Genomic DNA, 119,553 nt, shown 5'->3' with positions numbered 1-119,553 from the left:
CGGTGCATTTCGCCTCGCTCGGGGAAGTCCGGGAGCTGGCGGTAGCGTCTTTATGATCTGCTAGCTCCTCGGCTGCCTTAGGAAAAAGAGTGCCGGATCTGCTCCTGACGACACGCACTACCGGCGGAGGCTGCGGCATGAGGGCTGCCTTGGGAGGCAGAAGGCAGTGCTGCAGAGCTTTCGTGAGGGTCTTTATTTCACGTCTGACTTCTCCTTGGAAAGTCTCATGTGGAGTAGCTGTGCGTCATCATCAAATAAAACTAAGCTAAAATCTGAGCGTAAGCTTCTTCTGTCTTGGGTATTCTGAGGCAATGTACACGTATGTGACATTTATGGGTGCTTCAGCTGTTGGAAACTCCACAGCTTTTTGTAGACCACAGGTTTAGTAAATAGGTAAAATAGTCTTTTCCGTCACTTGGTGCCAGAAGATTTAAATATAATCATGCTGGGGGAAGGTGAGGCACAAAAGTGATTTGCCTGATGTATTCCTATGATGTTAAAAACTCAGGTGTGGTGCTCCGGTCTGTATGTGAAGTAACACAGGTCTGAGCACAGACTAAAGGAGCATGTTTTTCTTAACCTCGTCTGTGTCTTTGTACAAGAGTAAATGCACTTAGTATTCATCCTTGAATCCTCTAATATCTGTATAAGTTAAAACACTTGTAAGGATGATGTTTTTGATGGAGAAGAAGCATAGCTGGCAGGAATCAGTTGCGGAGTTTCTCTTGCCTTACCCATGGAAGGCACTGAATCCTGTCCATTCACTATTGGGGTAAATATGCAGCTTGTAGAGTCGGGACCAATACATGGTGTGATGCATCTTTCTGCATTTTACTCTCACGTGACATACTGTGTTTTAAAGGAAAAACTCAGTTTGTTTTTCAAAACTGTAGTTGGAGCTCTTAAAGTAAATTCCAAGGTATGTTTCTTCTCGCCTGAATCTGCTCTGCTTCTCAGCTCTATTATAAAGGCACTGATTAAGAAAAATCTCATAGATTTTTGCTGTGAGAATGCTGTGGAAAGGAAGAATAGTCAGACAGGTTGGGAACTGACATGGTAGCATGACAGAGCATATAGAAGCCTGTAAATCGCCTTTCAAAAATCAAGCTAGTAGCAATACTGACATTTCATTTACATGTCAGTGAGACATCTGGCTCTGGGGAAAAAAAGAGGTGATGAGACTTGTCCTGGCTCTTCGGGCAGTTCTGCTTTTCATTAGTTCACATGACACAGCTCATCATGTTTCTTTTGAATAAAATCACGCAAAATAAATAATGTGGATTTGGAGTTTCCTTTTGGTTTCTTCAAAGTTTATATATAAACAGTAGAATTTTGCTGTATTAGCTCTCCTTGAATTTCTGTTGAACTGTGACATAAAGCCTACTTTATGAAGCTAAAGGCAAAACCTTTATATTTTGTTGTGGTGGCAGCTAAAATGAACGTAGTAAACCAAAAACTGGGTGGCACAGTTGGAGTGTTTTATTCTAAGACACTTGTAGACCAAATAAACACTATCAGAAAGCAGTAAAGTGCTGATAGATTCCAGGAAGTCATATTTAACTGTGAGTTTAAGTGGTTTTGGCTGCAACTGAAATAAGGTAATACCTTTGCAAGTACTGAAGATCTCAGCAAAAGCTGAGCAGTTTGTTTCAGACTGGTTTAGACAGTGGTAATAAGTGTTTGTTCAGGCTGTTACTCTTTGAGGAGAACTAGGGAATAGGACTGTAAGAGCCATGAGAATGAGGAAGAGTACGCACTGAGAAGTGTTGTGAAAGACTGCAAGTTATTAAAATGTGATACAGTAGCAGTGGGAGCCTGATGTGATTGAAACAACAGGGAAAGAAGATCATTGGCATTTCAGTATTGCATAGGATATAACAGTTTCTGTAGAAGATTTTCCCAAGGTATTCATAGTCTGTATGTTCAGTTCATAGCCAGTGTTCCAGAGGAGTGATTCCCAGACAAAATCTGATGCCAGGCCTGTGGGTGGACATCAATCCACAAAACCACAAAGAAATAGAAATTAAAACCAATTTGTGATCAATTCAGTAGGTGCTCAACAGTCCCATGCATATCTCAAGATATACAGTGGTAAGTAAGGACATAACTTCAATGTGATTTGCATACTCCCCTAGATACACTTAGTTTTTTCTTACCTGTGGTCAGTGGTTAGGTATTTCTGTTCAACTCTCTCTTATTTTCTTCTCTGTATTTAGATTGACATCTTCTCATGACAACTGGTATTCTGTCACATCCAGTGTGGACACACAGAAAATAAACAGATAAACAGGATTTGAAAGCCTTATGGGAATACATTTCTGTTTGAGCAGTACTGGCCCAGATCTTGCAAATACTGTGATAGATTTCTGACATAAAACATGGATAGTCAGTGTCACCACCATGTGCTTGCAGAAGCCTGACCTGACCTGGTTGTGATCCTGTCAGCTTTTAGCTGCTGCTTTTCAGCGAGGTTCTGTACTGAGGTACAGTTCTGCCCACACAGAGCTGCAAAGAGGGCTTCGATTTTTGAATATAAACTGCCTTAAAAAATGAAACTGTTGGATTTTTTTGATGTGTGAAGAATATATCATTCACATGCTGTGCATGAAGAAAAAAGTTTTAAAAACACCGGCATTCCTTTAGTCAGTACCTTTACTTCTTAGCATTCCTGTTTTTTGTGACTTGTGCACAGTGTGCTGTTAGGTTGTAATGTGTTTTAATGAAACTGAGAACATTTGAATAAAGGTACATGTTATAGCCCAAATTTAAATATCAACAAACAACCTAGCAAGTTGCCTAAGTGGATCATGGTTAAAAAGGAAAAATTTATCTATCAGTGTTGCTTCCATTCAGGTTTTGTTTCCTGTGAATGCAAGCAAAGAAAACTTTCTGTTTTGAGAAACTTTGTATTGAGAATCCAGTCGGGAATATTTTTATTTCTCCAGAATATTTGCACAGATGGATGGAAAAAGAAGGCATATTTTCACACAGCTTTTTACTTTCTTTCTAGAATCAGCTGTTTCATTAAAAACAACAACAACAACAACAAACCAGCTGCAATTGTCTAAATTCCCTCTGTCCTGTTTCACCAACATGGAAATGAAACTTCAATTAAACTTTTTTTTTTTTTTTTTTTTTAATAAAGGTTCAGAATTTCTTTGCCAATCTATTGCAGACATCAGTAGAAGGAAAGTTCACATATTTTCTGCGTTTAATCCTGCTAAACATTATCAGATGCAATTGAGATTTATGTCATTGTGAGCACTGCACATGACTACATCGCAGCTTCCCTTAGCAGGAAAGCATCCAGTTGCTCTGGCTTCATTAGCCAGTGGTGCTGTAAGAGGTGTTATATTAACAAACATTGTCAGGCATTGTCTTCTGCTGGCACATACTGAGGTAATAACAGTTTTCCTGTTGGTGCAAACTTCCATGTACTCATAAGCTGTTCAGGTAGCAGTTGCTCATTACTGACGTATACTGCCGGTGTATTTTGTTGAGGATGCAGATTTATAAAGAGTACTGAGAAAACAGGGCTACAAAGGTATATGCTCTGCAGATAACAAGGGACGCTTAAAGGTTCAGCAGGGCTTCATCATTCCTGACTATCCTGGGCCACAAAGTTATGTTTAATGGTAGGCGTGGCCCTGTAATACTCTGTCATGCAATAGGATGCTTTGCTGGGTACGACTGGCAATAGACAATTGACTGCAATTCAATTTTGAGGGAAAAAAGGTGCTTGGAAATGTGCATAATTACAGAAAAAAGCCCCCAGAAGATGGTGTATAGACATGTTGATTGCTGTCTTTTCCAGCATTTCCCAGACCCCGGTTTGCCAACTCTCAAAATGATGCATAGCAGTAGCAGTTCTGCCTGGCAGCACACACCCAAGCCACCCTTCTGTTCTATGAGGCTGAGTCTGCAGCTCCTCACCCTGCCCAGCCACACCAACCAACCAGCAGCACTGCCCCACCACCTTCAGGTCAGGCTGCAGCAGTAAAAAGAAAACACAGAGAGAACATTTGAAAATGCAGTGGGATCAGAGGGATTAATGTCTTTATGTCTTTTTGGAGGGCTGAAATGTGCATGTGGGAGAAAGCGATCATTAGGACCATGGTTTGAGACGCAAGTGGAAGGTGGGGAATAGGAAATAAATAGAGAATGAAAGCATGGTTTCTCCTGCACTGTATGCAAGACCCCCAACAGCTGCTACCATCCAAGCAAGCCAGATCTGGGAAACTGTGATGTGTTCCAAGATGCTTTCTTTTCTTTTGAAAAGAAAAGCTTTATTTTGATTGTGGTTTTTTTTGTTTGTTTGTTCACTGATTGTTGGTTTTGTGTGTGTGTGTGGTTTTTTTTGTTTGTTTGTTTTTTGTTTTTTCTGCTTTCACTGGCACTTGGTTTGATGACCCTTTTTTTCATCTCTTGATTGGAAAGATTGGAAAATACCTATTTGTGTGATTGTATACAGTAAGTTTGTTAGTTCACAGAATCATGGAATGGCTTGTGATGGAAGGGACCTCAAAGATCATCTAGTTACAATCCCCAGCCATGGGCAGTTTGCTGTCCTCCAGATGTGGCTGTCCAAGAGTCCATCCAACCTGGCTTTGAGCACCAGCATGGATTGGACATCCACAGCTTCTCTGGGAAATCTGTTCATGTGATTCATCACTGACCCTTGTCATAACTAACATAAATCTCCCCTCTAAGTTTAAAACCACTTCTCCTTGTCCTGTCGTTATCTGCATGTGTAAAAAGTCAGTCTCCCTCTTGTTTATAATCTCCCTTTTAAGTACCAGAAGGCTGCAGTGAGGTCTCCCACCTCCTTGTTTTCTCCAGACTGAACAAGCCCAACTTCCTTAGCCTGTCCTCATAGGAGAGGTGCTCCATCCCTCTGATCATCTTTGTAGTTCTCCTCTGCATCCATTTGAAAAGTTCCACAGTTTTCCTATGCTGGGGGCCCCCAGCATAGGATGCAATACTTTGGATGGGGACTCATGAGGTCAGAGAGGAGGCAGACATTCCCTCCCTGTCCCTGTTGGCCACCCTCTTCTGGTGGGCCCAGGATACTGTTGGCCTTCTGGGCTGCAGGTGCACGTTGCTGACTCATATTCAACTGTTCATTCCACCAGAACCCCAAGAACTTCTCTGCAGGAGTGTTCTTAGTGAATTCTTCTCCCAGTCGGTATAGGTACCTGGAACTGTTCCACACGTGATTAGCCTTGTTGAATCTCAGTTCAGTACGTGTGGGCCCACTTTTCAAGCTTGTTCAGTTCTCTCTGGATGGCATCCCTTCCTTCTGTTGTATCAATTGCACCACTCAGCCCAAGTCATTTATAAAGATGTTGAGGAGCACTGGTCCCAGTGCAGATCCCTGGAGAACCCCTTAGTTGCAGGAATTCAAACAACAGTAGTGCTTAATAAGCTGAAGCAGTAGTATTGACAAGATTGGATCTGATGGTTTTAAAAAAAAACAAAAAACAAACAAACAAAAAAATCAGTCTATCTCATATGATGGTAACTCAATGAGTTAAAAACGTGTAAACATTCCTGATGGAATTTCCTTCTTTTTTTTTTTTTCCCCCAAAAAAGCAATAGTATGCTAAAATGACAGATGAAAAAGAATACTTTATGACTTTTGCTGCTCAAAATTCTGAAGCAGGCTGCTGGTAATTCAGTTAATCACTAAAGCTTTTGATAATCTAAGTATTTGGTCTGCAGCTGCTGATAGCAGTCCTGGAAACCTTAGTTTCATGCGTCTCCTCAGGTGTTCTTTTTTCTTCATGAGATAAAACATTTTTTAATTATCTTTTTGTCTTTCTTTATCAAAAATGTGGGAAACTGCAAAATAAATAGTTTCATAATTCCTAAATAGATGTATTTGTGAGATTGATATGTTTACTGAGGCTACCTCATTCTCTGTTGCCAAATTTAGCAGGTACCACATGAGCTGTTAAGATGAAGCATCAAAATTGAGGTAGTGATTTCTTCCTGAGTAGTTAGCAGTTCTGGAGATACAGCTAGAAACAGAAACATCTTCGCGTTTTCAAACAAACGCAACACCCCAAACCCAATTAACCACAGGCATCAGTGAAGAAAGAACGGGAAATCCAATCCCTTTCATTTTGTCTACAGTGAATAGAAAGACAGATGTGAAACATACCTATGCCCAGACTGTTGTCTTACTGTCTAGAGCCAGACAAGGCATGAAATGGTTAAAGGAGCTACCTCCTTGTGTTTCATTCGTTTTCTCCTCTTTCACTTGTGAGCTGCTAGAGACAGAGGCATGGTTAGAAAACGTGTAGTTTCATGGAAGCTTTTGTAAGTAAACAATTATAAAGATGATCATGTTTTTCAGAAGCAATATTTTGAGAGTCAGGAAACCTGGTTTCTGTGTCATTACCTCTTCTAATGACAGATTATCTATAATGCTACCAGAAAGCAATTGCATATGATAGCAATGACCTTGTACTAGTGAAAAATTGCACAGTGTAATTTTTCTTCCACTGTTCCTTCTTTTACACAGGAGATAGAATGATGCTGACCTGAGAGAGACCTTCTCAACCTCTGTGAAGAATACGTAAGAAATGTCTCTTGCCTGTCCTGCAGTGGGTCTGGACAGTAAAGAAAAACAATAAACTAGTGTTTATTTCCTGTCATCCTAAGGAGAGAGTGGTTTATATTGCTCTCCAAGCTAAAATTCTAAAAAGCAAACAGGAGGAAAGAAGGCCGGTCTTCTGTACACCAGTTTTACATAGGATCAAAGGGAGTCTTGGGAGAGGGCACAGTGCTGAATTAAGTACTCCAATTGATTTCAGATGTATAGCTTTCAGCAGTGCTGAGGCCCCTGACTCCAACTACTGTACGTAAGAAATGCATCCCAAGTGCTCCAGGAAACATCAAACATTGTTTTGTTTCAACTGTGTGTGCCAAGTTGCATCAAATTAGGCTTTCAAAAATGAATGCATCCATTAAAATGGCAAGGGTTTATTAAGAAATGCTTCATTGTTCTTGTTTTTCCACAGCCAGATTGCCCTGGCCTGTCCAAGAGCAGGCTGCACATTTGGATGTTCTTTGCATGTCAGTAATACGTCTACTAAAGCTGCAGGTGGGCTGTGCACTGGGAAGAGCTCTGAAGGTGGGGATCGAGTTCCAAAAGACACATGGGAGTGCAAAGAAGAAGTAAGGCAGTACAGAGCACTATCTTGCCACGTCCAGCATCTCTGGCACCCAAGTTTTCTTGAGACCAACACCATACGCCAGATCATAGCTATGAGTGATTTGTAACCGAGTGATAACTAAGTTCAAATTAACAGTAAGTGTTGTTAGCTTTATCTTGGTGACGTAAATAAAGGATAGGTGTGGTAGGTAAGTTCTGTCCAAAAAGGTTGCTAGTTTATTCTTCCCACTGCAATCCTTTTCCAATTAGTGCCAGCCTAGTAATAGTACATTTAAATATTTTCTTTCTCAGTTTTCAGACTTGTCTCTGAGATCTCATTCTTTTATAGATCCTTTTCTGTTTTTTTTTTTTCTTACTAAGGTATCTATTTTTGTTTCCACTCTCAATTTTTAATGTTTACTTCTGCTAAATCTTTCAGCTCTTCTGTGTTTCTCTGCTTCTGCAAGGGCACGTAGCCAATGCTCTTTGAAGACCATCTGTCATCTGGGTTGACATTCATATCTACATACATTTGTACTAATAGCGCTCTAAGAGTTGGTGAATCCTGAAAAGATAACTGATTTTGCACCAAGGCTGAGAGGAACACACCAGCAAGGAGACATCACTTTGCAACAGAACCACAAGATGCTTACTAAAAACGGCCCTTTAAAAGCTCAGCTGCAAGTGAAGTTGAAGCATACAGTAGCGCAGCCTGCCAAACTTGACTGGTATGCAGTGTTGGTATGTGTGGTTTTCCTTCTGCAATCAATTACTTTAATGGTAAGAAGAAGTCATATTCATGGTGCATGTGCGTATTGGCAAAACACCGCCCCAGATAAAGAACTGGCATCTATTTACGTCATAAGTCTTGGCTTCGCAGGCTGCAAATTCACGCCGTACACGTGCTGCTGGCAGCACGCACATGCCCACTAACCAGGTACCGACTGTAACGCACCTCGCTAAGACTGCCTGCCCAAACCTTACACCCACGTGCCAGGCGATGGAGAAGCGATCTCGGTTACTCCCACGACCATGAAGGGCAGATGAGTGTGTGGGCGCGTGACACCAACACCGCGGTACCCAGACGGGGTCGGTCCAGGGATGCGCGATGGGGTCTGTAGCCGCCTTCCTCCGCAGGTGCCTCCCCTCCTTGTTGCGCTCGCTCAGATCCGCGCTTTCCCTCGGAATCCTCCAAAGGATCCTGGATCGGGCAGGGGGTGCCGGGCGCGGAGCGGGGCGCGGCAGGTCGGAGCCGGCGGCGCGGGCGGCTGAGCCCTCCCACCTCTCTCGATTTCGGCGAGGAAGGTGAAACGCGGAAGTTCCCAGGCGAAGCTGTCAGACGGCCGCCGGCTTTGCAGCCCGCAGCTTGCAGCAGCAATAAAAACACCGAGGCAGGCACCCTGCCGTGCGCGCACTCGACTCCTGCGCCCTCCGCATGGCGACTTTACCCGCCGCTGACCGGAGGGCGTTCGCCCTGAAAATCAACAGGTGAGAAGCGTCCGCCGTGCTGCGCGGGGCAGCTACTCGGAGGGGGGGCGCCGCCGAGAGGGCGGCACGGCGCAGCGGGGCGCGGCTTCCTCCGCGGAGATACGCCGGCGCGGAGCGGTGCCCCGCCGGCCGAGTCCGTGTCCGCGGCGGAGCTGTGATGGTGTCGGGACTCCTCTTGCGCACGTAACGGCACGAGGGTCGCAGGGACGTATTGCCGCGCTTGGGAAAGAGAGGCTTACGCGGGGTATCGGCACGGCTGTGCTCGCTGTGCTTTTTTCACTTTTACCTTTTCATCTATGGAAAGAAAAAGAAATAACCCCCTTGATGTAAAAGAAGTTTGTTCTCCATGTGCCACTCGCAATGAAATGAGCATCCAGGGGCTGGCCGTGGCAGTGATGCTTCTGGCCGTGAACTCGCGTGTCCCTTCCCAGGGAAGTGCTGACTCTCAGCTGCTCCCTGCTCTTGGTGGCCGCCAAGACAGTTATTTCCATACCGATGTGCCGAGGGGAAACACGAGGCTGCTTTTCCATAGACTTGTCATCAGAAGCTAAAACCGTGTTTCTAGAGCGGTTGGTGTATGTGCAAGGAGACTGAGTTTGCTGACACGTAAAAAAGCAAATAGCATAATGGTAATACAAACTGAGGAAGAGGCCAACCTCAGAGAGAAAAGTATGCACAGAAACTCCACCTCCTCAGCAATCTGTTGGAAGACATGGGGTTTTCAGCTGCAGAGGATAAAATTAGCTCCACTGCCATACGCATTTCCCATGGCAGAGTGCATATCAGCATACCTTTCCATTTCCCCTGAGGATTCATTTTAAATTTGTGGTGAATGTTCGCAAGAGTGAGATATCATACTGCGAGGCCATGAGATGAACAGTTTGCTACTGGGTCCTCCTGTGATTCCTCGTAAACTGAGGCCTTGCTTGAATAAAGTGCATAACTGGCTGATATTCAGAGAGTTTGGGTTATTTTTTATCTTCCTATTTTTAGGGTCAGCTTTCTGGCAGCTTCTCCCATCTGTGGCAATGGTTCGTCTGTACAACTGAAGCCTTACAAATTAGTGCGACAGTGCCAATTAATCTGGCACACAGAGATTTACTATTAGAAACTGTTTTGAAATTGGACCGTTATAGTTTTATTTTTACTTCCTCTGATTGGATAGTGGAGCATTCCATATTTTTTGTAGTAAACCAAATGTTTCGGTATTACATTCATGTTCTGGATGTGGCTCTGCTGAACAACCAGCCTATTTATTTTGCGAGTAAGAATATTCTCTTTTATACTTTGGGAGGGATGATACATGTATGCTAGCAGAGCATCGTCCCTGTTTCTTCAGGAGGACCATGTTGTTTTTGCACAATCCATGCACAGTTTGTTCTACTACCAGTAGAGTAATATTTCATCTTTTTTTTTTTTTTTTAAATTTAAAAAAAAACCTGTGTGGGGGAGGAATATTTGGTCAATGTCTTAATTTACTTAACTGTACACAAAAGGCTGTTCTGCAGCTATGAATTTTTCTTCCTCTTTCTTTAGTTCCTGAACTTACTTCTTCAAAATAGAGCTCTTAATGAAAGTTGGTCATTACTGACAAAGCATCATTTACAGGAGTTGTTACACAGACTGCATTATACTCTCCACTATAAATACACATTCAAGCTGAACTCTCACTCATTTCTCTTGCTGGTGAATTGACTGTATGCTTCTTTTAATGAGGACCAGTTGAGTTTTAGGCTCTGTACTGGTTCTTCACTGCCTCTGTGCTCCTCACATAAGGTGAGCATGGCATGTTCATTAAAAGCATGACAAACTGTGCTAACCAATGTTCAGTAAAAACTTAGCAGTGACATAATCTGGAATGTTGTATTAGTGCTCAGGTGTCGTGATTTAAAGTTAGTGAGTTCTTGATGATGCACTGGGGCTGCAAATGCTTCAGGAAGGAGCTATGACAAGCATCGTATTTGTTTAAAGCAAGGGCAAACTTTACAATCAGGTCTTAAAATATAATCAGATTTGTGAGCAGTGTATGCAACCTGCTCACATTACCACGTCTTTCTGTCATTTTATTTGCCCTTCCACCCATGTTTGCTGCCCCAACCTGTTGCTTCCTGCCTTTTTTAATCCTGCAAGGACTTGCACATATGTTCTTAATGCATGTATGTATGAGTAGTTCCTGCTGTTTTAATGGGATAACTTTTACCTATCATGATGTTCATCTTTTATGCAGAAATTAAGGAGCAAGCATTCAAATTAGTGTCCCTGATTTTAGGCAGCATGCTGTCAACTGACCTGTGTATTACCTGGAGTAAGGGGCTAAGAACTGAGCAGGACTTCAGAAAGCATCCAGTGCATGTAGCGTTCATTTCTATTACATCAGAAAATAAATTCCTGTACAACTTTATACTTTATTTGAAATCAAGCCTAAGACTTCACTAAGCTGTACTGTCTTTCCAAATGGATTCCTGTGCAGGACAAAGGAAGAGGAAGAAAGCTCTTCCTTAGCATGCAGTCTTAGGGGGCTCTCAGAAAGCTGTAGGTATCCATTGTGCTGAGGAACCACCAGGGGACGTGGGGAAGTTCATCCTAGTTTCTGTGGAAGAAGAGGCCATTTCCAACCTCCTCTGGTAGCAGATCTATTTTCAGTGCAATTTCTTTATGGGGATGAGGCATATATTGCTTGATTGAATTTAAATTAACTCTTATTAAATAGATATAATGAAATGCTAATTACTTGGAGTGGTTTTCCAAACTTCATTACATAGGCCAAGATGCTTCTGGTTTGTTTTGCTTTAAATGTATTAAACCAGCTGCAGAGAGAATCTCAGTCCTTCTCTATCTTGCATCTGCAACAGGATTATGTGGTATGTATGAAGACGTACTTTTTAAAAGATGTGGTAAATTCTCCATGTCAGTTTTTTGCATAAAGCTAGTCATGATAGAAATCTTAATAAGAATAGCTGTCTGTTGGAGTGTTTGCTGTGTAACTACTGCCACCTTTTAAATGCTGTTTGGTATATTGAATCAAATATGACTACTGAGACACTATCTGAGTCTAGACATTGTTAGTAGTGTCAAGACATTGGTAGTATTAAAAATCATTTTTACTGAGCCAGTCTAATTCAGGAAGGAAGATCACAAGGGAAGACACACTTGATGAAATGTCTGAATCTTCTTTTAGTTAAATAAGTTGCACCCTGGGAATCTGAGTAGGGATAACTCAAGTTAATAAGACTTTTCAAACTTATATGCAAAACAGTACGTTCAAATAATCAAATAGTAGTCTGTCTGGATTGGGCTAGATCTATACCATAGATACACAGTGCAGTGTAGCTTTTAAGAGAAGCTAGAAAATTCTAATTGGTAATTGCTGTAGCAGCACTACTTTTTATATACTGCATATGTGAAATAGATGTGTTATCGTGTTTTGTGCAGAGAAAGTTAACTACTAATAGCAAATTAAGGGTAAAAAAAAATGGGATGTCTAAAAGTTCTATGATTTACATGTATCAACCTGTTAGTTTATATTAAATGGCCAGTTTTCTTCTTTAAAGTTACATGTGAAGCTGATTTTTTTTTTTTTTTTTTTTTTTTTTTTTAATATTCTTAAGAAAAAATTACTCTGACTTGCGTGTGCAGAGAGCATAAAGAACAGGTTAGTATCTTAATCCTGCATGCAGTTTCATTTAAGAACCTTTTAATTTGGCTGTCAAAAATATTTGGGCAGTTGTCTTTGAGAGATATAATTACACCTTTCGTTAAGTGTTATATCCAGTTTTTCAGCTGAATTCAACCTATGTTCTCTTTTTTTCCCCATTGCCAGAGTAGGTTTATCCTCTTTCCAGCTTACGGGGACTGTGCATGAACTGCTCAGAGTATCTTCCTAATTCTTTCTTACAGCCACAGAGCTGAAGTTGGCAGGGACCTCTGTGTCCATCTGGCCCAATTCCCACCTCAGGCAGGGACACCCAGAGCAGGGTGCCCAGGGCCATGTCCAGGACAATGTATATTTCCAAAGAGAGAGACTCCATGACCTCTCTGGAGAACCTGTGCCAGTGCTCAGTCACATTTCTGACATTTACATGGAAACTCCTGTGCTCCAGCATGTACCCACTGCCTCTTGTCCTAGTGCTGGGCATCACTAACAGAGCCTGGCTACAACCTCTCTGCATCCTCCCCTCAGGCATTTATGGATGTTTGTAAGATCCCCTGGAGCCTCCTCTTCTGAAAGCTGAACAGTCCCAGCTCTCTCAGTTTTTCCTCGCAGAAAAGATGCTCCAGTCCTTTCCTCGTCTTGGCAGCCCTTTGTTGGATGCTCTCCAGAGTGCCCACATCTCCCTTGCACTGGTGAGCACAGTGAGAAGGAGCACTTCTGACCTGATGGAGATACTTTGTCTAATGTGGCCCATCATACCACTAGCCTTCTTTGATGCAAGGGCATGTTGCTAACTCGCATTCAGTTTTGTTTCCACTAGGATCCTCAGGCCCTGTTCCACAGACCAGCTTTCCGGCTTGATTCCCCTCAGCCTGTCCTGGTGCCTGGGGCTGATCCTTCCCACAAACAGGACTCTGGAGTTCTCCTTGTTGAACTTAGAGGGATTTCTCTCAGTCCACTTCAGCCATCCATCCTGGTCTCTTCAGATGGATAGAACAAGACGCAGAGTCTACAGTATGCCAGAGCAAGCCACTCCTCCCAGTTTTGTGTCTGCTGCAAACTTGCTGAGGGTACATTCTGCCCATTGCATGGATCACTAATGAGGACAGTAAATAGGATTGGATCTGGCACTGACCATTGGAGTACAGCTAGCTTGCAGGCCAGTATGCATTCTCTGGGTCTGGCTGTCCAGTCAGTTTTTGATCCAGCTCCCTGTCTGCTCATCCAACACATACTTCATTAGTGTTGGACTTAACAGATATTTGAAAACACTAGTTCTTATGTGTTACTTCATTCCAAGAAAGAGGGATGACTTCACGGAAAGAGAAACATTGCTATAATGTTTTTTCTCAAATTCCTATAAACTGGTCTTTTCATAGACCAGACTGAGGTTGCATGCTATTGTATTTTGTGCAAGCACAGATTTAATGAAAAGCAATCAGTGTGCAAAACTGTGTGTGTCCGTGTAAAACTGTGTGAATCCTCAAGATGAATATTCACTCATCCTCTGGAGGTGGGTTGCAAATCAATTACAAGAGTGAGTTTAGAAGCAAGCAACTTTATACATCAAGGGTATGCCATAGGATATTCGTTCATAGTGTTGAGCTAGATCTTTCTGAGTACGTTCGTATTTCAAAGGCAAGATTATTCAGGACTCTCTTAATAGATGTGACATCATACTGCCTATCACAAAAATGCACAGACCTTTCTTACAGAAAACTGCAAAATACATTTTTTTGCCTAAAACTGACTTTTAGGAAGAGGAAAAGAAAGAATAATGAAATATCCTTTTACTGTTTTTTGACAATGCTGATGTCCATTTGTAGTGATTTACTTTTGGTTTGCATTGTTTATCCTATGTTTTATGATTGCCTTTTTTGGATGTCCCCCATTTTACAATCGAGGTGACAGAAGGCACTTCGGAAAGGAGCTGATACCAAATACAGGCCCATCCAGACAAGGGTTTAGATTACAAGTATGGGAAAAGTGAGCTCCATAATGTAAATGTGCTCTTTATTAGCAAACAGCCTCTGTAGAAACAAGCAGAATAGTCTTACCGTTGAGACAGATGTTGCAGACAGCTGTTGTTGGCAGGAAGCTAATCTTTACATCTGACTGGGTACTCAAATTGTGTTTAAAATGTAGCCATCTATTTTCTACAGTAGTTGTTGAAGGCTGTTGTCGTACTGTGCTTAAATCTGTGCAGACATGAGATCCAGACATCATAATCCCTGCTACATGATTAGAATACTGTGGGTTGTGTTTTGTCTCTAGAAGATAACTGGTGAGTGGGAAATAGACCTTAAGATGCATTTTAAAATGCATTTCTAAAATCGTATGTCCCTCTCAGACTTAAAATTGGAAGAACTGGGAGCTCTACGCTGCAGACTGTGCAAACTGTGATGAGGTTCTGCTTTTATAATGTAGAAAAAGAAATGAAATTCTTCTTACACAAGAAAAATGAAGTTGGGGTTGAGAAACTTATTTATGCCCACCAGGTCCCACATATACATTCCTTGTTTTATCCTTCTGGGTATTTTTCATTTTCAGATAGGAGGTAAAAACCAGCAAGGAAGAAATATTTAGTGTTGTGTGTTATACCCTCTTCTGCTTCGTGGTCATTAAAAATCACTGTTTATGAGCATAGTCCAGCAAAGTTGTCGATTCTAACTTTTTTTAAATTTTGAGAAACACACACCAAATTGTACTGTTGTTTGCAGCTGTAGCAAAAAGTGTGGGCTGTGAAAAATGCTCACCTGATAGCATAGCTGTCCTAACTGTTTAGCATCAAGGATGTAGTTACAGCAGAACAGGTCCAGGCCTCAACCAGTTGTTGGGCAGAAATCATTAAAAATATCCAAATGTTTTTTCCTTTTGACTTTTGCAAAGTAATGCTTGCATGTGATGAGGCACACAGTTTCCTAACTCCAATAATAATGACTTCTTATAAGACAGTACACCTGGAGTTTGTAGTAATGTTTATTTCCCTGAAGTCAAACCGACTGGATTAGGTGAAGTAATTTATTTCAGTTGTCACATGAGTTGAAATTTACTATCATTACAGTAACAAAACCTCATGTCCTGAATGCTGTTGGAGTAAAATGTAATCTTTTTCCAAGCTTGGGATTTTATAGATGAATCAAGAAGTGAAATGGAGTTATAATTCGTGATAGCAAATAGCTTGCTTGCATCATCCTAATATGTGTGTGTGAGGGTGTATAGTGTAATTTCTATAGCATTTGTACCTCTAGTAATAGCCAGCAGAGATCAAAAAAAGAAAAAAATTCTTTTTAACCACTTTGTTAAGTGCAAAATTTTGGACTTTTTCATTTCTATCAGCATGAGCGGAAGATCTGTTGTGTCTATCTTAGTTATTGTTCTGGCTCCCTTTGAAGTCCCACTTCTCTCTTCTGAAAATGACAAAAAATGACATCTTCATATACTTGAAATTGTGTGCCAGTATTTTTTAGGTATACTGTCCTAGTAAGAAATCCATTATTTATTTTTTTTTAACCATAAATTTAAAACTGTGAAGAAAAAAATATTATTCTGAGAAATAACCAGAAAAACACAAACGTCTTCTTTTTGTAATTGGTCTTGTGCGCAGTCTCTGGGGGGGGCAAGGTTTGTAGATCTACATGTGTTTTCCCAACAGCCAGCTCATGTATCAGTCACTGTTCTTCAGACATAATTGTGAAGCAGAAATTAGATAATCTACAGTGTTATGGGCAACCCATCTGTACTGAGTCATAAAAAGCTTACAGCTACAACAGAACCTAGCCTCTTATTCCAAGTGTCTGGTCTCAAGGGCAGAAGTTAAAAATGCCAGTCTGCCCACATCAACTTAAGCCTTACACAATGTCATCAGTAGCATCGCAGCAGGGCTTTACTGTTTCCACTATGAAACAAATTAAAGGTGACCCACAGAAGTATCACACACAAACTCTACAAGTCTGTGTGCTTAGGAAGTGGGGGAGCAAAGTATTAACCCAAATGCTTTTTTTTTTTTTTTTTTTTCCTCCAGTTCTGTGTCATTTAATTATCTCCTCCTCTGACTTATGAAATGTTGTCATTATTACAGTGCTAAAGACCCATCTATGAATACATTATGGATTTCATTGGTGTTAGTCATGAAATACACAAAATGCACATTTTCTTCTTGCTAAAAATAAAAACCTTCACCTTGATTAAAAAAAAAAAATCATAAAGTAACCAACCAAATAGCAAAAAGAAAAATTCCCCATGAATAACACTTACTCTTTTTTATTATTCTTAAGATCTGACCTTCTTTCACTTATGTTAATAATTGTTGATTAGGAAGAAAGTGGAAACAAAGCTTGTTTACTGTTAAACTTGATGTGAATTTTCCAAATGATCAGCATTACAGTAGCATTTTTGTGATGAAGTCCTTGTGAAGCTCAGGTGAAAAGTGTGAGCTGAAAGATAAATCCTTGCATTTGTGCCATATTCTTTTCATTTGATGTGGTAGAACAGTGCAGAACAAATAAAAATCCACAGGACACGTTGAAGCCCTTCTGTGACATTTCAGCCACAATGTAAAAGCAGGTGTGTATGATCACTAATGGTTTTGAAATAGCTCTAGTGATAATAGTGATAATAGTGATAAATGATCCAAGATTTTGGAAGCATTTTAAACTGCCTAGCAAGCAATAAACAATTTAATAAAGAGTTCAGCCCTAGCCGCAGAGTATAATATCTTTTGCAGAGCTCAGGGCATGTTTTTTAGATCCCTTTTCTTCAATCATCTCAGCTGAAATGAATGTATAAGGAGGACTCAGTGTGAGCACACAGCAAATACTCTGAGCTACCACATAGCATTATCCTTAGATAAAGAGAGATCAATCCGTATGAAAGATCTGTATACACAATGTTGAATGCTGTTTGATTTTAACTTAGTGGGCAGAACAATTTAAAAAATATATTGTTTTCAGGTATTTATCTTCTGTTAGCATCTGAAATATTCATTAGAATCTTTGTATTGATGTATAAACTGCAGTGTCATACTCCCATAGACTTTACATTAATCTTATGTGATCAATTTGATAGTCTCTTTGCTGTAAGTACCAATATGCAAGAATCATTACACCTGCAAACACTTCTATTATGAGAACCAACCAGCAAGCAAGGCACACTCTTCTGATATGCATTGTATCTGTGGAGAACAGTGACTAAAAAGCACATTAAAGCATAGGTCATCAGTACCAAATCCTAAACCTTCTGTTTCTTTACACGGATGGATGTCCTTTTCTTCTACTGCTGGGATTAGAGTTTTAGTTGGTTACTTATTGTATGCTTACGTTTCTTCCTGAGTCAGAAGCAGCAAAACTGAGCTGCAGTGAAAAATGTTTACCTAGTGAATGGCGCACATGACCTGGGACAAAAATAAAAATTAACCTCTTGCCTGTTTTCATATGTAACAAGCTGAGAGTATAACTCTTCCTAGACTTCTTTACTCCTGCACCACCTCCTTTGAGAAGACTGTGGTTACGTTTCGACGTCTTGAATAGGATCATTATTGCCCCAGTTGATACAGACTCTTAATGTGGTAGACCCCTTAGGCAAGTGTGCTGGAGGATGTACAAGGAGCTGCCCCTGAGCTGCCAGGGAAATAGCTGCTAGTTCAGATCAACCACTGCTGTGAGCAGTAATAAGGCTGAGTTCTGCCGCCTTGAGGACTAATTAGAAGCTTAGAAGAAAAACAGGCAGTTCCACTGACAGCAAGAGAAGAACTTCTAAGCAATATTCCCATACTTGCTAAGTATCTGGATTGTTGCCCAAAGCTGTGTGTTTGTATGTGGGAGTGGAGGTTGGGTGTAGGTAGTTACAGCTTTTTCTCTTCCAGAATTTTTGGTTGTTTTTCAGTAGTAACTAGGGAAGTCACATAGAAGGCAAGTCCTGCTTGACCAACCTGATCTCCTTCTATGACCGAGTGACCTGCCTGGTGGATAAGGGAAAGGCTGTTGATGTAGTCAGACTTCAGCAAAACCTTTGACACTGTTGCTTACAGTATTCTCCTGGAGAAGCTGGCAGCCTGTGGCTTGCACAGGTACACTGTTTGCTGGGTAAAGAACTGGGTAAAGTCTGGTTGGCCAGGCCCAAAGGGTGGTAGTTCATCTGATGACCAGTCATGAGTGGTGTTCCCCAGGGGTCAGTACTGGTACCTATCCTGTTTCATATCTTTATTGATGACCTGGATAAGGGCACTGAGTGCACCCTACGTTTGCAGATTACACCAAGTTGGGAGGAAGTGTTGATCTGCCTGGGGATAGGAAGGCCCTACAGAGGGATCTGAACAGGCTGAATCACGAGGTTGAGGCCAGTGGGATGAAGTTCAACAAGATCAAGTGCCAGGTCCTGCACTTCGGCCACAACAACTCCAGGCAATGCTACAGGCTTGGGGCAGAGTGGCTGGAAGACTGTGTAGAGGAAGTGAACCTGGGGGTATTGTTGATGCTCAACTAACCATGAACCAGCAGTGTGCCCAGGTGGCCAAGAAGGCCGGTGGCATCCAGGTATCAGAAATAGCATTGCCAGCAGGAATAAAGAAGTGCTCATCCCTCTGTACTCAGCATTGGTGAGGTTACATCTCAAGTACTATGCTCAGTTTCGGGCCACTACATGAAAGACATCGAAGCCCTGTTTTCAGAGAAGGGCAGTGAAGCTGGCAAAGGTTCTAGAGCACAAGTATTATGAGGAGGGGTTGAAAGAACTGCAATTATCCCATCTGGAGAAATGGAGGCTCAGCTGCTGGAAGAGAGACTGTGGTGAGGTAGGAGTTAGCCTCTTGTACCATGTAACTAGCAATAGGAGTGGAGGGAATGGCCACAAGTAGCACCAGGGGAGATTCAGGTTGGGCATTAGGAAATAATTCTTTGCTGGAACGGGCTGCCCAGGGAGGTGGTAGAGTCACCATCCCCGGAGGTGTTCAATGAATGTTTAGATGTTGTGCTGAGGGATATGGTGTAGTGGGAACTATTGGTGATGGGTGGGTGGTTGGACTACATGATCTTAGAGGTCTTTTCCAAACTTGATGATTCTATGATTCTATGATTAAGAACTCAGAAAAAGAACAAAAGCTACTGGAGAATGTTCTGTGTCAGTGTCAGTTGGAAGGGATTATTCCTCAGGGTAGCCAAGACTGAGTATTTTACCTGTCAAGCCTAGGTTTTCACTATTTCACTACAAGGTTTTCTCATCTATATGCATTTAAATCTGAGTGTTTCACTGTCCTTGGAGATGGTTCTTATAATCTCTTTCCATTTCATTTTCGTCTTTTCTTACTGTCATTATGTAGGTGTCTCTTGAAGAGGACAACTCACTGTTCCTCAGTCTTCTGGAAGAGATTGTCTAAATTTACTCTTGATACCTCCATCTACTGCATAACTTTTAATTTCATTTGGATAACTGGATCAGTAGATGTGTGAAGCATACCTTTAAGATCTTCTTTTTCTTCCTGTGAAGTTCTGCTTTTCAAATTAGTAGATGATCTTCAAAGCTATTCTCCTTCTGTTTTCTCTATAAAGCTCTAGTTGTGTTTAAGTTTTCATGATACCCATATGACAGAAATTCCTGTTGTCCTTGCTTTTAAACAGATTTCAAAGAACTACACTGTTCAGCAGAATTCTGTAGGTGAAACCACAGAACTAGCTCCTTGCGTTATGTACATTCGTACCATTTTAATTACTGAACCTCTTGGTGCTCAACCATGGATGTAACATACATTAGAGCGCAGAATACATGGCTGTTTTATCTTCCTTTCCCTATACCTTGTTGAGCACGAACTGTAACCCGAATTGTCAGGTCTCCAAGCCTGCAATAAACTCTGCCTTGCAATGCGTCTCAGAATTTGACCTACAAATTAAATTCAATTTAAAAAACCTACAGATGTGGTCCGTGGTCACTTCAATTTCAGTCTTGATTTAATATGTTATGCAAATCGTATACTTCACATTGGAGAGCATTTGTGAAATGCGTGTCTCAACTTTCTGTCAGAAGTTCATGAGAACTGCTGGAGGATCATATCTGCTGATGGGACAAGGTTCTTCAGCAGAGTAGCACCAGTGTTGGCTTCTTTTTTTTTTTTTTTTTTTGGCTACCCTGCTGTCCTGTTTGGATGGGTCAGGAACTCTGGTGAGCTCCAGCTTCTTCAGGATTTACACCACAGGAGTTCTGCATCATCATTCAGGCTGATCACATTGATATGCAATGAAGCAGTGAAGTCCAATTGATGTTACTTTGCTTCAGTGCTATGGAGCGACCAGTGATGTAAAGAATCTTGGAGAGCTTTAGTCTGCAGTCTTCTGTTTTTCCTGGATTTACACTATCTTACAACACACCACAGCAATACTGACCAACTGTGAATTCAGCAGTGACTTCTGTGAAAAAAACTCCCCAGAATCTATACTTTCACTTTTCAGCTGATGATTCCTTTTTGTCCTTAAAAAAAAAAAAAAAAGGTACCGAAGTGAGCTGTCTATAGAGATGTTAGCACTACTGGATCCCATCTCTGATCTGAAGGGAAACAATTGCCCAGATGCAGCTCTGCTGGTTGTCCAGGGTTGTAGACCACACTGTCTATAACCTCAAGTGTCCCACTGCCTTTTAAGTGAGAGCATTTTTCCCAGTTACTTATTATATAGTTTTTTACTATAAGAAGATTGCTTCTCCCCTTTATGGATATAAGTTGCTCACTGTTTTCTTTATGGCCACTGTTTTCTTTATGCCATCTTCTATGTAGTTGAGGACATCTGCTGTCTCACTCCTCAGTCAACTCTTTTGTACTGAACACATCCACTTCTTTCAATCTTTTCTCGTCACCCTTCACAAACTATTTAACATTCTCACTGTTTTCTTTGGCAGGTTTTTCAGTGTAATTGCTTCTTCCTCTGCTGCATTCTTACAGTATAGATCAGCTTTAGCACTGTCATTGGCTGAAATAAATAGAAATAACTTCCCTTTTTCTGCATGTAGGGCATTCTGTTAGTATGTGTCTTGGTCTTCTTTCTCAGAGTGTCTTCTGCAGTGGGGTTGTTTATTTATACAGTTCCTTTCCCTTTTTGCATTTCTATGTTTGATGTGTTTTATTCCTAAGTTCAGAGTTTTGTGTTTCTTTTTTTTGTGTAACTGTGCTGGTTTCAGACTGTTTATGAGATCATGCTAAGCGCTAGTCTTGTTTTGCACAATTTATTCCAGTCTGATGTGAACTCAGATTTATTCATTGTATTCATTATTACCACCGTCAGTGCTGTAAATAAGATAGTAGATTGGAACTAGGATGAAAACAAATTACTTTGCTCGTTTGCAGCAGTACACTGTTTGAAATCTCTTCACAATCTTCTTCTAAACTGTGAATGACCACAACTTGAATAAGGGTTGGTGGTTTTTTTTTAAGAAGATAAGCAGCTAGCTATGATGACTCCATCAAGACATTATCTTTTTATTTTGCTTATAGGAATGCTTTGAAGCACACTATCAAAAGCCTTACTGAGGCCAGTAAGCCATCACAGAAAAGTATTAAAAGGTTTCATGTGACTGCCCTTTGATAAATCGTAGCCTCTGATAAATCATTATGGCTTCAAGTTGCACCAGGGGAGATTCTGGTTAGATGTTAGGAAATACTACTTCTTCAAAAGGTCGGGCACTGGAATGGACTGCCCAGGGAGGTGGTGGAGTCATTGTGTGTGGAGGTGTTCAAGAAATGTTTAAATGCTGTGATGAGGTACATGGTTTAGGGAGAACTGTTGGTGACAGGTGACAGTTGGATTGGATAATCTTGTAAGTCTTTTCCAACCTTGGTGATTCTGTGATTCTATGAGTTCACACTGGCTGTTCTTCAGTATCTAAAAGTTTTCCTTATATCTAACCTAAATCTACCCTATTTAAGCTTGAAACCATTTCCCCTTGTTCTAACAGACTCAACTAGAGAGTCTGTCCCCTTCTTTCCTGTAGATTCCCTTTAGGTATTGAAAGACCACTCTCAGGTCTCCTTGGGGCTTCCTCTTTCCAGGCTGAACAGCACCCACTCTCTTAGCCTGTCCACACAGGAGAGGTGTTCCATGCCTTGGTTCATTTCTGTGGCCCTCCTTTGGTCTGTGTCTCTCCTGTACTGAGGACTCCACGTGTGGACGTTGTCTTCCAGCTGAGTATTCCTTGACTGGAGTGATTTATTTTGCAAATTCTTACTTCTGAGTATTGTTGGAGCCTCTGGAACTAATCATAAAAAACTTTTTTCCTCCAGTTGGTTTGACTTGCACAGGTTTTTACCAGGCAGCAAGTCTGGCCCCGTGTCCACATACGTGCTTCCTCTTTTGTGAATAAACATTCATTTCCTGTTCAAAGATGACCCCCTACATGGTGTAATTTATGTCTTTTCTTTTTTTGGCAGTAACTTCTGCAATACACTGTAACATAGGTTTTTGACAAGCTGCTAGGTCTTTTGCTTTCATCAGTGTGCTTCTATACAGGGTAGAAAACGACTTGCTCTGTTTGAAAGAAAATCATAATTTTGAATAATCCGAGCTTTATACCTTGTTACACATATTCACAATTAGATACTGTCTGCAGTGGAAAGATGAAAAGAATAATTGTGATATACAACCAGCTTTCCTTTTCAAAATAGGGCAAAAATAATGAGAAAATCCCCAGATTTCTTCATAGTTCCTTAATGGCTTCTTGCTTATATTATTATGGAATCACCTTTAAAAAAAATTCCAGTCTTGTTTTGCCTGGTATTTGGAATACCAGTGTTGACTGCTGACAGTGAATCCCTTTTCTTTCTCTTAATTCTGGCTTTTCTCTGTCTGCTGTTACTGCTTCCTCTAGAGTGGAACCATGTTGCTCTCAAAACTGGTGCAACCTCCAAACAGCTGCCTGTATGTATGCATCTTTCATTTTAGAAGTCAAACCTGTAATGAGATGCCCATAATACCTTCCATGAGATGCCCATTCTCACAGGAGGAGAAATGGATTCAGCACACTCTGGGTTTTGCCATACCAGTGAAGAACAGTAGTAGCCAGAGGTTATGTGTCACCAAACACATTGAATAGTCATGGAAATCAAGAGACTGCAGGGGAGAAGAGCTGCAGAACAAGCATGCAAACTCTGCCATGCAGCAGCTGGTAGATCTAAGACACCCACTAATATCTGCTGGAGTTGGAAGAGAATCTCATGCAGAAGAGAAAGTCTTTTCCTCTCTCTGTGTTGGCTGCCCTGGTGGGTGGATGGCCAGAAGGTTTTTCTTTTTACTTAGAATCTGCTTAACTGGCTCTTGTTCTTTGAAAATCTTGTCCTGAGTATTCATGGTGAAATGTATTGTACTTATTTTGGCATTATTTCAGGGCTGATTGTTCTTAAATCATACTAAATATTTATTGATTTATTTCACTGAAGAATGAGCAAGCTACTCTGATTACTGGTTTTGCACACTAAGTACATACAACTGTGCTATCACTCTAACATCTGAAAAACTCAGTACTGGCCTCCCACTGAAGTCAGCTAGTTAGCTCTTAAGATGATTTCTCCTCAAGCATTCAGCTGGCAGTGCAGACTGATTTCAAAATTCATGCTTTCATTCATCTGGTGTTGTTCAGAGCAGACTACATTATTAACATAAATCTGGGCTCACACCGTACAGTGAGTGGTCCTGCCTTGCTTTCATCTGCTGGTCACTTACGGTTCATTAAAGTATTTTCCTATGTGATGTTCATTAATCTTTCAATAATGGTTTATTATTCAGTAATTCTGATCTGCTGAAACAAAGGTGCAAGTGTTGCTATGTAGTTTGCAGCCATATTTGACTTGAAGGCAAAATTATTCTTTCTTGCATGGCCTTTCATATTTGCAAGGTTAACATAATAATAGAAACTTGTGGAAAGTGCGTCAGGATGTTAATTATTTAGGACTGCAAATTATTTTTGGAGGTCTACATGAACTAAAATGCAAAAGGATTCTAGAATATAATCAAAATATGTTTCTAAACTCTGTGGCAGGACTCTAAATTGGCTGATGTCTAGGGCTTGACATTTATATGTGGATAACTGTAGTTATAAGCTTTTTCTCTGCTTAATTAAAGGTACTCCTCTGCAGAAGTGAGAAAGCAATTTACCCTTCAACCAGGCTTTGCACAGTTCTGCCAGCGTAGCTTAAGTACTCCTGGCTTTTCTACTCTTCATTTGGTAAGTTCTGAATTTGTCTTCTACATAATCCATCTGCATTACATAACATTTTTAGGCTAAACTAAGTGAGCTTTTTTGTCCATTTTGCTTTCCATTGTCTTATTCCTAAATATCAAAATCCTTCTTGATCAGCGGGAAGATTACACATTTGAAGGAACTGGGAGTGGTCCTCAGAGTCTGAAATAGACAGTCTGCATGCTACTGTAAACCAAAGAGAAGTAGTTAAGTATTGGAGTATAATACAGGCATGCCTTGACAGAGACATTCAGCTCTACTACCAAGTAAAAGCATTGTGTGAGGCCAAAGATGATCTGCAAAAGGAGATCAGTGAATAAAAAAGAAAAAGAGTATGGTGGAGACTCAGCAAGGCTTAGAACCATAGAATATCCCAAATTGGAAGGGACTCATAAGAATCACCAAGTCCAACTCCTGGCTACACAGAAGACCACCAAAAATCAGCCCCTGTGTCTGAGTGCATTGTCCAGATTAGTCTTGAATTCCAGCAGCTCAGTGCCATGACCACTGCCCTGGGAGGCCTGTTCCAGGTCCCAACCACTCTCTGGTGAAGAACCTTCTCCTGACCCTCCTCTGTTGCAGTTTCATGCTGTGCCCTTGAGCTCTATTGCTGCAGCCTGACCCTCCTCTGTTGCAGTTTCATGCTGTGCCCTTGAGCTCTATTGCTGTTGCCTGGCTTAACGAACAATTCCCAGAGCCAGTGGCCGAAACTGTGCACTGACCCTTATTTTCAGTGCTGTTAAGTGAAAAATGCTGAAGAGTGTCTTGATTGGCATAAACCTTACTGAGTCAGTGCTTATATGGTCCAAATCATCTTCAGCCTGACATGCAGAAATCAGACCGTATGACACTGCCCTTATGACAGAGGGAAAAGTTGCCAGGTCTTCTTTATTGCCTTTCAAGAGGATGACTATTCTGCAAGTGTGCTATGCCATTCCAAAAAAAGCCACGCTTGTCTGGGACTTTGATACTTTTTTTTTCTTCTTTTGATTAAGACCCAGAAAGTAGGAGGAGGAAGTCCTTGTGCACCAGTGATTGTGAAAAATGGAGAACAGGAGCTGTAAGCGTTTACTTCCCGTGTGTCAGGGCCTCCCGCCACAGCTCACTTCCTCAATCTGAAGTGCTATGGTGCTTTAGCTTGCTGGTCGTGGCTTTTCAGCCCGGGGGTGGCTGGGTTCTCTTCTTCCGGCGTACAATTGCTTTAGCTCTTGAGAAACGCGATAATGTTTCATTTCCTGGATATTGCCGCCGCAGCTGCCATTTTGTGTGCTATCACCATCCGCATGCCTCTAGTCCACCCTCCTTAAAAAGGTATGTTTGTGGTAATGCTTTGTGGCATTTTCTATAGCATGATTTCTTTGCACACCTCCATGATAGAAGCAGTTATCTTTCTTTGTATACTTTATACTTTGCACATCAGAGAGACCATTGCCCTCCTTCTCATTTACCTTTTTCACCATCTTTTTCCACTTGTCTTCAACAAGATAGAGTTACAACGCATAATGAAATGTGATGTATTTGACTTGCTGGAACAGAAAACTGTGATTTCTGAAAGGATGTGCAATGCTTAACTGAAAATTAGATTTTATTAAGCAACATTATTTTGCATGCAAAACATTTCATCTTCAACAACTGACAAGATATGTGGTGTTTATTTTTTTTTAAATTGCAGCTGTGTTTTGCTTTAATCTTTTGCATTTTGTTTTGCACAGCTCTAGATATGTATTCATGCATTAACATGCAATATTTTACCCACTAGCAGTATAATAAATCAACTTCACGGATATTGTCTGAAGACTATACTGAATATTAATGAGAAGTTAAAAGCTAATAAAGATCACTATTTACCCAGAACTCCTGAGCCTGTATGCTCAGCTCTTTGCTAGGTATAAATCAGATCATGCTTAACCTATAGTTTTGTGAACTTCTTCAGATGACTGCTTCATGATTCTCAGTTTTAGACTTTACCTATGAGTAAGAAAAGCAAAGAAAGAGGGAGATTTTCCCTAAACTGGTTCTGGAGAATGCTGTTGATCCCTTAAGGGTAAGCTCTGACATTTCATTCCTGTGGAGATGCAATAAAAGAGGAACCTGTGGTTTATTTGACATGTGTCTCAGTGGTCTCTGCTCCATCGTTTGCCACATCTATTATTTTTCAAACATGCAGCATGCTTTGTTTCTAGCGCATTTTTTCTAAACCTACTTCACTTTTCTCAATGTTTCTGAGTTTTTATTAGCTGAATAACTTCCCCTATTATATATCCAGAACACTAATAAGCTTCCAATACTTGGATTATACCATACATATAATTTTTAATTAACCTTCCTATCTACAATGACTGATGTGGCAAAGTGTGCGTGAGCCATGTTAGTTCGGAGCTACCAGAGCATTGCTACCATTAAGCACCCTTGTCCTTTCGTAAGTTGTAGAATTCTTCACTGTCCTTTTGTGATAAAATTTCTGTGTGAAGCACAGTTATTTACAGAATTATTATTTATTTCCTACACCGCTGTTACTTACTTCATACTCAGGTGAAAATATTGTCAACTTTCGTGACAGTCTTCCTTTAGTAGGACCCAGTAATAATGAGAGAAGACTTCATAATTTTAGCCTGCAGATTGTATTTATGGACAAGAATACAGAAACATAAGAAGAATAGCTCCAGAATATTGGATGAGGCTTTTGTCACAGTAGTGTTGCATATAAAGGCAGTATCGTTATTAAGGACATCCGGAGCCTTATTTTCTTCACACTCCACCATCAGAACCAAATAAATTATCTGTCTCATCAAGGCTGAGACAAACTGTTGTTGGCAGCTTCAGAAGGCAGTTGTGTGAGAGATGTATTGAGTCAATGTGTTACAACACAATCCTTATTCTTTACAGTCAAGGACTATTTGAAGATATTTTTGGCTAATTATTTCCTCCTAGTAAATTAATTATTGCAGGGCTGTTATTTGAATGCTCTTTTGGTCCTTGCTCTGAACTGCGCTTAGGCGTCCATGATGTTTCAGGAACTCACAGAACATAAAATAGAGTTTTCTAAAGCTGTAGTTCTTGAACTATTTGTTACATGTCAAGACAATCAACAATAAGAAGTGCTAAACTCTGTACACAGCTGGATAGGTATTCTATTTTGTGCATGTATATAAGCTATTTTTATTGACTATATAGAAAGTAGAATTTCTTTTTTTATCTACACAAGGAAAAATATAATAAAAACAACACATGAAGTTACATTTATGTGTATGTAGAACAATTACAGGTACAATAAACAAGATTTTTTGCCTCTGTTTTTGAAAATGAACAGACAAAAAGAGACAGGTGGCTTTGTAGCGTTCATGTTTGGCACAGTTAAACTTTGGATTGGCACTTGTTAAACTTTGTTGTGAATCGAATGTTCTGTATAAAGATGGTTTATAAAATACAGCCAAATAAATTTGCTCTCTGTCAGGGTGCAGTGCCAAATGCCATAGAAATGGTGAATATATAAGGTTTGCAATAACAATTTCAGTAGTTCCATGTAATCTTTTGTGTAGTTACTATTCTAACTGTTGAAGTAAAATTAAAATTCAAAAGAACTGAGAGGCATCTGCATGACTATGATTATTGCCAGCTCCCTGTGAGCTTGACACTCTCTTCTTGGTCACCTTGGCCTTGTACTTGCTTGCTGCTGCCCTTTCAGATTGGAAGAGGGGGACTAGGTGCACTTCACAGAGATCAAGCAGATTACCAGTATCTGTGAAAGCTCAGCAATGAAAATAGGCATATATTTGGTTTTAGCTGTAATACCTTCTTCTGCATGTTAAAATTTTCTTTTTCATCATTTCTTTTTCATCTAATTGTTTTGTTATCAACTTTTCCCTGCATTCAGTGCAATGGCATAATACATAAGGTTAGAAGTCTGTTCCTCTATTTAATAAACAAGGGATAATTAGAAAAAGAAATGAGCCCCCCCCCCCAAAAAAAAACAAAAAAACCCACCACTTTTAAAAAACACATCTTTTGCTAAAACAAACACCTCTTTATTTCTTTCATTAGCCTTCCTTTTATGATGCAGTAGACCCAGTAGATTTCGAATGCTTCCTAATGACACAGCTGAACAACTTGGACTCAGAAATGGTGCATGAACTTGGTGATTTTCCTGAAGATGACTTGGACATTGTCTTTACACCCAAAGAATGCAGGACTCTGCAGCCTTCTATGCCAGAAGATGGGTAAGGAAACTTTTTCTTTGTCTGAAATGCAACAGATTTTTAAAAAGTGTTGAACAGAAAGATGTCAATGTCTGTTAACCTCAGTCCTCCATCTGTTCAGCCGTCATGCAGTTACTTTAAACATGTGTACTTTGCCACTGATTCTGTTACTCTCTTTAGGACGGTTAAAGTCTTGTATGGGCTTCTCTGCCTAGCTGTTAGCAGCAGGTATGAGGTAGTAGTAGATCAAAAAGAACAGGGGAGAAGGACAGGAAACTAATATGAAAAATGAAAAATGATTTTATAACTGTGACTCCTTACGTTGATTTGTAAGATCAAAGTTTCTTTCTTTTTTTTTTTTTTTTTTTTTAATTCCCTCTTGGCTGTTTATTACATGGCATTGATCAGATCACTCAGTGTCTCTTATTCAGTATCTTTCTTGCTTAATAATCACAAGGTTTTGAGGAAGGAGTATCTGTTGATTTCTAGTGTGGAAGTCATTTCTGCGTCCAGGTAGATATAGGTAGGTACTAATGAAATAATCAGGAAGCTTTCCACTGTTTTCATCAGTTTTTAGATTAAAATAGTTTCCATGTTTCATAATGGTACTCAGCAGTCCTCAAAATATTTAAGCTAGTTTGATAAATAGGAAAAATATAGGCAGCAGAGTTTTTTACAGTGAAAAAAAATGATGTCTTGGAAATTTTGCTAGTGGGGTTTAGAAGAGTTCTATAAATTGTGTACAAAATAGTCTCCAGGGATTGTTTGGCTAGAAACAGTACCCTCATATAAAAACACAAAAGCATAGCCAAGTCTGCAGACAGCAACAAACAGATAAATTTGAAGTCAGCATAAGTCAACCCCAAACTGCTTTGTGTGCAAAGACAGCTAAGTATGCATGTTTGTTCAGGTTGGGGCCTGGCTCCTTCAGTTTGTCTTCAGTGTTTTTTTCCCAGCATGCCAAAAGAGATGGAGGCTAAGGTGGAATGACGATTCATGGTGGACTATTTTCATTTCTGTAGGCTGAGACCACTTCTCCCCTATGGAGACATATTTCCAGGATCATTTTGTAATACACCTATCATTTAAAATAGTAGTTTTCTGTTTCTGCCTTAGTGGTATTAAAAGATGTTTTAAGGAATCTATGAAAAAAAGAGGGGTGTCAGTAACAACAAACGTGCATTCAACAGACTTGTTTTGTACAGAAAATCCCTATTGAGACGTTCAAACCACTCATAAGGAAATTGATGTTACAGAAAATCCAGGTAAAGGACGCATAGTGTGTTAGGGAGGAAAGCATTCAGGAAGGTCATGCTTCAGAGATTTGCATGCAAGCAGTGCCTCCTGTGGTATCTTCCTGTGCCAAGCACATGAAGTAGATGCCACTGACCAGACAGGGTTAATATGCTGCCTGCTAATGAAAGTGTGTCCCATGTGATGCAGGAGGTCAGCATGTGCTACTTTATCCCACCCTGGCACACAGTGGTCTGCTTGTCTGAGCCCCAAGGGTTGTTAGCCAGCTTGGGCTGCAGATCTATTAAGAGCTCTTGGTGGAAAGTGCTGAGAAGTTTTACATCTTTCTTCCATTCCCGCATCACATGCATCCTCACTTAACAAGCAGTTTTTACACAGGTCACTAGTATATTTCAGAGTAGGAGTAAGGAAATTGTGCTACAACATCATGACAGAACATTTATGGAAACTGACGTTAATTTATCACATTTTAATGCCAGTCAGCATCCATTCTCTCAAGCAGTCTGCCAACTCCCTATATTGACAGAGGCTTAGTTGAAAATCATCAGCTTACAGCATATTTTCAGATCTCAACATTCTGTTGAGCTGTTGGAATTTTCTCCATTTCAGTATAAAAGAGTACCTGAGCTGATGCCTCTGGAAAAAATATCTCTATTTGTTAACAAGTTTTGGAAAAACACAGAAGATAGGTACCTGCGGTACTTTCTTTTGTTTTACAGTACTTTATAGCAACATCTGTCAGGAAACGCACGGTGTGGCAAATGGTTATCTCTGTTAAATGCATTTCTGTTAATTTGGAAACACAACAACCCAAACACATGTCTGTGTACTCATTCAGTACACCTGTTGTTTAAAACTGAAATGTAGCTTAGCAATACAATAAACATACGGGAGTGGACTAGCAGAGAGCCCTTTATCTGTACAGCATGTTTAGTTAAATTTCTTTTTCCTTAAGGCATGACCTAGGTACTAAAATATTTCCCATACGTTGCTTTTTCCCCAGGGTTGAGCTGGATTCGCATGTACGAGACTGTGTTCAGACCTATATCCGGGACTGGCTGATTGTGAATAGAAAGTAAGCTACCCACAAGTAAATGAAATAGAAAATACCTGGTATGCTATTTTGCATGTAGAAGATGCGTTGTTATAAATAATCTGAGCGAATGACAGGTTGAATCAGTACCTGAAGATAAAAGTGGATTTCTCAGTAGTTTTACTCTACTGTCTTGTTTGAGATGGTGGGCTTTGCTGAATATTTTCGTACCTGCTTCTTAATTATTCAGGTTCCCCAGGAATTAATCAGGATGTAATTCATATTCAGTGTGTAGCAATGATCCTTCATCTCGACCTCTTATCCCTTCCTTCTTTTTGTTCTTTTTTCTGATGCTTGAAGAATCATTTTGTGTTTGTTTGTCTAAACTCTGTGCAAGGACAATCACATCTTGAGTATTGTCAGTTCTTACTTTGTCCATTTTCATATACGGCTGTTGGCTGTCCAGTCTTTCTTTCCAGAAAGGAGAAAAGAAGATTAGAGATGTTCTTGGCAGTGATTGCTAGTATCATTGGATTATTAGCATAGCATCAGTTAGAAAAAACTATTTTCTAACTGTGAGGATTATTAGCATAGCATCAGTTAGAAAAAACTATTTTCTAACTGTGTCTCTTGCTCTTTTCCGTAAAAGAGTCTCTTTTCTCTGTGTCTCTTTACTCTTGTCCGTAAAAGAGTTGTGTTGTTAGTTCTGCACTCTGCTGAGAGCTGCGAGGAGACTTCCTCCAGGGGCCTATGAAACAGGTTCAGTTCTCAGAAGTGCACATGGTGAGTCACCAGGAAGAAGCTGGTGGGTTTTTGCAGGCTCCCTACCTACACTGCGCAGAGCGCTGTGCTCGCTCCATCACACAGCTCCGCTCTGAGTGCTCTGTAACGGGCCAGCCTTGTCTGTGCACACAGATAAGGACTGAGCAACCCAGTAGGTGCCACAGACAGTGTTGTGTGGCTGTGTTTGCTGTTATGCGCGCGTGTAGAAATGTGAATGGAGCCAGAGAAATACACTTCAAAAGGCTTTTAGGGTGTTTTACTGTCTCGCTGATTCAGATGAGGCAAATTTGCAGATACTTTATTGAGTTTGAGGCCTCCCAGAAAGCTGATCTTTGATGGCTAACAATGCAGGCAGGTTACTAAAAATTACAAAGAGAAAGAAAGCATGAAAGATGCTTTAGTGTCACGTAAATCGGGGGTTATTATTGGGAGCCTTATGGCATCATTCTCAAAACAAATCTGAGAGGAAGCAAAGGAGTAAAGAGAGAAAGAGTACTCATAGAAAGCTTTCCAACATGCTGAGGAAGACTGAAAAGTCAGTGGTTGCCAGTTTATGAGACAAAGATTCATAGGGCAGATCTCAGTTTATAATCTGGAGAGCTGCGAGAGGTGTGTGTATGTAGCTCTTGTCCACTCCTGGATATGAAGGGTGGGAGTAGCACAGTAAAGAGGAAAAAAGGTTGTGGTCCTCACGCCTCAGAGAAGTAGGACGTGAGTAGGAGGGTCTGGGCACAGTAGTAGGTCTGTGTGTTGTAGTGAGTCTGGCTAGTGCAGAGTTCACTTTACCCACAGCAGCCCATACAGCGACAAGCTTTGCATTTGTGGCTAGCACTGTGCTGATATCATAACCAGCGTTTTCTCTGTGGCTGGACAGCACTGACACACAATCCAAGCCAGTATTCTGGAGTGGGCAGGAGGTGGGAGGGGACAGCACCAGGGGAGCTGATCTGAACTGATCAAAGGGACATTCAGTAGCATATGGGATCACACCCTGGCAAAGGGGAAGGAAAAGGGAGATCTTGCTATTAAAACATCTGTCCTCCCAACCAACTTCTATGTGTATCAAAGCCCTGCTTCCCAAGATATGACTGAACATAGGAATACTTGCTAATGGGAAGTAGAGAATAATTGTTTTCTCTGTCTTTGCTTCCACATAGCCTTTGTTTGTTTTTAATTTCTTTATTCTTTAGTTAAATTATCCTTATCTCAAGAACCTTTTTTTCTTATCATATTTTCTCCCCTGCTCCTTCCTTTGAAGAGGAGGAGCAAGAAAGTGGTCCTCCACTGGAGATAGTGGAAAGTGGTCCTTCACTGGAGGTAGTGGAAAAAAAAAAATCAACAAAGCCTCTTGTCTCAAAAGAAGGTTGTGTATAATTCCTCTCTCCCATTCTAAGTAGTAAATGCAATTCCAAAGCAAGGTCACATCCAAAGAGATCTTGTCGATCTTGTATCTTTATTGCCTTTGGTTTTCATTTGAACTGATAAATGATTCAAATTCAAATAATTAATATTAAAATACATATAATACAGTTATATATATAATATAGTTATATATATACATAATACATATACATAATACAATTATATATATATATAATTCAGTTGTATCCAAAATGTAATAAAAAGGTGTCTCCCTGATCAATAATGACTTATTGTGACATCACAATGAAGGTACTGAGATATTTAGATGCTACTTTTAATTGCAATGGAAAGGAAAATGAATGAAGGTGGATAGTGTGACTAAGGGGAGTGATTATTAAAATGCTACTACAGAATTTAGCAAATTTTTTGAAAGGAGAGAATAGTCTAAATGCTTGACTTAAGGGGAGCAGCTAGGTCTAGGCATGCTAAATGACATCTCAGACAAGCAGTGAGCTCGATGGTGCAGAAGCAGAGAGCCAGCTAAAAGGCAGGTGTTTCTGACCATTATTTCTAAGGTCATTGAGATAATCACTATGTCTTATGAATAGCTCAGGGCTGAATTTATTCCTAGGTCAGAATTTTTCTGCTGTCTCAGGGTGAGAATATAACAATGCGAGTGAATTTTCTTCATTTTCAAGCTATCCTTCCTATCCACTGTAAAGCTGCAATGGTTGGATGAAACATTGGAACATCGCGAAATGTCACATTTTGTATACAGGTTATGGTGTGCTGTCCTTCTGTGCAATTATGTTCCTCATTGCTTGATTTTTAGTTTTTCTTCTTCTGTTTTATTTTCCCCTAATTCCTGTTTGTTCCATCCTGATTTGCTTGGTTTTGTCTCTGCAAGGAACCAAGGGAACTCATACATTTGCAGTTTGAAAAATAAGGGATCCCGAAAAGATTTTCACAAGCATCTGCAGAAACAAACATTTGAATCAGAAACTTCAGACTCTAGTGAAGCAAGCTTTCAGGTATCTTTTATTATATTTGGTAAAAGTTATTTAATATAGAAGCTGCCCTCAAGGGAAGCAAAAGTCCTGTATACAGAGACCTCTGCAGCAGGTAGCCCTTCCTTACGGGGAGTTTCTGTCGCCAATATTTGTAGAGCCTGGGGATGTTGGTACAAGGCTGGTGTGGCTGTGTAATGCCCCTGACACCTCCTGGTCAGGGAAGTGTGGGCAACAAAGTAGGCCGTGGGCTGATGGAGTCCCACCAGCTGCCTCCTGCTCCTCAGTGTGGATGCAGTCAGGCTCAGAGATCTGAAGAATTACAATGTCACCCTGCCGACTGCCCGCTGTGCTTTGGCTTTCACCGTGTTCACTTTGAAAGTTGAAGGTAATCTGCCCTTTCCCTTTCTTCCCCGTGGATGCAGAGAGGCACAAACTGGAGGACGGTGCTTACCATCATCTCCCACCATCTCTCCTTGGTGAGCCCCCTGGCAGCAGTGAAATTAAGGCAGAAAGGCCTGAAAGACAGGCAAGAGAAACCTCGTGATGCCCAAGGTACAGCAGGCAGTAACAAGTTTTGCTGTTCCTTCGTTTTCTGACAGGCAGGGCCCAGGGCCGTGCACGTGCTCCCTGAGGATACCTCCAAGACTGCCCCAGCTTCCTCTGACTTTGACCTGCGCAGCCTGCAGCCGGATCCCCGCCTGGAAAACCTGCTGCGGCATGTCAGCGCGGAGGAGTTTGAGAGGCAGAATGAGGAAGCCCGACGAACCAACAGGCACGCCGAGCTCCTCGCCCTCTACCCGTCTGTGGATGAGGTGAGCTCACAGGGCTTCTGGGACTCAAGCCATGCTTCAGTGGGATGGAGACTGTCCACACAACCATAAAAAGTGTGACTCCTGGCCTGTATACTTGCTTCCTTTGCTTTTGTGTATCTGCCTTGAATAATAACACAGTGAAGGTGTGGCCTTCATATGCCTGCCAGCCATCTGGAATGTGCATTCAAGCAGTTGTATCCAACTCATGGTGTTGCCCGAGGTCTTTCTGCCTTCTTTTGATGTAAGTCAGGCCACGTTCCGGTAAAATGCTTGTGTCAAAACAAGCCACATTCACTTGGGAAACACACCAGATGCAGGTGAGGCGTGTAGGTATTTGTAAACTTACATCAGTTTTCTTTCTGACTGAAGAGATGAAGTGGCTGCTGAGTCAGGGAACGTGCTGTTTTGTAGCTGTGGCTCAGTTACATCACTTGAAGCTGTTATGTAAGCGTGTAAATTTGCAATTATTTTAATTGCGTTTGAACTGTTTAATGATAGGAAGATGCAGTGGAAATACGCCCAGTGCCAGATCGCCCAAAGGAACACCTGGGCAACAGGATTCTGGTAAAGCTGCAGACTCTGAAGTAAGTATTCTTACATCCTGGTCTGGCAGGCTTTGGTGACACTTTTCAATTACAGTGTCTCAATTCATGTGAGCATCTTGCCACAGACACACTGACATTGTATGCTCCTTGTTCACAAAGAGTTTACGTGCTTGCTTGTTCTTGCTTTAGTGTGATTTTGGCAGAAAACCATTTATATCTGTAGTTACAAGACTTTTTATCTTGTCAGAATGAAAAGGAGTTGGGGATGAGACCAAGTTATTTATTATAAACAAACTAGATTGATCTTTGTTCATAATAGCGATAAATAGAAAAAAAATCAAGAATGGTAGAATCATTTTTAACTGATATCTGAGACCAGCTTTCTGACAAACGCAGAAAATACACTGCTGGCAGTTTATCTCATTTTTTTCCCCACTTGAAGTCAGTTAATAAAATGCACTAGCTAAAAAAAGAAAAATCCTCCAAACTTTAAGAGAGCCAAGGTCTGGAATGAAGTGTTTCTCCTCATTTTCTAAGGAAATGACAGCCTAACCCCCCCTTTTTTTTTTTGTTTTACAGGATCTTAAAAGTAAAATATTAATGAGTGTGTCTTTCCTTAACAGGTTTGATATAGAGATTGAGCCTTTGTTTGCATGCATAGCTCTCTATGATATAAAAGAAAGGAAAAAGGCAAGTGTGCACTACAGCATAAATAAGGAATGGAGTTGTTCATTCATTCATATTTTCAGCTCAATTTCATTATAGTGTGAAAATTCTAGGATGTTTAGCTTTTCTTTGTTTCTTTTGTTTAATTGACTTATCTCTTACTTAAAACTTTTAACTCTAAAAACTATTAGAATTGCTTACAAAAAATAACTCAACTTTTGCATAAGTGCATCTTGATCTAGGTTGCTGTAGTCATGCTAGCTCTTTTGTTTTGTGTTTGCAGCTCTTTATTTTATATTTCCATTTACTTCTTTTGACTTATTTTAAAATAACATTCAATTCATTTTTGCTTTGCAGTACATTTTAAATTCTTTTTCTTTTCAAGATCTCTGAAAATTTCCATTGTGACCTGAACTCTGATTCATTGAGAGGATTCTTGCGTTCTCATACACCCTCCACTGACCTGTCTTCTCTGGCAAGATCAGCAGTATTTTCTGTCACTTATCCCTCATCAGATATTTACCTAGTAATAAAGGTATGTTACAGTGGTACTTTTAACACCATTCTTCCTGTTCCCAGCTGTGCCAATTGTCTGAGCATGTGGAGTTGACTAATGTGGTTTTCCCATAGCTGAGAGGCATTCTGGTAATTTCTGATCATCTTTGTACACATATCCCCTGGTGTATCTTGTTTCCAATGTAAGAAGTTGGAAGTTTATCAATATCTTACTTTCTAGCTCAGCTGAATGTTTAGGTTTTCCTGTTTCTTCATAAGAAAAAAATTAGGTGAAATAAACTGTTTTAAAAATTTTTAAATTGTGTATAAATTGAGTTTTTTTGGCTTTGGGTTAGTATGTTTTGCATTGGTCTGTTTATTTAATTCTGAAACTAACTTTGCCCGAACCATTTCATTTGGAATGTGTTAATTTTCCTGCTTGTGGTGAAAATGCAGCAGTACCTGAGAGATAGTTTTGTTATATACATGTTTTCTGCTTCATTACTAACAATAGGGGAGCTGGGAAAAGTTTATTGTACATTACTCTGTGAAGACAGTTTTAAGCATTATTTTTGGTAGATTTGGGCAGACTTTCCCATACTGCTAGAGAAGTAATGTGTTAAGTTTGGAGTGATTTTTTTTCTTTATGAGCATCTTATTTTACTGCTTTTTGTAGATAGAAAAAGTGCTTCAGCAAGGAGAAATTGGAGATTGTGCAGAACCTTACATGGTTCTTAAAGAAAATGAAGCTGGCAAGGTAAGGAAAACAACCATGAAAAGTGTTTGGATCAAAACATGCGTGCAAAGGGAAACAGGGAAAGAGAAAATCTTTTGGAATGGGACAGAACCCAAAGAACAATGGGAAGAAAGTCAATTGATCAATCCATAGGGCAAGCAATTTGATGTCTGTCGTTGACATGAAGAATTCAAAAGAAGACAAGGTGTGCTTTTTGTTCCTAGTCACTTTGGAAATCAGTACTGATTCCAACATCTTGAGCCATAACGTATCTATAGGTAAGTAAAGGAGATGACAGTGCAGTGAAGATAGCATGAATATTTGTACCTCAAAGGCTTCCTGCTGATCTGATCAGGCAACCTGTTGTGGGGTGTGTATGTCCAGTTCAGTGCAGACATCTGTAAATAACATGATCTTTGTTTGAGGAATTAATTGTCATTTACCTTCCCTCGAGCAGAATGATGATGTTTCCTAAAATCCCATGTTTCTCACATTCATCAGAATATTATTTCTGTATCTGATGAAGGAGATGGAACTTGCTCATTTTATGATGATTACTCATGCTGGGCACAAGGGTCACTGCAAAAAGATCTGCATTCTCCTTTTCAGTAACAAAAATGAACTAGTTGAAATGGGAACTGAATTTACAGATCAGAACATCTATGGTGCTGACAGTGGTGTAACAGGAAGATATCAGAGATAAGAATACAAATAATTTACTAAACTGTAAATAAATAAATAATTTCCCTTTTTTCTTTAAAATGAAGTTAGAATAACTGATTGCTTTTAAAACATTCATTATTTTCTTTGTCTTAGACAAAAGAAAAGATTGAAAAACTGAAAGCCCAAGCTGAATGCTTTTGTCAACGACTAGGGAAATACAGAATGCCATTTGCCTGGATTCCCATAAGTCTAACTAATTTCTTCAACGTTTCCACACTTGAGCGAGAAGTATCTGAGGCTGAAGGTTTGAATGGTACTTGTCTAAGTTTTCTGACTAACAAAAAGCAACTCTTTAGTGGTTCTGTGCTTAGTAAGCAATTTCATTCATTTTTGTCCTCAAGAACAAATGACAGATTCAAATTCATATCTTCTCAGCTTTCCTTTTTAGTCCTACAAGTAAAAGTTAATATTCTCACTATTTCACCTCTGCATATGTATTTTTATGTATTCTAAATATTCTTCAGTTCTAGGTTCTATTTTAGTTGAACTGGCCTTTACTATCTGGAATCCCTATGCAATAAAGGGGAAATAAAATATTAATCTTCTTAATTTCTGTAGTGTACAAGAGATGTTTTCAAGCTGCATCCAACACTGATCAATGTGCTTTGTAACCCACTAACTAGAAATATGAATAAGCCTGTGCTCTGCAGCAGAAATAATGTCACTCTCACTAGATGTATCATAGCATTCCATTATTTCACATAGTCTGAAATACGGCTAGTGGGAAATACAGATAAAAGCTTATTGGTTGTAGGTACTGGTCTCTGTCCTCTGATATTACTGGGAACTTGTGGATTTCTAGCATAACCTTATAGTCTTGGTACTGAAGTAGCACAAAACAAGTTGGTATTTTATTTAATTTCTCTTTGAAGGGAAAGGATCAACTAGTGAGAAGAGGGCAACACTATTACAAGCAAGAAGACTCTCTGAGAGAAGTCTCAGCACTGAGGACAGTTATCCAGTGTCAAACTTCAAAACTGTCTCCCTGACCCACAGTACCTTCTTTAAACAGGTATAGGATGCTCTTTGTTTCTGACTGCCTAAGACATTTTTCATATGTGTTGTGTGAACTGTGTTGGGAAAAATTATACAGTGATGTTAGTGGGGATTCAGAGGATAATTGCTGTTGACAGTAACTTACCTTGTTTGCATGTTTCAAGGTAATCACTGAATCATAGAATGGCCTGGGTGGAAAGGGAACTCAAACACCATCTGCTTTCAACCCCCCTGCTATGTGCACAGTGGTCAACCAGTAGGCCAGGATACTCGGAGCCACATCCAGCCTGGCCTTAAATGCCTCCAGGGATGGGGCACCCACAACCTTCTTGGACAGCCTTTTGTTATGTAGTATTGCTATAAAGATAATGATTTTTGTCTTTCTCCTGTTAGGAAGGAGACAGGCTTAGTGATGAAGATCTCTTCAAATTTTTAGCTGATTTCAAAAGATCATCTTCCTTGCAGAGACGAATTAAGACTTTACCAGGTACACAATTCATTTAAGATGGAATAGTATATATGTACTTTTCTCCTTTAAACCATTTTGTAAGTTTCAACCCCAAAATAGAATAAAATTGTGTTTTAAACTATTGTGGAACCTTCCCAGCATCCCCAGTTAAGTATTGAGATTTGTGTTGAGCTTGATATTCCGCAGTGATTTGCTTTTTTTTCTAACTTATAGTGTGTCTGCTGGATGTATTTCATGATCATTCAAGCTGTTTGAAGACAGAGGTTTTCTCTGCAGTGTTTTCCAATGAGTCATATGTTACAGAAGAAGACTAAAATGCCTACATATTTCACCTTGAATTTGGATCAGTATTTGGCTATGCTCAAACACTTGACAAGCTGCTTTTTACTTTTTCAGATAAATTACATCTTGAGATCTTCTGGATTGTAGAGGAACCCCCAAAAAACAGAAACTCAGTGTAAAGCTTCTTTTGCCTTTGTAGATAATTGTCAGAAATGACAAATACAGGTTTCCAAAATAGTTTTTGCTTTCCAAAACTTAAAGTTGAAATTGAAAGTTTGATTATACTCATGGCAGGATTATCAGTATTAACTATGCAAATGTTGTCCACAGCTAGTCTGGATTTTCTGTTGGATGGTGTCTACTTGTCATAGATTAACACAGCAGAATCCTAGTGGAGATGGAGAGACAACTCTGCTATACACCATCCTTTTCTCTTTTATTCAGCTTCCAAATAAACTTGTGTATCCTCCTACATGCATGTTTTATTCTCATGCAGCTTTCAATCCAAATATCCATTTCTTACTTACGTAGTGTTATTGTGTAACCTCACATACTGTTTTCAGTTGTGATTTATTATACATTAGTTATTTTTTGTATTCTTTGGTAACATTTTGTGTTTTTTTTAAAGGAACGCTTAAACTGGAGATCTCTCCAGCTCCAGAGAACCTTGGTTACTGTCTGACACCGGAATTACTACCAGTGAAGCCCTTCCCAGAAAATCGTAGTCGTCCTCACAAAGAGATTTTGGAATTCCCAATTAGAGAAGTGTATGTACCCCATACTATTTACAGGTAAGATTATTATTCTTTTTTTAATGCTTAAGAACCATTTTCAAAGGCAGTTGTGGTTTGACTTTTTTTTTTTTTAATAAAAGCTGAGAAAATTGCTAACGACTATGTTTTAGACTGATTTACTCTTGTTAGCTGTTAGAAGGTAAGATACCCACTGGATGTTCTATTTAGTTATGTAGTTATCCTGTTCCACACAGAATATTTTTAAAATGTTCACAACCTAGCAGCTCTTGTTGGCTTGACATAAATATATAAAATCATGTGGATACTGTGCCCATTTCCTTAGTGAAAGCGTGAAAAAAAAGCAGTAGTTTTTATACAATTGAAAGTACAAATGTAAATGAAGTCAATTTTTTTTTTTTTTCTTTAATGGAAAAAAAAAAATGGCCAGATTTTAACTTCCCTTTCCATTATTAGGCCTCAGTAAGGTGAAGCACTTGTCAACTCCAGGTTGCCTGGTAGTGTATGAAGATTTGCTTTTGAAAACAAAAAGCATTTGCAACCACTTTAAATTGCTGATCTAGAAAGGAGTTTGAGTCTCTCTTTAATTTTGACAAGAGTAAAGTCCTACAGCTACACATCTTGAATAACAAAGCTACCATGTTTAATCTGTGCATCTCCTGAAGCAAGTTAATGTGTCTCCACACTATCCTCCAGTTGGTAGGTGTCTGTGTTGGATAAATACCCCTACATATGAAGAAATGCTTGCTGTAGCTCAACAGCTACACTCTTTTTCCAAGACTTCACACCCAACATGCTGAGCCTCTTCAAGGTTTTTGGGCTCTGTTTTGAATTTCACTCTAAGTAGAAAATGTGGAAACGAAAGAGGAACTGTCCTGTACAGGTAGTGGTAATGAAGAGAAGATCAATATAGCATGTTTACCGTAATCTTCACTGTAATTAATGAATCAGTGATGATAACATAACACAACTGACGTGACAAAAATAGTATTGTGCTGCAAACTGTAAAGTTTTGTTGTTAATACCCCATCCAACCCCAAAGACAGTCTTTTAGATACGGTGGGAAAGTGATGAATGAATGTGGAAGTGCTAGATTTTGTTTCAACAGCTTTGTCACTACAGCTGTATTTGCAGTTAGAAAGGGGAGTCATCAGCAAATATTGTTGATATCTAGCCGTAGATCCCCAGTAAGACAGATGAGTCAGCTTTGCAAACCTTGTGAGAGAAGGACTTCGTGATTGCAGGAAGTAGCAACTGCGTTTGTGCAGCAGCACTGAAACCTTTTACTACAAGCTAGAGTAACATGGCTCTTTCTGAGATGCTTTTGGCACCCAATAAACACAGTCATGCCAGAAGAAGTGTTGTTAGGGAATGTGGACTGATCCAGTGCTATGGATTCAGATACTAAAAGAATCCGAAATTAGTAAAGTCAATATACGTGTATTTTTTAAATTAAAATGTTACTTTGAATGTAGGAGAGATTTATTTATATAAGTGTATTTGAATAACAAAACAATGAAAACTTTTAAAGATACAGTCTGGTAAGATTTTGTTGGCATAGTAATACCTCTGCACATGTCCAGACAAATACTAATGTAACATCTACTTTTAGTTTGTTGCCTGGATGTTTAAAAGAGATGCAGAAACCTAGTTTACTTTTCTTTCTTTCTGTCCTTCTTTCTCTCTTTTTCTCTCTTCTGTGCTTAATATTGCAATAGTCAATACCTAATGAATATGCACTCATTTGTCTCCTTTAACAGTATGACAACTCAGGATTTAGCAATACTAGGACTGGTTAAGGAATTGAGAGTATTATCTCACAGTAGGTTCAGTTATGGCAGAAGGCTGCAAAAGTCATGAAAAGGAGATCTAGTCCTCTTGAATTTAATACTGGAAAAGTTTTTAGGTTTTAACTTCTGAAACAGGTAATGTGAAGTAGACAGTTGTGGGTCAAAAGGTTTCCTGCATTTATACAGCAGAAAACTATTGTGATGGGTAATAGATTATTTTGTGGGTTCTTTTTGTGGTGCATAACATCTCAGTTATTTGTCTGTGGTTTTGGTTTTCACATACATTATGCTGTTGACTACTTTTTTGTAATATTTGATGTTTGAAGTAACGATGAGCCTCTTCAATTACATACACAGATTGAACATGAGTTCTGGAGAGAATAGTGCTAAGATTTTAGTCAGAATTGACTCTGAGCTCTTGATAACGTTTAAATTAAGAAAGAACTAATTTTCTATAATAATGTGATGTGATTTGAAACTTCAGGAACTGGATTTTATGAGCTGACCTACCACTCAGTTTATCTGGGAAAATTTTTTTGCTCTGAAAATTTAGTAGAATATTTGTTAAGGTTTTCGTGTCAGTGATAATGGATGAATTGAACAATTACTCTCACCTAAAATGTAATGTAGTCTGGCCACTATCTTTTTAATGCTTAATTTTAGCACATGAGAAAAATCATTCAAACTTATCCAAACTAGAAGAAAATTTTACAAAGTTTTAGAATATATGGTATAGACACATCCTTTTGAAAATAACGTTGAAATTCTCTCGTCATGCCGTTTATTCTAGTCAGTGCATGGAAAAATCAGCAATTTTGATAAAGTATTTGTGATTTACCATTTTTCTGAAGATCTCTCTCTCAAAAGAGTAGAAACAGAGGAATCATCAAAGATTGAAAGTAATGACTAATAGATGTATCAGTTTTTGTTTCCAATTTCTTAAGTAGTATATCTATGCTCATAAACAATTTGTAGTTTTTATCAGTGATGACTGATTGCTCCTAATTTGGCTTTTGTTATTCATGGTTTTCTTACTATAGTCATCAGTGAACACATCTAATATTGTTCAGAAATTTGAGATGCACTTGTGAAACTTTGTATATTGCGTAACTTAGCAAGGAAAAGGATTTCATTACGTTACACACATATTACACAGCCAGTAATTACAGACAGCAATGTTCAGTCAGAAAGATAACAGTCTTGAAGACTGTGCATAGATTTTGTTTCGGCAGAATATTGGTCCCCGTTGCTTTGGCCATAGGAGGTGATCAAATCATCACTGCTAAGTCTCTATCAAAGAGTAGAAAAATCAGCAAATTAAAATGAGAACTGTTTCACGGTGTCCTATGCGGAGCCTTGGTTTTCTTGCGCTGAAGTAGCCTTTTACCTCACAGTCCTTGTGCTGGGTCAGCCTCAGATCCAGAGAAACAGGCTGCTTTAGTGCTTCCCCTAGAACACTGTTACAGTGTATCTGTCCTGTTGGATTGATATTGGATGTTCTGTCGTGGCGTTTGTAGACCCATATTGACTCCTGAATGTGTCTATTGCTTCTTGTGAACACATCTGCCTGCATCTGGAGGTACTTTCTGTAGAGGGAGTGAGAGGAGAAGTACAGTCACACCAGCATTAATCACTGACAGCAGCTGCTGTGGCACGTTGCTTGAGGACTTCCTCTCAGCACTGAGCCTGAAGAGGAACATGTGGCTTCCTGGGGCTCACCACATCCTGAGGGCAGTGCTAACCGCTGCATGGAAATGTTTAGGCTCTCAGGCTGTTGGACGGAACTGTTGCTGGCAGGAAGAAGCACTCTAGTCACCAAAAGATCTGCTGTGTATGCCTGTCCTTAGTGCAGTGTGAAGAAACTCTTTTGATCATCTCCCCAGCTTCCTGCTTTTCATCACTTTCATTGCTGCCTGATACTCAGAATCAGGGTTTACTTCTGTTCTTCCTCAGCATTGATGGGTTTAATACGCATGTAAGAAAGGTCCCTAAAACCGCTTGAGCATAAATAGCACAAGCTTTACCTCTTCTGCACAGTGCTCACTGGAAAGCTTCTTTGGTTGTGTAGTCAGCAAAGACCTCTCTGTGATTTTGCATATCTTTCATCTCAAGTCAGATGTAAATGTAAAAATCGGTGCTCAGGGGCATTATGGAGATTTGTGACATCTTCTGCTGGGCTGCAGATTAATGAAGCAATGGCTGGATTATGCAGCATCCCCTATAAGTATTTCTTCATCTCTGACAGACGTAATATTGATAATATCCTTCCTTTAATATGTCATTCCCCTTAACATAATTCAGTGGAGGTTACTGATATATTTCTCACTTTCACTTAGATTTTCCTAATATTATCTTGGAGAGAATTTGGCAGAGCTGAAAGTGCACTTAAGATGATTAGGGAAGAAAGTGCGTTAGTGTTGCAGGCAGGAGTACTGTGCTGAACAGGAGGAAAGGCAAGTTACATACTGATCTGTTTGCTAAGACATGCCATGCCTCACATAGCATGTGTTGGTTGGTAGAGTGGCTGGTGCTGTGCAACTGAAGATCACTGTCACTTTTTGACACACGGCAATAAGGAGTACCAACCAATTTTCTGCGTCTTGGAATGCAACAAAAGGAAGACAGACCATCTGATTTAATGACAGTGTTCTCCAAAACTGCTCCACAATGGTGCTGACAATGTACTGTGATAAGGACAGGTTAATTTTGTGTGTAGTTTCTGACTGCTGGACAAAAAGCAAAGATGAAAGTCTGTGAATACCTGTTATTGTTTCTCATTGGAAGCCAACAAGGTTCCACCAACATTCATCTTATTTCTTATGCTATGAATACAAAGAATGAGAATCTTATACCGGAGCAGGATAACAAGAGACACACTAAATAGACATAATTCCAGAACGTGTACAAGCTGGATCTAGCTGAAATCTCAGACCTGCCACAGTCTTCACTGTAGAAAAATCTTTGTATTTACATTTGCACTGTTATGTCAGATTGAGGGTTGAACTCAGAAGACCATCTGTGCGCCACAAAAATTAAAGGTTCTTTTTTAGCTTAATGGTTTACCCATCTATAGAAGCTACTAAATAGCCAGAAAATGGCAAAGTACGATGTATTTTAAAGAATTACTAATAAAATGTGTCCAGAGACTCATTTCTAGGTGGCTTCTAGAGTTACAGGTTAAAATTTCTTGTTTACATTTAATCATCAACACTGCTTTTCAATTTACATAATCTAGAAATGCAAGCTATAACCTAGGATTGTATATTGGTGGGTTCATTTCCTGGTTTGCCTGTTTTTATCACCTCTGAGTAATTCCATAGTGCTTTCAAAACCTGACTCTTTGTGGCTGAGAAAGGAGCTGCTTTCTTGAGAGGCTTCTGCTTTTCATTACATCAAGCAAATATATTATTTCATTTTACATATGTCTGAAAAAATGAGAGCTAGGAAGACTGCCCTCTCATATGCATTTACCATATGAGAAACCCTCAACACAGGATGTTTTATGTCACAACAAGAGGACTTGGGTAAAAGAGTTTTCCCGAAGCTTCAACTGTCTGGATGATACTGAAGAACAGGGACAGACATTAGCAAGAAGCTAATTAGTGCACTTCATTTTGAAAGCCTTGTTACTTAGCTGCTTTTTCTTATTTCTCTTTCTTCCAGAAATCTCCTCTATGTTTACCCCCAAAGGCTCAATTTTGCTAACCGACCAGCTTCTGCAAGAAACATTACCATCAAGATCCAGTTTATGTGTGGTGAAGACCCATCCTGTGCAATGCCGGTAATAAATGCTGACCACTTGTAGGAAAATGTTGCTCAGGTGCTGTCCTGAGGAACCTTTTGAAGAGACAGCTTACTATTTGCTCCACATTGCCACAGTTTCTAGGGGGACCTTATGAGACTGACATCAGAAAGCTTATGAAAGCCTGCAGGCTTCAGCCCTGTAGTTCTAGCCCTGTAGGCATCAGCTTCAGCTTGCGTTTTTGGGGAAATTTTCAGAGTATGTCAGTGGATTTTTGAGAATGAGATTGAGGTAGCACCTTTTGTGGTTTTAGTTGTGTTAAAAATAATAATGAGTTGAAATGCTACTTGGAAGAACTTTACCCCAAGAATTTGTTGTCTTGAGGACTGACACCTGGCTGACCTTATTGAATGCGCTGACGCTGCACAGTGCGCACTTTACAGTGGCACGTTCCTTACCTCAGATGCACTCTGGAACTGAAATCAGAGCATCAGCTCAATGTTTTCCTAGGTCATATTTTCTTCCAGAGCTGATGCTGTGCTATATGAATATAACACTTACGTTTTATGTAATGCTAAGTGGCTGTTTTGTTTATTTTACACTCTGCTCATGTCACTGTTAGGTTTTGATGAATGCTTGGGGTAATGGCAGTTTATCTGGCATCACTGTGCACTGTAAGTGTGGGTTTCACCTCAATACATACCAGTTTCTGCTGTGCAGATTCCCTTATCTCAGTTCATCTCTCTGAGATCCTTTAAAGTTACAGCATTCCAGCACCCTTTCAGGGAGGCTAAAGTGAGTCATATTTTACTGAATATAAAAGAGCTGTGGATCTTTAAGGTAGGGTGGGGTGAATCTCACCCTATGTAAACAGGATAGAAGTGAAAAATAAACTTCTCAAAAAAATTTAATTCATCACTTAGAATGTTATTAAAACCAATATGATAATCCACAGGAGACTTACCACAACTGCATTCCTGAAGTTTCTAACTTTTGCATTACTGGAGAACGTAATGTAAGATGCCTCTGATCCATCTTCCTGGTGTTTTGTGTTGCATGTTGTGTGAGGAAGATGCCAACTAATAACACTTCTGTGTCATCATGCTAAGATCAAATTGAAGGATCATTATCCACCCTTATATGCTGTCTTAAAATTGACATAGAATGATAACAAATGTTTTAGATCTGACTGTATTCACTTTCATTTATTAATGCAGGTAATTTTTGGAAAATCTTCAGGTCCAGAATTTGTGCAAGAGACATATACAGCTATCACATATCATAACAAGTAAGCATTGTTGTTATTCTTATAAATTGAGATGTATTAAGCATGACATTTTTACGTAATTCTCAACCAATATTAGTTACTCAAAGAATTATGGTAATACGCTATTTTAAAATTCTACGTTTTCTGAGTATTTGTCAATATCTAATTTGGATTACTGCATGCATTTGCATAAGTGACTGCTGCTTTTCTTGTTTTGAGCTCTTTAAAGAGTAGTCAAGGGTATTCCCTGTCTGAAGATGAAGGAACAGGAGCAGGAAGTATCAGCTTTGTAAAAACATTCACTTTGATCTACAGATTCACAGATCCAAAAGAATTGAAGGGGCTCTCTCTTATGAATGCAAACTCAAGATATAGGTTTTATACAGTAACTATGCTGAAACCACAAATTAAAATTGAATGGTTTTAAAAGTAAGGAGGTGGATGATACTGAGATATTCTGGCTTATACACTTTGCATCAAATTCTTCCTTATTCAAAACTGTAGATAGATCACAACAGTGTCCACAGAGATACATATATTTCACTTGTATGACTTATCTCAAGGCTGTTTTTAGGATCTATACAGTTCTTATAACCATAGCATCTGGGAGCCTGCTGACAAATATGCCTTCTGCTCTGAAATATGCATGGCATTTTTTTAAACAGGTCTCCTGACTTTTATGAAGAAGTGAAAATAAAACTGCCAGCAAAACTCACTGAGAAACACCATCTATTGTTCACGTTCTATCATATCAGCTGCCAGCCAAAGCAAGGAGCATCTGTGGAAACTCTCATTGGATATTCAGTAAGTGATACAAATGTGTGCATGCATGGGGCAGGGAGGGGAGAAGAGAGGCTAGGTGTGTGGATATGTATCCCATGCAGATAAACTCTTTGCTTATCAAGGATTTTGCCATGCATTCCCTTTCTGGTTATGGTAATACATCATAACAAGGCTGTCCTGCAAATACTGCAGGGCGTGCTCATGCATGTTAAATGTACAGACACTATAAATTCATATGCAGCTTGTGTTGTTACATCTTAGTTTTATAATTTTACATTGGTAAGCATCTTTGAAGTTGGTGAATTTACCCAAAGCACAGAAATTAAGTATACACCTACATATTTGCAACAACAATGCCTTATTGTAGAATTCTTAATTGTTGGATTTTATTTGCTGAAAAGAAAAAAGGTAATTAACTGTTATTTACTGTTATCTAACACATTCATACATGAGGTGACATCCAATATACTATTTTGAATTAAGCTTTTTATGGTATATTGCTTACATAAAAACTGTTGTTTACCCTTTTTAAAATCAAAAGCCATGAAAATATCTAGATACTAGAATTCAGTTATTTAAACTCATTTATCTTCATGTTGAAACTAGCATGTTTTAGCTTGAGAAACACATATTGTAGCATAGCATAATTTTTCTTTAAATATTTTTATCTGGAGAGATTTTAGAATAAGAAGAAAGCACAGATGATAATAATACTTAAGATGTGAAAAAGTTCTAGTGCTGCTGAACCATGGAACCATACAAATACTATCCGTGTGTTTGTGCTATGAGGTTTGTATGCTTTTGATTCCAGTACTGTTAGTCCTCTCAAGCAGGCTTTCTTTTGTGGATAGATGCCACAAATGCCTACTCATCTAAACATGACGTGTATCTGCCCTGTGCTACTCCACAGCCTCTTTCAGACCTAAACAGGAGCAAAGTATGTCCAGATGTCATCGCAGAGTTCTGATGGCCTTAATCTTCAGGGTGGCAGTGACCAAAATGTTCAATTTGTCCATAGCAAAACTTGAACTCTTCAAGTTCAAAACTTGAGCTTGATTTACTTCACAAAACTATAAAATGACTTGGGTTGGAAGAAATCTTAAAGATCACCCAGTTCCAGCCTCCTACCATGGGTTGCTAGCTCCAGATCAGGCTTCTCAGGGCCCCATCCAGCCTGGCCTTGAACACCTCCAGGGGTGGGATTAAAAAAAAAAAAAAGCCAAATACCAATCTATTCAGGATAAGTTATTTTTCAAATAAAAGCATGGGACCTATTAAATCCTTCTGATAGGATTTATTAGAAAAACATGTGTCACGCATGAAAAGCTCTCTGTTTTCAGAAGAGTTTGTCTGTAAAGCAGTCTTGTACATTTTTCTACAGTAGCTATCAGTGAATTTAAAATGCAAACAAATTACTGTTTAATGGATTGGAGCAGAGAAACTCAGGTCAATATCTCATTTCTTGTTCTGTTGACTATACATAACAGATTAGATAAATAGCTCTAATCATATATAGTCATGAATATTGCTGCATTTTCTCTTCATTTGTTTCAGTGGCTGCCAATTCTGTTAAATGATCGTCTTCAAACAGGACATTATTGTCTTCCTGTTGCATTGGATAAGCTGCCATTCCACTATTCAATTCACTCTCCTGAGGTAACAAAGAAAATGATGAAAAGACAATGTTTTTGCAGCGTAGAACATCATGAGTATTTTACAATCCAACGTAGCTGTCTGTTTTTGGGCAATTGCCCCTTTCTGTGCTTTAAAAGGGTAAAGCTCTAGAGAAAAGTGTTGTTATTACTTTAATTGGTGCTATTATGTTTTGTTAAATTGTGTCTTTTAAAGTTACTAATTCAAAAATCCTTGTGAATTGTCTAACCAGTGATACGTTTGTTTAGATTTTGTCAAGTTCATAATTTGCTTTCTTTCGCAAGATGAGTTGCTTGTTTTTTGTGGCAGTGTGGGAGAGGGAGGATACATGGATTCAGGTGCTGCTACTAGAGCAGGAGGCTGCCCTCTGAGCTGATATGGCGAGTAGAAAACTGCCTCTGTCTTTGAAACTGTACCATGTCACCAAGGAGTGCCCTTGGCATGCATTGGCTGTGGACTTCTAACCACAGAAAATGCAAATTCACACTGTCTGTTCTGGGCATCCAGCTGAAGTGCTCCAAATTTCCCTCTTTAAGGAATGAAATTCTCTTCATCTGGCTTATGAGAATAAATACACCTAGCTATATGGTCCTCTGTGCTGCACTGAATTAGATGCCTAAAGTAAAGTGAACAGCCTTAAGATATTTGAGACCCATGTAAACAGGCTTTCTGTTATATCATTAAAAGACAGTGATTCCTGCAATTCTCTTCTATCACAGAAAGTTCCATCACAGACACCACCTATCAAATGGGTTGAAGGACACAAAGGTGTTTTCAATATTGAAGTGCAAGCTGTTTCATCTGTTCATACCCAGGTAATGCACGAAAAGCAATATGCAACTGTAGTTTCATTTCAAAGGGGATTCATATGCCCATTTTGACCGAGGAAATTTGTGAACTGGAGATGTTAAAGCCCCCACAGGTTTGAAAACAAATGAAAAGTTCCTGCTGTCTTACAGCTGTAGAAAGAACTTGATTATTTTCAGTGAATTAAATCCACTGATGTGAGTGCACAAATAAGCACTCTGAGCAGCAAATCAAATCAAACAATAAGGAGCCTGGTTTCCTCTCAGCTCAACAGAGATCTGATATGAAGAACACTGGTAGGGCACAGTGCCAGTTTCTGCAGTGTGTGTGTTCTGTTCTCTGAGGCTGGTTCAAACAATGTGTCCAACAGCTGAAGGAAAGCACAGCATCTCCCCTCCCTTCAGGGCCAGCTAGGCTGCCAAAACACTCCACACGGATGGCAGCTCAGCTGCCACGGGTAGGGATGCTAACTTAATGCTGAATGGAAACTTCGAGATCTAAGATTCTGATAACTTAAATGTAGTAGAAAGTTGAAGGCTTTCCACTTTTACTGGGGTCTGAAGCACCACAGCTTTATTTTGTTCCACTGTATTTCACATTGTCTCCTACATCATCTTGTTCTGGTTAACTCTGATAGCATACTTTTTACATACAAATAGGACATATTTATAAGACACATAACTTGCATGTATCTGGAAATGAGACTCTTAGATGCAGGTGGCATATAGGGACTATAGAATCACGGAATTGCTCAGGTTGGAAAAGACCTTAGTAAGTATAATAATAAAAAGACTATAGACCTCTGATGTGAGGTCTAGACCTCAGAGTTTTATCAGAAAGAATAAACGGTATAATTTACTGCAGACTTCACCTTTTCTGCTTTTAATCTGATTTAACCACAATCTGAATCTGAGCCAGCTGAAAAGGAACAAACAGAACATTGTGGCAACTGACTTAGAAGTTGGTCTCTAGAGCTATCTGCCTCTGTAAGCCAGGAGCGTATAAGTATTTTCTCTCCCCATCAGATGGGAATAAAGCTTTGCTTATCAAGTAGCAGGCTGAATTATATCAGCTTTGTTAACTGTGAGTGCACCATATCTGCAGGACAATCACTTGGAGAAGTTCTTCACTCTGTGCCATTCTCTGGAAAGTCAAGCGACCTTTCCCATTCGACTAATGGACCAGAAGATCACTGAAGCTACACTGGAACACGAACTGAAACTCAGCATTATCTGTTTGAATTCTTCACGGCTGGAACCTCTTGTTTTATTTTTACATCTGGTACTAGATAAACTTTTCCAGCTGGCTGTACAGCCTATGGTCATAGCTGGCCAGACAGGTATCTAATGATCCTTTGCTTATTTTCCTTGGTACCACAAGCAAACTAGAGATGTGGAAAAGTTTGCCAGATGTCCAGGGTCATATTTACTCTTTGGGTAGTACAGAAGTAGCTGGGCTTCTCTGGACACAGTTTCATTGCACAGTTTAATCAGATTTGATGAAATTGTTTGTGCTTCTCTTCCCTGCACAAATAAAGCCCTGAGACTCCCTTTCAGAAGTGCTTTAAATCTTAATAGTTACTTATCTGGAGATACAAGTCAGAAGCAGGATGGTGGTTTAACTGCTTTGTGAGGAAAGCAGCAGCTAAATAACAGCTAATATTGATGACGGCATTTCATTTTCCCAAATATCTTTAGCCAGAATTGGGTGGACAAAAACAGGATGTAGTCATGCACACTGGTGTTTTTCTGTTACTGAAGCTGTCAACTGCCCATTATCTATGTTAAATGTGGAAGAAAGGCATACTTGAAGACAGCGGTGCAGCTGATTTCCTAATTTTGGTTGCCAATATTCGTCATCCACTAAAATATTAGAAGAAGAGCATGGTAGCTTGTATGTTTCTGTCAGCTGGAGAAGAATCAACATTATTGCCCTTTAAATATATATTCTATATATTCTATATAAATTGTATTTTTATATAAATATATATAATTATGTATCATATATAAATTATATATTTTTATATATATATTATATAAAAATACATTTTATATATATTTTTAGGAAGTACCTGAAGGCTGCTAGAAATTGTCATGAACAGTAAGGGTCTGCTCTTACATAGCAGCAAGTGGTGAAATAGTAGTGATTGGGTTGAAAGTGAGTCTACTGAAGATAGGTTTTTGGCCTAGTGTGACTGTTGCTTTCTGCAGCTATTAATCTGTTAAGGAGTGATTTAAAGCATGTACAAATTAGTTATTGTTAAAAGGAATGCCATGATCTAATTATGTTATTTCCTTCAGGGCTGAGACTAATTTTTGCCTTTTGTTTCACAGCCAACTTTTCACAGTTTGCCTTTGAATCTGTGGTTGCAATAGTGAACAGTCTCCATAACAGCAAAGACCTGAGCAAAGATCAGCACGGGAGGAACTGCCTCCTGGCATCATATGTCTACTATGTGTTTCGCCTGCCAGACCCCCAAAAAGAAGTGCCAAAACTAGGTAATATCATTGCAGTAATTGCAAAAAAAATCTTTTTATACACACTACTCATCATGGTGCTTCTGAGTCACAGACAACTGGCCTTCAAAAAAGCAAATCAGAACTTCTTGTATACAGACTGCGTAGCTTTCAAACGTAGCACTGCTTCAGCACATGAATCTTGTCTTAATCTACAGCAGACTGAAAAGAGTTGATAGGGGAAGAAAGAGCTACTGCAGCAGTGCTACTGTTGAGAAAGCCCTCAGTCTTCCACTACTGCAAGCATTGTCAGCTTGTCTGCTGCAGAATCCCAAAACATCTGTACCTTGTTATTCATTGCCTGTGTAATTTAACAGAGCAGCTGGCGATGAGATTTCTGTAAGCTCCGTGCTTTTCATGCTGCTGATGCTGTGCAGCACTGAGCAGAGCCGGCTCGAATCTCATGTTTCTCTCATATTACTATGTCCTTCAGTCTTAGTTCAAACATCTCCCCGTGGGCAGGTGCAGGGGGCAGTGCTGCTCTGACGGAGTCTCGTTATTACACATTTGGGCGCACTTCTGCAGTGTCCGTCGGGAGTAAACTCCTGCAGAGCCGAGTGATAAGCTGCAGCAATCCTGACATCACGGTTACACAGTCAGCTGCTGATGAAGAGGTCAAAAACATCATGTCGTCCAAGGTAAGAGGAGGAAGTCAAGTATCTGAGATGTGTATGAGCCAAAACCAGGTCTAGGAAGCCAAGTTTTTTCTTTGAAGGCTGGACTTGCTTCTTGTGAATACAGTGTATGTATCACCAGAAACATTCACTCTGTCTAATTTGGCATGTGCAAGTTACATTCTCTTTGCTAAATTCTGATGTATTTTTCAGTGAAGAAAATAAGAGGTAACATCTCTGACTGAGTTTCAGGTTTAGGCACTCCAGGAAGGATTTCCTTATTCAAGGTGCCCCAGTCTCCTGTTCATCCTGAGACCTAAGTTCTTTTTGCATTATTTCCTAAAGCATTCAGAGGGAGCTGATCTAGCTGTCACAGAATCAGTATCAGAAGAGGTTGCCACTGTCTACAGTGGGAACAGGCTTGCTTTCTAAAAAGGGTGAAGAATTCTCGGGAAGGAAATAGATTTTCTAAAATACATTGATAATGTATTCTGGTTACTTCTCATTCTTTTTATTGCTATTTTTTACTCACAGAGCCTGCTTAGTGGTAAATTACTTCCAACTTTAAAAAATAACAATTAGGCAACATACATAACAGCAATCCTGTGATTTGATACTGTCTATAGTACAGATGCTGTGAAGATTCTGTATAAAAGTCTTTGCAGATAATAAACTCAGCCACAGAGTGAAACACAAACTTCCTCTTTGTTATCCAGAACACATTTGTCACCAACAAATTGCAGATAGGACAGGAAGAACTAGGAAGCAGAATTTTGTTTCCTGCTGGGGCATCAAGTACTTGCTGGTGTGCATCACCCTGAGTTCTTCTGAGAGCTTTTTGGGGATGGCTATGTTCAACTCACTGAGGAAAACAAAACCTTAGCAGGAGCAAAATCAGCAGGAGCCTCTCCTGATGTAGGAGATGCAGGATTTTACCCCTGTGCAAGGAGGCTGCTCTGAGCTGCAACCCAGACAGATCTCATCAGCATCTCAGAACCATGCGTTCTTTCCTTTTTCTGTGTTATGTACATGGAATACTGCTTCTCAAGCAAGTTATTTTCAGAAACATTTTGAGGTTTTGGGTTTTTTTTTTCCGCCATTGAATTATCAGATGGTTTAATTTCCTAAATTAAACCAGAGCTAGTAAGGTGCACAGAATTTGCCAGTCTGTTCCATTTCTTTGTATACATATTCACCCATAGCAATTTTTAATGATGTAGATTTGAACTTAGTATCTTCGTGAATTTCTGGTATAGTGTGTCCTAAGAAAATGAAAAAAGAAAAAACAGAAAATATCTCAGGGTGGGATTCTGTTTGTTTGTTTTGTTTTTTTTCAAATTAATACATAATTAGAACATTTGGTACTACAGCTTTATCACACTGATATATTAAAAATGTATAATGCTTAGGCAACTAATGACATTTCACTGTCTTTTAATTGGTATCACTTTTAATGAAATAATTGCAGATACTAGTTAATTTAGGACATAGAACTACCTAATAAACCCTAATGACTGTTACCTTGAAAGGGTGAATTTTAGTTTCCAAAACACAGCTGTGGTGCTAAAATCGGGCACACGATGGCAGCGTTGGCATTTGTGGTCTCCTGCATCTGCCAAATTCAGGTGGTCTTTGGCCTCCTCTGGGGAAGGGAATTGAAGGGGTGCGGAGGGGAGAGAAAGACACATAAAAAATGTTTGGGTGATGTATAATCAATGAATGTATAGATGTTATAATTAAGGGATATACCAGAGAGGTTGGCTAAGCAGGTTATTATACAAAAGAGAACAAATAGAAAGCTTATCCATGACCTGAGCTCGCTGTAAAACTCCAAAGGAAGGATCTCCAGAAAGAGATGCTTCCCTAGTGGTAGCCAGCTCTTAAATGGGTCTAGGAGAGGTGGAGCCAGGCTCCAGCCCTTCCAGCAGCACAGGCAAATTGCCTTCACCTGTGCTCCTGTGGCTGACTCAGTGCTCCCTCGGGTTATCAATCAGAGGTTCAGGCCATGACTCAGCAGTTCCTATACAGGTGAACATCTGTATTTACCTTCCAAGAAAACGCTGATTTGATTTTTAATCTGTTAATTAGCTTAGGCAATGCATTAATGTGTGTGTGTATTTCTTCTGGCCATTCTCCAGCCTGCAGATCACAGCTCCAGTCGGATGTCGTTTTACATTGAAGGAACAAATGACACGCCAGGTGTATGTGCAAACCCAAGACCATCCAGTAAAAAGGTAGCCTACTACTGAGTGTGAGAGTGATAGAGTAACAGAACCTAGAGCCTCCACGAGCAGTTCTTGTAATTAGCATGAAATGAGGAGAGGGAGAATGAAATAACAACCAGTTTTATTGAACAGGGAGTTTGTGATGGAATGTTAAATCTATGGATCAATATTGCCCAAACATTTCTGACTCTGCTCTGAAATGTTTAGATTCTTTTTCTGGGGCAGATTTAGACAAGTAGCAGCCTGCTTGTATCCTTCCTTTGCTCTCTTTCTCAGTGTACTAAGACCTCTATGTTTTTTTCACTGCTGTTTCGCTCTGGATGCCTGTCTTTACATGTTGCAGTAAATTGCATTCAGATATATTTACCATTTCTTTCTTCTGTATGAAATATTTTACTTTTCCCTTTTTTGTAGCGTGTAGCGTGAATGAATCAATTCATTCCTCTTTATTCTGAGTCTGTATTCCCAAATAGCTTTTTAACAATGTAAAACATATCATAGCAGATAGTTAACTCCTCCAGAGCTGTATCTTGTGCTTGGCATTGAGGAGGCTTTGGATGAAGAAACGGGAGAGAAAATCTACAGTGGGCAGTCTAGAATCCATGTTGCAGTTAAGAGGCACTTCTTATTTCTGTTTATTGATTTGAGTTAGGCCAAAAAACATAAGGGTTTATACCCAATCTAAATCTTGGCTAGATTTGTGTGTCCTATTGAATTTGAATAGGCTTAGAGATTTCACTGGCTTTATTGTTTGTATCAGGAACAGAGAATAGATTTTACAATATGTGGTTAGTCCAGATTTGAGTTTTCTCAAAGTTTAGGTCACTGGGACTAGGAGTCTTGTGGTTGCACATCACTGCAAAGAGTATAGTCTCTAACTACACACTTCTTGCAAACTCCGCTGTGATTGTTGCCGTGGCCTTCTCTCCCACCACAGAAATAATCTTGTGCGTTCTCTCAAAAACACAAATGTGCTAAGCAGAAGCTCTCAGGAGGAGCATGTATCTGTTCACTGTCAGGCATACAGCCAATAATCTGAGGATAGACCAATGGCGTTTTCCAGCTCAGGTATTCAGGGTTCTGGATCCACAGCAGAATGAGTCCTAAAGCCCATAGTGCTATTCCTTATGTGTCATTTTTGTCAGATCCACTTTTTTCCTACAAGGTGTTCCTGTCTAGCTGTTCACTCTCCTTTATGGGGGCTGTCGAAGATGCAAGTGCTGGGAATTGGTTGAAAATGAAAGATGTGTTGGGTGAAAGACTATTTCTGAACACTCTGTGTTTATTATTTAGCATTTCCATGAGGAGCTGGCACTGCAGATGGTGGTCAGCACGGGTATGGTGAGAGAGGCTGTCTTCAAATATGCCTGGTTCTTCTTTGAGCTCCTGGTAAGATTTATCAGTGATGTTTTGTGGCAAGTTGATGGTGAAATGCAAACACAGATTTTGTTGGACTATAATTTAGTCTTCAGCTAACTAACCCCACTGTGATAGGTTCCAGATAATGGAAGCAAAACTGAAAGATTCTGTATATTCACCCCCATTTCTTACTGAGAGCCTGTGACAGTTAAATCCTGCATCAGCTATCTGCACAGTGGTCCATAGCTTGCAGAAGTCTGGGTGACAGATGTCAAAGTGAGCCGTTCCCTCCTTTTCAGCTCCTATTTCTTCCCCTTTGTTAATAACATGTGCAGTAGCAAGGCTACCCAAGGTCAGTGTCACAGAGCCCTGAGGTGACTGATGTCACTGCAAGTTTTGTTGACGTACTGGTTTCCACTGGAAGCAGATACGCAACACAGGAGATCAAGGAGTAGGAATTAATTCCAGAAATGTCCTCCCCTGAATGTCATCAGAAAGAACAGAAGGTACAAGCAGCAAGGATGGGGTGAGGGTGAACTGAGCCACAATATGAACATGAAAGAACTACCTGTGTTCAAGCCCTAGGCTCTCTGGTGTCTTTGCCAATAAAGGTAGGATTTATCAAGGGACTCTAAGAAAGGTGAGAGTGACTGTGTTGGGGGAAAAACAGGTGGGAACTCTTATTCCATGGACTAACATGGAGAAGAGTTTTATCTCCACTTTGATATTTTTCTCTTTTTTCTTTATTGCTTTGCAGATAAAGAGCATGGCTCAGTATGTTCACAGTATAGAGAAGCAAGACAATGTACGAAGAAGCCGGTTCTCTGACCGTTTCAAAGATGATATTACCACTATAGTTAACGTGGTTACTTCTGAGATTGCTGCACTTCTAGTCAAACCCCAGAAGGTAAAAGCACGAAAAAAAAGCACTGTGGATTCTCACTGTTCACACCACATCACACTGAGCTTTTTTTAATTCCATTGTACTTTCAGGAGCATCACTGGAATTAGACTAAAACTGACGCTATAGTGTTGCAGAGATCATAAGTGAGAGCTGCGACTGTAAGGGATAGTCCTGTGCCTTCTTAGCAGACAGTTTGTTTTTATTCAGAGGAAGGCACATGTGAGAGGGAATTACCTTTCTCTGAGATAGGAAAGACTGAACTCTGTCTTTCAGTAGCTGTGCTGCCTTATGTCAGATTGGCTAGGGCATCAGGCTGCACCCATGTGTAGCATATTCCTTTAATCTCCTTCTCCTATTACACTCACTCCTACTGCACAGCATTTTTCCCTACATTTGACTTCCATGACTGCAAAGTCAGTGTTCTTCCTGCAAAACACAACCATGAGATACTTAACCCCAGATCTCTCTGAAGACATACTGGCCACATGAAACTCAAAGACAAGAGATAAACACTAAACCATATGTAATTCTTTCTCCTAGCATATTTTAACAAGTTTCATTGGCATAAATGAAATGATTATAAAGCTGAAAATATTATGAAATGTAATTTATATTTCAACATCAGTTAACTGATGTCACTTTTGCTATTCCCTAGAACATAAAATAAAGGCAGTTTATATGTCTGCACCTATGCTGTTGCAGCCAGCATTATTTCCATACCCCAGGGCTGCCAGAGGCACTGCACATGCAGGGCAGTGTGTTCTGTCATAGGGTAGCTGGGCTGGAGAGCTGACCTGCCCAATCACTGCTCAGTCAGCATGGCTCTTAGTCCAATTCTCCACCTGTGGCTAGGTGTTGTGTCAGAAAACTGAAACTGTTGAAGAGCCACAACCAGACAAATGAGGACAAGAAATGGCAGAAGTCACCATTACTGTCAACCAAAAAGTTGTTTCTAAAGCTTCATCCTTTTCTTCATCGTTTGATGAAGAAAAGATGCTTCTGTGATGTCCACATGCACAGAAAACATTTCCATAGAAATTTTCACAAGAGTGAATATATTGTGTGAAAAAAATGTGCTACATTAAAAATGTTTTAACAGATCTGTAGGTTTTGCTAAGAGATTAATATTTTATGCCTTCTTCATGACAAATGTACAGGTTTTTATGGGCTGTTAATTCAATTCAATTTTGATGGAGTGAGTAGGTAGAGTCTAACTATGTGTGAAAATTCTGCTGCAGTGTTTTCAGAATTAAGGTCATTGACTAGTTGTACAGAACAGCAGGATGTGACACCTGTCTACGTTTTAAATCCACAAAGTAATATTCTGTATGTTTCAATACATGGTTGATCATGTAACATTGTCCTGAGGTTCTGCAGCTACTGGCCTACTGTAGACTACTCTGTAAGCTGGTGGAAAGCTGGTTGTTTTTTTTTTCAGCACAGCAGAAAATTACTTTGCTATGTAAATTCTAGATCATAGATTCTATATGGATTCTATATTCTGTACGTGTATAAATATATTCTTGAATGGCTATAGCAACAAAAAGGTTGAAGAATCAAAAATGAAGTCATAAATACCCTGAGGTGCTGCACACCTGCTCTCACTTTTCCAGAGACACCGATAGCATTTTTATCAATCATCTCCCTTGTCTGTCTTGAGCGAAATCACCTGAGAGCTCTGAGGGGTGTGCAGACCCCTCAGGCACATCCACAAATTCTTCTTGGTCAAGGACATGATATTGTCAAGCTGTTATAGTTTGATTTGGTATGTCTGAAATAGCCTTCTTTTAGAGGATTCTTGGAGTTCTTTGTGTGTCTCTAGTAATCAGACCGTTTGTAAATACAAAGGAGTTTAGTTGCCCACAGATTTGTCATACTGATATTTTTATCTGATATTATGGAATTTGTAAATGAAACAGTTGGCATTCCATCAATAGAGCTAGGGCAGATTTTTAATAATATTAAATCTAATCTAAGACTAATATCTGAACACAGTATTTTATGTTGAACGCCTAAACAATTTTCAATAGTGTTAGAAGTGGAGGGCAGGGGAGAGGGGCATATAAAAGTTTGGAGCCCACAGGAAGTTCAGAAAAGCTCTCAAATTTGATTTCAGTTGTTATCTGCACAAAGATTTGCAAAGATAAGCTTGGTCATTCTCCTGTTCCATTTCTTTCATTCTCCTGTTCCATTTCTTCTCCAAAAGCAGTGACTGTTGAAATAATACACATAATTTTAACAAGATCATGTAAATTAGAGAAGTTAAACAGTCTTGTCCTCTCTGTTCCACATTTCTGGAAACTGTCCCCTACACTATTTTTTTGTTCTAAGTGATACTAAGAAGTTCTTCACTTTAATGTGAGTTTTATAAATTGTAAGTGCAATTTTACCCCCCTCCCCATTTTTATTGATTTATTTGTTTGTTTGTTTTAAGGAAAGTGAACAAGCAGAAAAAATTAACATCAGCCTGGCATTTTTCCTGTATGATCTTCTTTCTTTAATGGACCGAGGATTTGTGTTTAATCTCATCAAACATTACTGTAATCAGGTAGGCATTATGCATGATTGGGATTGTATTGGGCTTATGGCCAGTCTTGTATTCTGTTCTCTTTGATTCATTTATCCATCAAGATCCTCTGAGTTGTGTTAAAGAGTAAGGTAAATAGCTTATTTCCTTCTGCATATACAGAGACTTTACACCTCTTTTGGTCTGTGGTCTGCAGAAAATAATTTGAGTGGAGGTTAGGGTTTTTTTAGAAATGCCATACCTTACACTGCACTGCAGAGCATCCGTAGAGACACTTTTCTTGCCTTTCTTTTTTATGTCTCTTAGCGTCAGTCTTTGGATCCTCAAAGTCTGCACATCACAGATTAAAGAGCTTTTGCACTCTCACAAAATACTGCTGTTGTAGCCAGTATTTAGATTTGGGGTGTTTGATCAAAATGATCCACCTTTGTCTTACTACTTTACAAGCCTCCAAAAATTAAAAATAAATTATGTTTGCGAGGCTCTAGCATGAAATAATTGTTGTATTCAAGATGGAAAGCTTTCCTTCTTTCTTGTGAGCCAATATACCTGTTGTGGCTTTTCATTGAAAACAAGCAAAGCTGTCACCTAATGGTACATAGGAGAATTCAAAGGTATCTGCTACCATCATTTCCTATAGTATGTGCAAAACCCTATTAATGTTAATGTCAGTGTTATTGTGAAGGGAGATCACAAGACTACTTGTTCTGTGTTCACTAACCTGACTTTCAGTGAATTTGCCGCAGACTCAGCAAAGTTTTGTTTGTTTATAATCCCAGTGTTATGCAATATTATTGTATTGTATTGATTCTTTCTTGGGAAGCTGGCAAGTGAGCCATAGAGGAGAAAAGACAATACCACTGCCAAACAAAGAGCAACTAATGGATGGAAAACAGCTAGGTGCAGGGAACCATGGAGCATTTTAAGGCATGCTCGGATATCTGGCTATATTTTTTAAATTGACTGATTCTATTTCAGGAAACAGGATGCAGGATATTTCGCTGCATGATAATTTAAATAGCAAATACCAGTAACAAGGCACTTACTTTCATTTGTTTCTCTAGCTCTCAAACAAGCTGAATTCTCTTTCCACCCTGATTTCCATGAGACTGGAGTTCCTGAGAATTCTCTGCAGCCATGAGCATTACCTGAATCTAAACCTGTTCTTCATGACCTCGGCCTCTACTCCAGCATCTCCTTCACCCTCTTTGTCCTCACAGGTAGGCATCCATCAGCCAATATTAGGTGGTCTTCACCTGAAGAATGCATGTAGAGAAAGACTTCTGTTGCTCTGTATTCCGCTGCTTCAGTTAGAGTTAATGAGCCATCACTACATCAGGGAGAAAAGGGGCAAAACAGTAAAGACTAAAGGACCACTACTGCAAAACTGAACCTACACAAGTTAAAGCTTAACGTAGCACAAGTATGCTTGTGGTAATGCTTCAGTAGACCCTTCTAGAAACATGTAAGAAGAAAACAGTTGTTCATGCAGACATAAAAAATCTGAAAAGAACATGGCTGTGAAGGTACAGAGTTCATTTACAGGCATGCCATAGGCACACAGCCGCGAGTACATATTTCAGTACCAGTGTGTATTTTGGAGAGCTAAGGCATATGGCAGCACACAGCAAACTTTCAGTGCTTTTGCCTTCTAGCTGAAGTTCTCAAGTAGATGAAAATGCTATAACTATATGAATTAGTGACAAAACCACTGGAATTTTCAACATTCTGAATGATGTATTGCTGTTGAGCATAGTGTTCTTCAGAGCAGGAGTATCACTCTTTCTAATTCAAATGTCAGTGTTCTTTTCTTGGGATCCTCTCCTCCCCAGTGGCACAGCTGATGCTATTACTTTGCCTGTAGTTTCTCTGAGCAATTCAAAATTTGTGGTTTTTGAACCATGAATTTCAAATGAACTTTGAAATGTTCAAATGTTCAGAATTCCAAATTTTTGAACCAAAATTCCAATGGAACAATTCAGATTCATATTTCCCTTTTCAAGTGATACTTGAAAAGTGCCAAAGAATTAGTTGTATGCTAAGATCTGCTACGTCACATACCTCAAGGGTTCTGACAGGTCAGTAATTGTAATTAATATTTTCTTAAAACTTTTCTTGGTCTTGAAAGCAAAGCGTGAAGGTCCCATAATCAGGTTTTCACAGTAGTTCTGCTTAACTCTCATGCTAGATTTCAAAGAGCTACAAACAGAACTCCTCTCATATGTGGGGAGACAGAAATCTTCCAACTGGTTCTAGCAGGTCAGAGCTGGATCATTCCTTCCTTGAAGCAACACCAACTCTTCTTCTTTAGGAGTAACATGTGAAGTGCAATGGCGGCAAATAAATAAGCCTTTGAAGCCCTTGCATGATTTAATACAGTCACTGACCACCCTTGCAGTAATTCTGATCTGTCTGCAAGAGTGCTACGGAGGAAATGTTAGATTTTCAATAAGAAATGTGGCCTTTCAAATAAATCTTTTGGAATTTGTGGAGAGAAGCCAAATTCACTTACGTGAATGCTCTGTACCTTACTGTTACTTTTCAGAAACAAAGTGCCTTCTGCTCAAGTTTTGAATGGGAGCAGGTTAAGCTAGGTCAGTGTAAAATGTAGGGCAGCTCAGACATGTAGGCTTCGTTTGAAACAATATGCTGGAGGACACCTTTCACAGTATGGTATACTACTACTTCATGTGTCTGGGTTTTGGGACTATTTCTTTGTGACTGACACAAATATTGGGAGAGAATATTGAACAGTATAAATTAAAAGCAAATTTCAGACTTATAAACCCCAGTAGCTTCACTGGGGAGTGGAGTCTAAGAGTTATGTTCACCAGATCAAGGTACAAAAACATTCCAGATGACCTGTGGCACCTATGATTGGAGAAGCTAAGAAGTTCACAACACGCATATAGCAGCAACTTTCCATTCCTGGACTAGCTGTATATCAGCCATAGCCATAAGTTATAGCAGTTTGAAGGTTGCTTTAAATTATGCCAGCTGCCAGCAAGCTCAGCCAAAATTTTCCAGAGCGAAAGGAAACACAGTTCATACACCCTTCCTCACATTACCTCCATGGTAGACATTATAGGAGCTTAACAATGCAGCACTTTTGATGCCCAAAGTCCCCCTTCTATGAAGGGCAACCTCATCAGCTTTGCAACAGTAAGAATGACGCAGAATTCTAAACATGGGGAAAACTCTGACTTTGTCTCCTATCCAAACTGATGATACAGGGCAGGAATTTTACATCTCAAATAGCTTTAAATGAATTGTTTGGACAGAATGGAAAGGATGAGGCTGCATCCTAGAAAGCAATTCATTTGAAAATTGATGCTTTTTATTTCACACACTGATGTGTTCCTCCGTACTTCTTTCAATGCCTGAAATCAGGTTTCCTCTGGTAAGGGTACTTTGTTATCTGCTTAGATTGTCCTTACAACATCTTTAAGAACGTTTGTTTCACTTTTGTTTACTTTTTTTACATCCTATTCTTCTGCAGAACTCTAGCTCCTGCTCCAGCTTCCAGGACCAGAAAATTGCTGGTATGTTTGACCTCTCATCAGAATACCGTCAGCAGCACTTTCTGACTGGGTTACTCTTTACAGAGTTGGCAGCAGCACTGGACGCAGACTGTGAGGGGTGAGTATCCAAATCTGCAGATTGTAGAATGCGACCATGTGAGCAGTAATGTACTGTTGGTATGGTTATAGTTTAACTCTAGGGTTAATCATGTTTCCCATAAATGTAACCAAAATCACTTAATGTATCATGACAGTGCTGGCTGGCATTATCAGAAAGAATATTTTCTGTCTTTGGTACAGAGTCTAAGAGTCCTGCAAAGCTTCTTCGGTGTTGCCTCCATGAGGAATTACTTCTGCATGAACCTTCATGAAAGTTCATATAGAAATGTAGTGGATGTTGAAAAATGTCAATCAGACCGAGTTGTGATGTAGACTGATTCTGAGGGAAAGGGAAGCGAAAGAATGGTCTTTGCCATCTTTTTCAATGAGTCACTCTAAAACAGCTTTATTGCAGTATGTTGTTGTTACTGAGTAAAATAGTACTATTTGCTGCAGTGGCGTTGGCTAAATAGAGATCAGAGCTCAAAATTTTTATCACTCTTCTCTCTCAAACACCACTGTCTTTTAGCCTAAGAGTTTAGCCTAACTTTGTACAGAGTGTGATGCTTTTCTTTAAGCGTCTCTCTTTGCCATACTGATTTTTTCACGGCTGCTTGTTGATTCATGCTATGGCCATGTGAGACAGCTGTCTTTTGCAGGGAGCATGGATCTCTGCTCTGAGTGGAAGACACTATCTAATGACTATCGGTGTATTAATTTCCTTCTCCCATGTCCACCTTGTTTCTTAAATCTTTGATCTACAAATAATTTGTGCATGACATTATTGGAGCTCATGGCAATTTTTTTGTGTTAACAGGATTAGTAAGGTGCAAAGAAAAGCAGTCAGTGCTATCCTTAGCCTGCTGAGTTCCCATGACCTAGACCCACGTTGTTCCAAAAAAGAGATGAAGATTAAAATTGCTGCTCTCTACCTCCCTTTGGTTGGTATAATTTTGGATTCACTGCCACAGCTCCATGACTTTACAAGTAAGACCTTTATTCCTTTGTCTTTTTCAGCCTTAGAGTAACTTGTCTAAAACAATCTGACAAAGAATTTGCCTTAAGTACTGAAATTCTGCCACAGTCTAGCAGGCACAGTATTTCTTTATTTCCAGATAACTGGATTGTTTAAAGAAGGGAAAATGTCTAGTGTCCTTACTTACCAAACAGATATACCCAGTGGTATGCCTATGGGATCTTGCAAAAAAAAAGCAGTCTTGAAAGAAAAACTAAGATATAGATAGGCTTCACAGACGGTGAGGAAGAAAACAAGAATGACATGGGCATTGTGTTACATTACAATTAAAGAAATTGGATTGTATTGCTTCCATATTTCTCTCTTGCTCCTCAGGACTGTTAACTTGACACTGAAGTTGTCAGAATTCACCTCAGGTGAATGTAGTCATCACTCAGAAAATATATTTCTGTCACCTACTGTAACTTTAAACTTCGTTCTCTGTTATTAAGCCTTTTTAAACTAAGCTGTTGATTTTTTTTTTTCTATAAATGTGTTCATATGAAACTGCTGAAAATAGCAATTTGACCTTCTATGTGAGAAATAATAAATCTTTGCTACTTGTAAAATTGCATTTTACTTTTATTTTAAAAATTAAAGACTATGGAAAAAAAGGTATAATCTTTGAAGAATATACTTTTGTCCCTGGCTCTGAAAATATTTTTCATTTTGATATCTGGACAAGAGCTTAGTGTTACGAATGTATTACTGAACTCTTTCAGTCTGATAGCATGAAAACATTTATTGTGCATAATGTAAGTAAATCTCACCACATTCTTCTAATGTAAGTATTATCCTTATGCCACAGACTAAAGAAGTCCATGTCTACCAGTATGGCTAGTTCTTAAAGTTTTTTTTTTTAAATATCTGCAGTATCTAAGGTTGTTGACCTTGTTCTGAGCACTCAGGGATTGGCTCCTCAGTCAGTTTGTCTGAAAACTACATCTTGGAAAGCATAAATGGACACTCAGAATATAATGAGATTTTTACAAAGCTTTTATGAACCAGCGGATTCACTGAAATTGATCTCAAGAACTAGCACCGAGTAGAAGCAAGCAGCTGCCTAAAATGAAAATTGTCCTTTAACTTGAAGGCAATAGCGGCTCTGTCAGGTGTTAGCAGACTGAAATTGCTTGCCAAATTTCCCCAGGCCCGTGCATGGCTTTCATGTTGATCCTTTCATCTGGAATTGACTGAAAGTGGACATTTCTTTCTAAGTGTTGTGAAGTTCTGGTTTAGCTTTGAACTTCAGAGCCAGCCTCATGTTTGCTACTGCTTTCGGTTTTAATCCAGCTTCCATAAATACCTGAAGGTTGCTGGGCACGGCTCCTTTCTCCATTATTTATTTGAACAATTTGACAGTTTTTACAGATGATTCCTGTCTTGCCATTGCTGTAATTTCTGCTGTTCAATAAAAATAAAGTCTCAGGAATGGAGGTGCCGATCATTTTGTTAGATAACAGCTCAGTGGAAGACTGTGAAATGTGAGCAGCAACAACCCAATTGCTGATGAGGTCCCAATGGGATGTTCTCAATCTAGTTTCAGATGCCCGCAGTGGAAAGGGGCGCACAGGAAACCCAGAAGAAGAACAGGAGTCTGCAGGTGCAATCAGTCAGAATGTGGCACTTGCTATTGCAGGGAATCAGTTCAACCTCAGGAGCTCGGGAACATCTTTGACATCCTTGGTATGTCCAGGGTTTTGCCAGACTCCTTTCTTGCATACATTTTTATCTTTGTTTTCTCCTTCATATCCTTTCTTTTGACTAAGAATTGCACGCGCAAGAAACTGCTTTCTTGTTTCTTCTAGCCCCAGAAGAATGCCTCGTACTCCTACTGTCATCTTCTCCTTTAATCTTCAAATCTTCTAATTGCCTGCTCACCAGAAGTGATTCCACTTTTTCTCCAGTGTTTCTATTGCCATCTGCACACCCAACCTAGTTATGCTTGCAGATCAGCAAATGCTGCTATAACTCCCCTACCATCTCCCTTTGACAGTGTCACCTAAATCCACGGATTTAGGGTGATTATAGGGTTCTTCTCCCTGTATCTCTTTCCTTATGATTGTTTTTATTTTCCATGCATTTTGGCTGATACAACTGGCAAAAGGGGAGCAAAGTTATAGAATATTTTTTTTAATTATTCTAATGAACTTAAAGTACAGGCAGCTAACAAACAAACAGGTTCTGTGCTTCCTTCTTTTTTCATAAACATACAAGTAGTGCCTCTGTCACATACATACACACAGAGTGACAAAAATAAAATCACTATAACCTGGAAGAGGTTAAACTTACAGAAAATCTGCCATGAGATTTGACTCAACTGAAATTTAAGTGACATTACTTCACTTGAATGTCCTCTCTATTCTTTTATCTTTCAACTGACTTTTACCTTGTCTGTCTCCAGTCCTACAGACAGAGTGCCACATTAGGTCCTGACACTACTCGCAACCTTCTGATCTGTTTCCTCTGGATCATGAAAAATGCTGATCAGAATCTAATACAGAAATGGATTGCAGACCTTCCGTCAATGCAGCTAAACAGGATCTTAGACCTCCTTTTTGTTTGTGTTTCATGCTTTGAATACAAGGTAAGTGAAACCTGCCCTGGTTTTGTTGTCATGTTTTGTTTTTTTTTTCTTTCTAGCTGTCCAGAGGAACCTTGTTATTGACAAGTGTTAAATTAGCTCTTGTCTAATCTATGCTACAAACAGACATATTAATTCAAAATGACTGAGACCAGCCTTCAAACAAAATGCAGCCAAAAACTTCTGAGGACATCTTACGAAATTGGTTTGAAATGTATTACTTTTCCATGTCTAGAGGGTTTCACAGCTATTTTGGGTGGGGAATATATACTCAGTATATACTCAAGTCCAGTTTACTAATGTTTTTCAGTTGTGACTGAATGTAAATAATTGGTGCACTAATTGCTGGAGCTATTCTCCTTATGTCCTACCCGGTTCAAAGCAAGGTCCTAGTGGTGACACTTCATTTAAGGATTAGGTCTGGACATCAGGACTCTCTCTGATGGAGCTTGTCTGAAACAACCTCTGTGCACTTTAATTTCTCTCTCTACAGCACTGAGCTATATCACTATTTCTGATGAACAGTACATACACTATCTTTCCTCATCTGGATCCTTTAAGAAGCATTTGTATGTTAGTCAATGATATTTATTGCTGTCTGTCTGCTCTCCCAGTCTCTCCTGTTGTCTAAGGTTTGGGTGTTATAATCTGGGCTTGTGCTCAAAGCTGGAGGCATTGGTATTGATTGCTTTGACTTCACTTTCAGGGCAAACAAAGTTCAGATAAAGTTAGCAACCAAGCACTCCAGAAGTCCAGAGACGTTAAAGCCAGATTAGAAGAGGCTTTGCTGAGAGGTGAAGGAGCCAGAGGAGAAATGATGAAGCGCTGCAGAATACCAGCTGGTACTTCATAGCACCTTTCCCCCATGACTTTTGAGAGGATATTGAAAGGTTTTAGACGTAACTGTGCTTGTTGGGTTTTATGCGTGCTCCCAGTTCTCATCTCTATCTTTCTCTCCCACAGTCCTTTCCCTTGTAGGCTTTTGTTGTGGTTAAAAATATTGTTATGTTTCAATTATGCAATGTATAGCTGAGATGAAGAATATGAAGCCAACTAAGAGATTTTAATGAATTCTGAGAAATTGTTGTTAGTTTCTAATCAAAAACCATGTCAAACAATGTCAAAATTATCGGTGAGAGTAAATTGTTAATATCAAAAGATTTGTTTCGTTTAATAAATAGAATTTTTATGCTTTGGTCTTAGAAGAAATCAATAAGTAAGCTGATGTTCAAAAAGTCTTAGATGAAAAAATAGTGGAGTCCTGTCCTTTCGTGTGCCCCTGTGCTTTAATCTCAGTAATATATGTTGCACTTTCAGGGAATGACAGGTCAGCAGGGCTAAATGAAAACCTGAGGTGGAGAAAGGAGCAGACTCACTGGCGGCAAGCAAATGAGAGACAAGATAAGTAAGTCATTTAATAAAATTATTGCTTTTATTAGAACCAAGCTGTTCTTTTCTTTTTTTTTTTTTTTTAATGTTATGATCTTCCTCCTAAGATGGTTTTAGTACAAAATCAGCAGTGTCAATCCTTTTCCTTCTCTGTTAATGGAAAAGAAATAGAAAATGTGTATGTAGCAGAAAAATCCAACTGTTGCTGTGATGTAACAGAGATCAGAAATACCTGAATGAGATGTTTAGTTATCTATATTTTTTCCTTTTGATTATCAAAGTGAGAAATACTAGTCATTGGTACATGCATCATATATTCATATATATATCATCATGGCTTCCCATGACACTTGCTTTGGTGTTGCTATCACACTTTGCTGTGTACAATACTGTGGTATAAGTTTCCCACATTAAATATGTTTGGCTGGATTTGACATGTTAGCTATGGCAAGTTGATCCTGTAGTGAACATTTTTTCTTGTTGCAGGCTGTAAGTTATGATATATCAGTACATTTCACCTTTTGTGCACTATATAGTAATAGACATGTAAATGTCTAAATTTATGGGAAATGGTAATTTCAAGAAAGATTTGTGCTACTAATAGCATTTTCATATGATACATGGTACTCTTCTGTAAGCATTTAAGTTGTTGCTTTTCTCTAATGTGACCATGCATAGATCGTTGTCCGCAGATACTTGCTTGAATTTTGTCTGTCTGACACACAGGCCACTGTGTGTTCTCACCACTCCAGCTGCTCTGAGTTCCCCCAGTATCCTTTAGCGTGTGTGAGTTTGAACTGGAACACTAGTTTGTGATCAGCTCAGCAACTGTGTTGTTGTCACCTAGCACGCAGCTGCAATTATCACATACTTTTTTTGAAAACAAAGATTGTTAATTTGGTATTTATCTGAACTTTAAAAGAATAATCCTTCTGCCCTCCGTCCTAAGTTGGAAGAGGTGCAGATCCTGTGTGGATGTTCTTACTTTGCCTTGAAATCAGCTTGCTTCCTCTCAGTTTCACTGTAGTCAGCGTAAACCGGCCTCATGCAGCAGCTCTATATTATTGTTAAATATAAATTTAATTAAAACTTAAATAAAATCTTCTAGTAAAACTCTGCATGTTGTCAAGGCCTTTCTGTTTTACCCTGTGTTCATCACTGTGGTAGGTGAGATCCTTTAGAGATCCTTAATGGATTTCTACAGCATATGTCCTGTAAGTAAGGTGTTTGCAGGTCACCTACATGACACAAAAACTTTGCAAATGTTGCCACTTAGCCTACGTCTCGTTGAAGCCAGCATGTTATGAGATGGTGACAAGCTGCAGTTACAAGCTAAGTTTGGTGTCAGAAAGGATCCAGTCAGCATAGTTTATGTGCTAGCCTTGTGGCTGTTGGAAATGGTTCAGAAGGCTATGTCATTTGCCTAATTTGTTCCGCTCTTACTCATAGTTAGCAATTGGCTTGATTGTAGCACCAGCTTTTTGGCAGCCCCTTCTTTTCTTCATTACTTTGAATTATTGTAGTTAATAACTGTGCTACTGTTCTTACTTTCTGTCCTGTCGCTTCCAGAAATTAAGAAGTTGTGCCCAAAAAGATGCTCCTTAATTCTCTGGTTTTCTTTTTGGGTGTGATTCCACTGAGAAGGGAAACAAACATAGCAGAACAGCTACAGATTTTGAATTCATTCAGAAATGTGTTTGTAAGTGTTCTTCCAGCCACAGAAAAATGATATTTAGCCTTAGAGCAGCTCAAATCTCAAACCCTATAAAGCTGCTTCAGCCATGCAGTGGGTCTTTTAAGAGTGGTTTAGGAGAAAGATTGGTATCAGCTTTCCTGGTTTGACACTGTAGTTCTTAAGAAATGCCTCCAAACACTTTTGTTATTGTTTGCTCTTGAAGGATCATTCTGCATTTGTATTTTGCTTTTGTTTTGATAGTAGGTCATTCACCACCTGTGGAACTCCCTTCTTGGTCTAATTAGAACTCTCTTCTGCAGGACAAAAGCAGAGCTAGACCAAGAAGCTCTCATCAGTGGAAACCTGGCAACTGAAGCTAACCTGATCATTCTTGACATGCAAGAGAACATCATCCAGGTGGGAAACTGCAGTGCTGGCTTGGTATACTTTCTGCTTTCTCAGGAGGCAGTGGAAGCAAGCCTTTTGTATCTTAGGTGGTGCAAATTGTTTTAATTAAATATCTACTGTAAGCTTGTATAAAGTCTTGGAGCGGTGAAGAAGGCAAGGGTGAATGAATCTAAGGACAAAATTACTTCCTTACACTGTTGTCACGAGCACTTTCTACTGTTAGGGCATGCTACTGTGAATAAAAGGGAAATCTAACCCCTTATCCTCTATAGATGTGTTTAAAAGCCATTTCAACTGTCTTACTATGATAGTGGAGTTTGGAGAGGATAAGGGAAGAAAAGTCTTCATTTATATTAGCAGTGTATTTTTAGACAGTAGTAATTTGGAACTAGGCTGATGGACAGCCTTAGGTCATACTTTGAGTGATCCTGTGAGACAAAAGTCGTTTAACCTTGACTTTCACAGAGTACTTAATGCAGGGAAAGATCTTCCACCTGCATGGTGTCCTTCTGAAAAGAGCTGTGTCCCCCTGTAGCAATGTAAAGAATTTAACTTGCAGGAGTCAAATGCAGCAACATTTCACAGGCTCTGACATCAATAGAACCATAACAATTGACTGTGCTGAGACAAGGTCTCCTGGCTTAAGAAGGACACTCCAAATTCATAGGTATTGGAATAGTACTGTTGGAACAACTTGTATTAATACATAGTTAAGAGAGAACTTTGTTTTTCAAAACCTACTAGTTGCTAAGGATTTAGCTATTAGATCCTTGTAGTACTGGGCATGACTTTTACATGGCACCCATTATTGCAACTTGTATCCTTTTTGTCCAGGTTGTAGGTTTGACCCGAAGATACCAGTATGCTTGTCTAGCCCGTATGCCCAGAAATGCATGAGGGAAAAAAGCTGGTGCATAGCCACCACACAGTCACTTCCCAATGCAGGGTGCATGAAAGATTAGACACAAAGCTGACGTGAGGAGCCTATGAAGACTGAAAAATGTTGGGAACATTTTCCCATCATCTTGTTCACTACAAAACTGTTTTGAGTTCCCTTTGCAGTAGATGTTAAGAAATTAAAACAAACAAAAACCTGTGCTCTCCGAACTGTTGGATGCATCTATTGAATGGGAGAGCAGAACATCCAATTCCTACATGCAAGTTCACTGGGGAATTACCTCGTGCAGTTATTGTTGTTTTTCTCCTTCATGTATAGGCAAGCTTTGCAGCAGAGTGCAGAGACAATCTTTTGGGAGGAGTTTTGAAGGTCCTGGTAAATTCTCTTGGCTGTGATCAGAGCACCACTTACCTGACTCACTGCTTTGCTACACTCAGAGCACTCATTTGTAAGGTATGCTTTTGACATGGTTCTGTTTCCATGCTTCCAGATGTTGTTAGAGCAGCATTTCTATAGCAGAGCTGTAGGTAATCACTCACCATTTTTCCCATGGCGTTTGTTAAGTATGTTTAACAGGTGTAAATACTAACGCCTAGATGGAGGGACTCCAGGAACTTCTCTAGCTGCTGTAAGATTAGCTCACTGACCGCATAAGGTGGGACGAATTAATCAGAACAACTTTGTGGCTGTGAGTTTGAGCAACTCACTCTTAAATACAGAAAATTTACAAGTAAAAAAGTATAAAAAAATTACAACTAATTATTTCAAATACAATCTGATTTTAATTAGGCATTTTAGTTCCAGGAAATGCACAGATACTGTAAAGAAATATCTGAATTACTATATAATCAAGACCAGTTTCCAATTCGAAATCTGGGAAAGAACCATTCTCCTATGAAGAAAATTAATTCCACAACAGAAGAATCAGTGACATGTTTTTTTCACCTAAGCTATTCTAAAATGCAAATAGCAAATAGATACTCCTGTCCAGTTAATGCCTGTTTGCTGCTAAATGCAGATTGTCTGACAAAGCCTAATTACAGGGTAGATATCTGAGTACTTATGAAACTCATAATTATGTTTTCATTGTACATCTTTGGGAGCTAACTACCAATTAAAATAATGAATTTTGTGAAGCAATTGTTACTCTTATTGAAGTAGATCTCCCAGTTAAGCTGATTCAGTTCTTCATTTTATGAAGCAATCATTGCAATTATTTGTATTGCACCTTAGGTATATGCATGTTATTTTACAAACAAATGAAAATGATAGAACCCTGCACTAGCAGGTTTGTAATATAAATTAGGTGTAAAACAGTGAGATAATTGAGTAAAGAAGGTCAGAGTCTGGGAAATAGGCCTGCAAATGGAAAATAACCCAGAACTCTTCTCGCCCATCTTTTATCAATCCAACCTGTGCACATATGACACTGGTGCAACACTTCTATGTACAGTGACAGTCTCTTAGGATAGGCATTCTGCTCCCTGGGTTTATTGTCTGGTAGATGCATGAAGACATTCTTCAAAAGAGGGTCTGTCATAAAAGATGGGCAACAGAATTTTTGTGGCACACTGTAGGAGGAAGAACATGCTGGAGGGCTGGGGAGGGGTAGGGCGTTGATGCAAAAAGCCACTAATTACTCCTTATGCACAAGGAAATATTTGCATGGTTCATCAACTGTTAGATATTCTGGAAATAGCAACTCTTCCTGCTTTTTAAGAATTTTGCAATGCTTTATCCTTTCAAAAACTCCTGAAGGCACCATGGGACTCCCTGAGAAAATTTTTGTTCTCCCTTTCCATGCTCTTTTTTTTAGACAGAAAGACTGTTTTCAAACCCTTCTTCTCTTTGAAATAGTTTGGAAATGGAATCTGTAGAGGCACAGAAATCAGATGCCCGTATTAAGGGTATAAAATGTTATTTGTATAAATTTTAGTCTTTGTCTGAACCCTGTGATTTTCATGCACTAAGCTCATGGTATTTTAATGGCCAGAAATGATAGTACTGAATGGTATCTTCTCTGTCTCCCTTAGTTTGGAGATTTCCTGTTTGAAGAAGAGGTGGAACAGTGTGCTGACCTCTGTCAAAGAGTTCTCCATCACTGCAGCAGCAGCATAGACATTACACGGACTCAAGCCTGTGCTACTCTTTATCTCCTCATGAGATACAGCTTCAGCTCTATCAGTGTAAGATTTTGTCAGTAGCAAAGAGTTTCATGACAATTGAAACAGAAACTGAAGCTGTGGTAACAAACAGGAAGCATCTGCAGGTCAATATGCTGTGCTGTTTTGCACATTTGAACTGGAAGTGGTGTGAGAAGTGTAGAGAAAGAATTGTTTTAATCTTTGTTCAATGTTTTGTTTAGGAAAATGTGATTTTTTTCTGCAGTATCTGTAAGTACATTTTCAAATGGACCATCATGGGGCTCTGATAGCAAAGGCTGTACGACAGATAAGCAACACTTCATTTTTCTTATAATTTTTTTTCCTTCTGTGTCAAAACTGCTTCTAACCAGTTCTATTCTAATGCAATTACAGCCTTAGTAGAATAACTGTACGTTGTTACTAATGCAAATTTTTCACTTTCCCTTTCATGTCAAGGACTATAAACTAGGCCCAGATTTTACCTATGCATACAGAGCAAAATATATATTTTATTTGTGTAGATTCCAAATGTCCTAGCATGTAAATACATTCATTAGCATCATTTTCTCCCTAGTTTTCATTTTAAGAACCTTTAATAATAAGATATGGTGGATCTGCAGTAGGAGAGCATGCCCCTGCAGCAGTGTTACCATCAAGGTATGGTGCATCACCAGATGAAATCCTTGGAGGCCATTTACTTTATAGACATGTTTCCATAGTACTGCTGCCTCTCATTCTCTCTGAGTGGCTGATCTATATGCCTATTGGCCTGTCCTGAGGTGAAAAGGCTGGACGTGGCTCTGGGCAGCCTGGTCTAGTAGTTGGCAACACTGCACATAACAGGGGTTGAAGCTAAATGATCACTGTGCTCCTTTTCAACCAAAGCCATTCTATGAAAAGTGAGAGCTGACTTCCTCTAGTTTCAAGCAACCATAGTCTTGCCTCGTAGCACTGACATGCCAGAGTCCAGGTCTGCTGATTCTTGTTCACATGAGCAGGAACTTTAACCCACACAGTGTGGGCAGGTAAAAGTGGGTTTGGCTTATGTAGGAGACAGAGATATGTGAATTGATATGATATGCATGGTGTATCATCTCTAATTTTTGGCTTTCGTTTCCTTCTTCTGAAAGAATTTTTCAAGAGTAAAGATGCAGGTAACCATGTCACTAGCTTCTTTGGTTGGCAAATCACCCGAGTTTAATGAGGAATTCCTTCGACGATCTTTACGAACTATCCTGGCCTATGCAGAGGAAGATGCAGACATGCAGGCAACTCCATTTCCCCTTCAGGTCAAATCTTTTGAAATATCTGTGGTTTGTATTAGAGCTTTCACATAGGAATGTGCTTGGAGCTAGTCCTAGAATCTCAGTCTTACTGAAGAATGAAAATAACGATGCAGGAATTATTGTCTGAGCTTATGTCTTATGAAACAATAAGCAGGACAGAAGTGGAAGACTCAGTTCTGTACCATTTGATTCACATTAGAGAAGGGTTATCTCTTGGCTTTGTAGAAGGCTTTCTCTTAGGCCCCAGCAAGGAACTGTACACCATAAGAATTTCCCAGGGTGGAATTTGATTATGTTTTCTAGCAAGTAACACTGTGGAGACATCTCGCTTCTTTTCAATTTATAATGCAGCAGTAGCAGTAATGAAAAATATTTCAGATAACTGCCAGGTGCTTTGCTGAAATTCAGTTTGTGCTGAAGACTTACAAAAGCATCTGATTTGTTACTAGATCACAGGAAGAACTGAATTGGCATGTAGTCTTGGAGTTTTTTGTTGGTTTTTTTGTTTGTTTGTTTTGTTTGTTTGTTTGCTTTATTCTTGATTTTTGATTTTGATTTGTGGTTGTTTTTTTATTTTCATTCAGAAGTAAGCTGATCAAAGGTGTGTCCAGCTCATTTTGATTCATTAAAATGTATGAATAAAATTTGCTATGTCAGTAGTGTTTGCTGCATTGAATAGAATTGGAAAAACATGCCTAGCAGCAATTCAGCATCCTGCATTTCCTTCAGTAAGAGGGACTAAGTTTGACTAACATATCATCTGTTGCAAAGACTGGTACTTTTCTAGAAAAGAAAAAATAAGTGCCTGAGAAATGCCTGTTCATTTTTGTATTACTGCAGGTAGAGGAGCTGCTGTGTAATCTGAACAGCATCCTGTCAGACACAGTGAAAATGAGGGAATTTCAGGAAGATCCAGAAATGCTCATGGACCTTATGTACAGGTGAATCCAGTTAAAACTGCTAGTGAGAAAATTCTGCACTGAGGTGAGCACAGGAACTGTGTGTGTGTCAGGGACAAGCTGAAGACAAATACTCTAGCTGTTCTATACGCTCCCACTTCTGACCTGTCATAGGGGACCCAGGTGGGACTGCTTATGTGGAGTCATGGCAGTAGGAGGGACTGGGGGGTCACTGGTGTGTATGGGCTTGAGCAAGGGTGCAAGTCAGGAACTAACGATCACTGAGGGATCTTGGTTTCAGCATTTTTGCTTCCTCATAACTCCACTATTTCCTAGCTCCCCTTCTCTAGCTATTTCTTTTACCATGTGCTTAGTGAATCCTTCTTAGAGGTGTCTGCTTCCATTCAGCCCATGTGGAGAACTACAGAGATCCTTTCTGTTATTTGAGAAGTCATTCACATCTCCTGTCTTCCCTGTGTCATTAGAATTGCCAAAGGGTACCAGACGTCACCCGACCTGAGACTGACTTGGCTGCAGAACATGGCAGAGAAGCACACCAAAAGGAAGTGCTACACAGAAGCAGCAATGTGCCTCGTCCACGCTGCTGCGCTGGTGGCAGAGTACCTCAGCATGCTTGAAGATCGCAGCTATCTCCCAGTGGGCAGCGTCAGCTTTCAGGTAAGAAGGGAATCCAAAGCTCTGACAGACTAGGATGACCTATCATAGTTTGTGTACTTCTTCTTGTGTCAAGCTGAGTAGGAGTGGATGTACAGGTAGGAAAAGTTATGATGACAGAGGACATATCACCACTTTTGATAGATCAATCTGATTATTTATTACACTCACTGATGAAAACTGGTACTTAAGTGTCTAGCTGTCTGTAGCTCCTTCTGCAGTCTTTGGATGCTGTAATCTCTTATTTGCCAAATAAAAACCCTCTATTATCATATATCTTTTCCTATGGTTGTTACTTAGTAATTATAATTAATATATAATTAATATAATAAATATATTAATATATTATTTATATATATATTAATATATATATTAATATAATAAATATTATAATAATATAATAATAATTAATAGAAAAAACAGATGGATCTTTCAGCCTTCTTTCTGATAAGCTAAGTAACTGGAGCTACTCTATTTTACTAATCACATTCTCCAATCCTGTAAGTGTCCTCCAGTTACGAAGCAGCATCTTTCTCAGGAGTAAATGGCACAGTCACATTAGTTTATGCACAGTAAAAATGTCCTGCAAGATCTTCAAGTCTGGGAAGTACCTTTTAGGTTATAGCTTCAAAGGCCCCACTGGTTTTCTTTGGCCTTGTTGAGCTCCTTACTCAGTGATCCACCGGCCTTTTCCAGAGGGATTTCTTGGATTATTTTTTGTTTGCTTGTTTGTTTGTTTCCCTCTTTGTTTTTTACACCCTATGAATTAAAATATAATTATCTGCTCTAAGAAATAGTTTGAAATGCAGGTATTCATTCACACTCAGCTTATCAGATATGCAGTCTTGATCATTCTTACCCAAACTTATTTTATGTGCAAACATAGTGATTTTATTCCTTTTTTTTTTTTTTCCACACATAAAATAGGTTTGGCTACACGCTTAGAATATTCCCATGTGTTGATGCTTCTTCTCTTACAATTGTTGTCTAAAACTTATGATGATCCCTTCTAAGACCATTTTTTATTTATACTGTTTGCTGCAATGATTTGGAATCATTCTAAGCAGTGAATAGAGTGCAGTACCAACTTACACACTGTATAGACATCTATTGTTTGGGCACTGTTGATGTCATCTGATTGTAGTCTTTTTAAATTAGAACCCGAGTTTCTGTAGCCTGGTGTTGATTCAGATTAATTACTGTGTGTTTGATTTTTTTTAATTAAAATTTTGTATCAGTATTTCCATTATTTTGTCTGGAATGTGACTGATAAGCCTACTAATTGCTGCTTATCTTGTTTACTTTTTTAAAAATGTAGTTCCCAAAAGAATTTTCCTGCTGTGGTACTTTTCCGATTTTCCAAAACATACAGAGGCTCAGTGTTAGCTGCTAGAATACCCTCTTGCTTAGCTCATTCAAAGTGTTGAGGGGCACATTTTACGGTCCAGGTGGTTCAGAAAGGGCTAACACTGGTAGTACATTCATCATCCCTTGATATAGCCACAACATGTATGGTTTTTTCGCTTCAGAATAGTGGATGTGAATATTATTGGACCACTTGGAATTTTGCATTGTGTTTAGTATTCACAATTCCACCATAGCAATCAGGTCATTGACTAGCATTATTCTTTCATAATTCCTTTACTGCTAAACCAGCTGTGTGTACTTTTTTTTTTTTACTGTCTAACCTTCTGGCCATGGATTTATACTCCCGCATTCCTTGTTCTTTTGTTTCTCTTACCAGTTTTGCATACTTCCTAACTTCAAGCTGAAATTCACTATTTCTGTTTTCTTCTTTTCTCCCTGCTTTTTTTGTACAATCATCTGGATACGGGTGGAATTCCTTAGGAAAGGACTGCTCTCAGACAATCACAAATACTTGTAACGCACGCACACACTTCATTCTAATTCAGTTCCTCCTTTCATTGCTCCCAGATTGAGCAGATTTCCACAAATGAGTATGATTCTAATTATTTTAGAGAACTGAAGACTATTTTACAAGACACCAAGCAAGTTAAAACTTAGAAGTTTAAGAGCATCTTGAACAAATCAATCTCTCTGATCAAGATGCTTGTGTAAATACATGCTTGCTAAAGGAAAAGTTGCTCCATAGGAGAGAGGCAGTTAAATGCCTTAATTAAGGAGTAGAAACTCAATTACAAAACATTTTACTGACAGCATAATTTTGAGCTTCAGTTTGCTCAATAACAACACTTAAGTGTGGTAACACTTAGCATTTTTACAAAGCTGTTCAAGAGAAGATATCCCGTTCTTTACAAATAGATCTGTGTTTCGTAGCACCTCGATGATCTCTTTAAAAAAGAAAGAACATTACTCAGGCTGTCTCAGCTTTACCTGGAGTTCCAGATCTCACTCACTGATTCTTCCTGGGTCCATTTCATTTAGCTTCATTATGAAATTAACTAGTATTGGTGATATGTATTTGGTTTTTTTTTGTAATTAATGTAAAGTACTGCTCTGAATGAGCAGAAGCGTTAGCTCATTTTTGTAAATGAGCAAAGTGAAACAGCAAAAGATTAAATGAGTTTATGTAGGTATTTTGCAGTTATTTCATTAGAGTCCTCAAAACTGATTGTCTGAAAGGTAACACTTTACCATATACTGTGCCAGGCAAAACTGTATATGCTCCCATCTCTGCAATCATAAAATTTTCTTTGGAGATTGTCAGTTCGTGTTCATTCCCTTTGTGAGTGAGAATGATGACTTAAAGAGAGTATGGACTGGCTTTAAAGTCAGTTTACATTACCATACACAAGGTCTTAGTATGTTTGCATCTATCTGTTGAGATCCAAGGCTAATTAGCATAGTCCTGGCATTAGGCTAATCAGCCATGGTGTTTTGAGGATCAAAGATGCAGGCTACTTGCTATATCTAACTTTGTGATGAGGTCTGGTGACAACTGGCCAAGCCTCTTGAATTAACACAAGTGTCTCCTTTACTCAAAGAAAAATAGGTCCTTGTTGTTCAAAATAGTTACAGAATATATATTTGGTAATTTGTAAATTGCTTTTGTCATAGAGGAGACTTAGAAAATTATTCCATATTGAAGGTGGTTGAAGGAAAAAAAATGAATGGGATATGTCCATGCTGCAAAAGATTATACTAGCCCCCAGAAATATGTCATGGAGATGCTTTCCTACTAGAGCGTGTGGATTGAAAAAAACATGAAAATACATTCCTGACATTGGTTATTAGAGATTTAAAGACAAAGAAGAGGGGATTCATGCCTGTGATTTTTCTAGGTTTCCTCTTACATGTAAATCAGTCTTCTGGGCGCTCTTCCCATTGCGAAAGAAAATAAAACAAAAAAGTCATAAAATACTGTGTGCCACTTTGTGAAAACAGTCCTAATGGTATTGTTATGTAAGGAGAGAGCCAGAAATTGGGCTGTAGAATAGGTTGTATGAGTTGCCTTAGTATATGTGCCAGGTATGCAAACTGTTTAATGTTACTGTCTTCAATCGGACTGGTAGCTGAAAAACGACAGCCATAGGTCTACTTAAAGGTGCTGTCATTTTCTCTCTGGATGAAACACAGACATATTCTCATTCCTGTGAATGCTGTCCTGAGTTTAATGCTGATTACTGTAGAGGAGCTGATATGATGTTCAGAACAGACACAGTGATGGTAATGTGGCTGCAGTAAATTTTGCTTATGGAAAAATAAATGCATCTACAAAAGCCATGGGGGGAAGTTCTGTGTTGCTGGTGATGTGTGATGTCAATTCTTTATCTGAAATCTGATCAATAATAGCAGCCCTCAGACTCTCAGCCGTTTTATAAAGATGTCTTCTAGGAATTAGATATCTAGCCAGCTGGCAGCTATCTTGCACTCAGATATTCATTGTAAGTTCTACTGCAGAGAGACACCATGACATTAAGTTAACTGCTTTTAAGTGCTAGCAAATCAAACCTTAGCATGCAGTTATTTCAGTTTTTAGAGTAGTACTGTCCATGTTGTACTTCTCTGTTTCTAAAAATTGCAGAATTAACAACTTGAGAATTCAGGTTCTTCTAAAAGCTCAAAGAAGTGCTGAGGTGCAGCTTGAAATTTTTCACCTGTGAGTTATGAGAAACTGAAAGGATATGGCCTCTAGTTATCCCTGTGGCATAGGAGATTCAGTGCATTCCAGCATTCCAGGGAAACCTAACCACCTGAAGGAGGTCAGCTGGTGATCTACAGGAGTTCACCTTTTAATCCTGAGGCAAGAAAAAAAGTTTAGCCTTCTTGAAACGAAACTCCTGATCTGCCATCTGCAAAGATTTATGATGTTACATTTGCTTCTAAATAAGATTTAACTGTGTTCCCTCGGGCTGCACTTCATCTCATTCTTCTTTCTGTCATTTAAGTATGTTGAAACTTTTCTGCCTGGATCTTTACTGTAGTCTGTTGGTCTCGGTTCCTGATTTCTCTGGTCTGATGTATTTTAGAACATTTCATCCAATGTGCTGGAGGAATCTGCTGTTTCAGATGATGTTTTGTCTCCGGATGAAGATGGTATATGTTCTGGGAGGTACTTCTCAGAAAGTGGCCTTGTAGGTTTACTAGAACAAGCAGCAGAACTCTTCAACACGGTGAGTGAGAGCAAAAGCATGGGGAGATGTAGAGGGGTTGTGCCAGTTGGTTTTCCTGCACAGGAGAAAGTGAAGGTTTAGTGCTCAGCCAGGCTCCATGGATCTGCCCCATTGCAGACAGCTTCACCCAAGGTGAGTGGGCATCTGGCAGTCCTCACAGCTACTTGTCTAAAACCTCAGCAGATCAACAGGCAAGCAAATGGGGCAGAGAACTACTATGCTTAGTCACCTCCATATGCTTATGCTATGCTTAGTCACCTCCAGCCCAAATTGATAGGGTTAGCCATTGCTTGCTTTTTGAAAGATGTTTTGCCAAGCCATTTCTTTTGGTTTGTCCAGATGCAGGTTTTGTTGTGTTTTCCTCTCAGTAAAACCATACGTGCAGAACAAATCCATTCCCTTCTTCTCACCTGGGTTTCTAACTCTTCAGGTCCCTGATGAGAAACCATGTGCTTTACATGGGAATTTTGTGCTGAGTGCCCAACAGAGCAGAGATCCAAATTAAATACAGCTTTTTTCTTCACAGCTACTTTCAGAACTCTCTTTTACAGTTTACAGATTTTAGAAAGCTAAAACAAGTGACAGAATAGATTGAAAGACGAGTCTCATAAATCCCCTTTTCAGACAGGCTATAAATAGAGATCCAGTTTCTTTTCAGAGATCATGAGAATTCATTTCTTGTTTTCTGTGTTTTTTCTTCTCTCTCTTTTTTTTTCTTTTTTTTTTTCCACCAAGGGAGGGTTGTATGAAACTGTGAATGAAGTGTACAAAATTGTCATCCCCATACTGGAAGCACATCGAGACTTCAGGAAGCTTACCTTGACACATAGCAAGCTACAGAAGGCCTTTGACAGCATTATTAATAAGGTACTTGTGAGGCAAGGCACCACCAGCAACACATGTTGCTAGGCTGCAGTATTTGGTTATGATTAATGATAGTGAAATGAAGATTCGTGAGAAATAGGTCAGTTTTCCTTTTCTAACAGAAGCTTCCATTTGCTTTGTCCTACCTATAGAGCGTGCTCTATAGCGAAGCTCTATTCTCCATGCCAGAAAAAGAAGTAAATATGAAATTGTTTTAGAGTTAAAAAACAAAACAAAACAAAAAAGCTAAATAGGGCAAATTTAGGAAAAGGAGACTTTATTCAACCTGACCACATGTATTTAAGATAAACAACTTTCGTGTCCACTGCTTAGTACTTTTAGTTATAAAACAGAGGAAAGAAAAAACTGACTTCTCAGTTCTCAAGCTGCTCCTGTAGTTATTTTTCTCCAGAACTGTTTTACACACTGAACCTAGTCAGTTACATGTTCTTACCAACTTTTGTTCCTTGCAGGATTGAATTTTGTTAAATAGAACGGAATTTAAAGAAATTATGAATGCTGTTTTGTAAAAGTCATGTCATGGTCAGTCTAAATCTTAAGTTAGGTGGCAGTCAAATGTCCTCTTAAACTGTATTTTTTCTTTAATGCTTCTAATTCACTGGCACTGAAGACATATAAATCTAAATATGCCTCTGAAATGTGGGAAGATGTAAAATTAGTATGAAAAGGGGGAAAAGGGCATCCAAGTGATAACTCTGTTGACATCGAAAAACAGGTAATTATGATTTTCCTCTTTTTCTGTATCTATTAGGGACAAAAGAGAATGTTTGGAACTTACTTCCGTGTTGGTTTCTATGGATCCAAATTTGGTGACTTAGATGAACAGGAATTTGTTTACAAGGAGCCTGCAATTACCAAACTTCCTGAGATTTCTCACAGATTAGAGGTAAAGAAAAAAAAAGATGGTGATAATATTATCTCTTATGTTACATCATCCTTTCTAAAGAACGCACAGAGTTCTAATAGCATTACTATTATATAAAACCCAATCACAAAACATAGTTTTTACCATAGATTATTTCTTTTGTGTATGTCTTTTCTCTTTCAGTTGTAGCCCTTTTTTACAGCAGAGTGATGACAGTGAGGACCTCAGTACCACAGTCTGTAGTATATTGAATTTGATCTGAGTGGGCCAGATACTTGCTTTGGTACCTTTTCAGCTTTCTGATGGAACTGCAGTATTTTCTTCTTCTCTGTTTAGCTGGAACTTTGATTTTTTTTGTGAGTAACTCAAACTGAGCTTTGTCAGTAAGGTAAAGCCTGGCCAGCTATGTTTCATGAAGCATATTTACCATACAGAACTCAGAAATCATCATAGTTGCTCCTTTCTTTTAGAGGCATACAAGTTAGTAGCACTGTATTAAGGACTAAAAACACTCTGGAATAATTCTGTTTCCTTTCCAGGGATTTTATGGCCAGTGCTTTGGGGAAGATAGTGTGGAAGTCATTAAAGACTCTGCTCCTGTTGACAAAAGAAAGCTGGATCCCAATAAGGTACGGAAAGCACTACTTACAGAGTTGAGTGCCTCATCACAGAGGAGAGGGATCCCCTTGAAGATTTTATACTGAAACATTAAGGTGGATTATAGCCTATGCCATGGTAGCTGGTTACTGTGAGTGGAAATTAGATGCTCTGATCCCCCAGAGATATGTTGCACCCTCTCCAGAGGTAAGTTTTGTCAGCTGTGAAGAAGAAAAGGATTTGTAGCTCGGCGCTCTTCCAGACCATGCTTGGCTAAGTGAGAATTATTGTATGTACCATTCCTTTACACTTCTTTCGCTGTGAAGTACTGTAATGGTTCTTCCCTTTTCTCTCAGGCATACATACAGATTACTTTTGTGGAGCCATATTTTGATGAATATGAGATGAAAGACAGGGTAACTTACTTTGAAAAGAACTTCAACCTCTGTCGCTTCATGTACACTACGCCTTTCACCATGGATGGGCGCCCTAGAGGAGAACTTAGTGAGCAATACAAGAGGAACACCATCTTGACCACAATGCATGCTTTCCCCTACATCAAAACTAGAATAAATATCATCCAAAAAGAAGAGGTAATTGGGTTTTGAGGACAAATCTATTTTCTCAGTGGTTGAAGGAGTCTCGGGGGGAAGGTTTTGAAATTCTGTGGTAGACAGGAAAAAAAAAAAGCTGAATTTTTCAGACATTACTCTCATAAATAGGAATGGCATAGAATGGGTAGGAAATTTAAGATGGATACTCCACTTAGCTGTGGAGAAGAAAAGGCAGAACATTTAAATTCTTTTGACTTCTCACATGCTGTGTGGAATAATACATCGAGCTCCATTTATGGCTGTACTTCCAGCTGATAACATACAGTCAAAGAACTAAATTGGGCTTAGAGCTGCAATAGAAACACAGAACCTTTATTATAGTAGAAAATGAAAAACTCTTTCAGACATCAAGTCAGCAACTTAGAATAATAGTGAGTATAAGCAAATGGAGAATCTTATCCAAATCCTGCTCTTGCAAGCGATAAGACGCCAATAAGCTCTGAACCAGATGTGGCATTTATCAAGACAGTCTTTCCAGGGTTCACAACTACTCTAATCACACGGGGCCGTCATATTTTTAATGCCAGTTTTAGAACAGGCCAATTATGCAGGTGGTTCAGGTAATGAATCGTTTCTTCTTCCACTTCCAATAGTTTATTTTAACACCAATTGAAGTTGCTATTGAAGATATGCGGAAAAAAACACAAGAACTAACTGCAGCTACGAACCAAGAGCCACCAGATGCTAAAATGCTACAAATGGTTTTGCAGGGCTCAGTTGGAGCCACTGTAAATCAGGTAAGGAATCCAAATAAGCCAGATGATGATTTTCTGCATACTTTTCTGCTCATGCTTTTTTTTGCACTCATCTCTTGCACAGGGAGAGGTACATCTAGTCAGACACATTTAGTCACAATGCCAATTGAAACCTTATCCTTTGATACCTAGTCCTTTTATTCTGTCTGTTTGGTAGACTTTTTTTTTTTTTTTCTTTCCTGTTGCTGAAGCAATTCTCAGTTAACACAGCTCCTCCATCAGGTTTGTTATGTGGGTGTGCCAAGTAGAGGTGAAGTCAAGCAGACATAGGAGTGTTTCTTTTGGTGATGGTGCTTGATGAAATGCCATCTTGGTTGTATGTGCAGATAGTCATATAAACCTTGTGATTTCATCCAAAGATTTTCTGTTTCTAGCATGCTAGCCATCTCAGCTATTTTGTGCAATCCAGATGCATCCTCAGGGAGCAAGAATAATAACTCTGCCTGCAATCATTATAAATTCACAATTTGCAGAACTTCATGAAGCCAAAGAGAAGAGTGCCGTCCCCTCACCTCACCCCCCACCCCCTAAAAAAACCACAGATGATCTTAAAAAAAAAAAAAAAAAAAAAAAAAAAAGGCTTCCCCCAAAAAAGGACAAAATGAAGACAAATCTGAGAGAAAAGTTGGCATTTATCCACCTTTTCACAGAGTTGGATTCTTTGCTGAAGGCCTAACTCTTCTTGGTTTCTCCAGATTCTTGGTCAGTGGAAGCCCCCAGAGTGAAGTAACATGTTGTAAGTTTTGAAAAGAGTGGCCTCTTTTCGCCCTGGTTTTATCTGGCTCCCTTAAGATGGAGTAATGCCACACATGGGCTTTGGCAGTACATCTACCTAGCTCTCCTCTGAAGAGTAGAATTAATTCTTTCTCTTCTTTGTGCGGCTGGAGGATAAGTAAAATCAAGTAAGGATAAAATACAATGTGCAAAAATTGTTTGCCAAAGGTAAATTAAGAGAAAAGAAAGGAAAAACATCCTGTTATGGTGTCTGTGCATAGTTATCTTTTCTTCTCTAATTTCATGCACAAAATGATCAAGCATATGGTCTGTTTTCAGTTTTTTCTGACATTTTCTTTTGTTTTTCCTGTAAGGGACCACTAGAGGTAGCGCAAGTGTTCCTGGCTGAAATTCCAGAAGACCCCAAACTTTATCGACATCACAACAAACTGAGGTTGTGCTTCAAAGAGTTTATAATGAGGTCAGTAAAACCACATTTAAATGTGCAATGGCATTGATAATTTCAGTAATGGCTATAATGAGACAGTAATGTGAGAGTGTAATTAATTTTACAAGCTAGTACCACAAATTTAGGCATCTCATACTTCAGGGTCGTTGGTCCAGGCTTACTATCTCTGCTTTGTAAATAGAGCTTTGCAGGATTTTGCCTCCCAAATAGAGTAAATCTTAAGACTTCGAAAGAATTATGTAGAAAAATAAGATTCAGCATTCATTTTCTCTTTTGATATTTCGCAGAGATTTAACACGAGACTAATGCCTTGATTTCATTACATGGTATTTTTGTTTTATATATCCATATGTATGAGGGCTACTCCAAAGTAATGCCTGTGTTATGATGTTGGCCCACCACGACAGAGGCAGATGTTGGTGGTATGGCAGTAGAAGTTGAACCTTCCCACCAATATTTCATTACATTCTCTTGCCACATGACAGCTGTCAGCAGAAGGGAACACTAACAAGATGATATCTGACACAGAAATGCATATGAAGCAAAGGTGTGGCACTGAATTCTTCCATGCTAAAAAAAAAAAATTGGAACCCACTGACATTCATCAACACTTACAGAATGTTTATGGAGACCAAACAGTGGATGTCAGCACAGTGAGGCAGTGCGTGGTGCGTTTCAGCTGTGGTGGCAGCGACCATCTGCGCTGGTGCAGGTTTTTACAAGCATGGCATGCAAGGCTTTTGTTCATCACTGGTGAAAGTACACAGCTAATGCTGGTGACTGTACTAAAAAAGAGTGTTTTGTAGCTGAGAACTTGCTCTATCAGTGTTATTGTGCTCTTTGTATCTGTGGTAGTTTCCATGGAAATGGAAACGGAAAAGGAACGGGATACATTATTTTCTGAGAGCTTATATACTACATTAATGTATTTTATATACTAGCTCCCTCATGAATTTCTGTTGTCTTTAAGAATACCACCTTGTGCACTTGGACAACGCAGAGGTTCTCTACTAGTTCACCATGACTTTGGTGTTGACAAGTTTCCAGAGCCCAGAGGAGCTGTTGTCCATTCAGGTTATCTAACACGCAGTTAATGAGTTGAGCAGAATTAGGTAATACATATTGTGCCTTCTTCTCTTTCTTTCTGTCTAGGTGTGGTGAAGCAGTGAATAAAAACAAGCACCTTATTACTGCTGACCAGCGGGAATATCAGCAAGAACTCAAAAAGAACTACGGGAAGCTAAAGGAGAACCTCAGGCCCATGATTGAGAGAAAGATCCCAGAGCTGTACAAACCTGTAGTGAAAGTCAACAGCACAAGGTACGGCTAGGGCAGGGCTTCCTCTTGCAGCTATATAAAAATATGCCTCTTCTTAAAGGAGGAAAGGCTGTTCTACCAGTAGGTTTTGAAACATAGCAAAAAAACAGGCCATAATGCAGACTGCTGAATTCATCTTTGATGAAAAAAGTCTGCTGACTTCTACTGGAGCTGAATATGGTATGAATTCTGTCTCTCAAGCAGCTTCATTATGCATTATAACGCAAAACAAGAAGACTTTCCATTTGACCTAATAAAGAGTGAATTGAATTATCTTGCCATTTCTCAGGCATCTGAAGCTAGACAGAACATGTATGTGTTTATTTTGAACACGTGGCACTGTGTGATGTTAGCCAGCATGAAGTCAGAGTGATCCTTTCCATAACATAATCCATTTCAATGCCTTAACTGTGACATAAGAGTTTTTAATTCTTCTCTTTACTTACAAATGTATGCCTCTTCACAAAGCCACTGTGTCCAGAGTGGGGAGAGAGGGGAAGAAGGAATAAGCCTCTGATCTCCCCACACATAACATGTTTCAGATGGTGATTTGTCAGCTGCTCCTTTTCAATGGCAGGTATTTCCTAGATATTTGTTCATTTGCAGACTTCATTTGTGGATTCATTTAATTGCAGGGAATCATTTCGTAACCAGAGTTTCAGGAAGTATGATGCCCAGACTTCACAGAGCACCTAAGGACTAGTTGCTTCTGCCAAGGAAGAGCTTTGTGCCACAAGCCAGAAGCATTCAACACCAGTGAAATAATAAATCTCCTCATACAGAACAGCATGTGTGCTTTCTGGACAGCATACAGAAAAGCATTTACATGTGATCTCAGACTCCAAATCATCTGTAAATCATGAGCGCTTGGAAGAGAGGGGTTGCTTTTTAGATGCTTTTGCATTTCTAGTAAAATAGTCATGTAATGCCAAGGATGGATGCCATTGGAAGGGTCAGTGGCATGATAGCAGTCACCACTGACAGACTCAGAACTCCGTGAGGGTTGGCTGAGGCGTTACATGAATCCAGACAAGATGTCTACTGAGTGCTGAGGAATGATGTCTATTTACTTTCCTTTTCCAAGACAGCATTTATCCTTGCTCACTTGGAGGGAAAGCACATTCTGCAAGTTAATCACATGCTTAAATGCTTTCTTAATGGCAGGGGACATAGGTACCTGCTCAGCGTCCACTGAGCTGGAGGTTTAGGTAGGAAAAATTCCCTTGGGAGTTTCTGTCGCCAGTTTCCATTACAGTCTTTAACTGCAGAGAGTTCTGCACACATTCTCTCAGCAAAGCTCAAAAAGTAGGAAGTAGCAGCAAGGAATTATTTTTACAGATTTTTTTAAAATGTTTAAATGGAGAGACAGCTACTTGACACACAGTTGGATTTCTTAATAATTAATGTCATGTTTAGCAAAGCTAACAAGTAATAGTTTAAATAGAAGGCGCTAAGCTATGTAATTTTTGTGATTTTTATTTTGTAATGCCATTATTTAAATAGCCTTTTTCAAAGTCAACTACAACAGCACACAATGAGAACTTCCTACAATGTACTCAGGCTTTACTGCATCTTTGGAGAAATCAGCACATAATTTATGATGCCTAATGCTTAGAATTTTCTGAGCCCTGGACAAATATGTTACTAAATAATCTTTACAGCACTTCTCTGAAGTAAGGAAATATTACTGCTATTTTGCAGATGGGGATAAGGATGTTGGTACGCAACAAGAGCTCTTAAGACTTTAGAACTCATTAAGTGAGGCCACAGCAGAGTCACAGTTTGCACTATCTTTATTGTGTAATGCTCATGTTCTGAAATAAAGTTCCCTCGATATTACTTCTTTTCCTCTTCTTTTTTACTGTTTGGAAATGATGGTTCAGTGCTGATTAGAATGACCGACCCTGTTTGGCCAACCGCGTAATTCAGTGTTAAAATTTCCAGTGAAACAGTAAAACTGAGATGTATGTTGTTTTAAACAATTGCAGGGAACATTCCTGAAGTGCGTGCCACCGAATTCTAAACACAAGGCTGAGGCTGCTGCTTTTAGCTGAAACATTTTGACATTTTATGTTCATTTGCAGCCTTTCCATTAACAACGGGAATCTTCCCCTACACTTCCATTGACATCCTAGGGAGACAGGTTTTGTACGTGCAAAGTAGAACATTCATGTGGAAGCAGGCTAAATAAACTGTACATACACAGCACTTGGAGGGCAAGGAAAAAATTTCCTTCTCATTCACAGTTCTGCAATTGTAATGATTAAGTTCTTGGTGATTTTGAAGTGAAAGCAACTGAAGGACTGAACAAATGCTATAAAAAGCTCAAAGCAAAAGATGCCTCTGTGGAGTGGCTTTTCTGCACTAAAGCTGCTTGGAAACAATTTTAAAACAATTGCTCAGAAGCTGTAAGATCTCTGCCTGTCAAAGCCCACCTCTTACCTGCTGTCCTTAGTAGTAGTTTTCCATTCTGGAAGGGTGGAATACTGTCACCAATCAGCCCTGCAACCCAGCCTCATTGTTTACAAGATGCTTACCTTTTACAGCTAAATAACAGAAGTCTCAGGTAAACAAAGCAAAACGAAACACAGAAAATCCTGTGGGTTCTGTAAAAGTAAGGACATGTTCCACGTTGTGTGATCCCGTGCCATTGGTCTCCTTGAGCTGTAACAATCCCCTGGATAATCATCTGAGTCCTAAACGCCTTTTTGCTCACATTTTAGGAGCTGAGCTCAGCCAGCTGTCTGCTCTAGCCCTCAGTTTGTAGCCCATGTCCTCTCTTTGCAAATGAAACGTGGTTTGTATGTTACTCTTGAGACATGAACTATATGAAATGTATTAAACATAGTAGTCACAAATAAGTGATTTCAGCATGGGCTATAAAATTGCTTTTCTGTGCTGTGAATCAATTTTATTATATAGAGAAAATATGGATCTAGTAATTCTTTTGGAACTATTCATTTTTACTGAAATAAGGCTCTTATGTATTTGCTTGTATTTGTAGTGTTATACAAGCATGCATTGAATGCCTAGCATTGAAATCCAGATCACAAAGCAGGTGAAATTCTAATAACCAGAGAGAGAAGGAATTTCAGCTAGAGAAGCATGTTTTGAGCTATTTAGCAAACATCTGTGAAACAGCTGGACAAGAGGATTATTTCCTAGTCTACATTTCTGATTTTCCAAATGTGAGTGCCTGCACAAGCTCCCATTCCCAAAGGGTCTTCATGAATTCTGCTTAGCATTGCTGATACAATCAACATTGGGCCACCAGGGTCTAAGAGATTTCAAAGAGGTCTGCTGATGTAACAGGCCTCAACCACTGACTACACAGAAAACCATCCATATGAAATACAGTGATGGGAGAACAAAAGCCTAAGATCCAGCACGCTGCAGAGAGCATGATGGAAGTGGAGTTATGAGCAGGCTGGAGTGCTGCATGCTCTCACTTCCCAGACTGGAGCACACAGCACCAAATGCATGGTTGGTGTGCTTTCATGGAAGCTGTCAGGCAAAAACTATTCAGAGAGGATTAAAAAAGGAGGAAAAGATAAAATGATTTTTTTTTAATATTCCTTTTTTTTTTTTTCTTTTTTTTCTTTTTTCTTTTCATGCAACACCAGACTACAACTTCTAAATAGGTTTGGGACCTCCTTATCCCAAGATGGCCTGAATTCCAAAATTTAAAAATAGGATCAAAAAGTAATTGGATAATTCTATAGAAAAATGGTACAGTGAGAGAAGTTAGACTCTGCAGTGAAGGTGCAGCCCAGCTGGGAGAGCCTTTGCTCTGCAGCATCCCAGAAGACTCTGGGTGTATAACAACGGCAGTGTCTTCTTATACATGCTGTAATTTTATCCTCTCCTGAGCATCTGCTTCAGCTCTGCTCAAAGTCTGGCTGAGGTGACACTTACACCATGAAATGTTCAAAGCAGAGAATATACTGGCAGCATGTGCCAGCGTGGACATAACATCCAGAGCGATGAGGAAGCCTGAGTGCACCCACAGTTGCCCTCACATCCCGCCCCTCTGAGCGCTGCTCTGGCACAACTGGCAGCACCAGTCTGGATCTGGGTGCTTCATTACTGCTGGGCCCCCTCTCCCTGCACAGGGTTGGGAAATCCACCCGGAGATTCAGGTTGCGCTGTTTCTCACACACACAGCAGCTTACAAACCAATCAGAAGGAAGAGAGGGCAAAGGCAGAAAGTCCTTCTGTTTCTTCCAGCACCGATATACTGCTGTCCTCACTGACCAATGCAGGTTACAACCCCACCCCCACTGCAGGCACCATCACAGGGCACTGAACGTGGCACCACAGGACATCACCCATGGAGGCCATCTTCCCTGAAAGGCAGTTGCACCTCACTGCACCACTGAGCGTTCCCACAGCCCGCTAAGGGAAAGCATTCAGCAGGTGGTATTTGCAGCTGCAGAACTGGTGTATGTTTAATCCTCTGTTTAACCTCAGCTGCCTGTTTTCAAACAGTTCCCATCTCTGCCCGCAATGATGCTGCCGACCCCTTGGCCCAGTGCTGTATCTGACCTCAGTGAACCCACATGAAGGTTGGGAAGGACAGGCAAGTGCAGCAAGGAGCTGCAGTCAGGTTCACTGAGGTTCACACGTGTGCAGGAGAGCACTGAATAGACTCCATAGCAGAGCCAGACACATCAACATGTGCTGCCAAGGAAGCTGTGCAATGCCAGTGCTGGAAGTATGGTGGAATCAGAGAATCATAGAGTGGCTGAGGCTATCGGGCCTCTGTGTCTCTCTGGCCAAACCCTTACTCAAGCAGGGACACCCAGAGCAGGGTGCTGAGGGCCTCGTCCAGGCAGCTTCTGAAGATCTCCAAGGAGGAGACTCCACAGCCTCTGGGCAGCCTGTGCCAGGGTTCAGTCACGGACATAGCATAGAAGTGCTGCCTGATGTTCAGTGTGAACCTCCTGTGTTCCAATTTATGCCCTTTCCCTCTTGCCCTGGCACCGGGCACCACTGAACAAAGCCTGGCTCCAAACACTTTGCACTCTCCCCTCAGACATTGATGGTCATTGGTAAGATCCCCCAGAGCCTAATTTTCTGTAAGTTAAACAGTCCCAGCTCTTTCAGACTCTCCTTTATGAAAGTGATGCTCCAGTCCCTTCATCATCTCGGTCCCTCTCCGCTAGACCCTCTCCAGTATGTCCAACTGTATCCTGTGCTGGGAGCCCAGAACTGGACACAGCACTCCAGGTTTGACCTCACCAGCACTGCTCAGAGTGGAAGGAGCATCTCCCTCAACTCACTGCTAATTCTTCGCCAAATGCAGCCCAATATACCACTATGCTCCTTAGCAGCAAGAACAGATTGCAGGTTCATACTTCAACTTGGTGTCCACTAGGACCCCCAGCCCTGCTCTTCAGAGCTGTTCCACAGCTGGATTCCCCTAGCATGTCCAGGTGCCAGGTGCAGGACTCCATGCTTCTCCTGGTTGAACTTCTCAAGGTTCACATCAGCACACTTTTGCAGACAGCTGAGGGCCCTCAGGATAGCTACGCAGCCTTTGGCCTATCAGCCCTTCCTCCCTGTTTTGTGTCATCTGTAAACAGGCTGAGGGTACCTTCTGCCATCACCCTAATCATTAACTACTATGTTAAATAGGACTGGAAAATTGCCCTCACTTCAGAAACGAACCAGAACTATTATAGCACTGTCTGCAGGAACAGGAAGAAATCTAGAAATGCTTTGAGGATTATCTGATTTTTGAATCCTCTGCAGGGCTCTGTATGCATAGAACATTTCTAATTGAGCTTCCATCGCATGGATTAAAACACCAAAGTGCATTCAGAGATGGAACCAGAAGCACACCATGTGTTGAAAACAGGGATTCCTTGTCTGTTTTAGGATGGTCTGACATGGCAAGAGGGTGTCTGTTTCTATACAATAACAGCTGCATCCCAAATGAGGCCCCTGGCTGTCAAAAATGAAGCAATAGGTCACTTTGGTTTACAGAGGAATCTGTACTCACTGACTGTACCAGGTTTGGTTGCCAGGAGGTGCTTCCACTTATAGTCAGGAGTTTTTCAGAACATAAATATAGCTTAATTAGACCTGGCATGCAGATCAGCTCATCCTGTTTCCTCCTTGTGCAGTGGTCAGTTTCAGATTCTCCAGAACCGGATATCAGTTATTAGGGAGATCCCACAACCAAATCTAATGCTATAAATCACAGACTGATCTTCAAGGCTTGTGTTCCAAGGGCAGCAGATGCAAAGTGGGAAGGAAGAAAACGTTCTATTCTCCAACTACATCATCTGTTAAGGTGAGACCTTGAGAGGCATCACTTAATAACCACCAGATGGGCTTGAGTTGTTAAATTAATCAGAGAAAAGCAGGGAAGAGATCAACTGACCGCCCTTCTCATCATGATGCCAAGTTTTCTTCCCTTGAACTTTTCCAGTCAAGGCCCTAAATATCCTAATCACAGTTCTCGTTTGTTTCCTTAAAAAAAAAAAAAACAAAAAAAAAAGGCAAAAAGCCCCATGAAGTACAACTGAAGCACAACTCTGCTAAGTTAAAACCTAATGAACTTAGTGAAATCTGTCACTGAAAAGTGACATTTACACAAAGTCTATGACAAAGAGCAGCCCATACTAACCCAAATCTGCCAACAAGCACATTTTGAGAGTTTGCAGTGTGCAAAGATATAAAGAAAATTGCATGTGCCTTGCATGTGAAATGCAGGGATCCTCCAAAGTGTCCCTCAGGCTCTATCTCCTGCTGTGAGCCAAACCCAGATGAGTATCTGCCTTCACTCCAAGAGGGGAGGAACTCCTCCATTAGGTAAAAGAATGCTCGGATCATTAGTTTCCTGACCTCGCCATTCCCTGGGGGGTACATGCACGAATTTGGGATTGCTCTAGCTGAGTTTAACTTTGGGAGTTTGTTCAACAAACTCTTGGCTCTGGAAGAAATTGCTGACATTTTTTTCTCTCCTCCTTTCCTCTTATAGCACAATACAGCTCTCGCTTTTCTCTTTCAGTGCGGTTTTCAAGTTCTCTGCTGGGGGCTGTGAAATGCCTTCTGCTGGTATCCTGTGAACCCACCCCAATCCTCCTGCTCATGGACTCACTCATCTGCTCCAGCACAGCTGTCCTAGCAGACCTTTGATGACTTCTATTCTGTAGCATGTTTCCTCTGTCTAGTCTGAGAGCTGAGCTGCTCTATGCATGTACCTGTTGCAGAAATCACCCTGTGCCTGCTTGAGGTGCCAGGCAGCTCGTGACAGATGTCAAGTCCAAGTAAAGCTACTGGTGGGGACCAAGTGTGGTAATAAAGTTGCACAATGCCACTGATTCAGCTGAAACTACAATAGCCTTTTTACCCAGCTTAGAAGTAAAACAAAGGTCTGGCAGCTCTGGAGAAGCAATCATCCTTTCAAACAGTCCAGGGATAAAAGGTAGATTAAGTCTAGAAGGCAAAATGATGGTGATTTTTCCTCTACCTTACCAGCCCTGGTCAAAGCCTGGAGAGTATTTAGACAGCGCTCCTTTAAAGACAGGGGGGAAAGGCAAGTGCTACATTTCATCTGGTAAATGATTTCTGGAGTTGCATTCCTGTGCATTCACGCACAAATCGAGAGCACTGCTGAGCCTCAGATATCCGCGGGCCTAATGGTGAGATCCGAGACAACATGTGACAAATGGCAACGCATACCCTCCAGTGCTGGGAATGCTGATGATGGAAATGCAGCCACATGCTGCAGTGTTTCATCTCACTTTGGGCTGACAGGCAAGCGATGTGAGCAATGCAAGTCCCGAGTGTTTGTGTGCTGCCTACTGCTGCACAGCTTTGGGGTGCAAAATGTTCCCATCAGCTTTTTCCATCACTGTCCTGCTAAGCAATTGCTGCTGCGGAGCCACGGACACCCACTGCAGGTGGAGGTGACTCACCTGGGGGATGTGGGGCATCTTGTGCTGCCGGGTGGCAGTGGCTGAGCAAAAATGCTGCAGCATACAGCAGCAGACAGGAACTCTAATCCCAGTGCTTTGCACACTTTGACGCAGGGCCACAGCCCCTGCTCAGTACACTGGAAATTACTTTGGACAAGGTGATTCCTCTCCAGCCTTTCCTGCATGCACATGCATAGAATTTACCTGCATAATGCGCATCCCAATAGCTCACAGAGGTCTGTGAAAGCACATGCAACGTTTCACAGAGTCATAAAATTGTTTGAGTAGGAAAAGACTCTTTAAGGACACCTAGTCCAGCACCCCTGCAATGAGCAGGGACACCTGCAGCTCAATCAGGTGCTCAGCGTCCCATCCAGCCGGACCCTGAGTGTCTCCAGGGGCAGGCTTCCGCCACCTCTCTGGCCACCCTCCTCCAGTGTCCTTCAGTGTAAAAAAACCTTCTTCCTAACATCCAATCTGAAACTCTTTTAGTTTGAAACCACTTCCCCTTGTCCTATCACAACAGTCCCTGCTAAAGAGTCTGTCCCCTTCCTTCCTATAGCCTCCCTCTATATACTGAAAGGCCACTACCAGGTCTTCTTGGAGCATTCTCTTCTCCAGGCTGGACAGACAGCCCCCAGGTGCTGATGGGTGAAAAAGGCCTGGTGAGTTTAATTGCACTGAGAAAGGAAAAAGTGCACTGCACAGCTGCACTGAGGGTTCTGCTGTCACTTTTACACAGGTAACCAACAATTGACTTCTTTATTTAAACTCACTTGTTTAAACTGCCAAGAGCTGGCAACCTCTGAAAGAAAGGATTAAGTGGGAGAAGTAGAAAGGGCCCTATCTGCTTGCTCTGCTCATTGCTGTGCTCTGAGTGCTTTCATCCCGTGTTTGTACAGTTTCTGGTACAACATGGTCCTTACTCAACTATCTGGACGAATGAGCTGATGCTAAGGAGCTGCTTGCTGGCTTGAGTGTAATTTCTTTTTGGCCAACACTGCGTGTAATGGTGAGTGGTGCTCACTGCTGTCTTAACTATTTCTTTCATCATTCTCATTGTTAGCTCAGCCATAAAGAAAATGCCTTTGGATAGAAAATTAGCACTGTCAGGATTAATAATCACTAGCATTTCAGGTGCCACAGGATCTGGCCACAGATTCAGGCTGCAAGTATTTCTAAAAATATGTGTTTTTAATATTTTGAAGTGCCTTTTCTTTTTTTTTCTTTTAATAAAAGCTTGGGGGTTTTGAGCAAGAGTTCATAGCAACGTGGTAACAGCTTTGCTTACAGAAATATTTGGCATGGTTTAATCTCTGAAATGCTTTAACGGCTTTGAATGTTTCAGAAGAAGTACTGGAAATGATGTGGATGGAAATATCACTGTGTCAACTTTTCATGGAACAGGAAAAAAATGTAATTTGTTGTCTGCTCCTACCTGAGTGTGCTCCACTGGGAAAAACAGAGACATTTCAAAACTTCCTAAATGTCCTCTTTACCGTGTTTTGGGATCAGTACTCATGGAAAATATCCTTGCTGATCTCCATTCATGAGCTTTAGGCATCAAGTCTGCAAAAACAAAAACATCTAGAAATAGGCAGGTTTCAAGGAGAATTACCTGGAGAAGAGCAGAAGGAAAGCAGAGGGATAAGGGAGGGATGTGGGAAGGAAGGACTGGGAGGCAACAGAACAGCACAGGGAAGGCTGCAAGGAGCATGGAGAGCATCACAGTGCGTGGATCACCACAAATCGCAGAATGTAGGCATCCTCTGTGCACCAATCCATACTGAACGCCCAAGTAGTTAAGCCAAAAATCAGAGTCTTGTAGGACTGGGACTGTATCCTTTTATAGCTGAAAAGGCCGTAGGGGCAGCCTGTTCTGGCTAGTACAGATCAAGGCAGCAGCTTAAAAACACTGCTCTGTGCCGCTGAGCAGGTTTTCATAGAATCACAGAATGGTTTGGGCTGGAAGGGACGTAAAGGATCTCGCAGTTCCAACCCCCTGCCACCAGCTCAGAGCCCAGGGCCCCATCCAACCCAGGCCTGAGCACCTCCAGGGATGGGGCACCACCGCTTCTCTGGACAGCAGTGCCAGCACCTCACCACCCTGCGAGTAAAGACTTTCCCTCTAACATCTAATCTGAATTTCTCTTCTCTTAGTTTAAAGCCACCTCCTCCTTGCCCTATCACTGGCTATCACAGTCACTTCCTAACACACCGCGCTTTGCCCGCACCCCAGTGGCGAGTGACCCCGGCTGCAGGACGGAGGTAGGAACCCCCCTTCCGTCATCTGACCCGGCCCAGCAGCGCACTCGCAGAACTGCTCCGAGGCGGACATCCTTGGAGGTGCCGCGGCGGCCGGGGGCTGCCGGGGGGGGGGGGGGATGGCGGCCGCGCGGCGCCCATTTGGGCAGCGCGCAGCCGCAGTGCGGCCGCCGGCGGGTACAAAGAGGCGGTCGGAGCGCTCCGTGCCAGCGGCGGGGCCGGGCGGCAGCGCCCGCCCTAGCGGCGGGGCCCCCGGGCGCGGAGCCCGCAGGTGAGCGGCGGAGGGATGGGGGCGGGAGGTGTCCCGTCCTCCCCGCCCCTTCACTCCTCGGGGCAGGGCCGGGAGGTGGGGCAGGCGGGCGCTGTCCGGCGGTGCGCGCTCTGCGGGTCACGGCGGTTCCGTCCGCGCGGGTCCGCGGGCACCGGTACGTGGCGCGTTGCGCCGCGCCGCGGAGTTCCTCTGTGCGCTGCTTTCGGCCGGGTGATGCGCGGAGCTGCACCGTGCTGCTGCGTCGGCACCGCGCGTGCTGCTTCCCCGCCTCTCTGCACGGCGCGGGTTCGAGCTCGGAGCTCTCCGCCGAGCGCGCTGGTGGCGGTTTCGCGGCGACCTCCGGGCAGTGGGTGCATCGCTTCTGCGCGTCTCGGCAAGCGGCGGAGCGGAGGGGCGCGGGGTGGGGTGGCCTCTCCGGTGCGGGTCCGGTCCGTGAGCGCTTTGGAAGTAAAGCGGTGATTTTACTTTTCTCGCGGTGGATGTGGGAGCTTTGGGGGCTTATGAACGTGACTCAACTTTAGACTGCTTTTCGCGGATCTTAGAAAGCGCTCAAAGTCATCACGATGTGTTTGAAAAGTGTCTTATCTGTTCTGTAACGAAGACCATCTGTTCCTAGAGTTGTATAGGCAGTATGCTTAAAAACTTATTCAGGCATAACTGCGAGCCTCCGTGCATACATTGACTGTCCTGTGACTTCTCTGGCCCTGGGCTTTGCATAAAGCCAGGCGATGTTCAGCTTTCTTGCTAAGGTCAGCGGCATCGTGCTCTTTGTTAAAGGGAGGGAGCCCTCAAACATTTAATTAATGCTGTGGCCCTTCCGGCAGTTCAGTGGCATGGTTGACAAACTTGAACATTATCTGGCCGAGAAAGGGGACTGTGACCATTTGCTAATTGCAAACATCAGATGTGGTACTCACTCATTTCCAGTCTTCTGTTGGGTGGACTGGACCCGATCCAGAGATGTGTGTGCATTGTGTGGAAGGGAAAGCATGTCGGTGAGAGGAGGCTGATGTGGATGTAATGTGAATTTCAGAAAGGCTGAATCCTGCAACAGTAACAGGCTGCAGAAGGAAGCCCTGACATGTTGTTCAGGTGTGTCTTTAGACTGGAGCTGGGTTTCCAGGGGCATTGCAGGTCAGTGAGGATGGCCCCTGCCCTCCCAGGGTGCCTCTTCCTTTCCTATTGTTGGAGCTCCAACCAGAGGAAAATAACACCATTGGGGTGGATGATTTTCCAGTGGCAAACCCAATACTGCCTTTAAATTGCTGATGATTGCTGTGGCTAATTTGTTGATGGCTTCGGTAGCATTCCAGCCTAAAGAGTTCTTAAAGCTGCAAACACCAGCTTTCCTTTGACTTCGTGTCTTTCTTAAGAATGTTGCTGGAGATATAAGGGCAAAGCTTGGTCCTTATGTTGAAAACAGAGCATGGGTCATGTGGGTGGCACTTCAGCAGGCTTCTGCATGGTGCTTCCATGGGCAGGACTAGCAGTGGATGTATTTCTCCTACAGTAAATGGTTTCTTTGTGGGGTGAGCCTTCCACGTCACTCAGATGCTTGTATTTTAGGCAGTTTTCATGGTCTTGTGAGCTCCTGCTAGTGCCTGTGGGCTCAGTTTCTGTGGTGCCTTCTGCGTCTAAATAATGGATGCTAACAGTGAAATGAAAACTTCTAAATGAGGAGTATCTCTTGTAAATGACGCAAAGCTGTCAGAAATAGCAGCTGGCTGTGCTTTTAGTTGCCAAAGCATTAGTTAATTGAGGACAGTTGCAAATTTTCTTGTGGTGTCAGTACCTATTGTAGTGGTAGGTCATGGAGGAGGAGGCTTTTTTCCTACTCATTTAGCTAATGGAATTGGCTAAGGGGGCATGGTGGGAGTTTCAGGCATCTTCAGGCTGTTTGATCCACCTGAACTTGCCCACACACCTTCAAAAAGGAAGAAGTGCAGAACACTCAGGGTGTCTTGAAGGCTCTGTATGTACAGTGTGTGGGTATGAATCTTGTCCAGGGTTTTGTGCATTGTGGCTGGACGGCAAGAGTTAAGCTAAAAGAATTAAGCTAATAATGTTCCTCTTAATAATGAGGAGTTCAGTTAGAACTGCGAAGTGGACAACTTGAGGAAAGCTCTGGTTCCCCTAACATTCCAGAGATGCAATGTGTACAGCTTATGAGTAATTTGTAATGATGATTTTTCAGGATTTATTCAAAGCTTTTTTTTTTTTTTTTTTTTTTTTTGCATTGTGTTCTAACATAAAATCTTACGTATCTTTTGCAAGTAATGGGATTGGTTTGATCATAATTCTAGTCAAGACGAACCTAAAACATGTTTGGGAAATGATTTGTCTTAAGCACCGTAAAAGTTTCTGGTTTTGAGGTGGAACAATTGGCAGTTCTCTAAAAAAGGCACTTAAACATCTCAAGGAGGCATCTTATTTAAGCATCATGGGAGCCATTCAGGGTGGTCAGCTTTGATATTCCACCATTATCTGTGCTGCTGTTACAGATGCTATGTATTGAGGTGCAGTAATGTGTGTGCATATGTACTTGTACATATGTGTTGTCCCAGCTTGTAGAAGACTGTGGTCTACAGGGAAGTAGTAGTACAAGTCAAGAATAGAATAATTGATTATTTTGCAATTTAGGTTTTGTGCAGTTCACTCCTTGCAGCTTTGTATTGTGAGTTATAATCATCATTCCTATTTCATTTGCTGCCTCTGACTGCTGTCCATGTATTTTGCTCTGGGAAGCTGTGTTTGTAACAGTGGTGTTGAGACTGGAAGAGAAACCTGAAGACTGGTTCAGAGCATGTTCTTATTCTTTCTTATCCTTGGTAACCTCTGCAAAATAGCAGAAAGATGTACATGGTGATAATCATCCCATCCCCATTGCAATTGTACTTTTCCATGCTTAGGAAAACAGAGAATGACTTCTTGGGTGCTGTGGTGAATACTGGGAGTGCTTTCTGAGTTTCACTGGTAGTGTAAAGACTTCCAGATCAGATGCTCTTGCAGCCCACCCCCACTACCAGGCTGCTGCAGTCCCAAAGCTCCTACCTGTGTATAAAACCCAGCATGTAATACAGCTAAAGTATGAGTTAGAAGAAGGCACCCTGTTAGGCTTAAAATGTTCCTGCAGGCTTGCCTTGTCAGCTTCAGAATCATTTCTGAATGCAGATTCTTAATTAGAGCTGTGCTGGAAAAGGACACCTGACAATTAAATGTAAATCATAAGTTTGTATTTCAGATGCCTCTTTCATTCTTCCAATGTGTGAGCAGATTGAGGACAGAGGTGTCAGACACCAGCAGCTGAAACTTCCTTGGGGTAAGCAGATCTGCTGGCACAAGTCAGGTCCATCTGCAACCCAAAATGTTCCTTTAGCTGTTTGACACGCATGTTTCCTGTGGTACACAGATCCCAACCCTAAACCCTGATGTCTCACCTGAGAGGTGGTAACATTTCCCAAAATAAAACAGGTTTTCTTGAGGAAGTGTTCTGGTGTAGGTGGGGCTGTGGTTAGCTGTATTGGGTCACCCTTCCTGGCTGTGAGAACCTGAGCTTTGCTGGAGAGTGCTGGGTACCTCTCTTTTTCTTTCTGAGCTGCATTCTTCTATGCCCAGAGACACATGCAGCCATGTGAAGCAGCAGTGATGCTGCTGCTGTGCTTTTTGCTGTCCTGTTATTGGTTCCGTGCCAACATGACACAAGTGTGGCTTGTTCTGATGGCTTTGGTGGTTCCTCTGAACCTGGCTCCTCACAGCAGAAGGCAGCTGAGGAACACCGGGGGGGTGGGGAGGGGCGAGAAGGGGAGGGAAGGGTGGCAGTGGAGGATAACAACCGGGATGTTGGTTGAACTGTAAGGCTCCAGACCTAGTAAGGCTGCTCGGTGTGGAGGGATTTTGAGAAATATGCAGCATTTAAACACTCTGGGCTGATAAAGGCTAATCTGTCCCCTGCCTTATGTCTTGTATAGGTCTTTAATTAGCCAACATGGTCTTATTTAGCATTAATTCCCTGGGCTTATTTGTGTGTTTCCCCCCCCACCCCCACGAAGACTCCAGTTAGTATTTCTGTGTGTAGCTCCAGATAGTGCTGTTACCTATGTATGTGCAGTCCTTCTCAGTCTCACCAGGCTGGTAGCCTTCATGGATGCTTTGCAGTGATAATGACTGTGTGGCATGTATCCGTGTGCAGACATACAAGAGCTAAAGTGGGACCAGTCCAACAGTTGCTTTATCCTGTTATTTTCACCTCCTAATTGCATAGCTTGATTATACTTTGTCCTTGTGATAAGGACAAAGCTGTGTTTTATGTTTCATGGCTGTTCCGTTCCTTATCTCAAACAATTTGTCAGCTTCTTCCGAATACTGCTTTTTCAGTCTATTGAAAGATGAAGGTTTTTTTTTTTGGTTTTTTTTTTTGTTGTTGTTTGTTTGTTTTTTTTTTTTAAGCCTTTTTTGTTATTTCTGTGTGTTTCCAATCCCTTTCTAATTTTCTGCTTTGGCTCAGGATGAGCATTGCTGAGGTTGGCTGCGATGGTTCTGCACCCATTGGTGGGCTCCTGGAAGCCAGCATTACTTGTTCCAAGGTTCGGTCCTCTTACATGACAAGTGAGAGCGTCCTGCTCTGCACACGAGATTCAGAAAGCCTTGTCCTCCCCTCATGTTCCATCTTCATCGTGCATCCATGCAGAGGCAGAAGAGCGAAGCTTAAAATAGTGACTTCTCAAATTATTCTTCTTGCAGTGTAGTGTCTGTAAGAGCTGTCCCTGGAGGGAGGCAGTGTCAGAGATGTGTTTGTTGAGGTGCACCAGCTTGGCTCTGTGTTTGGGTCTTCTGTCAGGCATTTAATTCACTTCTGAGCTATTAAATGAGGAAAGGAGGGGTCTCTTTCCAGAGCATTTTAGCTCTGTGTTAAATATCCCCAATGACTGCAGGCGAGTAAACTTTCTGCAAATGTTTCTCTTTTCATCCCTGTCTCAGCATATGGTAACACAGAGGACCTCAGAGGGTTACTCCCAGCCAAGCCGGTTTGGACAGAAAGAGAGATGCATTGGGGCTTTTCGCAGCTCCTCAGTGCTCAGCTGAGAACTTGCCAAGAGGTGTTCTGGCTGGAGGAAAAAAAAGTACATTCAGACTGTAGTCTCCTTTGGCTTTTATGTTGGCTGTCCTTTGTTACTTTTTATATTCAGAGTTGTTGGTTTTGGACAAAAGTAAGGGGATGTTGCCCAGGCATAACTACTGACAGAACAGTGTAGTGAATTTTGCCTCTGGTTTTCCAGGCTTTCTGACAGAAAACCTGGAACAATGAGAGTTGATGGGTCTCTTCGGTTTTACAGTTTGGCAAAGTCAATTTAAGCCAATGGGGCTCTCTTTGTATTTTTTCTTTTCCCTTGTCTCAGCAGTGCTTTGCTGTTGTGTGAGTTCCTATTCTTTCAGCTCCTTCTCTGATGGCAGTTGGATGCATTACACTGAGGCTCAGCCTGCTTCCCACGGTGGTCCTGGCTGTGGGAGGGCTGCACTGGAGCAGAGCCTTGCTTTCTTCCATATGTTAGTGCCCAAAGAGATGTAGCAAAATACATTGAGAGGTGCTCAGCTGAACCCTACTTCAGGGTGGGAGCTGATGCTGAATTTGGCTCTGCTGTGTTTTCCTATCAGTGTGCTATGGTGGATGGTGATTCACTCGCTGGAATCTGACTTCCAACTCCAGTTATCCACGGAAGGAAAAACAAGCTATATCTGGTATTCTGTGATAGATAGCTTCAGCATGCCTTGTTGACATTGCAGTTACCAGACCAGGGTGAAAACTGGGCTGTTGGTTCACTGCAACTTGTGCAAGTCTTGCTTGTCTGTTCCATCAGAAGAGGGGTGGCCGGCAGGGACAGGGAGGTGACTTTCCCCCTCTGCTCTGCTCTTGTGAGGCCCCATCTGGAGTACTGTGTCCAGGTCTGGAGTCCCCAGTACAAGAAAGACAGGGAGCTGTTGGAGAGGATCCAGAGGAGAGCCACAAAGATGATCAGGGGGCTGGAGCACCTCCTCTACAAAGGCAGGCTGAGGGAGCTGGGCTTGTTCAACCTGGAGGAAAGAAGGCTGTGGGGTGATCTCATTGCAGCTTTTCATTACCTAAAGGGAGCCTACAAACAGGAGGGGAGTCAACTCTTTGAAAGGGTAGATAACTGCAGGACAAGGGGAAATGGTTGTAAGTTGAGGGAGGAAAGATTTAGGTTGGATGTCAGGGGAAGTTCTTTACAGAGAGAGTGGTGAGGTGCTGGAACAGGCTGCCCAGAGAGGTTGTGGATGCTCCATCCCTGGAGGTGCTCAAGGCCAGATTGGATGGGGCTCTGAGCAGCCTGGTCTAGCATTAAATGGGGAGGTTTGTGGCCCTGCATGTGGCAGGGGGTTGGAGCTTCATGATCCTTGAGGTTCCTTCCAATCCTGGCCATTCTGTGGTTCTGTGCAGCTGAATGTGTGTGTATCCTTTCAGGCTGCATCAATGTGTGTTGTCTGTGTCACTGGGCGAGCAGGAACAGGAGGCAGAGGGCACTCGGCATGCTAGGCTTAGGTCTTTCATTCTGTCCAGCACAAAAGAGCAGAAGTAAAAGGCTCACAATAGCAGGAGGAATCTTAAACTTAAGTGCAGGATGGTTCTCAAAACCATGTAGATGTTAGAGGAAATCATACAGGTATTCCAAGGTGGGATTTAACAGGTGTGTTGAAGGACACAACATAGCTCCCATGCTTTCTGGGACCATTCTACTTTTTGTATACTCCTTCACCTCTGTCTGTCACTATCGACCTCTGATGGAGCTTGGCAACCAAAAGTTGGCTTGGTGAATGAAGAGCAGTCATCACTCAGCTCTGAAGCCACCTCACAGTGAAGATGTTAATAGAAATGTGCATTTTAAGCTGGATAAAACTCTGTTTTCAATCTCTTGTTTTCCACAAACCAAGAAGCAGAAAGTTTCCAAGTTGTCAGTCATTTATTGTAGTTCTAGCCCTCTAGCCATAGTTGTGTCATAGAACAAGTTTTTTTTCTGAACAATATTTTTTAAGTGTTAACTTGGTAAAATGTTGGGGTTTTTAGTACAGTAGTCAGCGTCTTGGCTTTTCTGAAAGGCATAAAAAATTATCTTTGCAGGTTTTAAGTGTGGATTTCCATGAGTAGGATTAGAATTAACATGCTTCATGGTGCGTGTGTGTGTGTATGTGTGTGTGTGTGTATATATATATATATATATATTTTTTTTTTTTTTTTTAAACCACACTTAACATTTTTTCATTAGACTGTTTGCTTTTAGAGCAACAGTCAGTCTCAGAGGAAGATTTACAGACAGGAGAGGAAAAATTGAAATATTTCTAAGATTAACAGAAAGCAACACAAGAAGAGATTTAAGTTCCATTTCTTCTCCTGACAAGTGCTATTGGACTAATTCCTAAACTTTTAACCTGTTTTTTCTTTTTTTTTTAATGGCAAGCTCTTGACAAGTTTCCTGTTTTTTTCAGATGAGTGCACGTCTTACTCTGACCTATGAGCAGGGGCTGGCTTTTTCTCCACAGATGCATTGTGGTGGCAGTCTGTTGGGATTCTCTTCCATGCATGGTCAGTTGGTGACCTTTCCAGGTTGGATGAAATCACCAGCAGGAATCCCCTGGCAGTGATCTCTGAAAGCAGGTGTTGCTGGAAGTGATGGAGGTGCAATTAGCTGCAGTTTAGTTTGTCCTGTTAGCATGGTTTAGCTGGGCTGAGAAAGCTTGTGTCCATTTCTTAAACTGTCCTAATGTTGTGGTGGCTTTCTTTTTTTTTTTTTTTTCAAGCTAGACAATGGCTCAGCTATGTGGAATACAAGCTTTCCCAGTCTCTGTCCCAATCCCGTCTGATTTATTGCTCAGTCTTTATCTATGTGTTTGCTATTCCAGTTCCTCACCCAACACCGCTGCTGCTAGTGGACATGTCATGTTTTCAAGCAGTGTGTGAGATCAGTCACATCCACAGAAATACTCATGGCTGCTAGGAGCCTTCTCAGCTGGGAAAAGTCAAGGCAAACAAGGCACACAAGCTTTTCTTTGTGCCAGCACATGCACCACAGCTGTCATGAGTTGCTGGGTGAGTGTGCAGAGGAGATGCGCTCAGTACTTGCGGCAGCATCAAGCCTGCTGCTGGGCTGGGGGTTACTGTGGGAATGATGTGGAGTTCTTTCATGAAATAGCAGGTGACCGAGTGCTGCTGTCGTGCTGCGAGTTTGTTGGTTTTTGCCAGAGTAAATCCGGGAGAGTGCCGCGTGTGGCAGTTCCTCCTGTCAGCCTGGGAGAGAAGGGATGGCAGGGTTATGCTTGCAGAGCTGAACGCAGGCTTGCTGGCTATAGAAGGATTAGGTGTGTGCGATTATTACTCCTCATGCTGGTATGCCTTTGATGTCGGTAGCCAGCCAGATGCCGGAGGACCTGCAGCCCCGATAGACAGCAAGGATGCAGCGTCAGAGCTGCGTGCGGGCTTTGCACGCTAAAACGCACACGCACGGGCAGGGTGGGACGAGGCGGCACGCCTCCATCCCCCGGGACCCAACGAGCCCCTCAGCAGCTGCCTCCTGGTGCCGTCGTTCTCCGGTACCTGTCCGCCCTCGGCAGGCCCCCAGCCCGCGCTGCTCCGCATTGCTCGCATTCCTGCGTGCGGGCTCAGGGCGACGGGGGCTGCGCTGCCGTGTGCGGGAACCGTGGGGGGTGTCCGTCCTCCCCGTGCCCATCGGAGCCCCCACATTCCTGGCTTCTCGCGCTCGGGAGGCTGACGGGGCTGCTCGGAGGAGCGGTAGAGGTGCGCTTCTGGCCGCGTCTTCGTGGAGAGGCGGCGATTTACGGCCCGTCACACCCCCGGCCCCGGGGTTCAGGAGCAGCTTGGCGTTTTGGCGCGGCTCACGGGCTTTGGCACGGGTCTCCTTGGTGCGGGCAGGTCAGCGGTGTGGAAGGGGCACGTGGGGGTGAGCGGAGAGCGGGCCAGGGAGGGCTGTGCGGGGTCTGGAGGAGGGCGGTGGGTTGGCGGGCACGGTGCGCCCCGAGTTGGGTGCTGGCGTCTCGGTGACTGTTGTGCGGGGAGGAAGCTGCCCCGCAATTTCACTGAAGGCCTTTTTTCCTCCCCTTTTTCCTTCAAGCAACTTGTTGATTTGCATCACAAAGCGGATCGGGGCTGTCTCCTTAGTGAGCTGCGGGGGGAAAAAAAGATCATTTCAACTACTAGAGTAGTTACGGGATGACTTGCGGGCTTCTTTATGACTGCTGGTGTCTTTGTGAGCAGCTGTTAATTGAGACGGTCTGTGCTGTAGTAGTGAAACATCCGGTTATGGCCAATGTGGTACAGCGTCTGTGGGACTCTCATCTGCGGAGGAGCAGGGTCGGGATGGAGGGTGTGCTGCCCTGCATGTCCCCACTCAGAAACACCAGCTGGTGTTCCCTGTGCCCAGCTCAAACTGCTGGAGGTGCTGAGTGAAACGAGAATTGCAATTAATAAATTTATGTGCTGGCTCGTGCTATATTCTGTCATCCAACAGCCCTTTACATACATATATATATATATATTATTTTTGTATTGCCACGGGTGTTCCCATGCTGCACTGAAAAATTGTATTATTATGCTCTTCCTAAACATGTGGAAAGTGTTCCCCCAGTGACCCTAACAGTTTCTTCCCTCTGCAAGATCTTCATTTGGGCTTGTGCTTAAATACTTAAGCAAAGCTGACTGCATTCTATCAAAAGCCAGAGAGGTTTTCATTGCCAAAAACTGAGGTAAGACCCAAATAAAACTTAACATGTGATGAGTTATCTAATTCCTTTAAGAATTGTTTCCTCACAATGAGTTACTCACATAAAAGCAATTGCTAAACCATGTCTAGACTGCAGAGTCGTGGATTTGACTGAATCTAATTAAAGTGATAGTGGCTTGCAGGTGAGGTATTAAGTGCAGTACATCATTCTAACTCCTGCTGTGAGGAGACTGGCCTTATCTGGGATGGGTTTGGACTTGCATGCAGAGGTAAATTAAAGACAGATAGCTGAAATAGTGCTTCCCTCACCTGCCACACAGTGAGAGGCATCTGCCTGCAGTAGAGTCACTGAGCAGCCTGTGGAGATGCCATTTTCAGTGCAGTGTCCTTAAAAAAAAAAAAAAAAAAATCAATTTCCTCCTAGTTCTGGGAAATTAGGAGGGTAATCCTGGAGTACCTACAGGATGCCTCTGCCTGCACTGTGCAACTGTGCATAATGGGGTAACTGGAAGTATGGGATCCATCCTTAGGGTTAAGCATGTGGCCCTTGCCAGCCAGCCACCTTCCTGATTAAGCTTGAATTCTTTTGGTCCATCTGTGCCATTGCCTCATGGTGACCAGTTAAGCCATACTGATCAGCAGCTATTGGCTGAAAGGGATTAGGATAGGCAGGATGCCCACACATCTGGTACCCCAGCTCTGATGGAACAGCTGATGTGAATGTGGGTGCCTGCTGGAAGCTGTCCCGGGCAGTTTCCTTGCAGAATGAAGCACAGTGCAGCTCTTGGTGGCTTTAATGCATGGCCTTGAATGTTTGCCCAGAAGTGTCTGTGAAACATCTCACAGCTCTGCTGTTCTCATGTTTTTGCTATTCCTCTCTCAGCTATTCCTCTCTGTTATCCCAATCCATCCTACTTCTGTAACTTCTCTATCTAACATGTTTTATTTGCTCTCCATCAAGTTGTGCTGCTTCTCCTCTCCATCTGACCCTGAATGCTCACTGTTCAGTGGCTTGGGAGAGCGTATGGAAGAAAGGGGGCAACAAGAGGAAGAGCGTGCAGGGAGGAAAAGTAAAAAGTGAAAGAGCTGGATCTGACTGAACTCTGGTTCCTCTGTCAGGTGAAAGTACAGTAAGGCTTTGTCTTGAGTAACTCTTCTTTGCATTTTCAGTCTGTCATCAGATTTCTGTTAATCTTGAACTTTTGTCTCAAGGGGATATTGCAGAAGTGATGACTAGACTGTGCTTTTCTCCTCATTGCAAGATGGCGATGTGAGGGCACAGCAGAGCCTTATTGTCACAGCAGCAGGGGGCAACTGCTACAGCATCTCAGGCTGATGCAGTGCTAAAAGCTGTTCTGGTTTGGTTATGGAAAAAAAGATGCACTGGGCTATTCTTGGTACCAAGTTCAGCTCTCAGCATTGCAGAGAAAATTTATGTGTATCTAATAAAAGAGACACATGCTACTGCGTGAAGACTTGCAGATAGAAAACTTTTCCTGGAAAGGAATGTTGACCTGAATTTTGCCTTGTCTGTGTGCCTGAGAACTTGCATTTGTTGTCATCTTGGAAATAGTGCAAACTCAGACTGGTAGAGGCAGTGGGTGGGGGAGGAGTGGGAAAGAAAATTCATGCAGCTGCCAGGAATCACAACCTGTCAGTGCTTTACATGTCACAGGTGCTTCCATCAGTTCTCCTCTCAGCTGTTTGCAGCTGAGCTGTCCCCATCTGTGTCCACCTTAGTGTACTGCGCTCTGTTTTCTTAGCTGTGCATACTCATATTATTTTGAGCTGACCTGAGTTCCTTTCATTAGCATGTTAATTGAGAGCTGATTGCTACTGCTAACAGTCTGGGGGGAAGCGTAGTCACAATTTGCTTTACATTCCTGTAGGAATTATGGTGTTGTTTTTTTTTATTGTGGGAAAGAAAAGCTGTTGTGCTCCATGGCTGCCTCATGATTCACCTTGGATGGCCAGTTGGGAATGAAGTCAGATGAGGTGAGTGGCAGTATTGGTACTGTCAGCACGGTGTTGAAGCTGAAGCTATAGGAAAAGAAGGCTTCTAGTTATCGTGAGAGAAGGGTAATAGTCATCTTGTTAAGCTATGATGCTGACTTCTCCCTGAGGTACAAAGTCCTTATTATCTCCATTTGTTTGCTTGGCTGCTTCTTCAAAACTTCATTTAAAAGTCCTAGCCCATGACTCTTAAGTTAATTTCTGCCTGTGTGGAGGACGGTCCTTCTTGCTGCTACCTTGCAGGCCATCTGCAGTGGCAGGAGTGACACCATGAGCAGAATGCCTTTTGTGGATAAGCTTCTTTGCGTGACTCTGGTGTTCATCCACAAGTTGCTGCAGTACTTTAACTCCCAGTTCAGCACCCATGAGCAATCAATCCCCCTGCTCCTGCTGGGCTTGCTTGTAAGGCTAGCAGCTGGGGAGTTGGGCTGGCACTGGCTGTGGACTGCACGTTATGCTGGCATGTTGCTGCTGTTTGCCTTGTGACCAAGTGTTGGGCTGAGCAGGAGGCTACAAGCCTGGAGGGTACCATCAGTGCATGGGGAAAAGGGAAGAAGGCTGCGCTGTGCACGTTGCCTGTGTGTGGACTCATGCTTCCTAATGCTTGATGTATGGCTGTGAGGCAACCATTTCCAGCCTCCTCTGTATGCCTTTCCTTGGAGATCCGTCTAAACCTGCCTTTTCCCAGTCTGTGTGCTTCTAGCTCCTCATGCTGGCATGGTGATCCTTCTGTGCACAAGAATTGTGTGATACTTGCACTACAGCAGAGCCCTGAGAGACTTGTGATGTCAGTCCTTGGTCTAGCTGAGGCCGGTTCAAAGCTGCAGGCAAGGCTTTGTGCTGTGGGGCTTCATGACACCATGCACTCAGACCTAGACAGGTGGCAGGTCAAACTGCACATCTGAGAGCTGTTTAGCCACTAGAACTTGTCGTAAAGAGAAGTTAGGAGAGCAACAGGTCTGTCACCAGGAGAAGTTTCGGGAGAAAAGAAAGCTAATAAGCATCAAGGGCATCTCAAGGGTTCCTTTTGTCACACTTTGTTTCGTGTGCTGTGTTTAATTCCATCCAAGATTGTAGTATCAATTTCTCAAAGCCTGGTGATAAAATGCCTCAGTTAAATGACGGGGAAGGCTCGGAGAAACTACCTAGTATTGTGGACTGTTTCTTTCAACACCCTCAATTAATAGTGTTTTTAATTAAGGGTTCATCATAGCAGAGCTATGTAGCAAGCTATACCTCTAATCTGCTTCTCCTCAAACTGCATTTCTTTGTAATTGCCAAGTGTCATATATACTGGTAGAAAAAGAGGAAAATATGAATGTATCTGTACCAGGATAGTTTCTGAGGATGTTAAAAACAGCGTCAGCTTTCTTTCATTTTTTAGGTGAGTTGTGGTTAGCTATGAAGGCTCCCTTTTGGTTGGGATAAAAGGAGAGGGCTATTAAACTGTGATTCTGCCTTTGCTTTTCCCATCTGGTGTCTCAGATCTTTGTTCGGCTTTCTACTTGTTTCTCTCAGCTCAGGCCCAAAGGTCCTGGAAGGGTCACTGTGCTGGGGGCTCTGTTGGTGCCTAAGCATCCTCTGGAGAGCGAAAACAAAGGCAAACCATCTCCCCTTCACCTCCTGCTTGTAACATCCAGCAGTGTGTGCTGCATTTCAGTGCTGTCAGAATCCCCTGCAGCAGCTGTTGGTGAGTTTTGGTGGGCTCCCCTTCTGTTAGCTTTTAGCAAGATGCTTCATCTGAAGAAGGAACACACTGTGAATGCAAATGGCCGTTTGCTCCCCTCCCACCATCTCAGTCTTCTCCCTCTGGCAGTGCTGCCTTAGTGCCAGCTCCCCGCCCGGTTGTGACAGCTGGTTGATGTCCAAGGTCCTTTGTGCTGTTTCAGCTCGTGTCAGGAAACAGTTTGTCAGAGGATCAAAGCGCTGGTGGCCCAAATTAACTTTTTTTTTTTTTTTTTTTTTTTTTTTTTTTTGCCAAATCACAGGCTTGATGTTGTTGCGGTCTGGTACTTACAGGGGTTGCCAGTGCTGCTGATAAGGAGTGATTTCTGACTTCCCGACAAGTTCCAGTGACGTTGGCGCAGCTGATCTCCCCTGGAGAGCCTCGAGGGTATGGAAGGTTGGTGCTGTGGGGTCTGCAGAGTGGGGGCAGTAAGATTGCTGGTAGCTGGTAAGCTCTGAAGTGGTTTTTGTCTGATGTGTCTGAGGGCAAAGCTGTAAGAAAGTGGTAGTGTCAGGATGCCCCAAGATAGGAGCAGGGAGCTGGTACTGAGCTGTTAATCAGTAACAAAGCAAATCATCCTGCAACCGCTTGTGATGCCAAGTAGTGATGTACACTGCATAAAAAAGAACGTGTTTATCCCAAGTGGAGAAGGACTCGCCCTTGATCTCACCGTCAAAAAATAAAAGATGATTTATCATCTGCTGCTCTTGAGAAGGAACAAGAAGGGAAGAAAGGGCTTCACCTTTACGCCTTCTCTTCTGTTCTGCCCCCTGCTTCACATCTCGTAGCACTACAGTGAAATGCTCAGTAACCATCACGAGGATAGCGGCATAACTTTTTTCTCACCCAGACTGCCACCCAGCCACCAGCAGGAGTCCAGCATGTCTTCATGTTCCTCTGGCTGTTCTGGCCATCCTCTTCCAGGTTACCTGCGTGGAGAGGGGCTTGTGAGCAGCCAGTCTGCCAAGAGGAGCTCTTTCGTGGGAACTGATTATACTACAGCAGAGCATCATCAGTAGATGGTCTCAGCTTTAAAAAAAAAAAAAAAAAAAAAAAAAAAAAAAATCTCTTCACTTGCCCAGAGCAAAATCTGGTGTGATTAAGAGAACATCTGTTCCTGACACTTCCATTCTTCTTCTGTTAGCTTTGAATAGTACACCTGAGGTTGAACTGCAGGTGTCTTCAGATTCAAACAGAGTAAAATATTCTTGCTTCTCCGATTTCACTGATGCTTGTATTTGGTGGTAAGGCTAGAAACTGCTGTCCTTTTCTCAGGGAAAGAATGCATCTGAGACTGCTTGGGTGGTAGGGAAGAAAAGCTGTTTGAGGAGGGGGACAAAAGGATAGAAAGCTGATGCGAGAAAACACAGCTGGCCAGGCTGCACATCTGCTGCATGCCCAGTGTGATTCCACGTAGTAAAGCCCTTTGCATTGTGATTGTTTGTCCAGCTGTCCTGCTGACTGTTTTGACCCAAGCAGTGGGAAGAGAGGGATCTCTGTTCTCCCTCTTTGCTTTGAGCTAAACAGGTAGTAAAAGGGAAATTGTGCCGAGAGTGCTTGAACAAGCAGAAAAGGATGGTGGGACTTGAGTTGCCCTGAGTTTATAGGTTGGCCTGCCTCATCTGAAATCCTAGAACAAATTTGGATAACTGTGTGCTTTTGTTGTGTCCTAGCCAAATGGAGGGACAGCAGTCACAAACTGAATGAGAACTGTGAATGTTGTTTGGATTTTAGTGTGTGCTCTTGCAGGTGGATTTGTTCTTCAGGTTTTCAGGCACTGCTTGGCCTTGGGCAGTGTGTGCCTGGTTAGCTTCTGCTGCTGGGGCTTTTCTTCTTGGTGTGCTTGCAGAGCAGCTGTGCTGGGCAGGCAGACTGCTGCCAGTTGCGGACAACTTGGAATCTGTGCTACTGTAGACTGAAAGCTTTGTGAGGCCTGCTGGTGTTCTTCCATTATTTCTCCATGTCTCTTCTCATACTGCTAGTTCAGAGATTTTGTAGATTTTTGTTAACTGAGCACTTAGGACTGCAAAGCCATCTCTCGCTTGCTTCTGGCTGCTTTGGCTGCTCATGTCTTGCAGTGGTGTGCACCTGCAATCAGTGTGTGGGTTGTGCCCTTGACAAGCAAGGCCTTTCTCCCTCCTGCAACCTGTGTAGAGGCTGCTTATTTCAGAGAAACCTGTTTACCCAAGAGGGAATGCAAGCCACATAGTTATCCTCTTAAAAGCATCTCTGTTTGTGCTGACTAACCCCCTAATCAAAATATCTGTGACAGATTAGATTAACCTGCTTCAAAATGAACGTACCCAAGAGTGAAGCTGCTTTTCTCTCATCTCCTGCAGCTGATGATGGGAATGATTCTTGCGAAATGTTTGTGTTCTCTGGTGCTGTTCTTCTGAATAAGTCAGGCCTCTTAACTTGCGGTGTTATCAAGGGGCTTGTTCCTAGATCAGCACACAGTCTGCAACCAGAAGCTTTGCACTTTGCATCACTGGGGTGAGGAGAAATTAATTAGCCTTCTTGCTAGCGGGTGTCCTCTTTCACGCTTCTCAAGTTGCAAAGAGTAAGAATGGGGAGAAAAAACCTCATCTGATAATCTCTTTTCATGGCCTGATGTTAGCCACCCTGAGGCTATTTATACCAAGCAGGCTGATTGGAATTCAGTCTAAATTTTCACCTGCTGTCCTCCTGGGGCTCAGGGCTTTTGCAGAGCACAGCAGTGGCAGTCACACCCTGACTTCTTTGCTATCCCCAGTGCAGTGGGGATGGCATGGCCACCTCAGTATGCTGCCAGGCAGTTTAGTTGGCGTATATCAGGAATATCCAAGGATTTGCTTTGATGTGCCTGAAGAAGGAAGACTGTGGGGGGGCCTTAAAACAACAATAAAAACACATCTCCCCCTAACCCTCCATCTCTTTCTCCCTACCACTTGACTGTTGGAACGAGAAATAGCTTCTCTGCTTCATTTTGTTCCTCAGTAGTTGCTTTAAGGAAACACTCCTTTGTTTCTTGTTCCTGTTTTGATAGGGCACGGGTATTTGTTGAGAATAGAATATGGAAAGTTTAGAGTCAAGTCTTTCTGCCTAGCAAACATAGGATTTTTACAACTGTCTTTTAGAACAGCTTTTCATTAACAGCTGTGCATTAACAGCATTCATTAACAGCAGTTTTGTGGCCCTCTTAGAGTGCGTGAACATCCCCTGCCTTGGTCTCCCTGGAAACTTGTTGGTCCTGTTGTTACTGGAGGCTTACATTGATAGCTCAGACGTATGTGTTTTGCTACAATGCTGATATAAGCTTCTCTTGACCCCTGAGGTTTCTGTGTAAGGTCACAACAGAGAGGCCTGAATTCCTGTGTTAATCACATCACAGCGGGCTATCCAGGATGGTTTTCCCAAAAGATTAACTGAAGGATACTGCATTGCTTTGAAACATGATCGTAGAGCATCCAGCTCTTGAGGATAGTTTCTTTCATGTTTAATCTATGCATTGATTCCATGTATTTTGAACCATGTGTGTCTCACTGCAGTAAAATGTGAATGATGGCTTGTCACGTTAGCTGGCTGTTTGCTACTGCTTTGTAACACCAGCAAGTTTGGTGATCTCCTGTTCAGCAGCACTGCAGAGAAAGCTCATTTCCTTTGTTCTGTAGAGGGTATGTTCTGAAGTAATCAAAGTGTGTCTGTTAAGCAGTTGTTGAAGCATGCAGTAACATACAGCTTCTCTACTGGTTTGAAAGCATAAAGAATTGTGCCTAACTAGTGGGTAGTAGCTGTGATTCTGCAGGCACTGTAGCAGATGAGCCTGAAGGTGCTGATATTGTTGTTCTAGGACTTTGGGATGCTCTTTCAGGGAGGGCTGTAAGCCTTACCCTGCTTGTAGCTTGGCTTATGCAGCAGGTAGCTTTTGGTTTAAATCCAGATGTGCTGAGAGCTGTGGTACCAAAGTATCTGCTGCCTTTTGAGCAACTTGCTCACTAATTATGGACTCTGGCATACACAGAGGCCTTCAGAGCTGCAGTTGTGGCATGCAGATACTGTTGCTCTCAGGGCTCCTGAAAACATCTGTGGAGGTGTACACTAGGATGACTTCAACACTCTCTTAGGGTCTGCATGCTCAAAACATTTCCAAACAAAAAAGACTGTACCTCTACAGGGATGTAAGTAGGTGGTTCTTGCTGCTGATTCCCCTAGAGCAGTTGTCTGTACCATTGTTCTCTGTACTGTTCTGGAAACAGTCTCTTACTAATGATGCAAGGCTCTTTCTTCCTCTCAGAAGTGAAGCACTGATAAGTAGGTTTGGAAGAGTTTGTGCACCTGAGACTCCCCTCCCCCTTTTCTCCCCGAGCCCTGGTGTATGTACAGACAGGCTATAGATTACAGCTCCATTGGATGGACGCCCTCTATAATACTGTTTTCTCTCAGGGAGAGGTTTATGAAACAGTGTCATGAAGATGCATACTGCAGGGCTAAGGGGGAGGTGTTCACATTTTTAGTGGGTACTCCAGATGTTTATGTAATGTGCCTAAGCTTGCAGCAGAATATGAAATATTTGTGTAAGGCCCCCAGGTCTGTCCACGGATAAGGTATTTGTCTGGGCTTTGTGAACAACGCAGGAGAAGGAGTGTAACTGACAGGCCCAAATTAGTTTTATGTTCCAACTACTCCTTCCTGGCAGGATTTCTTGAAGTTGCTATCAAACCACATCTAAACTGGAATCTTAAAACTACAGTATTGACTTTCCCTTCTCCAGTATTTACTTGAAGAGCAAATATTGAAAAAGGCTGTGGAAATTCCTGTTGATAGTGGCAAGGAAGTGATTCCAACCAGGGCTTGTTGTAAGCTTGGGCCTTTGCTCCGTAGGGATTTCTGTGCTGTAGGTGCTAATTGTCTCTTGGCTACAAACCATTATATGGCTCAGTCACTTTGAGCAGGTAACCTAGGTGAGGCTTAGGAAGGCTGCTCAGTCCTCTTTTAACTAAGTCATAAGAGGGAAGGTGAGAAATCACAAAATAAAGCTCCACGTAGTTTTCAGAACTCTGTTTTAAAAAAAAAAAAAAAAAGTGCATGGTTTAACCTCTGAACAAACCACTCTTAGCAAAAAGCTAGAGAAAAAAAAAATCCCCAGTTTAAGATAGCTTGACAATCTTATCTTGCATTTTCAGGTACTTGTGAAATGAACTTTTTTAAAAAAGAGTTTTTACTTTTTATGTGATCACTGTGACAACTCATGTTCCCTGAGAGCTATGCTTACCCTGCATACAGGAGAATCTTGGAAGCTGTGAGCTGTATCCAGAGCTGACTCTGAGACCTTGAGAGGCAATTCAATATGTTCATTGCTGTGACCTTCAAAAGCTTTGGTAGTCTACAGACAAAAAAGGAAAAAAGAGTTGTTTGTATTTGAAATACAAACAAATGTTCTAGAATAATTCATCTCTCTGTCCTGAACTGGTGCTCCACAAGGACATATTGCCCATAGAGCATGGGGAATTAGTTGAAATAAATACTGTGCGTCCCACACTTCTATTTCATTGCCTAAGATGGGCTGAATTAAAAACACAGCCTCCTTTGTGGGAAGAGGATGAGCAAGTGAGCTGCTCACATCAACAATATGTGGATGTTACTAAAATAACAGAGGTGAACTGAGGTCATGACAGCTGTAGGTGTTGCTGCATCACTCTTGTCCAGGAGCATGACATAGCCTTGAGTTGGAGGAGTAGGAAGACGTAATGTGGCAGGAGAACTCTGTGGTTAAACATGTGTGCACAGTTTTCCTCTGTCATTAGGAGCTGTGTTCTCCCTGTTAAGGAAGAAATGTGTTGTGTTCTGCGAGGCACCTGTAAAAGTGGGGAAAGCATGCATTTCCCTGGACTCTGACCCGAGCCACCGGTTCACAGCACTCAGCCTTCTGGTTCTGCCGCCCAAAACTCAAAAGTAAATGCTGCTTTCCTAGAAGGGAGAGGAAGGCTGCCTGCACATGACTGCACTGAGGAAAAGGCAAAGGTGTGCGGGAGAGATGGCACTGTGCAGGAAGGGGTGGATGATTGGTGACAGGATGGGTGGTGTCCTGGCAGGCATCCCTGCTGGCACTGTACCCATGTGTGCCTGTGGTCACTGAGGAACAAAGCTGCGGACTGAGCTGTTGCTGGGCCGGGGATCTGCAGAGCCCTGCTCTGTGCTGGAACTGTGAAGTCCAGGGAAAAGTTATGCTCTAAAAACTTTTGTTCTCTTTCAGGGCCTCATGAAAAATCTTCCTAATTGATGGTTTGGACATCATCTATGCCTGGAGTGTCAGTGTGACTTTTCCGTTCATATCTGTTCAAGGATGAAAGAATGTGTAGCAAATACCCGCCGTAATTATGCATGTTTCTAATGTTTCAGCTTGTATAATACCGCCCACCTTCCCGGGGAGGTCAAGTTACTGTTTTCAGGCATTGCACTTCAGTGATGCGCTGTGTGCTCAAGGAAAACGGTGGACTAAAGACCCTGTGAGTTCAGTAGTTTTTCTTTCTTGTGAAGTAGTGAGAACTGGTGGATGGCTTTTGTGTTGCTGAGTAGGTTTAAGTGTCGCAATCTAACATGCGGCTTAATTATACCTAAATGTGAACGTGCTTGTGGTGTGGAGTGGCTTGTGTATGAATGGCAGTACAAGTATTGCAAACTGTGTGTGTGTCTGTGAAACTCTCAGCAGCGCTCTGTTGGGACCAGACTGTGCACAGCCCGTGCAGAGCAGCCTGTAGGGCAGGAGCTGGTGCACAGCCATCACAGCATGTTACTTTCCATCCGCAGCACTCTGGCACAGTAAGCAACACTGCAAAGCTCTACACTGCCTCGTCTCTTCCTCTGCCCTCTCCTTCCCCCAGCTCTGCTGGCTGCAGTGAAGGTTGACAGCTTTCCAGGGAGAGTAGGTTGGGGCTGCTTTGCTCTGTCACCCCTGTGTTGTGTGGACTGTGTGCATAAGAGAGGATTTCTGTAGTTCTGCATTACTCCTCCTGGCTGCTCGAGGGAAGTGTGTTTTAAAATCAGTTTGTGTATATGTTTCCTTCTTCTTCCTATCTACTTCAAGAGGTTAGTTAGTGTTAGACTACAGCCCCAAGTGTTTGGAGCCTGCAAATCCAGTGTGTAGTGTTATTACGGTGGTTGTCTCCCTATTTTATTTTTTTACGAAAGGTACAGGAGTATTGAGACTTGTGCTGGCCTTATTTTTGAACATTTTCTGATCTGTGGCATTGCTGAGCATGCTAGACATGATAACAGTTTCAATAAGAGTATCCAGACTGGTGCTGCATGTATTCCTATTGCTGTTCTTCTAGGACTAGGACTAGCTACTTGCTGTCATGCTCAATTTTTGAAGGATGCACTTAAATTTCTCAATAAAATGTCAAATTTCCCT

At 41.2% G+C, this 119,553-nt stretch overlaps 1 protein-coding gene across 1 annotated transcript; it reads left to right on the top strand.

The window, feature by feature from the left end:
• Positions 1-8,594: 8,594 nt before the first annotated feature.
• DOCK8 (dedicator of cytokinesis 8) lies at positions 8,595-88,910 on the top strand (the record flags this gene model as incomplete). Its single annotated transcript, XM_079548342.1, has 48 exons — positions 8,595-8,647; positions 24,392-24,494; positions 28,551-28,726; positions 30,963-31,034; positions 34,045-34,168; positions 34,747-34,959; positions 35,458-35,543; positions 36,128-36,194; positions 36,556-36,705; positions 37,342-37,422; positions 38,218-38,377; positions 38,997-39,136; positions 39,514-39,607; positions 40,500-40,662; positions 46,077-46,194; positions 47,373-47,443; positions 48,088-48,226; positions 49,760-49,861; positions 50,578-50,673; positions 51,770-52,004; positions 52,999-53,163; positions 53,644-53,819; positions 55,934-56,029; positions 57,314-57,409; positions 58,137-58,286; positions 60,718-60,831; positions 61,875-62,030; positions 64,310-64,449; positions 65,248-65,417; positions 66,986-67,131; positions 67,850-68,032; positions 68,736-68,871; positions 69,347-69,434; positions 71,414-71,510; positions 72,718-72,852; positions 74,433-74,585; positions 75,674-75,832; positions 76,670-76,770; positions 77,214-77,406; positions 81,855-81,998; positions 82,734-82,865; positions 83,635-83,769; positions 84,288-84,377; positions 84,702-84,938; positions 85,553-85,696; positions 86,803-86,909; positions 88,050-88,217; positions 88,850-88,910. The coding sequence occupies 48 exons, from the start codon at positions 8,595-8,597 to the stop codon at positions 88,908-88,910; spliced, it is 6,315 nt and encodes a 2,104-aa protein (XP_079404468.1).
• Between the last annotated feature and the right edge of the window lie 30,643 nt (positions 88,911-119,553).

Source organism: Tetrao urogallus (assembly GCF_951394365.1).
Source record: "Tetrao urogallus genome assembly, chromosome: Z".
In the NCBI taxonomy this organism is placed as follows: Eukaryota; Metazoa; Chordata; class Aves; order Galliformes; family Phasianidae; genus Tetrao; species Tetrao urogallus.
The sequence above is the reverse complement of the archived record's forward strand: the minus strand, read 5'-3'. Positions and strand labels throughout refer to the sequence as shown.